Source organism: Taurulus bubalis, assembly GCF_910589615.1.
Source record: "Taurulus bubalis genome assembly, chromosome: 1".
In the NCBI taxonomy this organism is placed as follows: domain Eukaryota; kingdom Metazoa; phylum Chordata; class Actinopteri; order Perciformes; family Cottidae; genus Taurulus; species Taurulus bubalis.
This window is the reverse complement of record NC_136589.1, coordinates 40,711,604-40,855,782: the sequence shown is the minus strand read 5'-3', so window position 1 is coordinate 40,855,782 and position 144,179 is coordinate 40,711,604. Positions and strand designations below refer to the sequence as shown.

General features: G+C 42.1%; 1 protein-coding gene across 1 annotated transcript; it reads right to left on the bottom strand.

The window, feature by feature from the left end:
* Positions 1 to 34,857: 34,857 nt before the first annotated feature.
* LOC306742586 (contactin-associated protein-like 4) lies at positions 34,858 to 123,321 on the bottom strand (the record flags this gene model as incomplete). The annotated part of the gene is made up of 25 exons (XM_079224977.1): positions 34,858 to 35,054; positions 36,833 to 36,904; positions 38,475 to 38,693; positions 41,671 to 41,758; positions 43,817 to 43,961; positions 44,560 to 44,615; positions 46,638 to 46,870; positions 49,986 to 50,225; positions 58,121 to 58,339; positions 61,224 to 61,394; positions 61,869 to 61,996; positions 63,966 to 64,128; positions 67,202 to 67,402; positions 68,665 to 68,784; positions 69,710 to 69,816; positions 73,687 to 73,858; positions 75,210 to 75,353; positions 75,559 to 75,829; positions 77,608 to 77,736; positions 77,829 to 78,001; positions 82,846 to 83,052; positions 88,012 to 88,159; positions 91,414 to 91,607; positions 99,871 to 99,981; positions 123,237 to 123,321. 25 exons carry the CDS (start codon positions 123,319 to 123,321, stop codon positions 34,858 to 34,860), a joined length of 3,993 nt encoding a protein of 1,330 aa, XP_079081103.1.
* Positions 123,322 to 144,179: the final 20,858 nt, after the last annotated feature.

Here is a 144,179-nt window from a genome sequence, read left to right as displayed (position 1 = left end):
ATCAGGGGTGGAAGAGGTGTTCAGGTCTTTTACACGAGTAATATTAGCAATACCACAGTTTAAAAATACTCTGTGACAAAAGAATCCTGCACTCAACATCTTGCTGGAGTAAAAGTACACAAGTTTTATTGAGAAAATGTACTCAAAAGTTGTTATTGTTCCATGATACTTCATATTGTCGCTGGCTGCAGTAGAGCTACTTTTATTAATTTATTATATTGCTGTGTGGTTTAATTATAACATGCTTATTTATATTGAATATGCGTGATTATAAATCTGTAATAAATTCAGTCGAGTGAAAAGAACAATATTTCCCTCTGAAATGTGGAGTTGAAGTATAAAGGAGCATACAATTAAAACTAACTATGTATTGTACTTTAACACAGTGCTAAAGTAAATGTACTCAGTTTCTTTTACTCGCTGGCTTTAACAACACTCTCACAGTGGAAATATAATAGTAATAATAATATATCTGTTTAATACTGACGCTGAGGTTATTGGTCCTCGAGCGGTTGAAGTCGTCGCGGGAAAAGACGTTGCTCTAGCGTATCTTCACATGGAAACAGATGTTTTATGCCATACGAATAATGTCATTTGATTCGTGGGTTGATGTCTTTGTAAAGTGAGGAGTTCCTGACTGTTTGATGGCCAAGACAAAAACATGTTTTCTCCCCTTGACTGAAGGATACAAAGCAAACGAATCTCGCTCGTTCCCGTGAACGCTTCTCAGCTTGCTCATTAGCGAACATCGAGTAACCTTTGACGTTTCCCAACACTTTCAACTAAACGATCACTCAAGGAAAACTGCTTCACTTAAGATTGTTTAGATTATTAAACTTCCTCAAATGCTGCAGTAGCAGAAGACTGCAAATATTTTAAACAAATACTTATACTCCCGATATTCTGTAAATCCCCCTTTTGACCTGCGGAGGTGCTTTGGCGACCCAAACCGAGAGCCTTCATCCTTCATCCGTCCAAAGCTCAAAGCGACGAGGAGGATGCAGCTTATCCCTGCAGACTCCAGCAGGTGCGTGAAGGGAGGCAGAGCAGCTGACTCAATCTACACACCCGCCTGTGTAAACACACTGCGGAGGGATGCTCAGCACAGGCTGGATTGGAATGGGAGGATGGTAAACCCACATCAACACACAGCGCTCCCCTGGGCCTGTGATAGATGGCTCATGCCTGTTTGGGAATGCGTTGTGTGGAAGCACATGTACGCGAGTACGAGCCTTTATCAGCCCTGCAGACATTTCATTTACTGTACATATGGATCATTGTCTGACAGCCCGGTCTATATTAAACCTGTTTATTTCCATCCATCTTGCCAAACAATCCTCAAGCCCAACCCGAGACGTGGTGGGGTCTCCTCTCCCATACATTTTCCATGTAATGGACCTTTTCTTCTATACGGACGAGATGGGATCTTGGGAGGCCCGTCTGCCGTTGTGGGAAGCTAATCAACCCATCTGTCTGCCTGGTGCATTGTTGTTCAGCAGAGACTAAAATCAATGTTTGCAGCAGTTGCAGCAGGACAGTAAAAGCAGCAGCTGATTGCCTCGTGTACCACAAAAAAAGAAGAAAAAAAAACACCCAATATCGCAGTCGTGAAAGTGATGCTCGGCTTCTCTGCAGGCGCATTGGGAGGAAGAGAGAGAGAGTGGGAGAAATAACATGGTGCAATGACACAAAGACCGCAGGCTCTGACTTTACCCTGCATGCACCACTGCAAGCGATGGTTCGTCTTTGTCCTTGCCAAGGACGTAGTAAAAATAATCTTACATTCAAAAATAGCAAAAACCTTTGCTTTTATCTGCTCGGCCTCAGACGTGGGACTGTCCTTGACGAGCTCGCTTAAAATTCCCTTGAACCACGATTATGAATATACAGCAGAAGCTGAAAGCGAGAGGACGTGGAAGGTTTCATGCTATAAGGTGATTTGGAGCGTCTTTAAATGAGAATCCTCAGAGTTTGCGTTGAAGAGAACTGCTTATTTCCTTGTAAATGTTATCAAAGGGGGAAAAATGGAGCTCAAGAGTAAAAAAAAAAGCGAGAAAAAGGGATGTGTCAGTTGTATTTTGCAAATTAAGGAGGGATTTAACAAGAGAAGAGAGACTGACCTGTATTAAAAGCTGGATTTGTCCCAAAAAAAACAACCAGAAAGCTGCTTCTGAAGAAATAATGAATGAATGTTGACTATCAGGCCAACATTCTGCACGCTTTAATACTTAAATCATAAAGTCAGCAGAATCAAAGTGCTCATCACGCAGAGAGAGGGGATGAGACTGCAAACATGAAGGCAGTGGAAGTGGACAACCACAAGGAGTCAAGAAAGGCACAACAACAAAGAAAAATATAATCAGAAATGTAGAGATTTTTTAAGCAAAAACATAAATCTAATTGTTTATGATGGAGAAACAAACAACAATAGATTCAAGGCAGAGGAACACCTGTGAGCACGTCTGCACACAAGATGAGCATCTGCAATAAAAACAACCGAGTTGCAAGAAAGAATTATAAATAGGATTTGACCTTTTCTGACACGGACAGCAATGCAGAACTGCCCCAATTTGATGATGGTTCAAACTGCTGCCAGTTGGCCAGTTGACTTCTGCAAATGGTGCAGACACCATAAAAGGTCACAATTAATGTCACAGTGGTTTATAAATCTCCACCATTGGCCCCAAGGTCAGGAAGCCAAAAAGCTGGAAAGAGAACAGAGTGGGACTCACCTGGAAGTCCCTGCAGCCACAAAGAAAACACTGCATTCAAGACTAATAATAGCACTCCACTTGTTTCTAATTGTCTTGTGGTGTTATTGATGTTTTTTCAAGGCCTTCATGTAAAAGCAGTATTGCTAATAAGTGGATTGAAGTAAGGTAAGGCCAGGCAAGGCAAGTTTATTTGTATAGCACATTTCAACAGCAAGGCGATTCAAAGTGCTTCACATGAAACCATTAAACGCATCAAAACATAATGCAGAAGAAAACAGGATTAAAACAGTTAAGAAAACAATAAAACAGTCAAAAAGCTAAATAAAAAATAAAAACTGAATAAAAGTTGCAGTGCAGTTTAAGAAATACAATGCAGTAGTGAGATGCAGCAATGTAATCTGGTTCAATTAAAGGTAACAGCAAACAGAAAAGTCTTCAATCTGGATTTAAAGGAGTAGTGCTAGAGACACATTGCACGCAATCAACCAATCAGGACCTTTCAATAATATGTGCACCACCAGATTTTATTTCTAAAATAGCTTGTCGTTACCTGCATCATTTAGTAAATTGAGTCCTGAATATGTCTTTTTTGTCATAGTCTATCAAACGCTTGCTGAGCTCGGCAATCTTTTCCTCGTCATCCCCCATTTCCTTCCCTGTTCCCTCATCCCTTGCCGCCTTTCTCCTATTTCCTCCAACAGAATGACGACGTGTTGATGTGTTTAATGTCCTGTTGTTGTCACTAAGGACTAAATCCCTGCTGCTGGTATTCACCGTCCTTGGAAAAATACATAGAATATTCCAGTATTTCTCCGTCTCAGTTGGGTTTTGTGCAACTTTTAGAAAACTTTGCTGCACGATTGGACATATTAATGTTTTCCAGAACTCGGCATCTGCCTCGTACCTTGAAGAGAGATTGGGATTCAATATTTCAGCGTTTCACCGTTTGAACTCATAGTGAACTAGCGGGGTATTGAATAATTGAAGTAATCACTGTGGTATCTTGTCTTGTGACCGGAGGCAAAGTTTGGTGCATTGAGCTGAATGTTACAACGCAGCCTGAGGTGAAGGGAGACAGGAGAGGACAAGAAAGACAGATTCCTGCAGTTGTGGAGTTACAGTTCGGTTCACTGAGCAGCAACCGAAGCCTCCTTCTATCCAACCGAGCAGTGATTTCAGCCCACGGGATTCAAGACGAGCGTAAACACTGCAAAGGCACAGCCTGACATGGAGGTAAATTAGAGGTCACTTTCAAAATAAAAGACTTTGTAAGGAAAGAGAAAGAAAGGACAGGAAGCATTGGCAAGAATTAGGCTGCACCAATTAAATCACAGTGGAGAAAAGCCCAATTCAACCCCCAAAACATGAAGGATAGAGACATTTCTTAATACTCAAACTCAGTGGTTTTCACCACAAGAGGAAAAGAAGAAGCAAGTACCTGAGCAGAAGACACATTTGATGATTTCTGGTTCAGGCCCTGTAAGCCAGGTGTTCTTCTTCTTCTTCTTCTTCTTCTTCTTCTTCTTCTTCTTCTTCTTCTTCTTCTTCTTCTTCTTCTTCTTCTTCTCATGAGTCTTTACTGCAGGATACAACCCTTTGTGAGGTTGCATGTCGCCACCTACAACAGAGTATAACCTTTATATTGTGCATCTAAACATGCAGATAGTTTGGGTTTATTTTCCCCCCATTTTAGGAACGCTGTCTCTGAAATTTTTGCCTTCAAGATAATGAATATTGATTGAATCATAATATTTTTTATAATAATAATAATACTCATTTAAGTGACAATTTACAAATTGTATTCATGTCAAAGATCTGAATTCTTATTCCACCGCTTTCCATCATGTACAGTACGTCCTCAGGAAAGAAAGGTTTTAAGTCTGCTAACATGCTAATCATGTTTCTTTAGAAATCTCATTTGATGAGTTTAGTGAGCGCTCAGCGGTGGATTCATTCATTTAAAATCACAAGAATTCACGCATTTAGCTTCCACGTTGACGTTTTAAGTCTGCTGATGGACTTTAATGGTTCCAGATCAGCCGTCCTCCACTCCTGATCCCAGCCCTTAAGCCTCACCCTTTACCTCCGGCCTCACACTCCTGCACCAAACAAACCTCTCCACCGCCACCCTCCTTCCTCAGACCGAGCTCCGTCTCTTACCCCGAAACTGTCAGTCACCTGCAGCTGTGCAACCGGCGGACCGGTCGCTCCTCCGGCAGCAAAACCAATTAGTGTCTCTGACCGTCGACCGCAGAGCTCCTCCTCAAGTTTCATAAAACATCTGTTCTTATTTTCTTCTCCCTGCGACCACAAAACAATCTGGTCCATTGACCCGAGTCAGCGCAGGTCAAGCGTGGAGGAGACGCCGCCGGACGCCGCGGCGGCGTTGTGATTCGTCCCCAGACCGTCCAAATAAGATCATGTTCTCCCTCGTTTGTGCTCACCAGAAAGAACCGCTTTGAGTCTCTGATGTGGTTCATCTGCACCCACAAAGCATCATCGAAATCCGGTAGAGGATGCGATGACAACACTACCAGCAGACTTTGTGCGAGCTCCGTAAGCCGAGATGAGATCCGGCACACATGACCCTTGTGATGTTGTTAATTTCCTTTAGCAGCATGTGTGCGTTTTTATTTCAGTATGAAGTGTTTCTCTTTTTTTGGTTTCCTGTAGAAACAAAAGTTTCCGTTTTTTGATTTCATTTGGCGAACACAACAGAAGAAGTTTGCGTTGTTTCAACTGGAGAAGAAGAAGTGTTTGTCTCAATTTAACGAAGACGATACGGAGAGAGCCGGTAACCTCAATAATCTGCAACATTGTGGTCAGTTTGGGTCGTGGTTGATTTGCAGAATAGAGATCTTCTGCACAATTATATGTGTTGGTTGTGTTTCCTGTGGGCGCTGCTCGACTCGACTGACCTTTGGTACCAAGTCCTTTTCTCTGGCACCACCTCGGTGGAGGCGGGATACTCAGCTGATTGCTTGATTGCTGTAGCGACGACGTCTTCAAAAGGGACACTTGCTGAATTATTAAGTCTGGGTCGAGTGAATATAAAAACGGGGTCGCTACTGACGGTAGTTTGGCTAATTATTTAGTTTAAACCCGCCCTCTAGTGACGACTCAGTTCACTTGGATCCTAGCAAGAACGGAGAGGCTCTATTTGTACAGTCCATAACTTTTGCTAAGAAATAATCATTCAAAATTAAAACGTTATGGGCGTAAAAACAGAAACAGAAGAGTCCAGTGTGCAGTAGAAGTTTGTTAAATCAAATGTGCAACGATTCTGCAAATGTGCCCCGTAAAGCAAATGTGCATTGGCTGATTTTTTTAAATTTTAAACACAACAGTGACATATTATGAGACAAGGAGAAACAGTAGCATTTATTTTGTTCATGGCCACCTGGCAGTTATACACTTATTAAAGCTCTGTTTTGGTCTCCACCAACATGTACCATAGCTGCTTATTGCTCCACTATGTTCCCCAGATAGTCGCTAACTTTAAAGGTAGCACACAGCAGAACCTTTTAGGCCTGGCTGAAACAACGCTGATGAGAGCGGTGAGGATGAACCAAAGCAGTCGAGTTGAAGGCAGTCAAACCAACAAATGACGCTGAAACACGCTAAAGGTGGACCTGGAAATGGTCTCTGAAGGTCCGACCCATTATCAAGATGAAAATATTGATGCAGCTTCAACAAGGTAAAAACAACCGGAAAGATTAAGACAAATGACAGAACTGCACAACAACGTTTTTTATATTACACCAGATACAAAGTGGTCCACATACTTTTGGCGCAAGTTCTAAATTTCACTTGACTTCTACGTGTCTTCACGTTCCACACACGTGTTTTCTGCAGGTCAGGGCCGGACTTGTAGCGACACCAGGAGGCAGTAGGCAACAACAAGGTCACGTCTCTGGAGTCTGAGAGCTTCACTCATCTCTCCTGATGGACAGGTGAGTGCCGACTCCCTGAGGGAGTTTGTTTCACTGAGCACAGTCTGCTTCTGACTCCATATCCACAGGAGAGAGAGATGCATCTGGCTGTGGGCGTAACACTGCTTAAAAGTTTGCAGATTGGTCTCTCTGATTGTAAGAAGGCGAAGAAGGAGGAGATAAGGAGACAAAGAGAGGACACATCCACACTAAAAGGGAATGTTGGAAGTTTCCCAGCGTCTCCTCAGGCTTAACTATAAATGCCAAATGACTTGGAGAGAACCGGGAGGTGGAGAAGCAACCAGGGAATTTCTATTTGATGGAGAAGAAAGGAGAGAGAGAAAGAGAGAGAGAGAGGACCAGAGATAAATGGAGATCCTCTGGGGAGCTTCACAAAGAGGAAAGAAAAACCACTCCCCTCCTTCACCTTGACAGTCTTTCTTCAGCTTCCTCTTCCTCTGTCAAGTTTCTCCTTCTCTCTTCCTCTCGTCCACATCAGCTCTTCCTCCTATAACCCAGAGAGGCCCGCATGGACCCGGTGGTTGTCTTTTTGAGAGGGAGTGGGTCTATACTGGGAGATCAATGGTCACCCATAGAAGCGGTGTCCATCATCCGAAAGCTGGGAAAGCTGAGGATGTATTTGAGATGCTGCTCAGCACCATGTGTGTGTGTCTCAAGTTGTTCTGTATCAGAAATAAATAACGATTCAATAATTCATCAGAATAGATTGTGAAAGTGTAAAAGAGAACTATGGTGGAAGTATATGAGGGTCATTCCCAAGCTCACTTAGTCATGACTGAGTCATGGAGCTGTTGCAGCAGTTTTTGGGGTTGATACCATTTGTTACACAGATTCATAGCTATATTTAACAATGCCAGATGTAAAACACTGGTACTGATGCTGACTAACACTGATGATATAACCAAGATGTACTTATGTCAGACTGTTGACGTGCGAATGTGTTTATTATTCGTTGTGGTTGTCTATGTATTATTTGTTGTTGTTTTCTATTTCCATCTTTCTTTTGTATTGTATCCTTAATGTTCTAGAGTTCTGTCTTGTAAAGTTGTAAAATCAAAAGAAATATATATATATATATATATATATAAAAGAAATCTCTCCAAACTACCACATGAAGTTACCAAGACCTTGAGGAACACCAGAGTGTATCCAAAATCCATGAGGACCGATTACATCTTAGTTTAGTTTTTGTTAGTTTTACGGCTTACTTATGTATTATATCTTTACAGTTTGATTCTTTATCTGTTATACTCGTTTACTGATGCATCTTGTGCATCTTTGCTGCTGTAATACTGCAACTCCCCCCACTGTGGGACTAATAAAGGATTTTATTATCTAACATTTACCATTTGAACATTTCTGCAAGAATTGCATTCTTCCGCGATCGGACGACGAGCATTTCTTCTGTTCTGTAAACTGCTCGGGGACGCCGGTATTGGCGAGTTATCTAGAAGAGCCGTACGTCTTCTGAATGCTCCGGGTCTCTAGTTTGTGCTTGTTAAGCTTCAGGAAGAAGTGATTATCCCAGAGGTCACAGCAGATCATTTTATACAGGGACGTCAAGTTTAAAAATAAATGGTCTGACATCATCACACATGAATACATGTACATCACATTAGTAGTCTCAGCTTCCCAGTCATGCACAAGTTATGCAATTCCAAGACTGTTTAGGGACCATAGAGTATCCAGAAATATTCAAATACACTATTGTAGAATAAAATGAAAATAACTCATTTATATTGTACAACAAAAACTACAATCTGTACCTAAAACTGCATGGGATTAGGAAAAAGTGATGCCCACTTTTTCTGTAAAGGGAATACTTGTGTCTCCCCATTAAACCCATTTTCATTCAGATATCTTGAGGCGAGAGTTCAAGGGACCCATCCAACACATCTGTCGGGGTCGCCGGTTTCCTCGCCTTCCTCATCTTCCTCACCTTCCTCAAACTGAGATCAGTTATCAGTTTTTTTCCCCAAAAGTTTTGAGTGGCTGTTTAGAAATATCCGACGAGCCGAACAGCAGCGGCTTTTATCTCGGCTTCAGCAGCAGCTTTTCAAAGGAACTCTCACCAAGGAGGAACGGGTCCAAAGCACGAGCGAACACAAAACAACCCGTCCAAAACGCAGATATCCGAACAGGGTCCATCGACTTTATGAAATAACGAATGGGAGCTCCTGCACAATGAGAACGTTAAAGAGGAATAAAAGACGGGTTATATGAGAGCAGAGAGCAGTCAGAGGGAGACAAGAACACAAAATGAGACAAAGGGAAAGGGCTGACAGGAGGAGGCATGTGGAGGTGAGAGGGCAGAGTGGTGCGGAGGAGGAAGAGGAGGAGGAAGAGGAAGGCTGATGTGGCTTTAGAGACACGGTCGGAAGTTCATTCATCTGTCTGTCGGCTGATAGAAGCGTCACAGCTCTGAAGGCCTGCTATCAGCCGACCGCAGATTGGAGAGAGAGGAAAAAAACACCAACGGGAAGCGGAGAGGAAGTCACAGTCGGGGTTTCAGTAACAGGAAGTTCATTATGCAGATTTGCAAAAAGTCTGCGAGACTAATTCCTCCTTCGCGGCCGTCGTGAGCGCGGAGAGGATCCGTCACAGGTTAGCAAAGGTCAGCGGGGTCACAGCAGTCATGAGGCAGCGTGCAGGTTTATTACAGATAAACATGTTGGATATTATTTAAATTTGAGTATTGCGTTAGGAAAATAAACAAAGATATAGTGCAAAAGCTCAAGGTCAAACACACACACACACACATACACACACACACACACACACACACACACACAAATAATAAGCCCTTCATCTTCTTCCCTTGTGTTTCTCTTTTTCTGCTGCAGAAACTGTAAACTAATTGTAATCAGTGTTTACTTAAAGTGAGCAAAGCAGAACTATACCGTGTGTGTATAATATATATATATATATATATATATATATATACATATATATATATATATATATATATATATATATATGTATATATATATATATATATATATTATGCTAATACAACCTGAAGATAGTACATTTCATTTCTACATCTGCTGCTGATGATTAAAAAACAATGTAGATGTGCTGTGTGTGGAAAGCAAATATGTGACTATAAAAAAGGTCACATGGAGATTAATGTATTAGTCAAATTAAAGTAAAAATATATAGTAAATTACTCGTAATGAATATTCAACAAAGTATTTTCAACCATTACGGATAATTTACAGTTCTAGTTCATATTTTCCACCACCATTCATCCGTAAATGATTTGCATGCAGTTTAATTATTGGGACAAAAGATGTAAATGAAAGAGCATGTTCCATTTATACAATTCATTATTAATGCATGTCAATGACGGTAGGAGAGGAAGCAGTGGGAAATACTCTTTTGCATCTGGAGAGGGCAGATTTTGCCAATCTTTAATATGACCTATTTATAGACACCAAAACTTCCAAAAACATGACAGAATACAGTATTTAACCAAATTAAAGTTATTTTAAATGTTTTATTTGATAGTTTGATAGTTCTAACCCCTAAAAAATTGGATTCATGGGGAATTTTTCTAATTTAACCAAATGACTGTATATTTTTGGATACAATCAAGGTATGTATCATATATAACCTTCCTTGTACGTTTTGTTATAATAATTGATCAACTATTCCTCCATTTATCCTCAAAATCTTCAACACTAAAAGTGTATTTATATTTTAGACATGTTAGAAAAATATTTGCTCTCTTGCCAAAAGTTAGCAAATGTGTACACTTTGTTTTGATTATTACTTCGTGATCTTTAAAGGTTGAAAGCATATTTTGTGAGTTAGGCTAGCTCTTTCCCCCTGTTTCCAGTCTTCATGCTAAGCTAAGCTAACCGGCTGCAGCTTCTTATCCATGACCGCGGTCTATTTTAATCTATTTTAATCTCGATCTCTGCATGGCAAATAAGCATATTTCCACAACATGTTGAACTGTTCCTTTAACGTTACCTGAGTCACCACCACTACTGTTGTGAGAATTTAACTTTTTCTCAAATATATAGACGACATATTAGCACTGAAATCCACATTTAAATGATTGTCCCGAGAAAAGAATAACTGTCGTATTCATGGGTGTTTAAGTCAATCCCAATCAGCTCATTTTGCTCTGATGGCGACGCGCTTGTGGAAAACACTCTGAAATGATTAGCATCACTTCAAGCTGCTCGGGTTCATTTGCACTCGCAGCAAAGACCCAATCTCCCTGTTTCCTGCAGCCGGCGTAAACACGGAGCTCGGGAGATTGGGAAGTGGTGATCAGAGTCTCTTCTGAAATTGAATGCTGGTTTTAAAAGTCAAGACGTGAAGTAGACACACACACGCAAGTGTCAAGAGTGGACAATGCCATCTTTCAATATTTCTGTTGAAAACCCTTAAAAAGACATTTTAACACCATGTTTGACTTTGATGAATACTTAAATACATAGATAGATGTATACTGTGGGAAGATAACTGTTTTAGAGACTCATGTTGTCACGGACATATACATATATATATATATATATATATAAGGAAATGTCTTGTCCTCATGACTTACAGCCACACCAGTAACACAGTCGGACATTCTTATCTGCGGAGAAGACAAAGGTTTAACCACATCAATACTTTGTTTATCCCCAAGGGGAAATTAGTTTGTCACAGTGGCAGCAACTTACATAGAAGACACAAAAAAAGACACAAAAGATATCAGGAATGCAAAATACTCAATATGTACAACAAAACAGTAGAGTGTATTAATTTAGGAAATAAAACAATAAAGAAAGTGCAAAAATGCAAAGTATGTGCAGTGACAAAAAGAAGGCTATTGATGTTGATGTTGAGTGATTTATTATAAAGTACTTCCACGAAGCATAACTATTACCATTATTTCCCTATTGAATACGGGGAACTTTGGGACAGGAAAGAGTTTTTTATGAATATTTCTTTGTAGAAATAGAAAAGTAATTAACACCGCGCTCACAGTTAATCGAGACTGAACATCGGGACTGCATTTTGGGACTCGGGTAGCGATGCGACACATCGACTGACGGATTAAGATAAGTTTTGTTGACTCACAGGCAGCGGATGAAAGATTACCCATGAGCCTCTGGGGTTAGGGGCCGAGACGCGCAGACGAAGTCGCGGGTCGCCGGCGAGTTGATCGCGGTAACAAGCCGTGAGCCAGTGGCCTTCTGGGACGAATGACAAACAGCGACCGCTCAGACTCGTGATTAATGGCCGCTGGTGGTTTCACAGCGGCGAACAAATATATAGAAGTAAATTGTATTGCAGAAGTAGAAAAGGCAGGTGTTGGAACAGAAAGATAACAGGCACTATGGAGGAAAAATAAGAAAGGAGCTGCAGAATCATTTGTTGATCCGTATGTTTTTGGTATCGAGCTGCAGAGTAATGAGCGGGTCTGGGAATTGGAGCAGAAATGACCGAAACAGAGGAGATGTGAGGCTCCTGGGAAATCAACATAATGAAACCTTCTCACCTTAAACACTGAGCGGAGCGATTGCCTTTCATCTGGTTGACTGCAGAGTGGACTAACAGGGAGGCTTCTGAGTGAGGGGATTTAAGTGGCCTGTAAAGATCTACTAGTGGCCGTAAACACTGAGTGTTAGACTGTAACTTCTCCGTGGCTTTATCTCCAGCTGAGACCGTCTGCATACAGGAGGCCGTCCTGGAAAGCTTGGGGACGATGTGCATTTTTCCCCAAACTAACGAGTTGGTCCTCGTCCATGAAGCTTTTTCTCTGGTAATGAGCTATAGACAGATAACACGTACACTTAAGGCTGGCTCAGGTTGGCTTCGAACCAACAACCAGTCATGCTTGTTTAGACCAAGACTGCAGTGGGACCATCCGGGGAACAAGAACTGAACCATCAGAACACGGGAACCTACAGAAACAACTGTTGGCAGGTATATAGATATATAAATATCCAAGACTGATGGTTTTTAAATGTGTTTTATTTATTCCAAATACCAACATAAGAACTTGTGCCTCTTCGGTAAAGACCGTAGCTTTAGCCGTTAAACGGCGCACTAGGCGACTTCCGTTTCAACTCTGTTTTTCGCCTTCAAAATAAAAGCACCGTATCTCAAAACAGGAAACCACACACATTTTGCTTACGGCAGACACAAAACATGCAACAAAAACAACAACATTGATAGACAAACCGTTTCTAACTTTAGAACACATATTGAGTTACTTACACATATACCGTAAAAGTCGGGTTTCAAGCTGCTTCTACATTCGGTGGGTGTCCCCGCTGTAGCAAGCGAGCGCTGCTGCTAGCGAGCGCTGCTGCTAGCTCCCCGCTGCTGCTAGCTCCCCGCTGCTGCTGCTACTGCCCGTGTCCCCTCTGCCCAAGTCGGGTGTCGAGCCGGGGCTGGTCCCGCTACCTTTGGTGGTTGTCGGGGAACCAGCGGGATCTAGCGGAGCACTAGCGGGAGCTAGCAGGAGCGCTAGCTCGCTACAGTGGGGAGCTAGCGGGGACATTGACCGGAGGTAGTAGCGGCTTGTAACACGACTTTTACGGTACTGTCTATGATGAAACAATCATCCTCACAGAATATAAACTGACTCCCCGTGATTAAATGAAATGAGACAACAAGAGTTAGTTAGCTTCAGAATTAGAGCCAGGGTTGGTGAACTTGAGAGACCAGCATGTGTACGCTAGATTTGAAGAATTACAGAGCTGCCAACTTTTCAAAAAACCTTGGAGTGAGATTTTGTCGGGGTGACCAAAATTTAGCCGCGCACGCAGCCACACACGTTGGTGGCTCAAATATCAGGAAATTGGAATTAATTTGGCATTGTACCCATGTTGTACCCTGCATTCTGGTGGTTTGTGGGGCCCAAAGTCGTAGATAGGGGCGGCCTACTGGAGATGGACAACATTGGTTACATTCTGTGAAGCAAATGGTCCACCCCCAGGACATTTTAGTTTAAGTCGATGTTATTTCATGCATTCTAGTGGATTTTTGGGTGGTATGCTAAAGATGTAGCCTGGTACCAGCCAAACCTATCCCCGCCCACAACATTTGAGTTCTGGACGTTCGGTCTGTCACTGCTCCATTGGGGAGAAATTATCCAAAAATCAAGGTGCATAACAAAACAATAAGTTAAGTAACAGAACTAACTCTGCTGGCCCAGGTGCAGTCACATGGTAATAAAAACAATATCAGTAAACTCCTTTAAAGGATTTACGCGTTGGTGCCATGCTGTCGAATCACACTCAAAAGCGGCTTCGTCTGCGAGCGAGTGACGCAAGATCCCCTTAGTACCGGGCCGCACAGAAAGAAATATGAAAAATGAAAAAAATAATAATCAAAAAATATGTTTTATATTGAAGAACGACCGGATACATCCGTCTGTGTGTCTGAGCCTCTTAGTCTTGACACATGTCAAGAGGCTACGTGATAACGTTACCCCGAAAATTAAACTAAAATGTACGTTTCAACTCTGCTGGAGTGCCGGTGTTCTGTAAATTAATGGCAGAATATCCTGAAAACCTGCAAGCAACATCCAAACCATGAATGTGAATACAGATCGCGATCAGTAGTGTTGCATGCTGGGTGTGGAAACCATGAGTGTGAGTAGGGACGCGAGGACTACTATAAATGTCAGTCAGTGGTCAGCAACATCATGTATTAGAGTAAATTTAACATTTTCTCTGAGCCATGGAATATAGTCGTGGCCGGTGATCTCAGAGGCAGGGCCGCTTGATGACGGAGGTGGGCCGGCCCAACGCCGTCGGCCTACCGGGGATCTGCCCGGTGTCCCCTATGGCCAGTCTGCCCCTGCCTTGGGGTAAATAGCATGTCTATGCAGCGAATAGGTTTACAGATGTGCACCTTAGCGCCATCTATCGTCGGGGAGTTTGAAAAGGAACGAACGCGCCTCGGCCCGAAATCAGATTTTTTTTTTGCCGTGAGAAATTGGTTGTGTGGCGTGAGTGCGTGTGAAAACACACAAAAGCGTGTGTCACACGGCGAAACCGTGAGAGTTGGTAGCTCTGGAATTATCATGACTGAATTTATATTTTCCAATGAACGTAGACAAGAGCACGAGCTCCAACAACTGCTAAATCTAGTGAGGAAGTCCCGTCCTTTTAAGGCCTTCGTCCAAAGCAACTCCCCCAAAAATGACAACAACAAACATGGCTGCTGTTGTTACCTACAGCTGTTAAGCCCTTCTGACTTACAGGCAGTGGTGTATAGTAACGGAGTAGAAATACTTTGTTACTGTACTTAAGTAGTTTTTTGGGATATCAATATCTGTACTCTACTTTACTATTTATATTTCTGTTGACTTTTACTTTTACTTCACTACATTTTGCAAGAAAAACTGGTACTTTTACTCTGATACATTTCCCCTGTAACCTTCGTTACTCGCTACAAAATCAAATCTCTCTTTAGAAAAAAAAACACACATCCGGGACTGTGGTGGAGCACAGACTCCACCAAGCAGGTTTTGCGAATCACAATATTATGTATTTTCCCTCTACATCCTCTAGTCCAGCGCTCCCAAACCTTTATGCGCCACGGACCGGTTACGTGAAAACAATATTTTCACGGACCGGGTCCGACCTCTTGGAGACAGGAGCGGCGACACCTGACGTGTGTTCATTATGTCCAGTCTACTCCTAAATAAACCTTTAGTCCAGTCTACTCCTAACTAAACCTTTAGTCCAGTCTACTCCTAACTAAACCTTTAGTCCAGTCTACTCCTAACTAAATCTTTAGTCCAGTCTACTCCTAACTAAACCTTTAGTCCAGTCTACTCCTAACTAAATCTTTAGTCCAGTCTACTCCTAACTAAACCTTTAGTCCAGTCTACTCCTAACTAAACCTTTATGTCCAGTCTACTCCTAACTAAACCTTTAGTCCAGTCTACTCCTAACTAAACCTTTAGTCCAGTCTACTCCTAACTAAACCTTTAGTCCAGTCTACTCCTAACTAAATCTTTAGTCCAGTCTACTCCTAACTAAACCTTTAGTCCAGTCTACTCCTAACTAAACCGTTATGTCCAGTCTACTCCTAACTAAACCTTTAGTCCAGTCTACTACTAACTAAACCTTTAGTCCAGTCTACTCCTAACTAACCCTTTAGTCCAGTCTACTACTAACTAAACCTTTATGTCCAGTCTACTACTAACTAAACCTTTATGTCCAGTCTACTCCTAACTAAACCTTTATGTCCAGTCTACTCCTAACTAACCCTTTAGTCCAGTCTACTCCTAACTAAACCTTTATGTCCAGTCTACTCCTAACTAAACCTTTATGTCCAGTCTACTCCTAACTAAACCTTTAGTCCAGTCTACTCCTAACTAAACCGTTATGTCCAGTCTACTCCTAACTAAACCTTTAGTCCAGTCTACTACTAACTAAACCTTTAGTCCAGTCTACTCCTAACTAACCCTTTAGTCCAGTCTACTCCTAACTAAACCTTTAGTCCAGTCTACTCCTAACTAAATCTTTATGTCCAGTCTACTACTAACTAAACCTTTAGTCCAGTCTACTCCTAATTAAACCTTTAGTCCAGTCTACTCCTAACTAACCCTTTAGTCCAGTCTACTACTAACTAAACCTTTAGTCCAGTCTACTGCTTATCTTATAAGCCGCTGCACAAAGACAGGATGTTGGAATGGAAGCAGGTTTTCGTGCTTTCTTGGCGATCTCAGGATACTCTGCCTTGGTTTTAATCCAGAACACCGACAAAGTTGAAACATACTTTTAAGTTTGATTTTTAGGGTAATGTAACATCTTGACATGTGTCAAGAGGTTCCGTCTGAGGTTACCACAGACGGATGTATCAGGTCATTCTTCACAATAAAACATCTTTCCGGCCTTGATTTTTTAAATTTAATTTACATTTTTCATTAATTCTTTCTGTGCGGCCTGGTACCAAGGGACCCACGGACCGGTACCGGCCAGAATGAGCATACATATAACCACACTGTTATTCCTTCATAGTGTCATATTGCTTTTTGGAGAATTATGATGATAAGTTCATAGTAGATGCAAAAGTATACTTGTGTACAATATATTACTGTACATATATGTACTTTTATTTTTAATACTTAAGTACATTTTATATCAGAAAAATACTTTTGATACTTAAGTACAGATCAAATCAGATACTTTAAGACTTTTATTCAAGTAGTGTTTTAATAGGTGAATTTTCCAGAAAGGTATCTTTACTTTTACTCAAGTACGGTTTTTGGGTACTTTACACACCACTGCTTGCAGGTAACGGAATGACTCGTCACACCATCTCCGACTACAGCGATGTGAATCAGTGCTGAAATGATTATGGATCAGATCTCATTTTGACTGCAGGTGTTTTCTTTCATCCACGTGTGAATGTAATCCTTCTAACGAGTTGTGCGTCTGTGTGTAATTCTGACTAAGTGCACAACACTTTTCATTTGGGCAGTGAGTGGTTTAGTGTCACACAGCTGTGATTATGAAATAACGTACGTCCAGATCTGTGCCATCTATCACTGTTTTTTATGGATCAGAGGTGAACCAACGGAGGAAAAACCGAGCTGTCGGGATGATACGACAGCAGCTAGTCTGCACACAAACACATGCGGACAATATGTGTTTGTTGTTTTGGTTTCTGCGAACAAATTTGATTTCCTTCTTGAAGAGAGCATGAACAAAGAAAATGGTGGCATGCTGAGGAGCCAGGAGGAAAGGACCCGAGGTGCCTGTTGAGCAACTTCCTGATATCAGTGAGTGAAGACGTGTGGTTTTGTTTGGTGTGTCAGTTGGTACAGTTGGTCGTTTGCAACCCAGTCACCAGAAAAAGTTTCTTAACCAAAAATACATTTAATATCTGCCTCGTATGACGCTTGCAGAGACACACAAGGTCACATGGTTTACATGAATCAATTTCTTATGCTTCAACGTTACCCGACAGCCGTGAAGTAAATGTTAACCTTTAGTTTCACACGGGACGAGAACAGCCATCTCCTGATACATGCTTCCCTTACCTGAAAGAGGTTAAATACTTCAAAAATAATATTGTTTTTAGATTTTGGAGCCTGAAATTATTATTGATGTTTTTTTTTACACCAAACAATGAAGAGAAACGTTTAAAGCAACCAACTCACTCCTGACTGTGAAACTCAGGTATCAGGACTCAAATACAGACGGAGGTGCAGAAGGTAAAGCTCCATGCAGACTTTCTGTGGCTGAAACATTCACTGCATTTCTAACATGATTTGCTTCAGGGTTTGTTTCATGACTCACAGGTCAGAACATTACCTGGAAGGCAGCCAGGCGAAACCAAAGGGACTCCGGCAGGTAGGAAGAGGTGAGAGTTTGGGGAGTTCACACCGGAGCTGACGGCAAACCAGATGAGGAGACGGCGTGGAAAAAGCAGAACAAATAGAATCAGAGTAACACGATGAACTCGCTCGTCTGATCCCACTCACCCTCCAGCAAGAAGAAGATGCTTCGTGTTCCCTGTGATCACATGACTCTGACAGCTTTCTTGTGTGGCCCGATCAGTTCACCGGCTGCATCGGGATGCCGCCTTTCAAGAGGCCCTTCTAGCTGGCAGGTGTGGCCCCAAACAGCTGCTGGTGTTGCCTAATAGGCCGGCTTTTGGCGCTCATGCAAATATCTCCCCAGATGAATAAAAAAGAAAAGAAAACAGCTCGAGCTTTCCGAGACAAACGTTCTGTTTTGTGGAACCAGAAGGGGGATTTGCTGGATTCCTGCAAATGAAAACCAGATATTCCTCCATTTCTCTGCAGTAATTTTTCTGTTGCTATCAAACTGTTTTCAGAGCGGTGAAACCCCCCGAGGAGCGCTGAGCCGTGCCAACTCTTATCAACACCCCGGAGACTGGAGCTGAAAACAACAGTCAAGGCGCAGCAGGCCTGTTGAACACAGGGAAGTGGGGGAGGGGCGGGCGCTGTAACAAGCTGCTTTATTGCGTCGGTGTGTATTCGGCTGAACCGTGATTGAACATGAAAAGCCCACAAGTAAAACCGGGTTGTTGTTTTCCTTTTCCCAGGTGAGTCCCCAGAGATTCCCCCCCACACAAAACAATCCCAGACAGACGGTCGAATAGTCGAGAGCAAAGAGCGGAATAAACAAGAATCAAATGGATTTTGAGGCAGAACGAGGCGGAATTATGAATCATTTAGATGTGAACAAAAAAGGCGGCATGAAGGAGAACCTCCTGGGATGAGATGCAGCGGAGCGCCTCACACGGCCGGTAAATGTGAATTAAATGGGATTTACTGACAATCTCACGCTTTGATCGAGACCGAATCAGTGACGTTGTTTAAATCACTTCTCAAGACTTTGTTTTAAAGATGGCGTCGGCAACATGAGAGAATGCAGGAGGAGCAAAAGAGTTTTAAAATATCCAACGGAGAAATACGCAGCCAAGTATTTCCAACTCTTTCTCGATGAAAGTATAACACACAACACTGGCTCCAATAGTTGCTAAATCTAGAGAGAAAGTCTCTAAGTATGCAAGTCAACTGACTCCCTTCAGGCCTTCGTCCAAAGCCACTTCCCCAAAATGATCATTATGAATGTAAACAACGGACATGGCTATTCGAGAGGGCCGAAGAAAGGTAACGTCTCAGCAGTGTCAACCAGAAGACATATTCCTGCACATTCGTTATGATTATCAAAGCGATACAGGCCGAGGTTCATCGTCCCACTCAGGAGGACTCGGAGGCCATTTCTCATCCGGACCATTTTGATGTTTCAGTGTGAGGTGGGCGCCCTGAGAAAAAAAAGAAAATGGCCTTTTCGCTGATTTACTGAAATCTGTCTGTGTCTCATGCAGTTCAAAGTCCCGTAAACGAATAATCCATCACTCTGACCTCGGGGGCGTAAACAGCATCGCTGATGCGTTGCAGGGGATCCAGAGTGAGGAATGGCACCGAGACGCGGGCGGACGACCTTTTAACGCGCGGTCCGACCGTCGATATGGACGATTAGAAATATGGATCCAGGTGGGCTGTGAATATGGATGTGATCGGAGCTCTGATTACATTTGAAAGCCGGGGAGATGAAAGCTGTGTCTACGCAGACGTGGTGTAAAGGTTGCGGTGAACGTAATCGCGGTGACAGTTGTGATCGTGCGTTAACGGTGTGGGCGGGCGGGGGATGTGGAGGGTTTTGATCTCCGACGCCGATATGAGGGTTTCAAGTTGCTCTGGAGATGAATTCATTCATATTTTCTGAGCGTGGGGGAATTAATCACTCTGGCTGTAACTCATGATGAATATGGATGTAATTACACACTGCAAATAAGAACACATGTAGCGTAGGTGGTGATTACGACAAAGCAAGATGATTAATTAGTCATGCTATATAAATATTATTTTTCTGACTCACAAAAAAGGAAAAATACTTCCATATCTCTTGACAATAGTAAATACACAATCGGAGAAGGGAACAATTCTGTTTTGTTGATCTGCTCATAAAAATACCACCCTAATCTCACGGGAAGGCGTATAAATAGCACGATGCCGTAAGGACATTTCGTGTCGTGGCTTTAAGCTTCTCACAATTTAAATATGTTTTTATTTTTGGGGCGTTTTGAGGTCCTGCGTTCTCATTGGTCCTCAGACTCGTCTGAAAGAATGTCAGATGACACATGCAGAAGAAGACGGTCATTTACATACCAAGCTTGTTATGGTACGAGCAAGATTCAGGTCAAAGTAGGTCATTTTTAAATTTTTGAACCGAAAAACATGGTTTTTGGACTGAAAATGCTTCAAGACATGTCAATGCTTGTGTTTATTGTGATTATTATTGGAGATTTAGATGCGTTAGGTCTTAATCTTTCTATTGATGTGCAGTATTACACTTTCCAACATGAATACTCATTAGTAACTCACTAGTATGCAATTCATAAACACAGTTAATTCTTTATTAATAAGCTTGACTGTTATGCGTTTCATGAATGTGTTTTCATACTTTATAAATGATGGATTCCCCATTTGTAAATTAAGTAATATTACAAACCAATTAAGTAATAAATACTGCAAACCAATTATTAACAATGCTTTTTAAATGACGAATTAAGTGTTTACTCATGCTTTACTAGTGCTAAATAGTGCGTTGTGGTGACCCACATACGGACTGTGAGAGACGTTCACCTAAGGGCTACTGTGCCTTTAAGAGCTGGGGGGTTTTCGGGGTCTGGGGTTTCCGGGAAGCTTGGGGGTTGCGCTGCCGCTATCGTGATGCACAAGTATTGTACATTTTATGTGGAGTTGTAGTAAACTATCTCGACTGCAACTACGTCTACTGTCTCGCTGTTTCACAACTCTACAGCGTAGTTATTATAAAGTGCGACTGAAAAAACAAGAAATTGTTGTGACATTCATGCAAACAGACAATGCTCGACAAAAGTTGGGACATATTTAAATGATATCGCTGGCAATGCGGATTTAGATGGAAGAGAAATAAGCGAGAGAACGAGACAAAATAAAGTTGCTGTGCCTCATTTAGTGGATTAAAGCTGTTGCCAAATATCGACGGATTTATACACGTTATCGAAGCTAACTAGCAGAATTTTGGCCTCGAGCGTTATATTTAATTCCCATAAACACCCTCCTAGCCCACTCTCTTGTATTCAGGTGCCCTCCCTACCAGCTTGTTCTGATCTCCCTCGTCTCATCGAGTCTCATCACGTCAAATTCGGCGAAGCGGACAAGCAACAAGCAGCTCAACCGTTAAACTCATCTGGTTGATGTTGTTTGATTCTTGCTTGGCGATAAGTGAGAATCAAACCTGCACAGCAACTCCAATCCACTGTTTTACTTCATGTAGTGGGGAATGCTCCCCATGAAGGGAGAGTAGAGTTTTGAACGCTACTCTCCCAATCAGCTCCAATATTACTACTTACCCCATATGTGAGGTGGAAAGTAGTCAGAATCCTATTTTTTATTTTGCAGCATGGTGTTACCCTTTTAATCTCTTTTTATCATTTGTAGGTTCACCTGCTGCTGTTTTGCCACGCCTACTTTGTCTGTTTTGCCACGCCCATTTAGTATGTTTGCCACATCCATTTAGTATGTTTGTCACGCCCATGTTGTCTGTTTTGCCCTGCTCATGTTGTCTGTTTTGCCCTGCTCATGTTGTCTGTTTTGCCCTGCTCATGTTGTCTGTTTTGCCCTGCTCATGTTGTCTGTTTTGCCCTGCTCATGTTGTCTGTTTTGCCCTGCTCATTTTGTCTGTTTTGCCCTGCTCATGTTGTCTGTTTTGCCCTGCTCATTTTGTCTGTTTTGCCCTGCTCATTTTGTCTGTTTTGCCCTGCTCATGTTGTCTGTTTTGCCCTGCTCATTTTGTCTGTTTTGCCCTGCACATTTTGTCTGTTGTACATGGTTTGGCCGTGATAACTTTGTTCTGCATGTTTTGGCTTTTAGTTGTTTGTTGTTGATTATTTTCTTTGATTACTTTAATAAACTTCTGGTTGATTTTATAAAACACGTCTCTGGCCAAATATCGGCAATGAATCTGTGTCCTTAACTTCTAAATCATATCTTAGGGTTGTTAAAAACGTATATGATATACTTCTTGGGGTGCAAGTCCCAAGGTGGCGTCGTCACATTTAGGAGGCATTTAAGTTTTCGATCCAGACTGAATCTGTCCGGTTTGAATGCTTTAAGATATTTGTGACATTTAATATATAAAATTCCGACTACGTGGCAAAGCCGGTTGAGGTAAACTGAAACGTCACAATGTGCTGTTGCTTCACACTGAAGGAAACCAAAGGGACGAGAAAGGGGGGAAAAGATTACGACTGGTGATCCCAGCTTCCTCTGGCCGGAGCGTTCAATCACAGCTGTTTTCTTTTCCACTCCAAAGCTTCAATTTGTCACTGTATGTGGAGAGAATTCCTCACCAATGTCCACATGGCTCCTGAATTTCAATCACGGAGTCGGGGTTACGGTGGAGGTCACAGGGGTCGGGTGCTTCTTATCGCCGCAACCAAACTGTGATATTAGTGTCTACTTGTTGCTAAAAAAATTATTCACCATCTGGCCTGCTGCAGCGTTAAACTCTGCCCTGTGGGGAAATTAAACTTCAGTCGTCAGCTGAGCTTGTGTGTGAACACACAAATTAATACAGAAAAACACATCTTAGGTTAAACAAATCTTTATGGATAATACATTATTCATATTTCTTTTAGCAGACGTTTAACTGGCTTTAAATTAAAGCTGCAAACCATTTCTCTTGCCTCGTCGTTGGGAGAATACGTTGCTCTTTTATAGCCTCTGAAGACACTAATGACTCATGTAACACTTGACCATAATCTACTTTACTCTTAAATCCCATTGTCACAACAAACATGTTTACGTCAGAGATTTGCAGTCATATTTATAGAGTTTATTCCCTTTGTGGGCTTAATAAAACTGCTTTCTGAGCGTTTTATCAGGTACCAACACACACACCAGATGCCCCGGTAATGCCGTCTATCCACATCCTGCCAGGCACACTGTCAAAGCATCTTTGTGCCTCTGCCTGTCACCTGGATTACAGGTAAACCAAAGCTAAATTGAACAATACCCACCCACTGCTGCTGCTGCATGAGTATCATACGTGACGTGGCAAAACCTTTCTAATCTCATGAAATTGGTGTGCAAAAAAATAAAACAAATAAAAGACGAACCTGAAGAGAGGCAAAGTGACAACATCAACAACGGCAAGTGGAAGATGGAGACGAGGGAGAAAGAAACAGACAGTAATTGGAGATGGAGATGAAAAGAAGGCCCACGCTGAGCAGAAAATAGCTTCACCCGCGTGTGAGATAACAACAAATAGGTGGCTTCTTTAAATGTCAGTCTGTAGGTGTGTGTGTGTAATGGAGGTGTGCCACTGGGTAAATGAGAGACTTTAGCTGGAGAAAGCCTCATGATAGCGACTGTAATGGGGCGGGTCAGGTGATACTGGGAAAATGGAGCCTTCCTGCTGGGATAATTATACATGATTGAAAACAAGGGGCCACTTTAAAAGCTTGAGTTGGGGCATGTTGCATATCGCCTCGGGGCACAAGTCATTTATGGCAAACATGAGAAAATTGGCAATCGGGCACCTGGAGGCATCTTTTCTGGATTGCATTACATTATTATAGAGCTGAGGGTGCTGATGGTTTTGAATGAGCCGAGGCTGCAAAAAAGAAAGTGGTGCCTCTCGCAGCACAGCTCTTTTTTATTTTGAAAAGGATAAGAAGGATGCCATTTTTAAATTGATCTGTTTCCATGTCTAATACAGCCTAGGACTAATGATGCAGTTATTTAAGCTTTCAGGCCCGCATCATGAGGAACGGCAAACACACACAGAACAATATATTGTCACACAAAAATATGCTTATTTTTCATGTTAATGTGATGATAAAGTTTTGAAAACCTGGCATAAATTTGTAAGATTGAGATTGACCAGCTAATGCAAAAATAATAATACGTATGTTTGATTTAATCAGATCAGTACGTCCATTTTGATTCATTATTTTTCTTCTTCTTATTTCAAATTGTTTTATTTTATTATTACTTGTATTTCCTCATATTTTTTACTTTACTTTGTTTGTTTGCTTTACTTTCCTGTTATTTTTTCCTCACTATTGTAAATTTATCAACACATACACAAAAAAATGAAAATACTCACCAATAAAGTATATTATAAAAAATTTAAAAAATGATCAGTACATCCAGTGATTCAACAATACGGCTCTTTCATGCAGGGTCTGTTATTCTTGGACAATAATATGGTGATAAGGAAGTCCCCAAACTAATGTTTAAGGTCTCAATGCTTCCATCAGATTGTTGCTGAGACTCAACTCCCAAACGCAAACTTTTTTAACCCAAACGATGATCTTTCCTAAACTCTAATCCAATAGTTCACGATCCATCCCGAGAATTAACCAAGTAGTTTCCTGGGAAGACAACAGTTTATTTAGAAAGTGTGTCACTGGCTTTCATAGGATATTTTTTTAAATTATACCATACAAACGCTTATATGAGTAAACTTTATATATTTATACTACGTTTTTAAGCATTTTAATTCCGTTTAACTACATCAGGCGGCCGCAACGGCACAACTTTATTTGATACAATCAATCGACAGCTGGACCAATGTCTCCACAGCTGGGACTGGAAGTGTGTAGTACTGAACTTTATGTTTGATAAAACCAAGATGATTTCATTTTCATTTTCAGACTCATTAACTCGACAGATAAATGTATCCATAACAGTTTGGAAGGTTTTAACTCCTGCAGTCGCAAACATTTCACTGGCACTCCACCATCTCGGTCTCTTCAGTAATATTCTCATGACGTCTCTCTAGGCTATTCTTTCTTTGTTTTATTCATCAATATTTTGATAAATAATACAATAATTATGACGGCCGTGTCCATGATAAAGCTGTCGGCTGTATTTATGTGAACTGACTCTTTTCAAACGGCTGAAGACAAGATAGTTTGTGATTGTTATTTTCCCGCTACACATATCCAATCTGTTTGGCAGCACCAGATGTGTTTATTGACAAGTTCATCACACATGTTACCCATAATCCAACAGTCGTCGGTGAAACGCTTGTCAGAAGTGTCTGAATTCTCAAAGGTGAAACAGAATCTTCCTGACACGCCAGTCGTAATGATTTTCCACATGTGGCCACATCGATGGCCGCCGCCTCTCTCTGATTGACTGAATCTTCCCAACGGGAAGACAAATCGAAGGAAGGCGGATGGAAGAATCAGGAAAAGAGGACGTACGGAGGAAGGTAGACGCGGCAATTAAAAGTAGGAGACAGATAGATAAACGCAGCATGAAGTTGCCGGCGATATTTATCAGATTGCTCGACGGTCTCGGGGCTTTCGGTTTTAAGAGCACCTTGAACTCTTCCCACCTCTCCTCCTTAAACGGAGATAACGGGGGTTCTAATCTCTAATGGGAAAAATAACCGGGAGAAACAGAGCTAATCTGTGACAGAGCAATAACGGTGAGCGGAGGACAACATTTTAAACATGGCTGCCAGCAGACGAAGTGAACTTTTTAAGGGATTATTCTCACACTCGTTGCCTTCTCTCTCTCCAGAAACATTTCCTCTATCTTCCTCCACACAGAGGAGTCGGCGCTCATCCTGATGCGTATCGGCCATCGCGGCCGAGCCCCGGCTATCCAATAACCAATCGGTTCTCTCAAAACTGTTTTCAGCCTCACCTTTGCACACTCTTATCAGGCCGGTTGGAGAGGTGTGAGGAAGAGGAAGAGGAAGAGGCTGCAGGCCTTCCACACGGCCGAATCCAGACGACATTGATTATTAATTACAATACAGCTTTAAATCCCTCTCCTGAGCAGGTACACACTAACACCTGGGAGTACAGGAGTTTTTGCCCTGTTGTTTGCTGATGTCTATATTGTTTACATTTTCTCATAGACTTCTACACCAGTGGTTCTCAAATGGGGGTACGTGAAGGCACTATATATATTTAAAATGAGCATCCATGCAAAAAAAGTATCTTAATAAATATTCAATAAAATATAAGTGTAAAATATAAGTTCATGAACTACATTTTATTCTATATATATATATATATATATATATATATATATATATATATATATATATATTAAATTCTATATTAAATCAGACTCTTTTTTTAAACCAAAAACTATACAGTCAGACTTCTTTTTGGAAGAGCATTCGCCTCCTGCTGGCTATTAGAATAACATCAATTGAGATTTTCAAGATGCAGTTGAAACTGAGCCACTTGACGATATGATTAATTTAGAAAATTACTAATTGGGCCTTTAAGATCACCGTAAAAGTCGGGTTACAAACCGCTATTACCTTCGGTGGGTGTCCCCGCTAGTTCCCTGCTGTAGCCAGCTAGTGCTGCTGCTAGTTCCCCGCTAACTTCCGCTGGCTCTCCGCTAACTTCCGCTAGCTCCCTGCTAGCTCTCGCTAGTTCCCCGACAACCACCAAAGGCGGGACCACCCCCGGCTTGACACCTGACTCGGGCAAAGGGGACGCGGGCAGTAGCAGCAGCAGCGCTAGCTTGCTACAGTGGGGACACCCACCGAAGGTAGTAGTGGCTTTTGACCCGACTTTTACGGTAGTCGTCTCCTCTAAAATTGTGAGGGAAAAAGAAAAAAAAGTAGTCTCGGGATGATCCTCTGCGCTCGACCTTTGACAAAGTGATGAGAGTTGATGGTCAGCTGGTGCGCCCTGACGCAGCGCAGTCATAGCCACACTTTCCATTAATTAGGGCAGTGGTTCTCAAACTGTGGGGCGCGACCCTCTAGTGGGCTGTGGGTATCTAGTGGGTATTACAGGTGGGTGGGGAGATTTTTTTTTTCTTCTTTTTTTTTTAAATATATATTTTTTTAATGTTTTTTTTATAATCCTTTATTAATTCCAGAGTGGGGACGTTATTCTCTGCATTTGACCCATCCTCACATATCTGCACTCATTTTGTTTTGTTTGACACAAATTGAACGTTATTGTTATGATCTTTATATTTAGTGTAAAAAAGGTTATTTGCAGCCACAATAGGCAATTATTTTGCCAAATATTGGTAATTTTTTGCACAGACAGAACTTTATTTGCATTGTTCTAACAAAGTGATTACACGTGATATTAGTTTTTGCGTGATGGAGCGATCTGGTTTACTTAAAAGGGATTTCAATTGCCTTTATTCTATTATTTGAAAAAGCACGGATAGAGGAGTCACAAAACGTTGTATCAATACAAATTCAGCATGAACCATTTTGTTAGAATATTGTTGCCCCAACAAACGTTACAATGTGTCATAGTGTATTCCAGTGGTGGGCCGTCTCTGCTGGCCTAAGCAGAATCACAAAGTTATATCTATTTTATAATTTAATTGTTTTTCATCAGGTATTATAATTATTTTTTCCCTATTAGCTTATTTTCTCATTGCACAGCTCCTGTCTTGGCTGTTCTTCAGCTTCTGGCCACAGCACGGGGGCGGCTTGGCAGCTGGTTAAGGTGAGACACTCGGAGAATCTACAGACTCGACCGGCATCGATATCCGTCCTCTGAGCTACTTTGAGGACGTGACGGCGGCTGTGTCAGAAGTCAGAGATCAACTACAGGACGTCCTGAGGGACGAGTGGACAAACGTCTCACTGGCAGTGACTGAAGTGGACGTTTTACTGTCACGTTCACAAGCAGAGCCCAAGACCAGAGCTGGATTCTTAAGATACTCACGTGAAATCACTCTGGATCCAAACACAGCAAACACAATGCTGTTATTATCTGAGGGGAACAGAAAAGCAACATGTATGAAGGAACAACAGTCTTATTCTAGACACAGAGACAGGTTCACTGGATGTTTTCAGGTCCTGAGTAGAGAGAGTCTAACTGGATGTTGTTACTGGGAGGTGGAGTGGAGAGAGACAGGATTCATGTAGCAGTCTCATACAAGAATGTCAGCAGAACATATAGCTATCATGAATGTCTGTTCGGATTTAATGACAAATCTTGGGCGTTACATTGTAACAAAAACAGTTTTACATTTAAGTACAACAGAATCACAGCTCCCGTCTCTGGTCCTCCAGAGTAGGCGTGTACCTGGATCACAGTTCAGGTATTCTGTCCTTCTACAGCGTCTCTGAAACCATGACTCTCCTCCACAGAGTCCAGACCACATTCACTCAGCCTCTCTATGCTGGACTTGGGTTACCTTGGGATAGTTATGGAGACACTGCTGAGTTCTGTCAACTCAGACAGAAGTGATTAAGGGACAGCAGGTTAAATTCTGTGTTTTCATTCTAAAACAAATTTGTTTCCATCATTGTTCTTGAGAGCTGATTGTTCTTCACCTGTCAATCAAACATTGTGGGCGGTACTTTGACATCATCTCATTATTGTTGTGTAGATGTTTGAGTTTCTTGAGGTGGCGCTCCTTCCTGTGTCTGTTTAGTCATGGAGGCTCTCACTGCTCATGATGATCTTTGTTTACCTGAACTCATATTTCTCTGCAGGAAAATGTAAACTTCTCTGAGCTCTAAATGTTTGATGAATATTTGTATTGATGAATTGTTGTTGTAGTTGTGTCTCTTCCTCTGCATGGGTCTTAAAGACTTACTCACATGTGTGTACTTGCCGATACCCAGTGCTGATATTAGTAATTTGGTGACATCCCCCAGGTCCTTTTAGTAGCTGTTCTTGCAATTTCGATCATATCACATGACCTTCATCTTAACTTTTTTTGGTCAATAAAAGCATCAGTACAGCAAGTATTGGTGGTATTTGTTTCACAAAGTGATACTTCTTTTGATTCTTTGCTGTAGCTCAACAAACCTGTAATTTCTAAACTCGATCATGTTCATTTTGTGGCCATTATATTTGTGTTTTCTGCTGATGTCATGTAAATACAGAGTCTTGCACATTTTTTATCTGACGATCATACCGGCACAGTTATCGTGACATCTTTTAAAGCATCACAACAGAACAAAACCCTCCCTGCATGCTTCAGCGTCTCTCATCAACATGCAGATGTGTCCTGCTGCAACGCAGTCAGCCACTAATACAGATGCAGGCAGCAGCAGCAGCTTTTAAAGCTCCCGTTTGCCTGGCCGTGAAGAGGCGAGAGGTGAATAATTGAGGGATTTAAGTCGTTAAAAATGGTCGACCTGCCGAGAGAAAGAGACGCAGAATCGATCTGCTGTAACGACAGGAAGAGAGGATGAATGATGGAGGAGTAAAGTGGTCATACTGGCGAGCATCAGCCTTTGTTCTTCTCTGTTAATGTGATTTGTAGATCGAATAAAAGACAAACAAAAGGCGTAAAGACTCAAATAGAGTTCAATTATTCATCTGCATTGTAGTGACGCTGGAGTAAATCTGAATCTCAGCTCTGCATGCGGCTCGATCCATCGGCCATCGTAACGCCGCTGTAAAACAAAATGCTTTCTCTTGCATTTACCTGGCGAGACAGAGATAAACAACAGAAACAGATGTGATGAATGACAATGAGAAGGTTGCTTACTCTTCATGATCCCGTTCCACGTTTCATCTGCTGCGCTGCACATCACTCAGTCCTGCAGCGGCCTCGTCTCCGTTGGGGCTCGTTCAACATCTTTTGATGCATTAAAGTAACATTTATTCGACGTATAGCTTTGCAAATAAATAAAATCAATCAAGATGTGTTGTGAGAATCTACACTATTAGGGGATTCTATTTTGTGGACCTTTTTTTTCTTTATAGCCCAGCAAGCTTGTGCCATGAGATAGCAATGGTGTCGGCCACCACTTTGGTCCAGACTGAAACAACTCTGGTCCATCATTTTTGTTTTGTTTGCCCAACATTTGGAGCCTGCAAAACGAATGGCATTCCGGCGAGCCTCAGCTGTCATGTGTTTATTGCTAATTAGGAAATATTAGCACGCTAAACTAAGTTGCTGAACATAGCTAACGTTAGCATTTACTAGGCGACAACCTCCGGTTTTGAAAGTGAAGCTAACACGGAAGTGTCTTGAACCTGAATTCTCTCTGACAACCAGGGGACGACTCCTCCGGTTGTATAGAAGTCTACGCTTCATGTGTTAAAGCGTCATTCTCTCTACTGGCCACCAGGGGGCGACTTCTCCGGTTGTATAGAAGCCTACGCTTCATGTGTTAAAGCGGCATTCTCTCTACTGGCCACCAGGGGGCAACTCCTCTGGTTGTATAGATGTCTATATAAATGACTCTACTTCTCTTGATTTATTCCCTCAGTAAACATTGTAAACATGAGTTTATGTCTCAAACTCTAGTTTCAAGTCTTCTTCAATACAGCATGATGTTCATTTAGTCAATTATGGTAATTTCGAGTCAAACAGACCATAAAGCAGGGTGATTGACAGGTCTCTATCAGAGTTGTATACAGCATCTCTACCACGGCTTCACTTCTCAAATATGGTCACTTCCATTCACAGGGTTGTAAAAAAAACAAGATGGCAGCACCAAAATCCAAGATGCCGTTGCCCGAAATGCCGAACTCGAGTCTTCAAAACCCCGGTCCACAAACCAACGGGTGACATCATGACGACTACGTCCACTTCTTATTTACAGTCTGTTAGTCCAGCATTATCTCTACTCAGAGGCGGCTTTCTTCCACCACAGTGTGAATAAAAAAATGAGGTAAAATACAAAGCAGTGAGCTGCACATAATCCCATGAGCTCCCATGGGCTCTTCAAATGTTAAGCCAGAAAGATACATTCCAGTTTTCTTGTGTCGTCCGTGCCCCGGTGGTGTTTATCGTCCTAATCAACCACGTTAGCTGCACGCTGCACGGCCAACAGATGCCACAAAATCTGCTATCACATTTTAATTTGAGTGGACGGAAGATTAGTTGCCGCCGTTGGAAGTTTTCTTCACTGGGTCTTTTGATATATCGCCGATGATGCTGAAGATATCAGTCATCCGCTTCACATCTGGTCTCTGATCACAACCACTAAAGAGGAGATTTAAATGAGTCAAACCGGGGATCACTGATCCGAGGCGTGTCGAATCATGTCGGGTGTCTTGAGTGTTTAAACAGGCAAGAGAGGCTAAGTGGCTCCTCGCAGAGAATCCCTTTGATATCCTTCGACTCCTGGATGCTTCACAGCTTTACATATTTAGCTCTTCTGTGGTCTACAGAGTGTTAGCGGCCAAGAAATGTCAGCACGGCTGACGGATGCGTATCCTCCCACACCGACGCGGTTTGAAGCAGCAGATATAAGAGATGTAAATGTATGTAAATTGTCCTTGGTTGTTGAGGGGGAAGTCTTTGCCGTGCGTCGGCTTTATTTAACAAAGAAACAAAAGAGCTCAGCGGTTAAAAACAAGAATCCCACGATAATAAATGTGAATTTCCTTTCATTTTTTTGTCGTGGTGACACACGTCAAGCTTTCTCTCCTGACATGTAAATGTAGGAACAAATTGGTTCACAGGCACATTTTGGATTGTATCCCGTTAACATTTATTCCTCTGGTGAATCATCTGTAAAGCAGAAACAAACAAAAACTCCAGATACAAGGACAAAGCATGATATTTTTGGGGGCAAAAAAGAGTGCCATCGCTTTTAATTTTCATTGAAACAGGAATTTTGTTGATAACAAAATCTGGATATTTCTACGGATATTTCTACAACACCACTGTTATTCACCAACACTACAGTTACACTGAACACACCAGTGCGTTGTCAGAGAGGAAGTACACAAAAAACACTCCTTACAGGATAAGGCTGATGTTATTCTTTTTTTTTTTTGTACCTTGTTGTCAACAAACCTCATGAAAAGACCAAATGTAACAATGTGTTTGTCTGTATCCGACTTCTCAAAAATTCTGTGGCCTCGGTCTCAAACCCACTGGTCTCTACTTATCATGTAAAAGTCAAAGTCAGTTTTATTTGTCACTTACAGAAGATTTGAAATTGTGTTTCTCTTCTGTCTGATATTAGATATAAAAGAAGGTCACAAAATATAGCGACATTTTATAAATTTTTAGCAAAACAGGAGAGAACATGTTGGGGACTATTTTCGGCAGCGGATTACTCTCGGGAGTATTTACGGCAGCAGTGTGGCGTGTGACTCAAAATAAACTCCAACATGTTCATGCTAATGAATGTCACACAGTGGCGGTGTGGAAGTGCTTTTTTATGTGACAATAATGGAGCTACAGGGCAAAGAGGAATATGCTAAATATACATAGCATTGGCCACACAGACTATACTTGTTATTCGGGACAGTTAATAATTAGTTTGAGTCTTTTCTTTGAATTTCTGACAATAAGGACGTTGCAGCATATCACCAGCCTTAATGCGTTATCGCATCAGTATTTAAAACGTAAAAAAAAAATCATTGTGATAATAAATCATCCCAGTCAAAAATCACCATGGGTGATTCATTCACACGGGCAAAGTAGATCTGTGAGAATTTTTCATTTTGACCCGTAAATGTGCGCCGCTGACAGGGAGGCACTTTGAGCCGGAGAGTCCGAAATGGGCTAATGGCTACCACCTAGCCATTAGCTCGCCAGTCACAATAATCTACTAAATAGCCACGTGAGTAGTTCGTACGTCACCAAGCCTCAAGAACCAAATATTTCACGAAGACTTTCATCAAATTAAATTGTGTTGCATTATCTTCTAAATGTGAGATTAACCAAAATAAATTCCGAATACACGAGCGAATGGAAAACCTTTGTGGTATTCTTCATAACAATACACAAAGTTGTTGTTTGCAGTGACACACGACACTGAGGCTGAAGGTCAAACGCTCTTCCTCGCTTGTTTGCACACATCACCGCGTACGTACGTGACTCGCCGCTAATGTTTTACCCCGTTCTCAGCGGACGCCGTCGTAAAAAAAAAGGAAACTCAATGTTCCTCTCTGGATCTTGATAAACAATTTATTTTGGCAGCGTCCTCCAGCTGTGATCAGTCCTCAAAAGTATATCTAGCTGTCAAGGTCGCCTGTTGGGTTCCTCTCTGCTGCACTGCGGTCAGTTGACAACGACGTGTGGCTTCGGCTTGTTTTGTGTCTTGTTTTCTCGGGGAAAACAAAAGAAAAACACAATGGAAAGAGATGAATAATGCACTTTGAAGTTTTTGCAACTTTTGCCATTAAAATCCCATCTGCGCTTTGGGGTCTTGCAGAGATCCGCTGGTGTGCGTTGGAGAAACAGATGCTGCCGACGCTCTTTCTGCCTTCATCCTCCCTCGATCTGTGCAGCTCTTTCCACATGAGTTGAATTAACACACGCGGGAGGGTTCGCTTCATTTCCAAGTGTTGATATCAGCCTCACTCAAAGATCATCTCTTTGCTTTCCGATCGAGTCACAATCCACCTGTCAGACCGAAGCGGATTAGCATTTCACAAAAACATTAACTGTCTCTGCGTGCAGTGCAGCAGATGACAGACAGCCACAGTGTTGTAGAGTCGGCGTTAAAAGCTTTACTCTTCAGAGGCGTTTAGAGAGCCGGGAGAGGAAGCTCCCAGCAGGCTGCATACAGCAGGGAGGAGGACACTTTTAGAAGAGAGAGGAAAAAACTGAACAAAGCGTGCAAACTATAGGAAACTGGAAGCGCTCAGTCCTCACGGATGCATTTTATGTTCTCCGTATTTTTAAATGTTCTTTCATGTTACAAGGTAAAGAACACGAGAGAAAAAAAGAGGTTGTCGGAGAACTAGCGGAGAGCTAGCGGGGGCTAGCGCGGATCTAGCAGCAGCGCTAGCTGGCTACAGCGGGGAACTAGCGGGGACACCCACCGAAGGTAGTAGCGGCTTGTAACCCGACTTTTACGGTAGTCGACTTGTTAACACCAAAAGGCAGTGGGAGCACGCCGGAGAAGAAAAAAAAAGTTGAATTCATGAGCCGACTGTCAACAATTACCTGATGGATGTTTGCGGGCAGCAAGGGCAGAAAGCTGTGCAGCCTCTAACTAGGACACACCGCTCCTCCAGAAGCACGCCACGCTACAGAAACACAGCAAGCGAACCACCCAGCTGCAGCGTCTTACAGAAGCAGACTCCTCCCGCAACCCGGTTGGTTAGTGCCGCTCGGCATCTGTAAACCCAAACCGTGTCATTAGGAGACATTCAGAGGAACTGACGTAGTGTAAAGAGTGAGATAGTCCACATGGGAAACTGGTGGTGAGGGGACTTGTTTGTTGGGGGAGTTTATTTTGAAAAGACGCCATCATGCCATGCAACGTGTGGAAACCGACACGTCGAAATCTGCCGCTAGCGAGTCACGTAGCGCGCAACAGAGTTTTAACTGAACTTCCAGGTATTTGACGAGTCAGGAGTGAGAAGTTGTTGCTTCCTGTGCGCCTAATTACAGCCAAACGACGATTTTTAGGCAACCTGATTAACTGAAATAAAGCTGTGTTTGAATACACAAAACCATAAAGAAAAATCTGTTTCACAAGAGTATTTGCAACCTTTGCTGCAGACTTTACTTCCACATTTACATTGTTTTATATTTAAAAGGATATCAACACCTTAAAAGTCCAGCATTGTTTGTATCAATATATACAATATGTACAGTGTAGAGAAAAAAAACAGTGTATTGTTCCTTTTTTTCTTCTTTTTTCCATCTTCCGTGGAGCCACATAGTCCAGCGAAGTCTCTGAGTGCAGCGTTAAAGTCGTGAGGCGAGGCCGGACCGCCCGGTCTGCTCATGGGGTCTCCGGTCAGATGAAATACTCCTTTGTGTTTTCAGTGGAGGCGTTCTGGGAGTCCGTCTGGTGGTTGAAAGGGAAATCTTGGCTGTCGTCCTGTTGGACTCCCTTCACTTCCTGGTTTCTGTACGTCTCTTTTCGGCGGTAGAGGAATCTGCCGGTTATCGCCAGACCGGTCACGATCACGAAAATCACCACCGCTATGACGCCTGCAAAGGCAGAGGACATTCCCTGTGACATATTCAGACATGTTTGGAAGTATATTTGTTTCATATCTTACCAGGAGCTAGATGACAAGACTGCTACATGGCAGGTCAGGTATCCCTGTGGCGTGTTTAGCTTAATTTAGCAGCTACTCTAGCGGCACTAGGGACAAGCGAGGCAAAAAAAAAAAGCACTTTCCAACGACTTATAAAATCTGTGAGCTTAGACAGTGAACTCTTCTTGATGGGCCGCAAGCAGGTGGACGTCCAGGCCTAAGAAGTTGCAGGTTTTTGCATTCTAACAAGACGCTAAACAGTAGCAATCTCTCTCCTGAATGTACAGCTGTAGCCATAGTCAAATCCATTTAAAGGGATTCTTTAAGTCATAAATATATCTCAGCCATGAGGGGAAGGTAAAAGTTTGCCAGGTGAGACAACAACAAACAAACAAAAAGTTAAAAAAATGTTTTTGTTTTTGTCTTATTTAGAACATGATGGAGGGCTGAGTATTAAAAAAGTAACTTAGAAAAACTATTCTGCCAAACAAAAACACAACGATTCTTATTTTTAGGTGAGGATGAGGTCACAGAACATACGAGCTAACGAGTAGTAACTACCTGAATTAATCATGAATTGCAGTATTAAAACACGTTTATAAAGTGCATATCTAAATCATTATGTGTATAAATAAATGCATGAATAAATGACATTTAAATAAAAAAATGTATCATTTACTAACACTTTAAAAATGATCTTATTAATCATCTATAAATCCAATCCATCATTTATAAAGTATGAAAACCCAATCATGAAACAAATAGTAAAGCTTATTAATCAAGAATGAAACATTTATAACTGTGTTTATGAATTACATACTAATGAGTTACTAATGAGTGTTCATGTTGGAATAATGCTTTATAAATGATGAATTAAGTGTTCATGAATTACATAATAATGAAAACTGACATTTTGAATGCAGGACTTTTACTTGTAATGGAGTATTTCTACAATGTGGTATTTCTACTTTCAGATTTATTAATTCAAATACTTCTTTCACCAGCTGAGTCCATATTGTAACTCATCTGAGGCATTTTGATGCGTTCATCTCTCTGCTTGCTGACTGACACGGTAACTTTCTGGGTGAATAAGTGTATCACGGTGGACTTTGGTCACATGACTCTGTGAAGCTGCCTTGATTATTTCCGTCTCCGTCTCCCTCGGGTGTGCGAGCTCTTTTCTGCCCCGCGGTCGGGTTTTGTCCTACTAATCTAAAAACTTCAGCGCACAGTGAAACAGAATTCCACGTATTCAGACTCAGCTGAACCCTTTCTGTTCGGCACATTTCATTATCCGGAGAGAAAGTTTCATTTAATTGCAATTTTCAAAAAAATGCAGATGAAATCAATTTCGCACTATTATTGCTTTGGTTTGCATTTTGAAGATAACGGTGTGGAAGTTTTCTTCGGAGGTTTAATTACTTCCGCTGTTCTTTGTGCACTGAGACACAGTCACAGAGATTTAATGGACACTTTTCAATGACTTCTGACTCTCTTACTTTTTTATATCTACAAGCTTTTAAATCGTCACTTTTAACTAATCTGGCTGGGCAGAAACATCATCAAAAACGTTTTAACTTTTGATGGATTTCTTTGCCCGTCTATTTATATATATTATATATATATATATTTCTCATCAATGAAATATTGAGTGTAATCTCTGAATCTTGATAGTTAAAAGAAGTCCAAAAACAGTGAAAAGAAAAAAGGTGAAACAGGTTCCAGTACCTCCAATCAGAGCCGAGTCAGTCCTGATGGCGTTGACTAAAGGTTGACCTGAAGCCACTGAACCAGACTGGTCTACAGCAGAGAAAGAGAAAGGGAAGGTGGGAAGGTGGGAAGGTGGAAGAGAGAGAGAGAGAGAGTGAGAGAGAGAAAAGAGGGAAAGAGGGCAGACGAGGAGACGTTGAGAAGAATAACAGCAAAACAGATGTGAAAGAAGAGGAAAGAGAGACAAAGAGAGACAAAGAGAGACAAAGAGAGACGTTCAGAGACGACATCATCAGAGGGAGTTACAGCAGCAGCTCTCCAGAGGACTCTGTTAAAGCAAACATGGAGCTGGAGGAAAACCAGACACTGTCGTCCAAATTAATGATCTCATCAGGCACATTGTCGTGATGCTCCTCAACGAGGTGTACATGCTTAATGAGCCCATTACCCAGTTTGAAACAGCAGCTCCCACCAAGAACAGAACAGAAACAAAAGGAGGAGATAAAAGTAGCACAGTCACAGATTTTTATGCATGCATCATTGTCAGGGGCACATTTTTTTCAATTTTTGTCAGACTTTTAGCTGGCCTACTATTACACGTTTACCACAATACGATGTGACGAAAATGCTACAATTATTGGCGGTGGGGGAAAAAGAGAAGAGCAGTGAGATAAAAAATGAGAAGACAAGAGAAAAGCATCTGGCTTAGTCATAACGTAAGAGAGTGACAAACTCTGCATGGGGAGGAGAAAAAGATTTGACGGATGGGTCAAACAAACACAGGATATTCACCCAGGAGACCACTCTCCGTGACCCATGTGAAGCCACGAGTCATTGTTTACTTACTTAGTTAGTTACGTTAATAATACTCTTTATTTTACCCAAAAGCACAATCTGTTACTAAATCTAACCAATTAGTTGTGTTGCCTAAACCAAAGTGACGCCTACGGGCTCTGACCAGGCGACCTCATGTGAGAACAGTGCATTTAGCTAGCATTTAGCAGCTAAGCAGCTAGCTATTGCCCTCTGGAGTTGCTGAAGTCCAGAACAGAGGCAAAAAGAGAGAGAACATTGCACTTAGTCATCATGTGGACACAAACACGGCTCTGAATAAAATAATCAGGCTGATCGGTAGCTGCTGGATGTTTAAATAAGAGTTCACCACATCCACTTAAAAAGGTGATTACACTGTGACATGGAGTTGTGTTCATAACTTGTTAAATATCTAGTTTTCTAGAAACTAGATCATGACAGGGACAAGCCAAGCTAGTTGATATTGTAGTTAAGTTGTGCAAAGTCCCTCATATATCTAATTTGATGACCGGAAACCAAGCAACACACAGTGAACCTGGGAAGCAGTAATCTGTTTGCCTCGTTTGTGGCCTGAAGGGCAAGAACAGGTTGGACTACCACAGACTGCAGCTGCTCCTATGAGTCTGTAGGAAGAGTCTGCTGTGGGGGAAGAATGGAACAGAAAACTTAACCTAGATAGTAAAAATAATACAACATTATCATAATCCCCTCTCCGACGCAAACGTTGAAGCTGAAGGACACATTTGAACTTCCTTTGCAACCTTTTAAACCCAAAGCTCCTCTCACACTATAAAACCTAAAAGACAATGTTTCCAGTCAAACTAAACCTGACTCCTCCCCTCCCTACCTGACAGGTGGCGTGTGTTCTCCGCTGCGTAGGGATTGGCCGAAGCCGAGGAGCCGCAGTTGGACCGGACCAAAGGTCCCGAGATGACGACGGGGCTGGTGTGCGGGTGGAGCAGAGCAGCTTTCAGAGGGCTGATGGAGTTAAAGCGGACCACCGAGAGACAACCGGTGAAACCGAGAGACGCCAACCGGGACAGGTCCGGATCCATGTCATCGGACTCTGGAGGCAGAAGAGGGAGAAACCTGAAGTAATAACGCAAAGCAGATGGCTCCCGGAACACGATTTAATTATCCTCAAATTGGATATTATGAGCTTTTTTTAAATGTCAACTTTGCCACGTGTTTCAAAAGACTATAGAACACTTTTGAGGAATAGTTTTGTCCTTCTGGGAAACAAGCGTATTCGCTTTATTGCCGAGCGGTAGATGAGAAGATTGATGTTATTTGTTTAGTTTAGCACAAATACATGAAAACAAGATCTGTCCAAATGAAACAAAAGGCACCAGTCAGCACGTCTGAAACTCACTAACATGTTAAATCTCTTTTGATTAATCACCAAAGAAACGTGTAAAAACTACATGTTAGTGGTTTTACGGGTGCCGACTGCCGCTTCATATTTAACCGATACCGCTCTTGTGCGAGAACGTTACATTTTATTGATCTCTACTAGTGATTGAACTTTTAACCTTTCGTTGAGAGGCTCACAATCACAGCACACACACTGACGGGCTCATTGACTCTGCCTCACATTACCCCGTTATCAATGGTTAGTGGCAGCACAGTGACTCGAATGACACACACACACACACACACACACACACACACACACACACACACGACAGACTGTCAATGGTCCAGCTTCCAGTCTGCATCCATCACTCCTCGAGACAGATGTGCACTCTCCCCTCCTCTGTGCTCCTTTTATTGACTTTAATCCCTTCATCCTTCACCTTCACTCCTTCACAGCGGCGTAAACAGCAGCTGTGAGAGCCGACGTTACCGCAGTAACCGGCAGCATCGGTGTCTGTTCAGGTGACTGAGAGGTGACGCATCTGTATGCTGATGATGAGAGCAGCAGGAAACATTACTTTCGCCTGTAAGCTCCTCTCAGCAGGAACTAACGTCCATTAGTTAGGCTGATGGATGACGGTGTTGCCAGGAAACGACAGAAAAGTCCACTTTCCCGCTGCTTTTCTGATGCTGATCTGACTCTCTGCCTCCTCTGGTGTGACAGAGGGGAGGACCGGTCACACGCCGACACGGCGAGGTTAAAACACAGAGAGCCGAGTTACAACATCCAGAGAAAAGATCGTGGAGAGAACGTATTATTACTCCAGAAGATAGGTGCTGTGCGTATTTTAGTTAGATTATTTAAGAATAGATTTGTGAGGTGCAGTGGTTAGCGCTGTCACTTCACGGCAAGACGAGTATTAATCTCTTCATCTCTTCTTCTCAAACACAGACCGTTTTTTAACCGGGTGGTCCTTCTCTGTGGATTCTTTGCAGATATGGGTGTTTTTAGAAAGGCAGAAACCAACACCCGACATTGTGAAATACAGCTGCCAATGACAACTGACGTGTTTTAATCGTTTCCATGTCGCACACTGCAAGTATTTAACATGTCTCTGCACCGGCAGAGAAGAAATACCAGGAAATATTAATAGAAAGAATATCTAAATAATGGGTTTTCATGCATGCATGTGTGCAATTCAATGAAAATCCGAGCCCAGAAGTCATAATCAGAACACTTCTAGATGGATTTTGCATCATTTATTTCTCGTGGTCATTCTTTCATGCTGCTTGACGCCTCTGATGAAAACTATTTCTTAAAAGCCGGCGTGTTTCCCTTTAAAAGGACAGAGTGAGCTGTAACTGCAGCCACTCGTGTCATTAACAGCTTATGTCTCAGTCCGTCACTGATGGAGCCGCTCAGAGAGAACATGAATAACTCACAACAGAGACAATTACTGTCTGACTCTGTTGCAGGTGCCTGTCCAGGACTACACAACACTGGTGTAACTCACCCGGAGGTGATGTTTTCCTTTACAGGAAGGTTTAACTTGACCCTGCACTCTCTCTATTTATCTCTGTTTATGATGAGCAGTGGAAGGTTATCAGTTATTAAGTGAACACGCTAATCAATTATGCATCAAGCTCCTCTAGATTTGTTTTGACAGTTAACTTGAAACCTGCATAATTAGAGTTAAATATGCACAAAGTTTGGGGAGCAAACAAGCTTTTTACAAAGAGATTGTTTTACATCTGGGCTTATTGATTTACCTGCTTTTCACCAATTTAAGAAACATGAATACTGAATATTTTTTTTTATTTTTTTTATTTAAAAACAAATTAACCTTCTTGGTAAAGTAGTTCTCACATTTTGCCTCCAACTTCTTAAGATAACTTGAATAATATTCCCATCTGAAGTATGTTTCTCTAAATATTCGAGTGTCAGAAAAAGTCGGGATAGTGTGGGTGTTTTGAAGCGATGAGGTACTTATACACAGTCAGTTTTTTACTGACAGCAGACGGTTTTCAGCACGTCCCCAGTTTGGAGAAACTAGTACCGGCACATGGGAGTATGGCTTTAGGTTTAGGAAACAGACCTGCTGGTGAGGTTCAGGAAAAGGTCGTGGTTTGGGTTGAAATAAAACCTTTCTAGAGGAAAGCCCGGAAGCAAACTTCCCCTAGTGCCAACATAGTCTGCTGGCTTTGATAAGAAGATATATATATATATATATATATATATATATATATATATATATATATATATATATATATCACTTTTCAGTTCAGTTCAGTTCTTCAGTTCTTCGGAAAGGGCTGTCTGACCAAAAGATGAAGCGGTTAAAATATTTGAAATAATAGCGTACACTTAAACTGATTTGCCTTTTTACTTCAACTTGATTTAATAGTTGGACCATTCCTTTAGGCGTCTCAACTACGTTTTCCTGCTGCCCTACCTGTCTGCCTCTCCAAACTGGAGCCATCATCATCATCATCATCATCATCATCATCATCATTATCATCATGTCCACCGCCATCGAAAGTAGCAACTGTCTGTGGATAAGTACATCAAGCGACCCCGCACTTCAAAACAACGAAACTACCACTTTAAAGCTGTTGAAATAAGAGTAAGTCCTAATGGTCTCCAATTAAAAAGACATTGTCTCTGCTTTTACTGCCTCCTCACTCACCGAGCACTCTGCCCAACACCAGGGACTTGAGGCCGTTGAATTCTCCGTCCGACGTCAGGTTGAAGTCTTCTCTGGGGCTTTGGTCGATCTGAAAGGGAACAATTGTTTTTCCTAAATTATGCAATTGAAAATGTCTCACTTGGATGACTCGTGGCAGTCGATACCTCGGAAATTTCCGCCTGACGACGGCAGGAAAACGTTGCCTAGACGTGCTCCACAGACATTAAGAAGTATGTTTTTCTTGTACCAAAACACACCCAATGTTGTGTTAAGATATCTTTCTCCAGAATAAACTCTCCCCATATGCCTTTGGAGCATGTTTCCAAACTATATCATGACTTAGTATGATAGAAACTGGATTTCATATTTCACGGGAGCATCTCCAGAGGCCGCTGCACCCATGCAAGACGAGGTCACCTTGTTTCTCTACCTCTGGGTGCTGATAATTATACACTGCTGGTTAGAGGAAGTTCACCTCGTACATCACGAGAGGCCGTTGTTAACAAGATAAGACATTCAGAAGATCCAGATACGATTACAAAGCCTCATATTTCACGCGGAGCTCTTTTAATGTGTTGTTTGTCCCCGCCGCCCTGCCGTAGTTGCATTCAGGACAGTAAAGTGCAGACAAGGGGACTTTCTCATATAGATGAATATCACAACACCGTATCATAGTACACACACACACACACAGGAGATGTGTGTGTGTGTGCATCTGTATGCGCGTCCTTGTATTCGCCCTTGGGTTCGATGCCTCATTTGGCAAACATTGAAAAAGGTCAAGCGGCTCGTCAGCAGCAGCTGCGTTTTTACAACACCTGCAGCGCAACACAGAAAACAGACAGCTTCTCTTTTAGTGCCTCTGTTTGCCTTTTATACGCTGTATACAAACATTTAATACGCAACATAATGTAGCTGGAAGCAGACATTGACCAATCCAATGGACTTCTATCTACTCAGGTCCATGTTTACCGTAAAAGTCGGGTTACAAGCCCTACTACCTTCGGTGGGTGTCCCCGCTATAGCAAGCTAGCGCTGCTGCTAGCTCCCTGCTGCTGCTAGCTCCCTGCTGCTGCTGCTACTGCCTGCGTCCCCTCTGCGTGAGTCGGGCGTCGAGCCGGGACTGGTCCAGCTACCTTTGGTGGTTGTCGGGGAACTAGCGAGAGCTAGCGGAAGTTAGTGGAGAGCTAGCGGAAGTTAGCAGGGAACTAGCAGCAGGGAACTACCGGGGACACCCACCGAAGGTAGTAGCGGCATTTAACCCGACTTTTACGGTCAGCTGATGGCATTTCTTCTTTCATAGATCGGTTCACATTAAGAATGTTTACTTCTACATCTTTGAATTGTACTATAAGTGTTAAATAATGTATTTGCCAACTAACTCAATTCATAACATCTCCTGTGTAGCAACCAGATGTGAAGGCTGGAGCGTCAACACATTCACGACAATAGAGCTAAGATACAATTAAATTAAATAATCCTTTATTAGTCCCGCAGTGGGGAAACTGCCGGATTACAGCAGCAAGAGATAGTAGTGAAATAGGAAACAAGTAATGAATATAAGTAAACAATAATAAAACAATACAAATAATCCTCAAAAGCACTATTATATATACAGACAGAATAAACAAGTATTTAACAATGTATTTATACTGCACCAGTGGTTAATGTGACCAAAGTGTTTCTACTGGGAGCTCAGTTTGTTGTGTAGTCTGTGAAGTTCTAGTGATAAAAAAAGACTTAAGAATTGAGGAATTGAGAGTGTGTAATGTGAAACAGAGAACACTATAAATTAACCTCCAACCCTGCATCTTTAAAGAGAGTTTACGCGTCTTTTAGCTCATTGTTTCACACGTACAACACATTCAATGTGAGGTTGGGTCTCATGTAACACTATTTTTCTGCAAATTAGCTGAGAGAACCCAAGTTAATGCTCACTGCCCGGCACCGAGCAGCAGACACACACAGTGATGTGCAGCTGGTGAAGTTAGTGGGACAAACCGAAGCAAAAATGGAGAGTAAACATTTAACTTACATTCGTCAGGTGGCCAGAAACGAGCCGTTAAAGGGATTCCCATGCGGCTCTGTGTCTGCTGGGTGGGTGTGTGTGTGTGTGTGTGTGTTCATACTTGGTGTTGATCGTTACCTGCACAGACACGGAGCCGCTCAGCCTGCTGACGGTGACGGTGTGCAGCTGTCCGTCGGCCAGACTCTTCACTCCGCTGCTCAACACCTCAGCGTCTGTGCTGCTGTCCAGCCTGTATCTCACCTCTAGTTTATCTTCACACACACACACACACACACACACACACACACACACACACACACACACACACACACACACACACACACACACACACACACAACGAAAAAGGAAACACTTTCAGAGGAAGAAAGAGATTCACCTGAAAATGGCCTGCTATCCTGGTTAACACCCATTTAATCCGACAAAGATATATATATATATGAATATTTCTCCATTAATTAATATTTATATATTAAGATAGGGTCTAATTCCATATCAATATCACGCCTAATTTAATGACATTTAATTGATTCTGTTAATAATCAGAACATAAAGTGAAGGTGGATCAAAAGTTAAAGTTTGTCCTTTTTACAGCGTGCACTATATTAGTGTAGATAAAGATAATAAATCAAAGTCTCACTTATAAGGGAATGCAAAGGAATAATTGATTAATGTAGGAGGACCTCCACAGCGACCTGCCGCTGCTCTGATAACACGTTTATTCTTGGAAAAGATGCTTTAGGTAGCGTTCGGGCTGAGGAGTTGTAATTGCAGTCGAGGGTGAAAAGAAATGAGCCCTCTCAAGGAAAATAAGAGAAAGCTCTCAGGGATTTAATTGGACACTTCAGTTTAAATGCATTTACCTGACGACGCCGCGGCCAGCACGAAACCTTAATGCCCTGCTGTCCGTCAGCTTTCTCTGAGTCATTAACACCAGGAAAAAAAATCCATTTGCAGCTAATCTGCCAGCAAAGTGCCAATTTTATTGGACTACTGGATGCTGAAGATGTAATTTTAAATTCAAAGTGCCTCCAACTTCTCTTAAAAGCCAAACTCAAAACATCATTATTTCACACCAAAGTTTATAAAACACATCGGCAAGTTTTCCGCCATTTTATTTTAGCAGCACATTGACCTGCGAACCCACTACCAGCACACCGGACTTTTATTTATTTCCCTTGGCATCACTTATTAAGCCTCATATGGAGCTTTTTTTCCTATCTTTATTCGTGGTTTTTCAATTTCAGAGCTTGACTTATTGAATTTACATTGAGATTTTGGAAGGTTTTGCCTTCAAAACCCTTGTATGTGTACCCAAATAGCCTCAGATTTGCTCTGCTTCTGCTCAAATGTTGTGGAATAACCCTGTCAAACCTAAATTCCCCAAACCAACAGAATGCCAGCTGTCATCCAATGAAATGATCTCGGCCTCGTTACGGGTGCTCAACCTTTAGTTGTGTCTCTCATGGGCGGGTTCCACTTACATCACATCTTCTTTCTCTCCTTCTGGATAAATGATTGTCACTTCAATGCACATTACTAACTCTACTTTCTTTTTCCATGGATTCGTGGCTGCCTGGAACCGGGTCCTGCCTGCAGCCATGGCCCTGCTGATGCAACCGGCCTGGAACCGGTCCTGCCAGCTGCCATGGCCCTGCTGATGCCCCTCCTCTCTACCTCCTTCTGCTTAATGGATTGTGGCTATCTGGATCATGGACCATGCCTACTACTCATTATATGAATAATTTCATATTCATTGAATGTGCTGTAACTCTGTTACGTTATTCATTCTGGTCACATGACATCTATTGCTTCTGTCCATCCGGGGAGAGGGATCCTCCTCTGTTGCTCTCCCTCAGGTTTCTTCCCCTTTTTTTTCCCTGTGAAAGGGTTTTTACTATCTTTATTGGGGGAGTTTGTCCTGATCCGATGTGAGGTCCCGGGACAGGGATGTCATGTGTACAGATTGTAAAGCCCTCCGAGGCAAACTTGTATTTGTGATGTTGGGCTATATAAAATAAACTGAATTGAATTGAATAATTATGACTTTTTATCTCATCATTTATATCTTTTACTGTCAGAAATGGGCTTCCATACATGCTGCATTATATTTGTTGGGTAAATTTGTCCAAGAGCAGAGGACAAATCGGACAGCAGATGTTTCATAAGCAACAGAAGCAGTCTGAGTGTGAGAGGACTGAAGCTGGAACGCAGGATATCTGTGCAAAGCAACAATGTATCCAAGAGCAAGCATACAGAACTCCAAGAGCAACCAGGGGGGATTTAAGTGTGAGGACATGGTTTTGAGGGAGACCATTGCAAATTTGAAAAAAGTAAAATAAGCAAGTCATGCACTCAAATTGAAGACCACACTTGAATAAAGTTAGCAAAAACTTTTTTTTCTCAGTGATAAGATCAGTGAACTCCTTCTTCAGCCGAAGACAAAATATAATAGCCGGACCTGCAGGATGAATTAAAAGGCAGTAGAGGCTGACAGGGTGAATCCAGGGAGAGGAAAGATCTGACAGATCCGGATCTGGTGAAGCTGCAGAGCAGAAGATGAGGAGGAGGAGAGAGAGGGAGGAAGAAGTAAAGGAGGAGAGGTCGATATCAGGAGAAAATGACGTGAGTGAAAGGAAGAGAGGAGGTAAAGTACGAACACAGGAAAGTAATTGAAAAGGGCGAGGAGACTTGTCATCTCTGAGGTTCGAAAAATGAAGAGGAGAGAACAAATAAGGAGGAAGAAGCTTGTCGATAAAGAGGAGAAGAGGAAGCTCTCATCCTCAAATTTGAATAATCTTGTTCAAAAATAATTAAAATAGATGAAATCCAACAAGGGGAACAAAAAAAAGAGGGGAGGAGGAAGAAGAACTAAATCAAAGCGAGACACTCCACCTCAAGCTTAAACGTCTGCCACGACCTCCTTCAAAATAAAAGCCTCCTCCTCACCGAGCTTGTTGACCAGCAGGGCCAGGGACTCGCGGTAGTAGGAGCTGACGTAGAGCAGCAGAGCCGGACTCCGGTCGGTCCTGAAGCTCAGGGAGACGTTCTCGCCCCTCAGCGTCGTGTCGGAGTAGATGGAGGACGGCCGGGCGCTGCTGTTCCGGCTCAACTCGTACGGCTCCTTGAAGGTGTAGCTGACGGTCGTATCCGGTTTGAAGCTGGCAGAGAACTCTGGGGATGGAATATGTTTGAAATGATATTGATAATACAACTTGGTGTCTGGACAATCAAACTTATAGCAGTATAACTTTCACCCCAGATGGGACTCGAACCCTCACTCCCAGGATTAGGAGGCCAGTGCCTTATCCTTTTAGGTCACTAGGGCAATGTTTCTGAGTCCTGGAGCCTCCCTGGTCCGCCCACATTTCTAAAAGTGTCATACAGCAAGTGCAGAAGCTGATGAACATTTCGGTTCCCAGCATGCCCAAATCGGCCAATGGTTTGCCATAAAATAAGTAATTTTTCCATTTTGGAACCGAACGACACAGTTTTTTGACTGAAACTCCTTCCTAACATGCCAATGCTTTGTTTTATTTTGATTTTTGTTGCAGATTTCGATTATTTAGGTCCTAATCTTTCCAAAAAGGTGTCAAATTATGGTAAAAAAGGGATTTCTTTTTTTATTATAACTCATTTGGGGTTCCTACGACTACTGGAACATGGGGGAAAAGAGGTGCAGACTGTATTTTAATACAGATTTTAGTAGCAGTTTCAAAGCGCTATATTCAGTCGATGCTGCTGACATGCAGCACAGAGTGGATCTGGATGGTCCAGCCTTCAACGTGAATTATTGGTTTATTTGACATGAGACATTGCATATTCATCAAAATGGTAACCAATAAATCACGTTAGCTGTATTGCTGCTTGAGTCCCCGGACAGAGTCACCTTCCCGCCATCTTGCCAATTACTAATTACTTTTCAATTACTCACTTAATCGCTAAAACAAATGTAAAATAAATAATGACAAATACCAAACAGTAGTACCGTCAGTAGTGAGCAGAATCTTTAAGAAAAAGATCACTTTGTCTGATAATCATTTCAAGAAACTGAAAAGCAGAACATTCTCACATTTGAGAAGCTTAACCAGCACATTTACTATTTATCACAGTTCATTAAAACCCATCATCAATTATTCGCTTATCAAAAAGCTTCGATATTCACTTCATTCTACTTTGGAACCTTCAAGATATTTTTCTACCGAATCAATTTCAAGGGCACAGCACAAAACCAACGTATATTTAGACTCTCCGTGCAGAGGTTCTTGACTTTAATTAACTTCCAAGGGAGCAACGCTGCATGTCTGATTAGTTAGCAAGAGAAATAAAAGACGTTCTCAAAATATCTACAGAGCGTTGAAAAGAAAAAATAATCTTTCTGAGACGTTGCTTTAATATTCTGCCAGAAAAACAGAGGTGAACTTTTAAAGTTTGGCCAACTTCCCTACCCGCCTACATCCGGCACCCTCGCTCGGACCACACCCATCTTCTAAATCTGTCGTCATTATGATCTTAAATAAACACCCGTAAAGTTTGGTGACAGCATCTCGCACGATTGTAACACTAAAGCCGGGGATAAAATCTGTCCGCAGACGGAAATACGTAGAAACACCTGGCAAGTCTCTCAAAACTGCTTCTGTGGTTGTTCATGCTACTGTAAATGTCTCCAAGAGCACATTGAGCCATGAAGATGAGGTTATTTTAAAAAGATGTACTTATCAATGTATTTTATATTAATAATAAATAAATAAAGTAAACTACTCCACACCCAGGGACTTATCACACACCCCACATATCTACAAAGCTTTAAAGGCTTTCTTAACTCATTATTTTAGTCCTATACGGCACATTTACTGCACCAACTGAAACTTCCCAGCATCAAACGGCAGACACCAAAAAGATGGACTGCTGGATGGCCCATTATTTTGAGTCAGAAAAATGTCCCGTTAGACCGAAAGCCAATTTGTCCGACAGCCTATTATCTCACCGAACAAAAAACACCCATCGCTTCAGAAATACACCCTCTTCCATTCAGTTAGAGAGATTCATGGCCTGCAATCAGTCGGACCTGCCTCCTAATGTTTCTTACCATTTGTACTAGACTGACATGTGGCAAACAGTCACTTGTGTGTGTTCACGAAGAAATGGGTAGCTTGAGATAAAATCCTCACTACTATCGTATGATCACTGCTGCATGGACCGCTACATATTTACTCTCACAATAAAACATCATTTACTCATCTCAGTGAGACTTGTCCAGCACTTTCAAGGGGAGAACTGTTTTCAATGCGCTGTCCATGGTGCTGAATCTGCAAGCTCCCTTCCTTCCTGTGTCTACAGCGATTTTACTGTCGTGGACACATTTCTAATGTCAGAATAAATATATTGAGTCTATTTGTCGTCTTGGCCGTTCATGCAAATTCAAACATGTCTTAAAGTCTTGGGCTGATTTACAACCCCCGCAGTATAAACAGCCACTGAAATGGATGAAACTGTCTGGCTGATGAATCAAGAAGTGATGGGTGGAGTGCATCCTGTACGCAGCGCTATTGTGAAACGAGCGTTTATGCCGAGGAGCGAGACCGATAAAGCCGCATGGAGCCGGAGTTCTTGTTTGATGGAAACGTTAAATCATCAGTTTCTTCTTAAGAGTGCCTATAGATCACAGGCGGTGTGCACACTGCCCCCTACCTGTGGTCCTGTATCACAACACAGACATTTCAGATCGTAGCACACAATGGCCTTTTTGCTAAATCTCTTTTTTCTTCTGATAGCTTCTTCCTTTACTTAGTGTTTTCTAGTGTTAGAGCGGGAGAGAGAAGCTCATGAGAGTACAACAGAGCCCTTTATTCATTATAATAATAATACTACTACTACTACTACTAATAATAATAATAACCATAAGCAATTGGCCTTCAGAGTAATGGTCATTTGCTTTTTGCCTTTGGGAGGTTTTTGGAACTACTGAGGTTTTGGAATAATTAGCCGTCGGTCCAATGGCACAACACCAGGCAAAGCTAGTGACGGTAGCTGGTGAAGAAAAGTCGAACATCTAGCAGCCCAAGAGACGGATGGTTGAGACAAAAAAAAAGCCTGAAAAGATGGATGAATATTGAACTCACATTAATCAGGGCTGTTAGCTTGTTATGGATTTTATTCTGCATTCAAGTGGCAAAAAACAAAACAATAGCTGCAGCATTAATGACCGAAAAAATGACTATACGCCAACTGGTAGAGGCACTGACTTCGCCAGCCACTCATGTGTGTGTGTCTGTGCATGTGCGTGTACCTGTGTGGCAGAAGACTCCGGTGTACGCGGACAGGCTGCAGTCGCAGTGGAAGCCGCTGGCTCCCTCCACGCAGCGGCCCTGGTTCTGGCAGAGCGAGCCGTAGCTGCTGCAGTGACCCGGGCATCCGGGTCCGACGCCCGGCGTGATCTTCGCCCGCTCCTCCAGGTCCAGGGTGATGCCGTTCAGCTGCAGGGAGCGAATGCAACCCCGGAAGCCCTTCTGCCTGGACGCTGTGCCTCCTGAAGACACGGCAACACGGTGCATGACGTTAGCGTTGCGTGTACTTTTTTCAGACATTTTAACTAATGAGTCGAAGCCAGAGCTCCCAGGGAACACATCTTCCTGTCGTTCACCAAGGATCTACTTTAACACACCATTACATAATGTTACATTTAGCTGACGCTTTCATCCAAAGCGACTTACAATAAGTGCATTCAACCATGACTACAAACTCAGAACAACAAGAATCAAGAAAGTACAATTTCTTCAAGAAAGCAAAACGACAAAGCGCTATCAGTAAGTGGGTCTTAGGCCTTTTTCTCGATTTTACATAATTTCTTAAATTCACCTTTTAAGGCACTTGCATATGAGATATATACCCATGTGTTACATCTAAAATTGCAGAACAATCTCAGCTCTATATAATGAGGCACAATTGTCATAAGGCACAAGTGTGAAGTGATAATATGGCCCTAAAGTTCGAAAAATTCTTCATATCTCTTGTGAAAACATACCTTTACTCATATCGACGGAGGGTTAAGTGCTACTTTCTTTATTCAAGGTATAGTCGGGAAAAATGTGTAGAGACTTTCTGCTGTCCTGATGTCGATGGGGAGCTCGTTCTACCATTGAGGAGCCAGGACAGCAAACAGTCGTGACTTTGTTGAGTGTTTAGCTCGCAGTGACGGAGCAACAAGCCGATTGGTAGAAGCCGAGTGAACACCAGTCCCTTCCCTTCCTCCATGCGTTGACAAGTGTGTATTTTGTTTGTTTGTTTATGTTTCCTCATTTCTCCTCATCCTCCTCCTGTCATCTGCAGCGATTCCACCCGTCGCCTCTGCTCCCCACAGAAGCTCCAAACCGCCAAGACTCTTCTCATAAAACGACACAAAAGACTAAACAGCAGCGAGGCAACAAGCTGGAGGTGGAAAAACAAACTGAACCGGGCCGTCCGCTAACGGGACGTGCAACATGCTGCACTTTATTGTCCAACACTCCAGCTACAAAAGACGTTGCGCATTCTCCCCGAGGTGCAGCGCGGTCACCTATTGTTCGCACACTTCAGACGTGACAACCTCCCATTTTCTGTGAAGATCACCGATTGAAACTCTTTTTGTGTTCCAGAGCACAAACTTGGCAGCGCTCTGCTCTCTGAGTTTGAGGCTGACAAGGTTCTATTGTTCGGGGGCGGCGGCTCCTTTTCGCACCGATAAATCACCGACTCTCCTCCGGGCCTCCTCTCTCTGCCCCGATTTGACTCGTATGAATTATTGAACCGGCGAAGAAACGCAGGATATGAAACTCGCCTGAACATTTCCTCCGACAACACACACTGGAGAGTCATTTTTCATCCTCATCAAGGCTTTTGAAGATCATTGTTCGTCATTTAGGTATTAAGATTCAGGATGCTGTTAATGACTAGAATAGACAAATGATAAACTGTCCTTCTTGGAATTGGAAATATTAAAATATGCATTCGAAAGGGTGACTGCTCTCACATGCACTCTGATAACATGACCTTACTCGATAGTGCTTCCACTTATGTAAATGCATTTTGCATGTTAATCAGAGTCATAATCGCAAGTGTCACTAAAGCTATTACACCGAGTTCTCAGCATACCAAATCAGAAACACCTTTATAAAAACTTTAAAATGGCAGCCATCAGACACAGGGAAAAGCCAGACTTGAGACATCAGATTACTGATGTTGATGTAAACATTCACTGCACAATTTGCGTTGTCAACTCTAGCTTCGAAAGGGTGTCCTTAAATAACACAGCACTTAAAAGTCGGAGAACACAAGAGCTCTTTATCTTGTAATTGTCAAAAACATCTTCATACAGGTATCTTCTTGTTTGAAGACACTGATTCAGAGTAAATACCTCTGGCTATAGTGTCTTTATTTCACTACATTACACCACCTTCTGTATTCCCACTTTAAAGTGTCTTTTAAATGACATCCTTGAAGTTCCTCAACATCGAAAAAACGGAAGTCTCATGGATACTTCAACGGTACTGTAGGTTCATGTTGTGGCCGTCAGCTTCGGTGACTTTTACGTTGTTTTACTCATCAGGTTGTGAAGACAGATGGCTCTAAATACTACGATACAATACCTATAAGAAGAGGACTGAAGCGCATTTTAGTTGTAGCAAAATCAGAATCCAAAATAGAACCAAATTCATCCAAAATCAAAACTGCTTCATATGTTTTGGGGTTTTGTGGAAATTTGTGCTTCAGCTAGAAATGATCACCCAACAGTAGATCATTTTCTATGGGACTCATAGTTGACTTCTCTCCTTAGATTTCTAGAAGCTTGTACCTTTGACTTTCCAATAAAGACACCATGTTTTTGCAACTCTGCAGCAATAACAGGATAAAACCTGTTTTCCTTTCTAGAAAGGTTAACATGATGAAGCAGGTGTAAAAGTTGTGCTCCAGCAGCAGGAAGCAGAGGCAGATCCCCGAGGACCCCCTGAGGACCACCACCTCTGATCACAGCAACAAGGAAAGGTTATTAGAGAGCAAACTCTCCGGGAGACAGGGAGGCTGCTCTTCAGCTACAACGAGGATTACACTCTTGACTCTGCACGTCAAGTGGAGACAACTGCTTACAGGAGATGCTTAAAAGAGTGCAACAACGTGCAGATCAAAGATAACATCAAAGAATCCACGCAGATAAAGTTATCAGGACGACCCCCAAGACCTCGTATATCAAACAGCACAACCTCTAGTGTCTCCGCATGAATTCTGCAGAGTGCATATATGAAAGACCACGACAACACACAGGAGTGGAAAACAATCAGCGTCAAAGTATTCTTCAAAGGCGGTGCGTGTGTGAGCCTCAGCATCACGCGTGAAAAGCAAAACACGGACCGACTGAATCCGAAAGAAGAGTCCGAGTGAAGAGCCGCGGCTCGGGAAGATAGTTGATGAAAGTCTCAGCAGGAAATCATGAAACATCGCAGATGAAAAAATTTGGATCCGAAACCGTCCGAGAGATCAGACAAATAATGAAAGGCAGTGTGCGGACAGTAGAGTGCACAAAGGGAAAGAACAGAGCAAAAAGAACAGAGCAAAGGACTGTGAAATTAAGGATTTTTTAAGTTGAAATCTTAATAAGCATGAGTGTTTCTCTGTTGGGACAATGCTTTATAAATGATGAACTAAGTGTTTACTGATGCTTTACTAATGCTAAATAGTGTGTAGTCATTATAAAGTGCTATCTATATTAATACAGCTTTTGTATTTGGTTAATCTTCATTCCTCCGTTGTAGAGAACAAAGTGCCAACAGTTTTACCTCATTGGAATCAAAAGACATCAGGTTAGCAAATAAACTGCAAAGAGGACGAGAGGAAAAACAAAAGGACGCCGGTCACCGCAGTTTAGCTGCTATCACTGTCAGGATGCAGCGCACATCACCTGCTACAGCAGCGGTCCCCAACCACCGGGCCGCGACCCGGTACCGGTCCGTGGTTCCCTTAGTACCGGGCCGCACAGAAAGAATGAATGAAAAGAAATTAGAAAAAAAAAGTTTTATTTTGAAAATTGACCGGATACATCGGCCTGTGCGTAACCTCAGATGTAACGTAATACGTTACCCAAAAAATGAAACTTAAAAGTCTGTTTCAACTCTGCCGGTGTTCTGGATTCAAATCTAGGTAGAATATCCTGAGATTGCCAAAAAGCTCTGAAAACCTGCTTCCATTTCCAACATCCGGTCTTTGTGAAGCGGGTTTAAGTTAGGGAGTAGACTGGACTAAAGGTTTAAGGTAAGGAGTAGACTGGACTAAAGATTTAAGTTAGGTAGTAGACTGGACTAAATATTTAAGTTAGGGAGTAGACTGGACTAAAGGTTTAAGTCAAGGAGTAGACTGGACTAGATATTTAAGGTAAGGAGTAGACTGGACTAGATATTTAAGGTAAGGAGTAGACTAGACTAAAGATTTAAGGTACGGAGTAGACTGGACTAAAGGTTTAAGTTAGGGAGTAGACTGGACTAAATATTTAAGTTAGGGAGTAGACTGGACTAGGTATTTAAGGTAAGGAGTAGACTGGACTAAAGGTTTAAGGTAAGGAGTAGACTGGACTAAAGGTTTAAGTTACAGAGTAGACTGGACTAAATATTTAAGGTAAGGAGTAGACTGGACTAAAGGTTAAAGGTAAGGAGTAGACTGGACTAAAGGTTTAGTTACGGAGTAGACTGGACTAAAGGTTTAGTTACGGAGTAGACTGGACTAAAGGTTTAGGTTACAGAGTAGACTGGACTAAAGGTTTAGTTACGGAGTAGACTGGACTAAAGGTTTAGTTACGGAGTAGACTGGACTAAAGGTTTAGTTACGGAGTAGACTGGACTAAAGGTTTAAGTTAAGGAGTAGACTGGACTAAAGGTTTAGGTTACAGAGTAGACTGGACTAAAGGTTTAGGTTACGGAGTAGACTGGACTAAAGGTTTAGTTACGGAGTAGACTGGACTAAAGGTTTAAGTTAAGGAGTAGACTGGACTAAAGGTTTAGTTACGGAGTAGACTGGACTAAAGGTTTAGTTACGGAGTAGACTGGACTAAAGGTTTAAGTTACGGAGTAGACTGGACTAAAGGTTTAAGTTACGGAGTAGACTGGACTAAAGGTTTAGGTTACGGAGTAGACTGGACTAAAGGTTTAAGTTACGGAGTAGACTGGACTAAAGGTTTAGTTACGGAGTAGACTGGACTAAAGGTTTAAGTTATGGAGTAGACTGGACTAAAGGTTTAGGTTACGGAGTAGACTGGACTAAAGGTTTAGGTTACGGAGTAGACTGGACTAAAGGTTTAGGTTACGGAGTAGACTGGACTAAAGGTTTAGGTTATGGAGTAGACTGGACTAAAGGTTTAAGTTACGGAGTAGACTGGACTAAAGGTTTAGTTACGGAGTAGACTGGACTAAAGGTTTAGTTACGGAGTAGACTGGACATAAACACACATCGGGTGTCGTTGTCTCCCGTCACCCCGAGATGGGAACGCGTCTCGTAGAAGAGAAACAAGCTCAGCTCTCCCACTAATTCGGCGTAATGGTGAGTTTATAATGGTCTTCATGCCGGTCGTATCATTTCATTACGTCATATTACGTCTAAGAAGTCCTCACACTCCTCCTTCGGGAGAGGAGCAAAATTGCTGGACAGCAATGCGGCACAAACACGCAAAGGCTTCACTCCCCAAACAAGGCAAACAAAATAATTGTTTCTAAACCTTCACAAAGGGAAATATTTCTGCATTCATCGCTCAGCTCGCTCAAAATCGCTGCGCACAGGTTTTTTTTTAGCACCTACAATGCGAGAAGCAATAAAGGAATTGGAAAAATGAACAATGGCGTGGATTATAAACACAAGCCAGGCAATAACACGGCTTATTAATCAAAACAATGGGACTCGGTGCCGTATTAAAGCGAGGCGGGATTATGGCTCATAAATACATGTGTGGACATTGAGATATGGCTCATGAATGTGTACAAAACCAACACGGCGGTTTATAATTCAAACAATGGAACAGTTTGCTTCACAAATCAAGACTCATGAATAAAAATGCGCGCGGCAAGGCAGTTCGTGAATTTAAGCAAAGCCAACGGCGAGGCACGTGAAGCCGAATAAGTCGACACAAAAGCGCACGTAGCGCGCGGAGGGATTGTGTGCTCATGAATGTGTATGTGCACGGCGATGGCACGGAGCCAACGGTCAACACAAACCCAAACACTGAGAGAGAGAGAGAGAGAGAGAGAGAGAGAGAGAGAAGACAAATGAAGACAAAAGTCTACAGCCATGCTTGTGTGGCGCTTTGAGAGAAACGCTGACCTCAGCACACCAACATGCTCCCAATGCATCATGTTGATATTATGAAGCTGAGTTTAGTGGGTCAACATTTGCAAATCAGGCCAAAACATAAAGTGCAGCATCGGCTGATCGGGGCGTTACATATTTAGTATAATAAGAACTTTTGCATGACCTCACTTCACTTATCATGTGCAATATGTGATATAATTTGTCTGTGAAATCATGTGTCACATACCTTCTGATAAAGGTGCAATATTCTAACTGTGCAATACCCCCACATAACTTTCTTCCACCTCTCGAAATGTGCAATATTCCCATATAACTCCCCTCTTTTCCCTCTTTTCACAATCCAGGAACAGCACTCAGTCACTTTTTTTTTTTTACTATATCTAATACCTTTCTTGTACATACTACCACCTTTTGTACACATACCACCATATGTATAGTGTTTTCATATTTTATATTTTTTCTCTTTCTTATTATAATGTGTTTTTATTTCCTAAACTGTTGACTCAGAGAGCTGTGCACAAAAAATTCCAATGTGTCTGGACTGTTGGTCTATGCACAAATGGCAAAACAAAAACCTTGAACCGTGAACCTTGATGCTTGCAATGAAGTGCTGTCAAAAAGTATGGGATTGCCACTGTTTTATGTAAATATGATATACAATGAGAGGCCTCATCTGTCATTGAATTACAAGCGATTTAAAGCAGGAACAGGGTTGTTGGTGGTTCTTAACTATTGTTGCGTTCATGGCCACTGTCACAGAACCTTGTTCTCGAGGGTTTAGTGTTTTACTCGAGGATGTTGTAGCAGAACGTAGAGATGCAGCTTCATGTTGATGCTGCTCCCTCCATCCATTACAAAACCAAACTAGGGATGAATATCAGCATTTTCATCACTCCAGTCGTATAATAAAATCAGGTTCCGGCTGACGGCGGTGACCTCAGAGCGGATTATTCGGCCAATCAATATTCCCCTAGATTTCCCCGCTGCCTTCGTCCCATCTCATCCCTGCTTGTTGGTTTGTTTTCCCCACACGGCGTGTTCACTGATACGAAGCCACATACATAATATTTGCAGAATGAAAAGACCTGGTAACCCCACCCGCCCCCCGTAGCTTTAGTGAGAGGAGGTCACATGGAGAATTCATAACCGATGAAGTTGAGAAAAACAAAGCTGCAGTATTGATGACGTTTGTGTATCTCAGCTCGCTGATGGTTGATTACACGACTGCCTGAAGAGTCACGTGCAGCTCCAGCGTCATTTACAGATTATTTAAAGACCCTCAATGCATTACGGCTCCCTGATAAATGCTTTATTTATGAATATTGCTCGTGGTCAACACTTTAATATCCAATAGAACTGAGCAGCTGACGACATTTAGCCGATAGCGGTTTCACACTTTGAAACAGAACATTTCTTTCCCTTTAAAGGAGTTATAGGACTCCAGGTCAGACTTGGTAACCGTCTTGGTGGTGGAAGCGCAGACTCAGCACCTTTTACATCCAAACGACAGGATTTAGCTGATAACAGATTAGCCAAAAGAAGAGAGAATATTTTTGCTAGCAGAACACTGATGTGTGCTACCTGATAGCGATTCCTTAACGTTAGCTCCCTGATAGGTTTGTCTGAAGAGCGGGAGGATGCGTGTCAGATTGCCATCTTCCATATTTAACGCCGCTCGGTGGCATTTGGTCAATAACGGCTTAGCATGTTTGAAACAAGTTGGAGCTTTTCTCCTCAGGGAAGCAAAAGCAGCAGCAACATTATTCTCTACATCTTTGCCTGAAATTACACGCAGCACACAAACGCGTTGTTGCAAAAAGCTGACACATCCTTCTAATTGGTGTTCAACTTAACTTCATTGCTATGCACAGAACGCTGCTGCCTGCCGGCGCATCAATCACACATACAGAAAACAACGGCAGTTTTAACAGAAGGAAAAGAGGACGATGTGTCACAACTGAACACAGAAAAAAACACACAATAAACCGTAGAAGAAAGAAGATATTGCATGAGAGGATGCACTGTAGTTGCGGGATAGACATATGCTTGAAAATACAAATAAAGGATTGATGAGGGAGCTGCTCACAGGCGCCTCATCCTCACCGATGAACAGCTGGCTGTTGAGCTGCAGGTGGAGGTGTCCGTCAGCGGGAGCCTCCCGCGTGGCGACAGGAAGTTCGTCCAATCGAAGCGACGCCTCCTTCACGTTCCGCTCGGCTCGGACTCGGTGCCACCGGTTGTCGTTCAGCGGGACGGTCGACTCCACGCGGACCTCCAGCGGCCCGTTGCCCACGTCCAAGGAGAAAACCACCCGAGTGGAGGCTGACGGAGGAAGAGTAAAATAAAAGAGAGACGGATGAGACAGGAAGGTAAAAGGTAAAAGTGTGATTTATGGAAATGGCGCCGGTGAAGGTGGAGAACAAAGGAAGAAAGAGGCGAATGAACAGAAAAGAGTCAAGTTTAAATGAGTCAGTAGACTATTTAACACCATTTTAGCATGATTATCAAATCAAACAACACATTGAGATAAATGTCTTTTCAGAGGAAATGTTTAAAGCCATCCAACAGCTGGAGAGTCAGACTTTAAAATGGAGACCGACACACGATCAGCCTCTTTATTATTCTGGTCTTGTGGAGGTTCTTCAACTTTATTATCATGCTGAAGGAAAATTTGATTTGCAGACCAGCATTACACTTCAACACGTAACCGGGACTTTACTGACGACAATATCCAATTGCATCTGTGCAACATTAGCAGGGCTTGAATTGAGAAGAAGTCCTGCCTCACTCTGCCTTTAACAACCTTTTACTTCTCGGTATTACCTAGTAAAAAGTCCCACCTTCTCTCTTGCAATATAGTTTATTTATATATTTAGCTGATTTAGAATTTGCAGTTGATAACGTTAACAAAGTTTAACACCAATTACTTTGCTAACAGAAAAAAACTACAGCTCTCATGGAATGGTGCAGCAGTGCGGGTACTTTTCGTGAAAATTGCGAGGGTTTTCACACCCACACTAAAAGTGGGTTATCTCCTCAACCATAAGGGCTATTTAAATAATGTAAAGTGAAACCCTTGTGAGATTACTTTTATATGTGTATGTAGAAGTATATGTGTTGCTGGTTAAAGTTTAATGAAGACTGAACACAGAAAAATTAAGAAAAACAAACAAAAAACTTTCAGGATCCAAATCTCTTATCCACGTTCAACAATATTTTCTAGTTGTAATCTCTGCTGTCTGAACACTTCTACGGCTTTGTTTCTCTCTCCGGCTGCTATTACAGACATTCCTCGACTTTTTCTTTTGACGAGCGCTGACGTTTTGCCCAAAAACATTTAAGGTTTGTGCGAAATGGTGCTCGTAAAAAAGGCAGTATATATCAAATAAATGACAATTTTAGATCAAAACTTCCCGTCCTTATTTAGACCTTCTGAAACAAACAGTTTCCCTTCAGCTCTCTCTTTCAAGCGGTCTACCCGGATAAAAAAAAAAAAATTCCTGTCATGTTCATTCCAACAAAAGAGGAGTTGATTTGGGAGACTAGAGGCGTCTCATCCTCTGCGCATTACCCCGGGAGCACAGAACAAGATGAAACAATATCCCGGCATCTTACAGTAACGTCATTTAGAAAAGCTTCTCTGAGGAAGCAGACAACAGAGCCGAAGCGACCGCACCAACGATGATTTCCCTCGAGGACGGAGGGGCTGTTGGAGCAGCAGCGTCCCGGTTTTAGATTCTGTGCGTGTCCCTTTCAAATCCCATTTATAAGAAAAGGCAAAATGCAGCACAAAATGAAAAAAAACAGCAAACTAAACTAAATGGGTGAACTGGGATGATTAAAAAAGGCATCTAAGACTCTCATGGCTGCTTCGAGGCGTCCATGAGACGATTCTCTGAACAGCAGACGCCGTGTGTGCCCATAAACACACGGCTCATATCCCGCTGCATAACCATGAGCATAAAGGAAAACCCTTGTGGGTGTTTCTGCCACATTTTAAATGACAACACACCGAGGAGGGCCGTAAAGGTGCAACACCTAAACACACACTCTTGGTTATTGCTGTCATATTCTAAATGATATTCACTTTGGGTAAAACAACTAGAAAGATATGCAGAAAACCAGAGAGCTGAAACCGACTGCGGTTACCGTACGTCTCCAAAATGTCGGAGCTTTGTCGTAAAGTCGTGATAATTGATAAAAACGTGGATTCTGTGAGTTATGGTCACCTTTGAGCACCAAATTCAAAATCAGTCCTGGTGGACGTCGTCTGTGACGAGTTTCTTTTTGAAGAAATCCGCTCCAGGCGTTCCTGAAATGTCGGCATGAAAACAAGACAGAAAAGCTAAAGTGAAGAAAAGAAGTGTTGATCTTTGTGCTTTCATTCTCAGAAGACTAAACCATCGCCGAGGCAGAGAAGCTAAGCATAAACTTCTCTCTTTCAGATTCGGTCAGATTTTTGCAGAACTCCCTCAAGAACAAAAACGTGTCAGTTTTACATTTTATTTCTTTGTTCAGGTGAAAGACGCAAGAAATGTCTCCTTTATTATTCCCACCTCCTGTCAGCTCCTTCCACTCATCGGTCCTGATGAAGCAGATACATTTTGTAGTGTGAGCGCTCCATAATTAAAAGTTACCTACGATTCTTTCCTTAAATCAACTTGAATTATTGCGTGTTTTATCATGCATATTTTAATCTGAAGTGTATTGAAGAGACATGCTTCAGATTTAGTGTAAAACTGAGTTTTTAGAGGCTTTATGCAACAGGTTATGACATTTTAGTAAAATAGTGTGTTTCCAGCACAAAGCCAGCTCCATAAAACGTGTTTTTCTCAGTTTCGTGTGGAAGGACTTAACTGGTCTCAACCCGATCTAACACCTTTGGTTTGAACTGGAACACCGACTGTGAGCCAGACCTGATCATCCAGCGTCAGCGGCCGACTTCAATAACGCTCTCGTGGCTGACATGGGGTCAAATCCCTTCAGCCAGATATTAAATATGTGTTAAAAGGCTTCCCAGCTTCCCAGAGCTGAAGTTAAACTCAGGTCAGGGAGGTCAAGGCAGCCGAGTTCAACCTTAAATCAACACTAGGATAGTTCACTATACACAGATTAAGTCTGTGACCTCAGGGTTTTACACAGATCCAGATTAGTTTTTGATTTTGACTCCAGATTAAATCTGCGCCTCTCCAGCTCCAATACTCACAGCTCAGCTCGATGCGGATGAAGTCTTTGATGCCCAGGTTCTCCAGGAAGACACCGGAGGCGGCCGTGGTTTTAAACAGGAAGGAGACGTCTGCGCTCAGCTCTCCGTGGAAGGTGGGGAAGTGGAGGTACGACGTCTCCTTGTCGAAGGACGCCGCGTTCCAGAAGTTCTCTGAGAAACACGGGGAAAAAAAAAACACCGTCAAGATCTTTTGAATGGAAACCCAAACAAAGCCAAACAAATGAGGAGATGAGTTCAGTTAATGAGCTTTACACACGGGTACGGTTTCTGTTTTGAGATTTTGTTTGATGCATCGTGTGAAATATTTATCCTTGTATCTGCCCAGGTAGCAATAGAGCGGCTGTGATTACTGATAATTAAGAAAAGCAGCGTGCTTTGTTCTACCTTGTAATGCATTTAATGAGGAGCGAGTATCAGACTGTGAAAACAGAAAGCAAAATATGCATTAGCAACAGTTCTGCTAATGATAATTAGCTTCTGGATGTTGCGCAACTCTCACCCAGGAGAATTCACATTAAACACCTAACGCCTTGCTTGAAAACAGGAAACAGTATTTTTTTCTTTTTTAAAGACTTTTGTCATCTCTTCGTCGTGTGCAACCTTGGCAACCAGAGCTGGACTCACTGTCTCCATGACAACGGAGTGGTCCCACTCTGTAGGCGGCCTCTGACTCCGGCCTCCGGACGTCACCCATCACCAGAGACCTGACGGGAAGGCTCTCCCCATGGGTGAGCAGGCCCGAGTCTTCAGCCCTGGAGGAGGAAGAGGAGAGGGAGAGCAGAGAGGAAAGACAGAAAAGGAGGTGATGGAGGGAGTGACAGAAAAAAGAAGAAGAAGAAGAAGAAGAAGAAGAAGAAGAAGAAGAAGAAGAAGAAGAAGAAAATACAAAATATAATTAGAAGAGAATGAGAAAGAAGGAGGAAAATATTGAGGAGATGATGTGGAAGAAAGATAAGGAGGAAAGGAGGAGGTGAAGGAGAAGAAGAGATGAAAAGGGGAGGAGGAAAAGGAGAAGGGAGGAAATTAAGTGACAAGAGGAGGAGGAGGAGGAGGAGAAAATGAAGGTGAAGGACATGGAATAGGAGGTGATGGTGGGATGGAAGAGGGAGGAAAAGAGAAAGAACAAGAAGGACGGAAATAATTAGGAATTGGGGAAGAAACGAGAATGAGAAAGAAGGGAGGAGATGGGGGAAGAGAGGAAAATGAGTGGAAGAGATGACGACGCAAAGAGAAGAGAAGTGCAAGAGTAAGAGATGAAAAAGGGAAAGGAAGAAGAGAGGGCAAGAGTGGAGGAGATGAAGGAAGGAGACGGAGGGAAAGCAATGAAGAGTGAGGAGGAGGGAGGAGGAAATGAAGATGAAGGACAAGGAATAGGAGGCGATGAAAGGATGGAAGAGGAATGATTAACAGAGAAAGAAGAAGCAGGAATTGGGCAAGAAAAGAGAATGAGAAAGAAGGGAGTGCAAAGAGGAAGGGGAAGAGAGGAAGAAGTAATAAAAGAAGAAGAGGACGAGGAGGAAAAGGAGGGGAAGAGATGAAGAAGAAGAAGAAGAAGAAGTTAGTTTAAGGAACAGAGGAAAGGCAACGACATGGAGATAATCCAAGAAAAAAGTAAATTCACTTTTGATTCTCTCAAAACCTTTTGACTTGAATGCTCATAAATGTGCGTATGGTGGTGGAAAGCAGTTCTACTAAATAACAACAGCTTTAATAAGCAGACACAACCTGGGCCGTCTCAGACCATTTTCCAGGAAGACATTTTAATGGCGAGCCGCATCGCATCACACTCATCCCTCCATCCATCCATCCCAATTTCTTCCGTCCATTTGCAGCCGTGTTCCGCTTTACGCGCCTCTGATAATCTACACGTCAATCTCCTTGTCAGGCCAGACATTTTTTTTCTCTTCTTCTCCCAGGACTGGAAGCGAGCGCTGCATCTTCACTCTGAGGATCTCTGATGAATGGGTTCGTAAAAAAACGACAACGTGTCAGCATCGAACGGCGTGACAGTTATGGAGCCGAGAGGTAGATTTAAAGGATGGAGCCGATCATGTTAACACTCACATCACGCTCGAGAGCCAAATCTCTGCATGTTTTTGGGGATGTTTAGTGAAGGGAAAGATTTCCTGTTTGTTGAATGGACTGCACATGAACAAATGAACAAAGAGAATGCATCTGTCCAGCGAGGACGCACAATATTTAAAACAACGCAGTCCAATCTAACAACACCTAGGGTCACAACAAATACCAGAGATAGACCTCTGTACAAAAGTTAAATTATGGAACAACGCTAACATGAATGTAAGAATGGTCAACTCATTTTGGGTTTTCAAAAGGATTTTTGAGGTTACAAGTGTGAATGAAATGTATGTTTACATAGACATTTTTTTTTTTAAATTTCTTTTCTAATTCATTATCTGATTTAATTGATAAGTATTTAGGATAGGAATATACAAGCATTATGCTTCTACCTATACCTTTTCAGTCTTTCTGTTTTGTACGTTAGATTGTGGCTTTACTTATTGTAATGTATGTAATGATTGACTGAATAAAACTCACACTACATCATCACCTTTAGGACAAAGTTATCAACAAGAGGGTGAAAAGGAGGTTAAATAATCAAACAAGAATGATTGGATCCTACCTGTCAACCCAAAATACAGACAGACAAAAGCATTACAGTAAAAATAACCGTGTTTATGTATGCATTAAGTTCAGTACCACTCCAGGCGGTCGGCGTCACAGTTGCAGTAGTGCTGCGGGTCCACGCAGTCGCCCTGCAGGCCGCACACACACTGCTGGCTGCCCGGATGAGCGCCGCCCCAATACGTCTGGACGCGACCGGGACCGGGACCACCGAGCCACCAGCTGAACGGAGAGCCCTCTGAAGCACAAGAGACGTTTTACCAGGAGATATTCCTCTTTGCAGAAGGAAAGGAAAGTAGATTACAGCCGATAAAAGCTTCACAACTTTTTCCATCAACACATTTCAGCCTAAAGAAATTAAGCTTGGAGAAAAAGCCTCATACATTGTTGTGTCTTTGAAGTCATCTTATTGAGTTTTTCTCTTTTTGTAATGAATGCAAATCTGCGCACATTGGCAAGCATATAAAAAAAGGGAAACTACAGCAACAGAGATGCATTTTAAAACTTTTTTGAAACAAACCTATTTTTAGGCCTCTGGTCGAAAATTGCATACCCAAACTAAAAAGGGTGTATCTCTGCAACCACTAGAGGCTATTTGAATAATTTTGGTGTTATAATAAAAGTACACATGTGAGATTTTGTTCAGATGTGTAAATATCAGTCTATACGTTACTGGTTAAGAGTAAAAGAAGATGACACACAGCAGAAATGAAAAGGTTTCAGGTTTCAACTCTAATCATAGCACAATATGTGAACATTCTCTCTGCAAAGGTTGACTTTGATAAAGTGAAGCAGATCAAAGTTAGAGAGGGTTTTAGTTCCGAAGATTCAGGCGAGGTCTCATTAGGGCCCACTTGGGCCCATTTGGGCTATTTTAATTTTTTCATGTACCAAACCATATATTTCACTTGTTAATTACTGATGGTGTTCAATACATCCAAATACAGCAGTTTTGGCCTTTTACTTTAAAAAAAAAAATCATAAAACAACCTATGATTTACAATTTTATAGAACAATCGCTCAGTCCCCCCCACCTCCCCTTACATTTTTAATAGGGTAATTTCAGTGTTCAAATCTTTGGGAGACCATGACTCACTAAACTGTGAAGAAGTGCAGCCTCTCGTCCCCGCGTCCACGATCGAACAAAAGATGCTTGCGGGACACAAAAGTTACACCGATGCACAAAAAAGCACAAAGAATTGAGGAAGTAGCTGTATGGAAAGAGACCCTCCATCTCTCCGCCTCCCAAGATGAATCTAGTGTGTGAAGCCGGGGGGATGTTTGCCAGCTCCTGCCCCTAACGCTGAATATATTGTTTTTGGATGCAGGGCGATGATAGTATGGAGAAGAAAATGTATTTCGCATCTCTGGGGTGCGTCGGTGGAGAGGAGTGAGAGAAGCTGATTGGAAAGGTCTCTGCTGAGTCTGCAATTCTTTATTTTCCCAGAGAGCGGCGGGGGGCATTTATAATGGAACTTTTATCTCTCTACCCATTCGGCTCTTTCCACCACTTTCACTACTTTCATCCATCATTTTATTATACATCCGCCACCCCCCCAAAAAAAGTTGCTTAACCACTTGTCTCTCTTGCGTAGTCTTGCTAGTTCTACAGTAGAGACACTTTGAGCATGTGTCCTGGTCATGAATAGTTGCGTGGATGTCCACTGGATAACTGCAGTAGCCAGTGCAAAGCATTTTTGGTTGAAAAAAGATGTATTACTTGAATAGCTAATTTAAAATAAAAATTGCTATTTTCAAGGATTTTTAAATGGATAAAAGCCACGTCATACAGAGAAAGAGAGCCAACACACCTGGAGCCCTACTGCTAACATGTACACGTCCCTGATGTATCTAGCTGTGCTTCTTTACACTTAATGATGTTTGTCTTGTGTTATTTGTACATGTCTTTTTATAGCGCTTACCACCTCTGAGTCAATACGAGCACGAGAAGAAAAATAAAACACACACACGGCTAAACAAAGGAAACACTGATCTGACTCAATACTAATTTCTCAGAAGGAGACGGTATTAAACAAACCCTGAATAATCCATTTGTCTGAATCGTTAGTGAAAGAGAAGAAAAATCCCTGAAACCACATCCAGTTTGCAGCGTAATGATTTTGTTGTCGTCGATCGAGAGAGAGAGAGAGAGAGTCCCTGCTGAAGGGAGCCTGCTTAACAAAGCTTTCATTAACTTTTATTTAACCCAACTAGACAATTAGGAACACGCTCTTGTTTACAGTCTTTTCTGATTTCAATATGCACTTGAGGGTATTGAGGGAACCGGGAGGAAACAAAACCCGAGAGGGCTCTCCACGAAATAAGATTAAAAGAGCAAAAGATTAAAATTAGACACGATTTTTTTTTACAAGTAAGATCTACTTTCTACGTATAATCACAAACACATAATTGTATCACATTTCATTAAAGTGGTTGAACGATAAAGTAAGTTATATGAATGCTCTATAAACTAAATGAGTCAAAATATAAATAAAAACAGCACACTTTGTCTATCAGTCTAATTAATAATATATGTTCTCATACTATTAGTATTTATAGCACTTTTTTGTATTCTTAATTCTTCATTTTAGTTCTAATTGTTAAATTTGATATTGTAATTTTGTGTGGAAGGAGGACCTAGCAAAGTAAGTTTTTCTTAGTACGTCTGTTAACTGTGCATTTGGCAATACAAATATATTGAATCTTGAATACATACAGATAGCAGCTGGTTAGCTTAGCTTAGCACACAGACTGGAAGCAGGGGGAACAGTTAGCCTCACTCTGTACAATAGTAACAACTAGCACCTTTAAAGTTCACTAATAAACGAATAATCCATTAGCACGTATTTAATCAAAGTGTAGAAACAACAACAAGCCATTTCAATGGGGAATTATGTGCCGGATTATTGTCTTAGTCTGGCACTAAGAAACTCCAGGAATTTACTGGTTCCAGCCAAGAAATAGTCACATATAGGCACGTAAAGCATTTTTACACTCTGGTGTTTGTGCGGATCAAACAAACAGAACAGATAATGTGTTAATAAGTGAGCTCTGGAGGTTCTGGGAAGCAGATTCTGTCACCTTTCTTCAGAGCCAGTCTAGCTGCTTCCCTCTGTTTTCAGGAGAGTGGCATCAATCTTCTCATCTAGCTCTACGCCGGAAAGCAAGCAAGCCTATTTCCTAAAATGTCAAACCATTCCTTCAAAGTTAATCACCTGGCTGGCCAGCTGTCTGACAGTACAAGACCAGTGTTACCTTATAAAGAAACACACTTGAGGATACATCCAGCAACTTTCCTGATGAGGCTTTACCTGGCGTGTTGAGGAGGCGGGACTTCCTGCAGTGGTAGGACAGCTCCTGTTCGCAGTGCTCTGATTGGCTGATGGCGGCCAATAGCTGCTCCTCCTCCGTGGAGTAGTCAAAGTGAACCGTGTGCTGGTCGACACCTGGAGACGGTCGGACTCTGGTCCGCTCCGTGTTGTTGTGCTGGATCACCATCCATGTGTTCTCCTCTGGTGGTGGACGGATAGACTCTTATTACTCATAAATTACTGCTATTGATTGATTTGAATTGGTTAATTATTCTTTCTTGTTTGTCATACATGTTGTATCATACACTTGCCTTCACAACTACATCATCACCCATTCATGCAAAGAGAAATAATCAATATCATCCGTCCTATCAAGAGTTAGATGAGAAGATTTGTACCACTCTTATATGAAGCCACAGTCTGTTAGACTGGAAGCAGAGGGAAACAGCTAGCCCCAAAATACGTCTCCCAGAACGGATTAACACATATATGAATACATATATTTATATTATTTTATCTATTTTATAATAATAATATATACATACATACATATATGGAGTATTGATTACACTAATGACATTTGAAATGCTTAGAGTTGCTTGGTAGCTGTATTTTCAAACTGTATTTATATCTATTTTGAGAGCCTTATTTAAAAAACAGGCATATATATATATATATATATATAAATATATATATATATATATATATATATATATATATATATATATATATATATATATATATATATATATATATATATATACTAACGGGCTTGTAATGAGGATGGACTGTATACTCTACCAACCTACGCTGTCTAAATGAGGATTAACTAAATCAAACATCTTTGAAGTTGAATTTATGAGAAAAAAAACAATAATGACTACAGAGAGAAAACAAGAGAGAGTGGGAGAAAACAAATATGATTGCTATTAAGATTTATATACGTCCACAAATTGCATAAAGCAGTGATACTTTATTATTCATGTTCATATGATTAAACAAATGACATGACAGAAGACAAAGCGGCGATGGGAGAAGAAGTCGATCAGAATGTGACGAGAAAAGCATCATCATTTACTATTATGTAAATGTTAATCATAAAAAAAACGTTGAGTAATGATAGAAGGAAGAGGGGCAGTGAATGTGTGTGTGTGTGTGTGTGTGTGTGTGTGTAGCTACTGTTCTGACAATTTACATTTGTGCCATGGGAGGGGTTTATGCTCCTAATTATCTAGTGTCCACTTAATGATGGATAGTTTCAGGTTGTTGTATTTTGAGCTGTGTTTTGTGTATTCAAAATTTGAAGTGAGATTTGTGTTGTATGGCCCAAAATACATTTGTTGATATTCAACACATCTTTGTGAAACAAGTGGAAAGGGGTGTCCCTCTAACGACGCACTTGTTTGGGGAGCACGGTCCTCTTAGTACACAAAGACCAGTGTGTGTGTGTGTGTGTGTCTCACCTGTCATGTTGCAGTAGACCAGCTGCGGTCTGATTGGTCCGCTGCCGTCCACGTCGATGTGAAAACGTCCCGACGTGTTGCCGTTGTGTTTGTACGCCTCGCAGGACCGCTCGTACACAGCTGGGAGGGAACACAAGGAGACGAGCTCGACATGAATCACGTCAACGCATCGGCTGGCGGACGCACACGGGAGCCGTGAGGAGAGGACGACTACACACTGCGGAGGATCGTGGCTGCTGCCGCCATTGAATCACTGTCTCGTAACCAGAGTGAAGACAATCATCTTCAGTTTTATTTCTGCGGCCGTGCGTCCCGTAAAGTAAAGATGAATCCAACAGGAGAGGACAGTAATGACGGATGGGAGCACAGAGACCCAATAAATAAAACTAAGACCTTTATCAGCCCTGGCTCTTCCTCTCTGTCTCCACAAGTCTTCCTCCCTCCTCTCTCGGCCTCTCTCACACACACCAGAGCATCTTCTGCAATCGAAGAATCAAGCCTTTCCAGTCACATCCATATCTCAAGGTTCCCACACTCTGCTCACCTGTTTATCTCTCTTCTGCTCCGGCACAGCCGAAGGCCTTTTATTCATCACATTCCCTCAGTTGTGGTTGAAAAAAAAAAAAGGTTTCCAGAGAAAACACCAGCAATAAAAACGAGACAGAGAGAAACTCTCCTCTTTTGGTTTTAAAGGATTTGACTCGAGGGAATCAGCACCTCACCTCACCGCTGGGGTTCAATTCATTTATTCAGTATTTGGCAGTTTGGTCACAGCTACAGTCTCATTGACCTTCATCATATCTCTCACATGCAAACTTTATGATAATATGACCACTGCAAAGAAGAGATGACGCCGCCGCTCTGAAACATTCATAATGATTTCTGTGTTTTAATGGGTTTGTACCACCGTGTGTTTCATCTAAATGTATTTAGGTCTCTGGTTGTTTTGTTTCGTTTTTTTATTGCATCAGTCCTGTTTCATCCTACTTCCTGTCTATCTGTGTGTTGCTTCGTTCAGATTGGGGTCATGTGATGTGTGACTCACAGCTGTGGCAGGTCGCGCCGCTGTAGCCGCTCTCAGAGCAGTTACAGTGGAAGACGGTCCAGGACTGACTGCAGCGACCACCATGCTCACAACGACTGGGAGAACACCTGAGAGAGAGATGGGGGGGGGGGGGGAGAGAGAGATAGTAAGAAAGAGTGAGATAGTGCGAGTGAGGGAGAGTGAGATACAACGATAGAGAGAGATTGAAAGAGATAGTGAGATAGAGAGAGACGGATAGAGAAAGAGAGAGAATGAGAAAGTGTGAGGAGTGTGAGATAAAGAGAGAGAGTGAGATAGAGTGATATGGTGGGAGGGAGAGGGAGAGAGTGAGATAAAGCGATAGAAAGAGATTGAAAGAGAGATGGATAGATAAAGGGAGAGAGTGAGAAAGTGTGAGAGATTGGGAGATACAGAGAGAGGGAGAGGGAGAAAGGGGGAGTGAGAGAGAGAAAGAGAGAGAGATAAAGAGATAGAGAGAGATTGAGAGAGAAATGGATCGATGAAGAGAGAAAGAGTGAGAGAGTGGGAGTGGGAAAAAGAGAGAGAGAAAGAAATTAAGCAACATTTGAGTACATTTTATGAGTGTTGATTTATTTATATACGTAACATTTTAGAAACAGCTCTCCAGGATCTGCAGACAATCAACAAAAACACAGTTTTTATCTTTTGGTGTCGCGAGGAGTTAATATTTAATATGAAATCACCATTTATATCCTAACTGATTCACCTTCATTTTACAGCAGGCAGTAAAAATAGCTCTTCAATTGCATCACGGTTCTTGTGGACCCAAATGAAATTAAGATACACTCCCTGATTTTGTCATAAAGCCAATCAACAAACTTCATCCAGGCTACTGTGATTTGTGTTGAAAAAAAAAAAAGACATCCACAGTGAATTGAGAGTTATGTTTTTAATTTTTTTTTAATTTGAAGGGGGTATAAAAATATCAGGGAGGTATTACAGAGCATTTAAAAGTCCTTTGACTGACAGATAATCTCTTGTTCAGCCCTTCCTGCTTCGTGTTTATGAATATATAAATATATATATATGTATGTATAGAGAGAGATTGGGGGCACTGTGCTTTCTACATACCTTTCAAAGAGAAAACTACTTCATTAAACTAAACGAGCCTTTCGTGAAACGCAGCGTTTCCATTTCTCGGGGTAAAAAACCTTTCAGCCGAAGCTCTTCAAGGTTATTTAGGAACCGAACGTTAAATAGAACATCTTACATTTTTTATATCGGTTTATATATTGATACAGTTTTTTGGGAGGTTGTTGGAAAAAAAAGGAAAAAAGAAAATTATTTTTTGTTTAATGTTGAATGAAAAGATGTCTCCTGCAGAACATCCTTTTGAAACACCTTTCACCCTCCCCCGGGGAGATCAAAAGATTCATTTAATGACTTTCTCGCTTTAGATGTTTCTTTCATATTATCTAAAAAAAGGAAGTTTTTTCGCTGAATGGAAAGTATTCTTTCACTTCTTCTCAGCAGCAGATTGAGCCGAGCTCCTCTTCCAAGGTGTTGTTTGTAGAAGCTATACGAACACACAGCTCCCGGGAGGAGCTCCGCGTGCTATTTATAGATACATATATGACATACCGATGTAACCGTCATGACCATGACAATCAGTCCTGTGTGGGAGGGAGGGAACCGAACGGGGGGCCGCGAAAATGTCATCTATTTGACACTGAAAGTGAAATAGAAATAGGATACTGTATTTTGTGTTTTTCTCTTTTACCGTTTACTGGACGTGGGAGGTTGAGAAGCTACCGTGGGAGAAAATTAAGAAAATAAAGAAATGAAAAAATAGGAGTAAAGGTATCCAGTCTTCTAAAGTTCAACACGTTGAACGACAAGATGAGGCGTAAATGCGACTCCTATTGTAACCCATGACAGTATGGAAGACCATTTCCGTCAGTAAAAGAAAAAACGATGAGATAAAAAGTCTAAATTATGAGATAGGGAGTCAGAAACCTTTTTTGTACATGAAAAACAAAACTATCGACGTTAAAAACGACACTTTTTGAACAACAAAACTCATCTCGCGTCTCTGGTGGGATCCTGTGACCTCATTCTGCTGAGAAAACGACGGGCGACGATGAGTAACAGTGTTTTTTTATTTTTTTTATCCACACTGGTTGCTTCCAATCTGTTGCATGACCGGCTAGCACCTCTGGGAGGTTTGAGACAAACACACACACACACACACACACACACTTTCACGTCACCGGCGTTTAAGAAGCGTGACGGTTGGTCTGTGTCGTGTTTTCATCCGCCTTTATGTTCATAAGTACATGTTTTAATACAATACAACAGTATTTGAGTGTGTGAGGGTGGAATATTGAAGAGAAAACAGATTGTGCAGAATCTGCAGCCTCTCCTTTTTATTTAGATAAAAGCGCTGACTCAGCGGCCCGTCTGCCTGCTACACTGTGACTTTTACCTCCATTTATCTCCACGCTACTTTAATCTAAGAGTGCGCTGGAGCCTTGCAGATAACGCATTTCACTTTAAATTCACATTACCGCACGCCGCGGCTCTTTTATTTCATCTGTCTGGTGTTTGTGTGTGAGAGCGGCAGCTTCCAGGGCTGCAATGAGCGCTGACGGGACCGTCAATCAAACTCAGCACGGTGACGACGTCTGATCTGTTGATGAGTTTCACAGTTGGTTCAGCTTTTGCCAAAATTAATCGACCGACAAGAGCAATGAAAGTGCAATGGGTTTGAACTCTGAACTTCAGGTTCATGGAAGTCCTTCAGTGGGAGCGCTTGAGTATCTTCAAGTCACAACTAATATGCAATAACAGGAATAATTCACGGCCTTAAATATTCATCCTCGTGTCACAGCTGAGTGACACGATCGAGCAAAATGCAATGGACACAAGTCCACATGGGTTCAAATCCCACTTTTGGTTTATTGACTGTTTTTTGGTGAGATTCATACACACCAGGATGGCCGAGTGGTTAAGGCGTTGGGCTTAAGATCCAATGGGTGAATGCCCTCGTGGGTTTGAACCCCACTCCTGGTATTATATTACTACAATCATACTGTCTTGGTTTATCCAGTTCACAAGTGAATGTTGATTATAAGGATCACCTACACAACTGATTGAAACATGCAACAACATAAACTCATTACAACCTCAATTGGCTACAACAAAGTTATTTTTGATGGCTGACTTCAGAGCGGTTGAAAGGATTTTTGGGACAAATGAAAAAAACTGTTAATATTTAACGTCTAAATCTGCACACACGTAAACGTCAACATCGATCAATACAGCAAATGTCCAGGCTGGGCTGACACGATGGTTAAAGAACTGGGAAATGAGACAGCTTCACGTTGCTGTTGCCTCTTTGTGTTCAATGCAAACTAATGTTGTCATTGTGCGTTAAAAGTGCGACGCACTTTGCACCTCCATGTCTTCCTCTCCCTCTAAAGCTTTGGAGGTCAGTGTTATACAAGGTTGCCAGGTGGTTCACCTCTAACAGGGATCGGGCGGACTTCTCTTTGCTTTCTTTCTGAACGCGGGTCGGATGCAGAAGTAAATTAGATCCGACTGTTGATTCGGTCCTGCAACAGGCCTGATGGGTCAAGTCTATTAAACGCATGGCCGGTTCTGTGCTGTACTCTTCACATTGGGGCTGGACTGCTATTAAGGCGGCACACAGGCGGAACACTTCTTCTTTTCACTTTATATTTTTTAGCAGAGTTATGATGAGGGCTGTCATGGATTATTTCACACTTTATAAGTCTCCCATGAACAATAATCGCCTTAGATGCAATGACACCTGGTTGGGAAGTGTTTATTACTGGATGTAAAAACTGTCTACTATCATATATTACTGAAGACAACCAAGGCCTTTTTTGCTCTGCTCATCTCAGGAATACTACGATGGACGCATAGCTGCTCAGTGATGGCAGAGTGGGCAAAAAGACGGTTCAATGGGAGACCAGTGAGAAGGTGGTTCCGACCTGTCGATGATGCCGCACATGTCGATCTGCAGCTGGCTGTAATTTCCCAGCAGTCTTTGCTGCACCATGATCAGGTCCACCGGCTGGTTCTCCACGCTGAGGAGACGCATGCAGCCCTGAAAGAGGCTGAAGGGATTCCTGCAGTCCGGACCGTCCTCTTCAGCAGGACAACCTGGACAAAGTGGATTACAGCTCACTGTGATTGTTTTGACTTTAGACTAAACACACATGTATTTACTGTGAGGGTTAATGTGCACTGTGTACACTGTTCTAGAGGAGTTAACCTTCATGAAACAAACCTATTTTTAGGCCTCTGCTTGAAAATTGCATCCCCAAACTAAAAAGGGTGTATCTCTGCAACCACTAGGGCTATTTGAATAATTTGGGTGTTATAATAAAAGCTACACATGTGAGATATTGTTCAGATGTGTAAATATCAGTCTATATGTTACTGGTTAAGAGTAAATGAAGATGACACACAATACAAAATGAAAAGGTTTCAGGTTCGCCTCGACAAGAATCCCTTTCAGGATAATTATTTCTTTGAAATGATGCAGCTGTAAGGTCTAACTCATAGCACAATATGTGAACATTCTCTAACCCAAATCATAGCACAATATGTGAACATTCTCTCTGCAAAGGTTGACTTTGATAAAGTGAAGCAGAACAAAGTTAGAGAGGGTTTAGTACAGAGAACATTCAGGCGAGGTCTCCAAAATGGGCATTTGGGCACATTTGGGCACATTTGGGTACATTTTCTCATGTACCAAACCATATATTTCACTTGTTTATGGTGTTCAATACATCCAAATACAGCAGTTTTGGTTCTGTTGTTTAATATATTTGCTTATGATATACAGTTTTAAATAACAATCTTTCGGTCTTCGATCCTTGATTTTTAAAAGGTTAAGATACACAAGCCTCTGATGAATATAGTTATTTTATTTCTTAGTCGTCCATTTAACGTGGAAACAGAGTTAGTGTAAAGGTTGTGTGTGTGTGTGTGTGTGTGTGTGTGTGTGTGTGTGTGTGTGTGTGTGTGTGTGTGTGTGTGTGTGTGATGCTAAAAGGCCTAAGGCAGTTGGAGAACATGCCTGGACTGTAATACGGCCGAGCAAAGAGCGGACAAAAGAGATGAGATTTGAGAAAAGGAGGCCAGTGGAGAAAGAAAGAGAAGGAGAAGGACATAAAAAAAGACTGGAGGCAAGGAAGAGAGGAAAGCAAACAGGAAGAGAAAGAGGATGGAGAAAGGAAGCGATAAAAAGGAGAGGAAAGATGAGGGAGGCGAAGATGAAGCAAACTGTAACTTTCATTATAAAACAGCCTCGAGCTAAATTTGTCTCAGAGCAAACACAACTGTAGCGGTGAGACACCAGCTGTTCTGTACAGTAGAAAGAAACGTCATCGTAAACATTTTAGATGATTCCTTATTTACTGCAACTATAGTTTTAATTATGAAGGTGTTGTAAGAAAAGGTAGCAGCGTCTAAGGATATGAAAAGACAAAAGAAGTTTCACTCTTACCACCAAAGAAGAGTTGACTTCCTGCGATGACGGAGTGGCTGCCGTGAGCGACGCCCCCTTCACTTTTATCCACTGCGATGGTCACATGACCTCGTCTGGAGGTCAGCTCCACTGAATGCCACTGACCGTCATTCAGAGCAGAACCTTTAATGATAATCATCATAATTATTAGCATTAACAATAAAATGCTGCTGTAGCAAAACAATACCAAAACAAACTACCTATATATCTGCCTATCTATATACCTACCTACCTACCAACCAATCTACCTACCTACCTACCTACCTATCTGCCTACCTACCTATAGGCATTGTGTTTATCTATACATTTGACACGCTGTTAGTCCGACCTGCACTGAGCTCCAGCAGTGTCCTGCCGGCTTTATGGATCTGCAGCCGGAGTCTGGCCTCGCTGAGGTACAGCCAGACCACGCCCCCTTCCTGAGGCAGGTCAAAGGTGAGCAGAAGCCCCGCCTTGTTCCACGTCCTGAACTGGAACCCAACGGACACGCCCCCTGACGACGAGGACGCCCTCGCCCCCGGCAACTGGAGGAAGCTCTGGGGGCCCGGGAACGTCACGGCCACGGAAACCGACTCAGCACAAGAAAAGGTCACATTGCCCTGAGAGAAGAAATGATTACAAGAGAGATTAAACAACATTAAACATGAATATTAATCAGCTGCAGAGGGCGTGCCGATGTGACCTCGTGTCACGATGATCTCATCAGCAAGTCCCCTTGAGAATAAAAGATGATTAGAAACTGAAAAATACCAATGTCACCCGAGAGGTGCGGAGGAAGGAAGGTGGGTATGAATGTGAGCAGTGCTGTGTAGACGTTCCTGTTGCGGCCCATTGTTTTGAGTAGTGGTAATGACACCAGGTCCATTGCAAAGGCTGCAGCGGTTATATATTACAGTCCCAGCTCTCTGCTGGGAATATCAGCCCGCTATCTTTATAATGCTCCGGAAACACAGATGACATCTAAAAGCCCTTTGTGGAGCTGTTAAAGTGATGCATGGACGTCGGTGGTGGAGGATGCAGCGCCACTGCAACATACAAAGTAAAAAGTGAGCAATAAAATCCCCTAAGGCCATTCACTAACACACCGTACAGCCCCAACACACACACACATCATTTAAAGCTCTACTTCATGTTGTTATCATACCTTTAATAATGGCCAAAAGTGGTCACTTTAATAAAAAAGACTCCAACTAATAGCCCCTATTAGATCTTCAGCCATGCGTGGGAATCTCTGAACCTGCATTTCTTAATCTCTCCGGTCCCTGAAGGTAACGACAGACCGTTTATTAGAAACGGTTCAGCTCCGCTCTCCACTTCTCTCCATCCATTTATTGTCGTTGTAGAAACATCTAAAAAGGTCCTCGTGATGAAGACGAGGGGCCTTTACTGAACGTCCACCCGCCGCCTACACTTCTCTGTCCTCTCTTCATGTCTCATCTATGATGCAGGCGAGCGATCGGTTCGGTGGAACCTCGGCTTGCGTCTTCGTGGCAGCACCTCTTGTAACGAGTAAGTCACAAAATAACACCAAGCAGAATCTTTTATTAGCTCGCGAAAAAGGGACTCATTTAGCCCGCGGATTTTCTTTTTTTTGCTGGCTATTGATGCCGTATTCTCTCTTAAGAAATGAAAGCTGAGAGTTTAAAGAGCTGAACATCAAAGCTGAGAGTTTTCCCCCCGGATGATGAACGCGATCTGTCATCATCACCTTGGAGGAATAGAAAAAGAAAGAATCGGAGGCTCGCATTTCCCCACAGATCTCCCTGTTTAACCTGGTCTTTTTTAGCTGATCAATACATCTGATCAATACATCTGATCGATACATCTGATCAATGATGAGCAGACCATTTAGGCTCTGACCTATATGCTCCAAGCAAGTGTATAAACTATCAAGGTAGTTTTGTGTCTTTATAACCCAAACAAAAAGAAAAAGATTCGAGCAAATTTCTCATTTGTAAGTAAATTATTTGTTAGTTTTGCTATGAAACTAGACTTTCTGGCTGCAATTAAAAAATCTTTGCTCTCAAATAAAAAATCTTTGTGATTTGTGATGAGGACATGGAGGTAAGTTGACATTATATTGCTCTGTTTTGTCAACAATTTTGTAGCAGCACTTTTGAGAGCAAAGATTTTTGATTTGAGAGCAACGATTTTTGAATTGCAGCAAGAAATTCTACTTTCATAAGCAAAACTAACAAATAATTTACTTACAAATGAGAAATTTGCTCTCGAAACATTTTTGTTTTTTTGCGTAATAAAGACACACATCTACCTTCGTAATAAACAAACTGAAAACTCTCAAAAATGAAGCATTGCCGAGTGATGATAAGCTTAAATAAGAGACGTTTCATGGGTTTTCATGATAAAATGTTCTCACCGTCACAGACACTCTATGGTCTTTGTGTTTGGCTAACTCTATCAGGTTGAGGCCGTTGTACAGCAGGTTCTCCAGGCAGCCGTGGAAGTCCCTCTCGGAGACGAGGCCCCGGACCGCCCCGACACTCAGCTGCGTACGGAGGACGAAAAAAAGGACCGTTTTAATGTGAAAATGCACATGCGTGTATTGTGTGTATGTCGCCGTGTTTCCGTGCCCTCCACCTGCTCGATGTCCCAGCGGCTGAACTCTGCGGGGATTTGAATCCTCTCCGTGTGTTTGTCCACCGTGAGGTTGAGGTGAGTGCTGTGCCGCTCCACCGCCAAATGGTGCCAATGCTGATCATCCAACAGGCTGCCGAGGGAGGCGAGACGCCGGGGCTCCGAGGAAGCGGTACCTGGAAGAGAGGAGGAGGAGGAAGAGGAGGAAGACGGATGTTACAAAGATGACATAGGACGTTGAGGTGGCAAAGGCGTGACAGGAGAGAAAAGGGAGGGGAAATAGAGGGCGACGAGAAGAAGGAGGAGGAAACAAGGAAGATCAGGAGAAAGTCAGGTGACAAGGAGGTAAGAGAGAGTAAAGGAGGAGTAAAGAAGGAGGGGCGGGGACAGGGAGGATGAAGGTGAGGAGGAGGGAAGGTGTCGGGCAAAAGGAGGAAGATGAAGGTGAGGAGGAGGGAAGGTGTCGAGGAAAAGGAGGAGGATGAAGGTGAGGAGGAGGGAAGGTGTCGAGCAAAAGGAGGAGGATGAAGGTGAGGAGGAGGGACAAAAAGGAAGGGGAGGCGGGAGATTATGAAGCAGACGGACACAAAGAGGAATAATCACATAGTGACAACGTCTTTTCATCAACATAGCGCCGCTGTTTAACTTTCAAAGTCTGAACCCAATGTTAAAAAAATGAAAAAAAGAACCATATGCATCGAATGAGATGAGATAAAAGTGAAACTCTTTGTTTTGTTTTTATTCCAAGTTGTTTGACTTTTTCACTGTTATCAAGTCTGTTATTCTGAATATTTAATAAGAAAAGAAGGTTTGCTTTCCATTGGGTATAACAGCAGCTCAGATTTTCTTTTTTTAGTCATGTTGTTTTCTCCCTTTTCTATCTTTTGTCATCTGACCTGTTTGTTTGTTTGTTGTTTGTTGTCTTCTCATTATCTGACCTGCTTCTTCCCGACAGTCGTTGGTGTCAGGGGAGAAACGCAAGCCCCACAGCACACCAGCCTCCATCTTTTAATTCTCTTTTTCTCGGTATCCCACGGAGAGGATCACGGCGGGGTCGCCCTCTCTCGTCTCGTTAAGGACGACGGTATATCTGCATACGCGCACTGAGAACTGACGCCTAATACGTGATGATGCCTCAAAAAAAAAGTGCAAACGGAAAAACACAGCGAGACATCATTAATGATTGATGAGCACCAGCGGGTCCAAAACAACTGGATCTGTCCCCAGAAAGTACCGGAGGAGAAACTTTGTGCTGAGAGAAAGAGCGAGCTATTAAAAATGTATTAGATATTCTTTAGGGAGAGAGATGACTCCGACTTCAAAGGGAGAAGGAGAGACAGTTTGAAGATGATGGACAAATGTATTTCTGATAATGCAGCTCGTTATGTGAGAGGGTTTATTTCGTGTGCAGCTCGGAGGAGAAAAAACTACTTCACCCAGAGAGAAAACGTTCGGATTCAGACCTCACGATACAGAGAGAGTGAGAGCTAGAGATCAATATGTATTACATCGGGATTGCTTATTGGAACAGTTATGATGTTGTCCGAGGTGGAGAAGAGAGGAGGAGAGAATTGATCACCGTGTGAATGAGTGGAAAGAGAGATCAGGAATCAATGAGGCCAAACAGATAGGACATTGCTTGGCCGGTATCAATATTTATTAAGAGTCATTTCTCTCTTTCTGGCAGTGGAGGGAAAGGAGTTTGAGAAGGTCAAACCTTCGCGTTAATGAGTTAGTTAGTTCAATTAGTTCAAATGCACCGCATAGCAGGAGAAAGAAGAAGAAAAGCTACAAGTTTACCGGGCTGATAAAAAGCTGGGTTTATATCCTGCTATCTTGCATGTTTTTTTCAGTTTACTTTGTACTTTTTTTCTGCTTCTGCGCACGGAATAACAATCACTTTTAACATTTTTTTTTGCGTTTCAAATCTCGCTTGTCTCCTTGCTTTAATTAACATTCTTGAGATCAATTCTGTCAGAGAATCAATCATCGTGACAGACACTTTAGTATTAGCAGTATTATTATTGTCCCCATTTTTAATTGTAAGATATAAGCACTTTGCTCGACACGTCTGTTGAATCTCGGCTCTAACGAGCCGTCGCTGCAGCCTGTGTTGATGAAATGTCAATTACTTGTGATGACACAGTGGCACCAGACATTTGATGATGCTGTTGGATCATTATATTGAAATTGAAATCTTTCATGAAATGGTCCAATTAAAGTAATAAATGAGTCCCAATGCCAGGCTATACCTCACAATGAGCTCATTTATTTTGCTGCATACTCGTCTAATCGGGGAACCATGGGAAGTATTGTCATAACGGTGTGACATGTGTTTACAGGTATGTAGATGAAGCACGATTCTGCAGCTTTGTGGCTTTTTTCTCACCTCAAATACAGAAAAAAAATTGAACATGCGGCATGTTTTTTTTACCGAATCGCTCCCATTAATGTTTTTATTATCATTATTATCTTATTGTATCCACTGCTATTGCTAGAAGTAACATGTTTTCCATCATAATGCTGCTTACTGCTCTCATTGCATGAATCATTGATATCATATGTATTGACTGTGTTATAATTCTATTACATTGTTCATTCTGTACACATGACTTCTGTTCTTCTGTCCGTCCTGAGAGAGGGATCCTCTGTTGCTCTCCCTGAGGGCTCTTTCCTTTTCTCTCCCGGTTAAAGGTTTTCCTCGAGGGAGTTTCTCCTGAACCGATGTGAAGGCTCGTGGGACAGAGGACGTTGTCTGTGTACAGATTGAAAAAGCCCTCTGAGGCAGATATGTGATTTGCAATTAAATTGAATTGAAGCAAAGACAGAGCAGCAGCCGTGCATTTTCGGCCAACAGCTAAATGACATCGCTCCAATGCAAATATATCCCATGCCTTGCTACAGGGAGAAGAGAAATAAAACTAAATAAAAAATGTGCGCTTTCAGTTACCCTCTTCAGATATAAGCTTTGTTTGACCATGAACACACTTAGTTTAAACTATGTACCCACAAGCAAGAGAGCAAACTCAGTGGCGGCTGGTGGCATTTTTTTATGGTGGGGCCATCTAATCCCAGTATGATTCAATGCAAAAAAAGGTATCACACATTACTACTTTGCAGTTAAATATTTAACATTTATTCCAACACGTTGACATAATAAGGACATCTTATTAATACAATTCAGTATATTATAAGTAGGGATGAGCATCGTTTTTTTTTACGATACCGGTGCTAAAACGATACTTTTAAAACGATATATAATATATACAGTATATAAATACTCAATGCAGTTTATTAAACGGTAACAGACGACAGAGAAAACATCTCCACTCTGACACTCACGATAACTTTGTCTTTATTAATGTAAGTAGTAGTTTAACACCATTAAATCAACTGAAAACATTTTTATCAATATTTTAAGTGCATTTTTATTGGAATGTTCGCTAAAAACTCTCCGGACAAAACTCCAGCAGCTGTTAAAGCGACTGACAGCTGATCAGCTGTCAGTCGGCCGCAGTCATCATAAACCGACGTCGCTTCACATGACGCTTCAGAGGAAAGGACGTCTCATGTCTATTAAAACATATTTCCTCGCGTCTTCTCTCCCTGCTTGGTTTCCAAGAAAAGACGCAAGTGAGGGAAACGGGGATGCAATTTAGAGACTTGGGATGTACCCTATGAGAGAGAGGGGGCAAGGAGTCGCTCTGATCCGCGCTATTTGAATAAAGTATCGATACTAAAAATATGCAAAATCATATCGCTTTTAACGTACGGGTACCGCGCTACCTTTTTAGTATTGTGCAACATTACACAGTAGTGTAAAAGAAGTATTTAAATCGGCTCAGGCACAGAAATAAATCTGCATTGCTATTCGGACCGGTCTGGTTGATCTGGGACCAGGTGTTTCACCTGTAGCTTCTCAGTCAAAGTTCTTCTCTCAAACGGGTGTTGGAGGAGAGATTATACAGAGTTAGCGTTTGTTTTTTTAGAAGGAGAGGGAGGGACGGATAAAGAAAGAATTTCAGCAGCCAGATGGGGTTTCTGATGAGAGGTGAACCATATGGTGATGATTCAGCATGGCAACCTCTGGTTTAACACACACACACCGGATCCTAGCACATGCTACGGTGCGCGGGTACCATCCGTCATGTCAGCAACTAGACTTGAGAGGCAGCAGCAGATTTAAACCAATCAGGCGCCAGCGTGCGTGTCGTCCATGCCGCCCAACCACAACCGCTCTAAAGTTATCTCAGGGGGCTTTATGTCGTCAACAACCTCACACAGGCGTTCTCCAAAGAACAACATGTCTCTTCGCTGATCAAACTGTTCAGCTTAAGGGTTTCTTTTACTGGAAACTAGAAAGGTAGAGTCTCTGTAGAACATGATCGGTTTCATTTCAGCATCAGCTGCTGCATTTCGGCTTGACGGCACAAGACGTCACTCCAGTTAGAGACACTTAACATTAAGACATTTATCTCTCATTTATCTCTTATAAATACCCAAATAGCAAGTCCATAGATCCATTATTTATATTTTTAATTATGTTTTATTCACAATTCCCTAATTTTTCACCCGATTTTGAATCTTTTTTTCGGGTCCCCTCCATGATTATCGTTTCATGAGAAGTTCTATAGGGTAACATAAAAGAAGAGTACTTCAGTGTGCCTTGTATTGTTGCATTTTAATATATTTTGATGAGAAGTATTTTTTTATCAGGTACATTATACACAACGTTAGTGAAGATGTTACTATTTTTAACGTTAGTGTTCTTGGGTTATGCATTTTGATGAAGAAGTGGATACAGAGCACCAATTCTAACATGATTTTTTAAATGCTGTTACATTTTGTCACTTAATGCATTACAAATGTTTTTCTTCTTCTTGTATATTTGAGTTGTTTGGGGAGCCATTTGCTGCATCCCATTGTTTTCCTTCACAGGGTTTTCATCAGGTAAAGATGTTGGTGAGGAGGGTTTTAGTTCTTCACAGATGTCAGTGTATAAGCATGCGGTGTGTTGTACCTCGTCTGAGCAGCAGCAGCAGCTTCCCTCGCTCCAGCTCCAGACTGAGGCCGAGTCCTCCCTCTCCCTCTGCGTGCAGCAGCGTCCCAGAGTTCCTCAGGGTTTTAAACTTCAGGGAGACGACCTCTCTGGACGTACGCCGCGGCCCGGGACTCAACCTGGACACCAGACCGCTGCTACCGCCAGCGAAGCTCACGACATCAGAGGCTGAAAGACAGAAAACAGACACAATGAAGACACAGTGAAACATCCAAAGCCTGAACCCAAAACATCAGCTTTACAATGACCATGTTCCCCGTCACCAGGCATTTTGATTTAATTTGGACAATGTGTCAGTCTGTGCTGTACACTACACTAAATAATGGACTGCAAATACTAAATTCTTGAAAGAAAAGTAAAGGAACTAGTAACACAGTTCAGCATCAATTTCCTTTTGCAGCCTCTGACTGAACTTCTTTATTTTTAATGAACTTGGCGAGTGTTTTACGCACACAGTCACAAGGGCACTTTTGCTCGCAGCGATGCTTTTATTGGATTGTCTGGTGCATTTTCTGCTGATTGCAGAGCAGCGAGATGAAGCTGCAGAGCCCCGAGTCATCCTCAGTGTGTGAGACGTTACGCTAAGTCCACTTCACTCCTCTGTATACACTAACAAGCCGTCCGGTCCCAGATTATGTTTCATCCGAGAACAAGGCGTTTATATCTGATTATAATATCCCGATAATAGATCACAATATTCCCGATGGTCTGACAAGTTGTGGAGCAAGAACATTATTCAGGTGTGTCTTTACTTGGTGTTCAGTCCAGCAACTGACAAGCTATTAACCTCTCCGTTAAACATTCTGTGCAAAATGTCTTTCGATGAACAGACTGTTAGTTTTAAAAACTGCATTAAACCACTTCGGGGCGGTGGAAACAAGCTGCTGACACAACAGTGATGCACTATCACCGCCTGATGAAGTTGATGCAGTAAATAGCTGTTTATAGTCGCAAAAGCATGCGGCTGGTAGCGTTTTCCCCTGCTGGATTACATTAAGATTTAAAGAAAAAAGAGAGAGATTCTAATGAAGGTCCAGTTTGAAGAAGGGTGTGATGCTGAAAACATCTGCCTGCTGCAGCTGGAAATTATGCTGAAAACGGTGGATTTCAACCGAAACATTTGAGTCGCGGTAACAATGAGCTGAAGGACGACAAGCAGTTAACGTGTCATCATTAATACAGAGATATTGATCATAGCTTCTTCAACTGTCAAACCCGGAAGTGACTGAATCTCAATTTCCACAGAAGGAATGTGGGCGGAAAAAAATAGACTTACTTTTGTGTTCTCTTGAAAAGCTTCTGCATTATCCTGAGAAATATTTTACTTTCACTTCACTTAAACAACAATAACACTTCTGGCTCAAATCCTTAAGAATAAAAGCTTTGACTCTTTACATGTTTACAGGTCTTGGAAAGAATAATCGGGCACAAAGAAGTGCAAAAGACAATGCATTAAAATCTACCTGACCTTTACTTTGTCCTCATGCTATCATTTAATCTGTTGCTTTACTGACAAACATATCAACTGTACAATGCGTTAAACACATGCATCCTCCACGCTTTGATAGATTAATCGTCAACACATGATACCAAGACACATTGTGAAATGTTTTGTTGCGTTGCCTCAATAACGCATTAATACCCACAATACATTTTTCACACTGCGGTAAACAGTTCGCTGCCAACAGCTATATTTCAGCTCCCTTCAGTGTACTGCGTTTGTTTTTCCAAGGAGGATTCTGCTGCGCACGCTACATTAGTTCACCACCGGGAAAACCACGCGACTCCTCCACCAAACGTCACGCCGACTGATAAACATATCACAGTAATATATCTGCTGTGCCCTCAGATAACTGGAGAATATTTCCAAACCACTGCAGGCTATTTATCAAAATCCATCTTTTTAATGTGTCCCTGTAATCCATCTTCATCCAGAGGAGACACAGTTTTAAGGGGCGCAAAATGTTTTTTTTTAATCAGAAATCATCTTTCCACTCTGTGAGCTAATATAATGAATTAATGCCGGGAGTGTTGTGTTGCTTCGGTAAACCTCTAAATGTGTGAAATATATCGAGGCCACATGAGTGCAGGGCCAATAAACCAACTCGATATTCGGTTATCAACTGGACGTTAAGCAATATGTTACATTATCCTTCCAAAATATGAAGCTGTAGGCACAGCTTTCTCTGATTATTCTGTTAATTCTACATATCTTTACTGCAAATAAAGGAAATATACAGACATTTATGGTCCACAGAGGATGAAATCAATTAACTTTGGTGACCCCTTGATTTTTCCTCTCGCGCCGCCATGACGTTGACATTAGTGGTTTAGAATGACATCTCAATTTGTTTGATACTTTAGTTTATGAACAAATACCTGCAAAACAAAAGCCCTTAACATTTAACTTCAGCTGTACTTTGTGTTCAGTGCTAATAAGCAAATGTAGCATTTTCATTGTGAGCATGTTAGCATGCTAACCATAGAAGTAGAAGTAGAACGGACATTGAACTGTTTACCGTGGTCATTTGGCAAAAAAAACTAAAATAGGTGATACTGCTGGGAAACATGACTGAATAAAGGAAAGGTTACTTAGGTTGAAATTAAGTGAAATGACTGACTCTCCAATCAACAGTTTCAAAACAAAAGTACTATTGTCAAAGCTTCCAGTCTGACTTCAGCCTTTCATATAAAAAGAGGAACCAGAAATAACACACTGTGGATAGAAATACGAGACGCAGCCCATATGGAAATCCTGTTTGCACATTAATATGTACTGTTTGATAAATGTATTTGAGCATGTATGTAAATGTGTGGATTTGTTTTTGATGTACATGCGTGTGGTGTGTTTTTTTTATCAGGGACAATACAGTGAAAAACCAGCTGTGTGGACAGAAATGAGGGCAAAGACACAGCAGGGAACTAATGCTGAGAGGACACAATATTACAAAGACCTGCTTCTTCAAGCGGATGAAGAAGATGAGGATGAGTCATATTCAGTGCAGAAATAATGTATGTAGAGTGATGCTCATCCTCAGCTTGTATTTGTTGTATTTGCTATTTTTTTGAAAGATTAATCAATTCATACACGTTACTAATATGTTTACTGACTCAATTAAGAAAACATTATTTTTCTCTTTCCCATGGAGCAATCACTAAAATAAATCAAACTGTACTGTAATTTCAAAGTCAGAACATATGTTTTTTCTTTGTGGGATGTGTGTTTAGTTCATTGTGTTGAGCAGGAATATGTTAGCGCGTTATGTTTTGTCCGATACGTGTTGTTTTTTTTTGTTTGAGATGAGAGTGCTAAGTAGTTGTGAAAAATGGAAATGCTTCCAAGAAAAGGCAATGTGTAACGAGTGTTTCTTTCCTTTTCCACCAGATTAAATGTGTTATATATTGATCGGTGAGATGTTGAGTCCTTCTCTGATTAAGTTGCAGTGATTTGTCGTTGCTATGTCCTCCATGCAAACTATATTTCTCTGGAGGACAGTAAACAAACTCACCGGGCAATTAAAAGTGAAACCAGTGCAGAGAGTCCACAAGTTCCACCATTTCAGTCGCCATGTTGTTGTTTCTCGCAACCAATACACTTACACACGCAATTTCTTTTGGTGGGGCCATCTAATCCCAGTTTGATTCAATGCAAAAAAAGGTATAACGCATTACTACTTTGCAGTTAAATATTTAACATTTATTCCAACACTTTGACATAATAAGGACATCTTATTAATAAAATTCAGTATATTATAAGTAGGGATGGGCATGTTTTTTTTTTTTTCGATACCAGTGCTAAAACGATACTTTTAAAACGATACCGGTGCCTAAACGGTGCCTGAACCGTACTTTGTTATTGCCAAGGCAGATTTTTTTCTTGAAATTGAACAATATATTAACTATTTAAAGTTGACTTTAAATATAAATAAATAAATACAAAACACTTGACTTCAAACTACAGCTTCAAACTTTTTAACTTCAAACTATAAACAATATATATATATATATATATATATATATATATATATATATATATATATATATATATATATACAAAGAACAGACACAAGCATCAGGTGGCCTGATTGGGACCGTGTGCAACAGAACTCCACTCAGAAACTGTTGGATTCTACAAACTGCTGCTTTACTGGACTACACGTCATCATATCATCATATCATCATAATATCAACTGGGAGAGCTTTGTTCCAACAACCCGAGACGGTCGGCACGAGCAAAGTTCGTGCATGTCTCCCCAGTGATCACTCTGTGAGGCGCGCTGTGTCTGTGTGCTCTGCAGCCCCGCCCCCTCAAGCTCCGCCCCCTTAAGCCCCGCCCCCTTGAGCCCGTCTCTGTATGAGAGAGAGAGAGGACAGAGACACGTCAACGCGCAGCCTTGTGCTTGATGAGAATAGCCCTTCAGGAAATCTTTTTTAGGGCGCTGATTGGATGAATTGGATGTCATTCATGTATTTCTTTAATCAGTGATTGGCTAAACTGCGTATTAGACCCGTCTTCCTTGGGCTAGCCCCACGACGTGGACGAGCATTAGAGGAGCAGAGAGGACGTGCATGAGCAGAGCAGGACAAGCAGGAAAAGCATATATTTGGCGCAGATTTTTTATTTTTTTGGTAGCTCAAGGTTGGTAGGGCCAAGCCCCGTTGCCCTCTATGGGCCGGCCGCTACTGACGGAAGTTACCATATTTGATATGGTCTGTTTAACTCTAAATGACCATAATGTATGAAATGAACATCATGCTGTATTGAAGAAGACTTGAAACTAGAGATTGAGACATAAACTCATGTTTACAATGTTTACTGAGGGAATAAATCAAGAGAGAAGTAGAGTAATTTATATAGACTTCTATACAACCAGAGGAGTCACCCCCTGGTGGTCAGGAGAGAGAATGCAGCTTTAACACATGAATCATATACTTCTATACAACCAGAGGAGTCGCTCCCTGGTGGTCAGCAGAGAGAATGAAGGTTTTAAGATACTTCTGCATCGGCTTCACATTCAGCAGACCCAGAGTTTACTGCCTGGTTGTTACCCGAGTCCAGAGGTTGTTTTTAGCTGTGCAACATCTCTAGAGAGTCCGTTCAGTCCAGTAAAGAATAGAAAGTCTTACTGTAAGGACACCCGTAGGCCTCCAGCCGGAGTCCGATCCTCCCGCTGGGGTTCGAGTCCAGAGGGATGAGCCGGAGGAAGCGAGCGATCGCCGGCTGCTGCAGTTTGTACTGAACCACGCTGTCTGCATTGCTGTTGCCTGGAAAAGACTGAAACACGCACACATCGTGAGGACTTGTTCATTATATACCTGCAGCATTGCTATGTGGAAAACACCGTGTTTTAAACTGTGTTTAAAATTAATACAACTATGTTCTGTATATCTCAAAATAACTGCATTTGTGTTCAATGTTAATCAAACTGTACTTTATTAAATATAGGATTACGAACTTAAAAACAAACAATGGCTTTGATTGCAATTAATGCAAAACTATATTGAAACAATGAAAAATCCAAATGTTGATGTTTCATTTTTTTCATTTTTACTTTCATACTCTCATAATGTAAATGTTTTGTCACATCATCTTGAGTTCTCATAATTTTAACATTAAAACGGATCATTTTGTTTCTACTTCACCAATAATTTTGACTTTTTAAAACTAAACTATGACTTTATATCACCTAATTTACTACGTATATCTCATTGTTCTGACTTTTCAACGCATCATTTAGATTTTCGAACACATAATTTAGCCCTTTTTTTTTTTTTTTAACTCAAAACGTTCATAAATCCGTAGTTTAAACCCTCAGCTGATACATTAGCGGTGTTACAGTTACTGCGAAAGTCTCCTCTCCGGGCCAATCAGCAGGGCCTTCCACTAAAACGAGATAACGTCAACAGCTGCCTTTGACGAGCAGAGAAAGTGAAAGAGACATGATGAGAGAGATTACCCGTGAATGAAGACATGGAGAAGACACAGTAGGAGATAGCATCAAAGGGAAATGGCAGCGGGGACGAAATGAAAAGGGAAGAACGACGTGCTGAGAGTCAGAGGGAGGTAAGCAGCAGTGGCAGAAAACGAGGAGGAGGAAATATAAAAGGGAGGAAGGACAATTTGAGAAGAACTAAGAAAAGTGAAAGAGATCACTTCATCCCTATAGCCCTCCAGGCAGGAGGAAACAAACCCATAAAGATGAGGGAGACTATGAAGAAAAGATGGATTGCTATATTTTCAAGCACCCTCAGGCCTCTGGGGGGTGAAATAAAACAGGATATTTCCTCCGCTGGTCTTCAGGCCTCTCAGCAGAAGCACAGTGTGATCCAGCAGCTCTGACACCTGACTTTCTCCTCTGAAAGACGCTGTAAGCTCCACTGACTCATGCACAGAAGTTTTGGGGAAACACTTTGAAATGCGACCGGGATTGAGCCCAGTTTCTGTAGAGTGTCAGATCAACATGTCTTTAAGCCGTGAGCAGTCGTCCTCTGCTCCCTCAGAGACGATACTCAGCGCTGAGATTAGCCGGATTCCTTTTCCGTGTGAGGAAATTGCCTCGGCTCTACTTCCAATCAAAAAGCTCCTCTCTGCACCACTGTAACTAACGTGGGTTTACCCGGGATTAATGTCCGATGCAAATAGAAGGGAAATATGCCACTTTTTTATTTGGTTTGAGGCTCACAAGGAGAGTAAGTAGCTCATCTCAGTTAAAAAGTACTTAGTATTCCTGAGGCTTGTGCACTGATCCGTGCACCGTCACCACAGCGGGACGAATGCGAAGCCAACGCGACAGAAGAAAACGCAGAAGAAGAGTTCTGTGTCTACCAGGAAGCGTTAAGGGGGGGATTCCTCTCCAGCTGTCCGTCTGATGGATTTCTCCATTAATCAGCTCTGCAGAGACCAGCTGAGCTTGTTCCACTTTCATGGCTCATGTTTCTGCCATGTTTTACTGGATGTGAATATTCCTGTGCAGCCAAACTTCTTCCTTGATTCACTTTCGTTTCAACACGTGTCAGCTTGTATTGTACTCAAAATGGCAACGTGCGCTCTCAAGAGTGTCAGGGCGACAGCGGAGCAAGCTCAACCGCTGTCCTCCTGTACGGAGCTCGACTGTGGAAAGCACTTCTTTTCATTATTCAGAACATTGACTTAAAATCAAACAGCTACAGTAAAGTAACGTCCACCTGTCGATCTCCCTCTGTGTGTTGTAACCATAGACATGGTATATTATATTATAGTATAGTATTATAGAATATTATATAAGTGGACGTAGTACAACCAGAGGAGTTGCCCCCTGGTGGTCAGGAGAGAGAATGCAGCTTGAACACATGAAGCATATACTTCTATACAAACAGATGACTTCTATACAACCAGAGGAGTCACCCCCTGGTTGTCAGGAGAGAGAATGCACCTTTAACACATGAAGCATATACTTCTATACAACCAAAGGAGTCACCCCGTGGTGGTCAGGAGAGAGAATGCAGCTTTAACACATGAAGCATATACTTCTATACAACCAAAGGAGTCACCCCGTGGTGGTCAGGAGAGAGAATGCAGCTTTAACACATGAAGCATATACTTCTATACAACCAATTGAGTCACCCCCTGGTGGTCAGAAGAGAGAATGCACTTTTAACACATGAAGCATATACTTCTATACAACCAAATGAGTCACCACCTGGTTGTCAGGAGAGAGAATGCACCTTTAACACATGAAGCATATACTTCTATACAACCAAAGGAGTCACCCCCTGGTGGTCAGGAGAGAGAATGCAGCTTTAACACATGAAGCATAGACTTGTGCAAAGCGAGTATTTGTGTGTAGTAGTTGGAAGAGGTAAAGCTGCTCTAACATTTATAGGGATTTTAATATATATATATATATATATATATATATATATATATATATATATATGTTCATAAAGTGTAAATGTATTCATGAGTACCTTTATTATCTTTATAATACTATAATAACTATGAGTTGAGTTTCCCATCAAAAGTATTGGTACCACTCAGGAAGAGAAGAATAAGCAGCAGTCATTTAGTATTTTCATCCTGTTCCTTAACGTCTTTCCAACACGTGTACCTGCAGCAGTGATGGATGATATCAACATGTTCACTCCCTCTCTCAAAAGTCAAAGTGAGAGAGAAGACAAAAGGCGAACACCGAGCGCCAGACGGAAAATATACAAATAAAAGTAAATCGTGCCACTTGACTGCCTCTCGGTTCGTGATCAGCATCTTAAGTGTTTTTGTCAACAGGTGTGCCGAGTCAGCAGCGCTTCATGCATTATAAATGAAGAGATAAACTCATGATGGCTCAGTTGCATCTGTAGCGGGTAGCTGGAGCCACGGAGCTCAGCAGTACATCACTTCATCTGAGTTAAACAAAACAAAATATGACGTTGTTATTGATCCCTAGGGGGAAGTATAAATATAGAGAGAACAAACAAAAGTGGAGCCGTAACAATGAAGGTGTTTGTCTGAAGGCGTGGAGATGAGTCATGACCCCTCTGGCGGGGACTCACCCCGATACTGTCCTCCTGTCTGCACTGCTTCCAGTTGTGTCCTGTGTCGCTGAACATCAGCAGGTACGACGTCAGCCAATCAGAGCTGCCGTAGCGGCCCTGAGTCGCGACAGCGGTGATCCTGGTCCGCTCGCCGAGGTCGACCTCCAGCCACTGATACCTGTCGGAGGTGAGAGGAGACCAACCTCCAGCTCCTGATAGAGAGAGAGAGAGAGAGAGAGAGAGAGAGAGAGAGAGAGAGAGGAAAAAGCATGCATCAGTAATGTATTAGATTTCCATTCTTCTGGAAGGAGAAGAAATACACTTTGGTACATCACCTTTCGTTCTGAACGAACGTCACACTTTTCTGTTCTGAAAGCCGAATGAAGGGGATTGATTGAGCCGTAGCAAATATATTTTTGAAGCTTTATAACGGGATATGAATGCCACTTTAGGAACTTTCCAGACTAATTTAAATAAACAAATGTTGCTTTGTTTCTCTCAGTGTCATCGAGAATTTGTTTCTTTTCATATCCATCCGAGAAACAAATTTCACTCGTCAAAGCAACATTAAAATAATCTGTGACCAAAGATCTGAAAAATAAAACAAACAAAAATCCAAACTACATATTTGCATAAATATTGTTAATGCTAACCACACCTCATGTTTCCTCTCAATTCAACTGAAACAGGGTTTAAAATATATTACTGAATATTTGGGGAGGATGAAAATTACATGAATCACCTAGGTGACCGTTACCTCATGACAAACAAAGCAGAAAGAGGATAGAAGCACATGGAAGCTGAGCATGGCTTTTATAATTTGTATCCTCCCTCGTGTTAAATGTCACCAACACAGGAGCTGTGTCGTGATTGGTTGGGCTCCGGGTCATCAGGCGGAGATGTTTCCCCACAGAGAACAAACAAGGTGATCGATGAGAGTGGAATTATTGAAGAAATGTGCACTTTTCCTTTAACCCTTCTTTGATGCAATGCACTTGGTTACATTGCATCACGGCCACTTACTGATGCATGATGCATGGAACGAGAGGTGTATGCTGGCAGGAGTTTGTGCATGTCTGTGTGTGTCACTGTGCACACTGCACACAATGCAAATGTGTGTGTGTGTGTGTGTGTGTGTGTGTGTGTGTGTGTGTGCATAGGAAAATAATTTGCTTGGCCAAAATGACGACTCAGAGCTTAAACACCATATGGGCAGATTCTGAAGGAGGAGGCTGTTGACTAGCGTCACACTTTGCGCGCACACACACACACACACACACACACACGCATGACATAGAGCCTAACAAAGCCAGAGTAATCACACTGAAAGCTGCTTAAATGCCACTTGACTTTTAAGGAAGACAATCGAGTTCTCTTTAATTCCAGCAGTCAACGACCAAGACGTCGGAAGCATTGCGGAGAACATCATGGACGCAGAAACTCATCTCTTCCACTGACCGACTCCACAGGATCAATGTCATGCCTTCTGCTCATTCCTTGCACCATGTTTGTCAGATTGGCGTATTATCAGCCTTCTGACATGCACTCAGTGCCGAATACATATTTTTTTCATGTTATTAGCCAACATAAATGTTGATTTTAGTCGACTCCATCTTCTTGTTTGCTCCTTTCTACGGTCGGTTCTCCTTCTGGATTAATGCTTGAAAACGAAAAACGAGAGGTAACTGTTGAGCAGAGTAAAGCTTTGCTGCTCCAGAAGGGAAACCATCAGTCAACGGTGGTAAATATCAAATACAACCATTCATAAATAATGGCAGTCGATATATTACATCAATACACAAATCCAGAGGTTAAAGCCGACCTCTCTGCTGCTGTAGCGCTGAACACGTCGGTCCATCCGAACGTTGTATTTAGAGAATAACGTCTACAAAACAACTCGCCAGTGTCGTAACAAAGGTTATATTCATGGTCCCCTGAGGACCATTAAAAATGACTTTGACTCCCTGACCTTTCAGCCGCTGACGACATGAAGAAGAAGGTTCCACACCATCACTTTGCTCTGTTTAAAGCTATCTTGAAAACTGCAGTGCAGATATGCTGTTTGTATTCATATTCCCCAGAGGAGGAACCCTCGTGTTTTTGATCATCTTTATACCATTATCTTCTAGCCATAATTTCACGTTAACCAACGCATTAAATGAAAATATCTAACAGTCAATCCGACAGTAAAATGTAACAAGCTCCATGGACTCGAGATACTGAAAGGTTTTATCGTGTACTAGGTATATAAAAAAAGAAAAGATTAAACTATTAAGCAACTTTATGCACCCAAAATTGAACCCTTTTGATGATCGACCCAATTACTTTTTATGAGTCCGTCTGGCGCAGTTTTGAGCCTGATAACCGAGTCGGAGCATTCATGTGTGCTCTGTCTGAAGCTCGTGCACCGACACACACCTCACACACAAACTGAGGACAAACAAACATCATCATCGCTGCCGACACACAGCTTTTCCTCAAAATTGTTTCTCGCAATTGCCTCTTTGTAACGACAATAACCTGCGTGTGAACTCCCCTTCTCGCGGATGCACAATTTACAATTGTTTACGGTTACATTACAGGATATATCCTCACGCTGAGTGTCATGTAAGTTCAAAAGGTCAACAGCCGGACATTGTGTTAGTCGGAAATGTCTGAGGAGAAGGAGCGTGGTGGCTGGTGGAGCCTGGAAAGAGCTAAAGGCCAACGCTAATCAGCTGTTGACTAACAGGCGTGTCCAGTGACAGGAGAGGAGGAAAGAGCAGACACTCTGACCTTTACTCATGAAGATTAGACTGGGGATGAAAGAAAAGAGGGAATCGGGAGGAAACGGCTCAGAGACACAGATTCACTGTGTCCACCCTGAGAGTAGACCTGAAACTAATGTAATCGAAGGTGAACTGGTGGCTGATTGTCTGGACACTTTCTGCCACGGCTGCCACTTTAAATCACTGAGATCCGGCCGAGGCGCCACATTGGCATCGAACCAGCCAGTGGGAGAAAGAAGTAAAGAACGATGCAGGTCAGGGAATACTGACGTAGCTCCAGTGGAGTTGTGGGAATGTAAGAACCACATGCAGTGTTTACATCTTGTTCTGCGTCGCTTTGTTTCCTTTGTGGAATAAACATCAATATAAGTGGCTCTTCGTTTGCTGCACCAACTGTGTCTAATGCTACGTTCACACCAAGCGTGAGTTTACTCGCTCGACTTTATGTGGTTAATTTGCTTTTTTGCTTTTTTGCTTTTTTGTGAATTGATTGGCTTTCGCAACTCCGTGTCACCCGTCTTTTTTCGGCAGAGTTGGACATTTTCCACTCGCAATGCGCCATTCACGTTAGTCGCGGTTTTCGCGTTATTCACGCCGCCCGGCGGAAATTTGCGTTGTTCGCATTAGGAGTTCCTGTAATACGCTTAATTTTCACTGCCATGTAAACGTGGTTTATCTCAGCATGGGTTTCACAACTACATTACTAGAAATAGTCATTGCATGTCTTTCGCTAGATTGACTTGTCAGGGCCAAAGTCACAAGGCTTCAAGACATACCTTTCTTAAACTAGAGACATACTGATACTTCAGTCTCCTGTCTCTATCAGATGACCAGCCAAGGATGTGTTTGTAAGCATGTACCAGATGTGAGTGTTCAAGACAAAGTCACTGCATTATTAATAATATAACTAACTAATGAAACCTTACTAATGATTCTAAAGGTAACACGAAATACTGTATTAATCAATAGTAAAACTATTTTTCTTCTAACATAAACTATATCAAAAAGACAAAAAACTGAATCTAAATAAATATTTTTTGCAAAACATTGTTAAATGAAAAGAAAGTTTAGCATCAGAAGCTAAAAATAACTCAAACTTAACTGAAACCGACATGAGAAAGAAGCAAGACATGTGCAGTACCGATCAGGCAGGACGTACGGTGTTGTTTCCGTTCCCGTGAGCTTGTAAATGATTTGATGACGCAATATGGAATCGGTGCACTTTCAGCATTTCTACGCAATATCGGAAAGGCATTTCCAGGTCTGGCATCGGCATCGAGAACAACTCTCATCGTACGTTGCAGAAATAAAAACACGTGCCTTCGCTTCACCGGCATCCTTCAGATACAGTCCATTAATCTGTGACAGCCGTGACAGCAATGATACCAGAGGAAGAAATATGAGACGATGCTACACTAGAAGAAATACATCTTAAGGGCTATAAGCTGGGTATGCTGGGGACATTTTGACTGAGCAATGCAGATAAAGAATAGACTCTATGCAGGGAAAATGCTTTCAGAATTAGCTGGCTGAGAGTGAACGTAACCTTTGTCAGAGGTTAATTGTGACATAACACGAGGTGCAGAGATCCGAGCACAGCCACAGAACTAAGCAAATGCCTGTTTGATCATCAATAAAGCTCCAGAGAGACAGACAGGGGACAGGAAAGGAAGAGGCAGACAGGAAGTAGGACGGAGAGACAGGCAGGCTTGGAGCGGGCACGATACAGACGGAGCGTTTTAAGTGGCAGGTCCGGAATGAGCGGCGGGCATTTGCATGACAATACAAAGCCAAAGGGTAATCTCAGCAGCCTGATAACGTGTCAGTGTGACAGAGAGTCCAACAGGAAGCTAACGGCCTCCAATGCAGCAGCAGCCGGCTGGAGAACACTGCAGCTTCTCTGCAGGGGAAGCAGGAGAAATTTGCATAATTTTAAATGCCACACTGCAAAAAGGGGCACTATGAGAAAGTAAAAGTGTCACGTTTTAGTATGATTAAATCCTATTTGTTAAGTACAATTTGCACTATAATTGTTAAACTTGTTTCGAGGTTAGTGTCGTTGATATAGACATATATACGTATATGAAACTACTCTGCAACAATTAAAAACATTATTTAAAGGCATACTTACTTGCAAAGTAGGATAATTTGGACTATAAAACAGATTGCTGCATAACAAATACTCTTTAAACCGGCATGCACTGGATTTGAGGGGCAGCAGAAACAAGCTGCAAACACACGATTTACACATTATCGCCCCGATATGACAAACTCTGCTTTTATCTGTTTTAGTCTCAACCAACACCTGACAAGAGTGTTTGTCTCTTCAGCTGCTAAACGCTCCACTTTATCCACCAGCTGGTCGCCAACTTTGTCTCGTCTGTTGGATGCGACGTTCCTGGGCTGGAAAACCAAAACAAAAGGCTGAAAGACGGCGAGTTGCGGCAAAGTCAAGGGATGAAATGTTGCAGTGAGACCGTCTCCAAGCTCAAAAATGAACATTCAATCTCAACTTTTAAACAAATGTGAACGAGAGGTTTTTGAACATAATTTTGGACAAAAACCTGTTGATGAGGACGGGGAGATACGATAGAATATCCCAAAACATCGACTGAATGGACCTTTGGGGCGATCGTGTTTTGTGCTTTGATTCATAGAAACCACGTAGGTTTTGTGTGTGAATTTGTGCGATTTATTGTGTTTATTTTGACTGCCGTTTTGCAACTCAGGAATTATTGCTGTAGTTCGTAGATATTTAAGTGTGTTCAGCTTTCAACCTTAAACACAGTGTTTGGTTGGTTAAACAGTCCGTCCCAATTAAAGTTGAATTTCACCTTCAAATCTCACTCTTTGAGACAGAGACTACCGTGGTACAATAATCACACTCAAAGTCCATTCCAGCATAATTGCAGTGGTGTCGTGAAAAAAAAAGGAAAACGGATTCAAACATGAAGACCCCCATTAACATTTTGGCAGGAAGACGGAGCCGGCCAAATTAGTTCGCAGCGATGAAAATGAAAATGTGACGGCAGACTGAATGAAGCTAATGATTACAGCAGAGCACAGACTGTACGGGGGGAAGAAAAGAAGATGGACGGGGACCATTCAGGTGAGAGAGGAAAAGACGCAATAAAAGGGAGAAAGAAGGGGACGAAAGTGAGAGGGGGAATAGTGCATTCCTCCTTGTAAGAGGCCATTTATCTCCAATCAATAGACTATCAGGGCTTTTTATACACTTCTGGTGTCAGACTCAGAGCCATCAGGCCTCCTCTGAGATCAGCACCATCAGGTCAATGTCGGGTCCCCCGGGTCTCCCTGCAGAGACAAACGGCTGCTGGCTTTTATGAAGTGTCTGAGTAAAAATAGGTTACATGAGGTTGTTGTTTCCCTCTGGCAGAGCTGCAATGCTAAAAGCTGCAATGCTAAAAGCTGCAATGCTAAAAGAAAAAGTATATGTTTGTATACAGACACATGTTCCTCGTGTCCACGGACATGTTGGGGATAAAGAGTCGATGATATTGTGTATCTGTCCAGAACGGCATCCTCACGTAAGCATTACCTGGATGTGTGTAACGGTAGAGATTCCAGCGGTGAGGCCGACTGGTGTAAAGATGCCGCGTCGGTAGTATTCCAAAACTGATGTTCACTTAATGGGGAAATTGAATCGAGAGCGAAGCTGCTCCTCGGAGAGCAACTGGAGGAGGCAAAGCGTTAGTAGCGGCGGCACGAGATAGAAGCGGGACGGAGACGTTCATTTATTCATCGATTTCCTCGGCGAGCAGCTGGAAGAGGACACGGCTTTCCTTATCTGTCTCCAACATGCCGAGGCTTGATTAGGAATATGCACGAATGTTATCACTGTTGGGAAGCTGTTTGTTGAGCCATTGTATTTGCTATCGAAGCAGAAAATAATCCTACAGTTAAACTGTATATTGCCGTTACTGTGGGTAGGAGTTCTTTTGCAGGGCTTTGACTTTTAATTTGAGATTCTGACTTTTGTTTCGATGTGGAATGTCCGATCTACTCCCATTTTGAAAGGAGCAGAGCAAGACATGAAGTGCATTTGTACGATACCACGTTGAACAAAAAATACGATGCTGAAGGGAAGGACTGGCTGATGGCCAGACATGCTTTAGGTTTTTGGTCAAAAGGTATTGTAAGTATCTAGCGGCCATTATGATTTCTTAAAAAGACAATTTTATATGAAGAAAATGGTCACACTTTTCACGTCACAGTTCAAACTGCAGGTGTTCACCTATGTTTAATATATTTTCATAATGGCCGTGGCTGTATATTGTAACATTTAAAAGGGGGAAGGTTGGTTATCTCCTTTGAGAGCATTTCATTTTCTATTTTCTATATTGTGTATATGTGGCTGTCGCAGGACTGTAATAAATCCGTCCAATCATGACATAACCTTCATATTCTGCCCTCGCACTGCCAGCTGCTGGCATATTAGCTGTGAGTACTAACATGAGCCCTGTCATTAAGTGACACCTAAAGCTAGCGCCGGGCTCGGCTTTTTGGTTGAATTATCGTGTAAGCAGCATTATGGTAAACTGGCTTTAGACCAGTAAGTGTCATCAAAGGGCAACAATACACATTATCTCTGACCGTCTTCACTACATGACTTAAAGTATCAGAGCAACTTTCACTTCTTCCTACTTGTAACTCGGTGTGTGTGAAGGAGAGGTACCGCAAGTCCTTCCTTCCTGCTGCTGCCAAGCTGCACAACCAGCTGAGCTCCACAAAAGCTCTTCAAACATGTCAACCTGTGCAGTATAAATACACTAATATATACTAATTATAATAGTAATTCGGTCTGTATATATAATATTCAGTTATTGTGGATTATTTACTGTTTTCTTTACTGTCTATAGCTTCTCTTATATTAATGTTGGAGTTCTTAGAGATGAATCTGATTATTCAGCTGCACTTATCTTCATATATATTTCAGTATACTGGATACTAGTACAGGTGATGGTACTAGTACCACAGTGGAGAGCAATCAGTCAATCAGCTGTTACCAAAAATCAAAGTCCGATCAGCAAACAAAGAGCGCAGGCATTTTGCGACAAAAAAGACAGTTTTGTTTGACGGTCGATCCTTGAAACGAACCGAGGACTGATCCGTGTTCTGCAGGCTGTGCTTCCTTTTAGTTTCCCTGGATTTCCAGATTAAACCCATCTCACCCTCCCAGCTGACTCTGAGCTTTGATGTGGGGATAAAGCAGCCGAGCCTCTTCCGTGCAGAACGCTCCGCAACAAACCAGGATCTCCACTTCGTCAGAGCGTCACATCGGCATCCAGCACGGGGCCCCCTGCTGGGGATCCATGATGGACGAGCAAACATTCACTCATCCATCTGTAAACCTTCAATTCAAACAGCATCTATAGAGAATGAAGGCGGGGCGAAGCAGCTATAGCTTGTTCTTTCTTTATGTCTCTCCGACATTATTGGGATCCTCTGTCTTTGTGAATCCAGTAAAGAAGAAACGTAGCGGTTTGTTATGTTTGTGTTTCGTGTTCGGAGCTTAATCGACTCTTTTCCCTGTAGCAGAGCAGCTTGTCAGAGACAGAGGAGGGATTTGTCAGCGCTGCTTGTTAGACTCATGTAAACTTCACATTTCACAAGAATAAAAAGGGAAGCTCACATCCCCCTCTTAGAAAAACCATCACAGGCAGCATAAACATGTACTCGTCCTCACCGTCTCTCCTGTTGAGTTTGGCGAAGCCGGGCGCGTGACTGCTGGACAGCTGGGAGGAGCTTCTGAAGGACGACGGCGGCAGATTGGACACCAGCACGCTGTCACACACCTCTGTCGACCAATCACAAAGCAGAAGAGAAAGCACACTTAGTTGTGTCTTTAAAAATGATTAAATATTCTGAAACGAAAAAACATGTTTGGACAATTTGGCACATTTGTTGTCGTTGAATTGGGACTTTAACATCTGACCTCTGTATGACTGCGACCTGTAATGTTGCTGTGAGAGGGACTGAAGCTTCTTATTACCCAGAATGCACGTTGATCAATAACAGCTCCGTCAGATATTTAGGTGTGATTTAGATGAGAGCAAGTTTACAACGCTCTGGTAAACAATCTTTCCAACTCCACAACCTCATTTTTCCTTAATTTTCTAACTTATCTTCAAGGTCAAGTTCTGTGTTTGTCATAAACACGACAATCACAGTGGAGCAATACATACTCACACCAACCATGCTACTACGACATAACACCAAAAATGAAAGAAGAGAATCCAAGACATCAGACATGTACATAAAATACTGCAGTTAAAATATAGAAATAAAATCTGCAAAACAGTATAAAAAGAAAATAGAATAGCGCGGCAGCAAGTTTGCAGCAGTGATTCAAGTTAAAGAGCAGCACGTAGAATCTTAAAAGCTTGTCTGTTGGTCGGGCAAACTCTACAAAAGCCGGTCGCACCAACGGGAACAGGAACAGCTCCTTCCTGCAGACCGTCACTCTGTGAGAAACGCTGTAACATTGTCACATCTGCTGCTGCAATTATAGATCATAATCATACCAATAATCTTATGAAATACATATATATATATACATATATATATATATATCTGTCACTGTCAGTTTAATCCTACACACTAAATACAGTGTAGACGTGTATGCACATACTAGACATAGTCCATTCAGTATTTCATCATTTGCACTATTTGTATGGTTTAGAACCGGCTTGTCTTTAGGATTGTTGGTGCTTGTTATATGTGTTTAAATACTACTTATATATAGATCTTTTTTTTTATCACAAACAAAATACACCTGTCTATTCTTTACCTTCATTTGTTCAGCTCTGTAGTTCTTGTTCCTGGACACTATTTATATTTCTGTGTACATTGAGCGCAATGCAAAAAAAACACCAACAACAAATAGAAATGTTGGCTCTGCAAATTTAGAGTAAATTTCTTATTTAGCTTCAGTTAAGTATTTTTTACTAGAGCCAAGGATGTATAACTAAAGACTGGCCTTCAAACAAGCAACCTTAAGCTTCACAGCGGCATCTTTTTATCCTTCCAGAGCGAAAGAGTCAAAACTAAGATGCTCAGAGTCGTTGGAGCAGGAGGTTGAACAGAAGTACCACAGCTTCCTGATTCCTGAGTGATTCTGCACTTAGAGGTTGAGAAAAGCAGAACACCAGAAGAACCGGGGCAGGAGCATCACTTTATTTGTTTCTGCCTCAATAGCTGAGGAGAAGTTTTATCATTGAGCTGCAGGTTTAATGTCAGCTAAGTGGAAGCAGGCCTTTGACATCACGCTGCAGTGTCTCTGGTTCATGACGGCAGCTTGATACAGGAGCGCCTCCTCTCTCAGCACCAGGACAAACACCATTATGGGTCAGAATCATAAAAGGAGATGGGAATAAACGCTTCTCTGGAGAGAAACACACAGCAGAGAGCAGAGGGCAACAGAGAAACCACTCTGAGGATGCAGCTGGAGGTTATTATTATCCTCCATCTCTAGACTGAGAGATGGAAATCATCGGCACTTGCTTTCTACTTGACCATCGTGCATTTCAGAACTCAACCATTGTCATTTTAAAAAGGCCTGCGAGGATAATCTGAAGCACAAAGAAGCAAATGCCTTCAAGTCCAACAGGTTTTCACAGCTTCATCTCCGTTCCTGTTGAGTCTGTGGACGTTAGAGTCTAATCATGGAGGAGCAGGTGTAATGGTGCCCAGGTGGAAACAGGTCTTTCAGCTGTAATGGAGCCATATTAGATGAACCACCAGTGTAATATGTAATAATGTAGATGAATGAATGTGGCCACCACGTCGTGTAGTGGAGATGAATGGCGTCCTGACTGGCTGGATCCTGATGGAGACAAATCAGCGTTGTCCAAAGGAACCTTCAGGTTTCACACTTTAATTGTTTTTGGGATGCAACGAAAACGTCACACGCTACACATGATGCAATCATTTATGTTAATTGGGCTTGTTTTAATTGACTGTAAATCAATGCAAATTAATGCATTTCCCGTTGAAGCTCTGGGGATGTGTTGCTGCAGCTCCTTCTAATGGTTTGATAAAACTACTGGGGAGAAATAATATACTGAACAGGAAGTGTTTGTTTAATGAAAAATACACAATAAAATGGAATATTCACAGCTTTTTCTCCCCTCGAGCTCCGAACTGTACGCTAAAGCCAAACTCCCGCTGCCTCCATCTAAAGCCTCTCTGTTAATGGATGTTGTTCTCCACTGCGGAGATAAGAGACCATTATGATGATTCACGCCACGGTCCGATCCGAGCCCACAACTCTGACAACGAGGCTTTTAGCCTCCATGACTCCGTCAACATTAGCGTGCTGCACTTCATCTCAACACGAGGTCTTCATCTGCCTCCATATCCACCTGATGCTTTACGTTTTAAAAAGAGCAATAACTCTTTCAATTTAAAGAGACACCGATTCCACAACAGTGCTGCATTATTAATCTTGAGTTCATATTTAGTTAAAAGGCATATATATATATATATATATATATATATATATATATATATATATATATATATATATATATATATATATATTTCTGAAAGAAAATGAGACCAAATCTCCTAAAATACCTTGTGGTTTAAATATTTGGTTGACCTAAGTATAGGCAAGACATATGTCAACGTGATGTTAAAAAGCTGCATGAAGACATGTTTAAATCAGTTTCTCATCAGCCTGGTGTCACTCTGGCAGAACTTATTAACTTTGTGAAACGATTGGTCACAAATCTACTAAAAAGGTCATAGCTCGTGTTAAAATAATAACATAACGCAATGTAAAAATCATTAATGAATAAAAATGGACTTTCTCATGTAACAGTTGGTGAAAAGCTTAAAGTCAACGTTAACTTTTGGTTTCACGAGGAACCCTAACAGCGGTCTCCTGGGTAAAAGTCCTGTGTTTGTTTGCTTTGGTAGACTCCATCGTTTGTTATGCTCGTTATTATATTGCGTATCTTTCAATAGCGATCGCTTGATATTCATGTCTTTTGCTCTGATTGAATGCAAACGTCCACATTCCACGTATCCGTGTTTTGCAGAAACGTACAGTGCCATTATTTCTTCGTAATGACGTCGCTGGCTGTTTGTCTTGTCTTGTGTTTTTTTTACAAATATAAAGACTTTAATGTATAAATTTCACCAGGATTGCTGAGAGGTTAAGGCGTTGGACTTAAGACCCAATGGGTGTATGACCTCATGGGTTCAAACCCCACTCTTGGTATTAATAATCATTTACATATTAGTTGAGGAGAGAACGATGCCGCCTTCCTTCTGCTGGTTGGTGTTCAATATTCTACTTCCTTTTTTCACAAAGCTGTGCCGGCAATTCGTTTTTTGGCTTTTTCTGGAGTAAAAGGAAGTGAACCACTGTTGCATACGTTTTAAGGGGAATAGTTTCACATTTTAAGAAATATGAAATCGTTTTAGAGAAAGAAAACAAAAGCCACCTCACTTTCCACTGCTTAACGTGGTAATTTAAACCATGCAAAGATTTAATTTAAATAATCATGAAGATGTCATCAGGATGGCTGAGAGGTTAAGGTGTTGGACTTAAGATCCAATGGGTGTATGCCCTCGTGGGTTCAAACCCCACTCCTGGTATTAATGATATGTGATGTATTAGTTGAAGAGAGAACGATGCCTCATTCCCTCTGCTGCCTGGTGTTCAATCTTCTCTTTCCTTTGTTCACAAAGCTGCGCCGGTAATTCGTTTCTTTTGGCTTTCAAGGAAGACTTACTGTATTTAACCACTGCTGTATATGTTATAAGGGTGTAGTTAGACATTTTGAGAAAGTAGGGAAACAACCACAACAGGTCAGTTTTACAAAAATGAGAATAGCAGCATTGATTGCTAATTGATTGATGCAACGATTTCAATGAAATATTAACTTGTAGTTTCAAGTTCTTTGTTCATGGAGGAATGTAAATTAAATCAACACATTGTTCTCTTTTTGTATGTTTTTTTAACAAATATAATGACTTTGATGCTAAAAAATCACCAGGATGGCCGAGTGGTTAAGGCGTTGGACTTAAGATCCAATGGGTGTATTCCCTCGTGGGTTCAAACCCCACTCCTGGTAACATGTGGTTGTGCTGTCTGTACTTTATCAAACAACTGAAAGCTTAGTGGATTAACATCAGAGAATCCTTGTATAGTGGAGCTTGTAGTGTATAAAACAACAGTTTCAGACTCATCCACAGAGTGTATAATAGTTATGTCAATTAATTGCAGTCAGTGCAAGAAAGGCATACTTATTGCATGCAAAAATGACTAATTGTTTGTCATTCATAAACCATTTGGTGAGAGCGGGCTGTAATTATATGCCAGGGAAGTTGTTAATGCTCTACTGATGTTAAAACGCTACACTTAAAGCCTTTAGAGGTTTCATAAATGCATATGGAGAGTTTTAGGTCTATAAATATTCAGTCCAGCTGATTAAAACACATCAGAAAGCCTCCAGTTTTGCCTCGGTGACACTGTGGCTGTGAGTTTCTCTTTGATGGTGAAATGATCTGGTATGGACTGAGTCTGAAGTCCATTTAGGACGGTTTGTTCCAGCAGTTATCGTTAAGAGTCACATTACAGACTGAGCCTCACAGTGGCTCTTTATAGTCGCTCTTTAAGATTCCTATCGTTTGCAACAGAGTGCTTTAGAGCTTACTACGTATTTTATTCAGTTGCTTTAAATGCGATCCAGCTACTCGACAGTCATCAGGAGGCCTCTGGCTCGTTGGTCATGTGACGCTCCTCCTGATGGTCTTTATCCCTGCAGGCTTTCACACCGGCTGCTGTGGAGCCAAAGCAGGTGAATTACAGTAGTCTGGAGAGGTGGAACCAGAGGGACGGCTCTCCAATGCCGAGTGCTGTAATCTCTCGAGGAGATAATGTGTGTTGAGAGCCTCGTGAGGTATCACTCGACAGAGAGAGAGAGAGTTTTATAAAAACAGCCGGTTGTTTCTCTCAGCTGAGCTTTTGGCATTTAAGAGCCGGCGTCCCTGACATTGTAACCAGTGAAGCACAAACACGGACGACTCAGAGGGAAATGGAGCTAAATGTTGAATACCTGCTGGACTCGACACTGACCAGAGATCTCACCTGAATATTAAACCTCTGCAGCTTCATCCTCGCCACAAAGCGGAAAAACAAAACGCAACTCAACGTCTAGACGAGGGTGAACTTAAGAGATTCACCTGGCATTTACATTGTAGCCATACAGATGAACAGCAGAATACACCACCATAAATCCTGATATATATAAAAGTACTTCTCAATAACTCAACATGCAACATTTATGAAAAGAATATGTCTAAGAAGAGATCATTTTTCAATTTATATAAAAGAATAAAGTGGTGTCTTTTCTCTCCTGAGTTGCAGTGTAACCGCATTAACTGCCCACAGAAGCCGTTTCACCCTCGGGTAAAACAATGAAAGAAGGGAAAGTTGCCAAAATCTCAGCCACAATTGGGCGGGAGACCAATACGTTGACACTTGAGTGATGGGGAATATCTTTTCATTTCAATCAGATATCCTCCCGGACACCCATCACTCACCCTCCGGCCAATTCATCCGTCCACACTTTGTGAAGTTTTGTCATATTGCCGAAAATGACAAATGGGGGTCTCAAAAACGATCCTTCAAAAAAAGTCTGCGGAGGTTTGAGGCCTTCAATTAGAGAGAGGCCGGCCGGCTCACCTGCTCCGTCCACTTCTTTACCGATCCGCTGGATAACAAAGTGCCCGCGGAGTCCGTGACGGAGCCGGAGACCCTGAATACCGATGAGCTCCATCCATCACCTCCACAAACAGAGTGAACAGGAGGTCCTGCGCTTCAGTCCGTGAGCCCCGCAGACCCGGAGTCCAGAGCTCCTCGGTGCGGGGCGAGCCGACTCGCTCAGCCATTCGGAGCTCGTAGCAGAAAGCAGGATAATGAGGCTCCGGCCGGCGCTTGTTGTGGCTGCAGAGCGCCAACAATCATCCTCAAGCGGGAAAACGCCAACGTTCATTTCACTATGCCGCGCAGCTTCTACCTCCTGTTTCACTCGAGGGGGTTTCCAAACGACTCGTGCAAATAAAGGAAGCATTAAAAACAGAACGTAGTGAGAATTATTATTTATTTTTTCCTTTAAATCGATAGCACAGTGGGTTTTCTCACTGTCGTGAAACGCAGATAAACAGGGAGAAGTTGCATTTGGAGTCGCCAAGACGTGCTTGGTAAAAGGTTTTTAACCCAAAGAAGAACTATAAGACCCACAACACCTCATCTCCGTAAATAGATTAGCATTTTTTTATTCGGTCTCATCCACACAGATAATGTCCGGATAAAGGAAACAAAACGAGATGAAACTGAAGCGTCGTAATAGCCGAATGGTTGCAACGCATGCTGCAAATCCTCAACGTCGTGGGTCCGAGTCCCACCAGGGATCTTTATTGTCTGTCGCCAATACTTCAAACAAAGAATACATTTCTTTCAAACAGTTAAATAGTTAACATAACACCTGCAGTTGTCAGGATGTTCTCTTGTTAACTGAAAAATAGCTTTTCTGTAAAAGAAATTGAATTCACAGTCATTAATGGCACATAAATTAATATTCACCGACCAAAGCCTTCACGTTATACAGTGTAATAGTTATATTTAGCTCAATCATTGACATAAAAAGCTGTTTACTGCTATATTTTAAGATGCTAGCAATTTTAAACATACATTATGGACACGAATATAAATAACAGTAGAGTTGGACGTTTAGCACATATTGATATTTAATGAAACACATCTACTAGTTGTGATGGAAGTTCCCCACAGAAAAGGAATATTTAAATATAAATACCACATTTTGTCATGTGTTCATGAATAATGACTGTACTCTCAAAGTGGTAAAGGCAGAAATATTGTGATTTTTTAAATGATAATGCAAAACATTCCACATTAGATGTTGAAGAGCACTGCTGTGTTCTGTCACGATGTTGGTTTGTCTGGTGTCCTGTCTTATTGTGAAGTCCTTGTCTTGTGTGTCCTCTGTGTTCCTGCACTTCCTCCCTTGTGATTGTCCGTGATTGTCTGTCTGCCCTGTTCCCTGATTGTGCCCTCAGTGTTTCCACCTGTTCCTCGTTACCCTCCTCTTGTATTTAAACCTGTTTGTCTTCTGTCCCCTTGTTGGATTGTAATGGTCCCCCCCGGTTCAGAATAAAGAGAAAAGTAACTTGTTCAGTTGTGAAAGGGTTTTTACTATCTTTATTGGGGAGTTGTTCCTGATCCGATGTGAGGTCCCGGGACGGATGTCATGTGTACAGATTGTAAAGCCCTCCGAGGCAAACTTGTCTTTGTGATGTTGAGCTATATAAAATGAATTGAAGTTGTTTATGACATGAGAACTTGTTGGCGAACACGATTGCCTACACTTTAAACTCGCCCTTGCACTGAAAGTTAAATGTAAAAAACACATCCCTGAAAACTGTAAATTTTCACTGACTAGGAAGCAGAAAGGATCACAACAAGTGCCAGGATGTATTATTACAGGATGCATTATTGTAAACCTTGAACTGTAACCTAAGCGGTTATTTTCTGTTTACTATATTTTAGTCCAAGGTCCCACAATGCTTTGAAACAAACTAGTTTGCTGTCAGTCTTTCTGTGTGACAGCTTCCAGATGGAGAAGCTCAGCTCCTTTCGCTGCTAACAACAACGGGAATATTTACACACACACATTAAAACGCACAGCATCCATTCTGCAGCAATACAGGAGTCTCTGTGACATCAACCAAAATGAAGTGATAAAAAAATGCCGACGAGCAGCGTTTAAAACTCTTTTCATTATGTTCAAGCTGACAGGTTCCACTCACATTAACGCAGACTAGAGGGTTGAAAGAAGCTGTTGAGAAATTATTTGTATTTATTTTTTCAGTGCAAACACCGCTGAAGCCCCCCAAACATTCACTGCCAACTATAAATCCAGAATTATGCAGATTTAGAGCGGATGCTGCAGGCTACATCTCTCCAGGAGGAGATAATGTAGAATAAAAATATCTCCTAATTCACTGGCTGCACTAAGTAAATAGTTAGAATACATTTGCATGGAAAGGTCTCTTCATAGCGAGTCTCCGTGGGGGATATAAATATAAATAAATAAACAGTTCGGCACAAAATGTAATTGTGTTCTGTCGTTCAAATAAAATACTCGACGTGAGGATATTCACATCTTTCAAGCACCTCGGCAAATCTAATTTATAAAAAAAAAAGATGAAACACTGGGGATTCATAAAATTGAAAACGATGAATTGCACCAGTAGAGGATCTTTTATCTCAAACTATTTTCATGCAAATGAGTGTCGGAGCAGCGTACTGTACACTTGGTCTTTTAAAATTAAAGACGATGGAGATCAACTGCTCAAGTATTTAGAGTGTAAAGCTGCAGCTGAGCGCTACGTCCAAATATAACCGTCACACTGTGGCGCCGGCACTGTGGCACTGTGACTATTCCGCCATCCACCATGAAAATAACCACTAGTTCTGCTTCATACTTGTTGTGTAAATTCCATAAACGTCGGAACATCAAACACACTCGTGTCTGGGTTCATAATACCAGAGCATATTTTTGGAAAAAATAGTTGGAAAATTTCAACTAGCGCGAATGAGGCACATTTTTCGCATTATTCACGTGTCATTCGGTTCATTCAGTCTGTGCATTGACTTTGTATGCAATCTACTCGCGCAAAAAATTGGCTACGCTTTTGGTGTGATCGCAGCATAATTGTCCAGACCTGACCTAACTTTTAAATCCTCGTATCTACTCACGGCAAACTGCAGTTCATCAAAACGAGGCTACGCCGCACGTCTTTACCTCGTTTATTTTAAAGCTCTGCAGCCACATCACTGGTCTATAAACCAGAGTTGTGGGAGAGAAAGAAAAAGATCCATCTGATTAATCTCGTTAAGGTGAGGGGTAAACCCGGCTCCAGTAAACCCGAGGCCAGCTGAGAAGAGAAGATCACCCCAGACCCTTTTACTCCTCTCTGTAACAGCCGGTCCACAGAGACACACACACACTGCAATAACACATTTATACCAGCTCCAAAGGAGAGAATATTGGATGTCGTGTCCGGGTGTGTGTGTGTGTATAGTCTCTTCTCACTAAACCACAACAGCAGCCGCAGTCGGGGCATCTACAGTTTTACTTTTATGTTTTCCCGCGGGACGCATTAGCAGATAAGTGCTCTTTAAAAAGAAAGAAGATAATTTGATGTCCTCCATCTTCTCCCGCCCATCAAACACTCGGCTTCTCCCGATGCCGGAAGCACGACAGATAAATCCGTTAACGAACTCAGAGAAGATGGTTCTGTCCTTTCCGCAAGTTGTGGAGACGAACGTCGATGCAGCACTTTCACACAGAACCACCAAACCGTCACAGGACAAGAGTAATTGGGGCTAGCTGGGCGGGAAAAGCCGGGACAGACTCCAATTAGGGCGCGGTCAGACATATGGAAGAGGTGGTGGTGAACGTCTCCGGTCGAAGCGTGCGAGTCACAGCCGTCTCGGAGCAGATTGTTCTGGAACTTCAGCACCAAGAGATCAAGGCTGCCTGATGCAGGGATAGCAACGCTTTTGCAATTTGAAAATCCACAAATTGTCTCTTCAGCTCACAGGAATAAAAAAAGTGAGAGAACAGAACTTTTACACCTGATGACAGAATACACATTGGGGATTCAGCCATGCACTGAGGATAAAAATCATCATGGAATTATGGGAAATATGTATTCGATCCGATATTGCTTTGGACTGTCCAAAAACTTCAATGTCTCTCTGACCTCATTTCAGCTAATTAGCCGCAGTTGAAATATATTTGGTGTTTGTTTTGACAGACAAATGAACAGTTACAGGTCAATACAAAAAAAGATATAAGATATAGGTAAGATATTTCTGTCCGTTACGTTTCTTTTTGACGTAGAACCCGTAATCGCGTGTTTTCCTTTGTTTTCCCGCTGCATCGGGAAGTTTTTGTCTCTGCGTGTTTTTCAAACGCTTACGTCAGAGACAAAGTACACGTGTCACCAATGAAGAACCGAACTTTAAGAGACGCTGCCCTGGACAAACCTGATGAACCGCTTCACACACAAGATGCTCTCAACTTCCTGTCGGAAGACGCTGTTGGTGATGACGATGATGATGATGATGATGATAGTTTGGGAGCAGAGGATGGCCGTTGCCTCCAGAACAGTATTACACACATTTGTTCCCTGCCTGTCTTCAATTGAATCTTCTTTTTCCTGAAGGTTGAAGTATTTTATCACCCAGTTGATAATTCGCAGAAAATGTCATTTCTTTCGCGGTTTCTTTTCATCGCTCCTGATGCGATACGATGCGATCGCTCGACACCTGAAAGCGACTTCCTGCAGCGTTCCTGCTCCCCAAGGACCACCGCACCGCTCCGAGGGTCCGGTTCACAGCGTCTGGCCAACTGTTTGCAAGCAGCTCCGATAAAACAAAAGCCAAAATAAGTTAAAACGTCAAATGTATGTCCCAAGCTTAACTTCCCTTGGGAAATTGTCTGTAAAAGTGCAGAGCCTCTGCGACCCCAGTGGTGACCTCTAAAGTAAAGGTGTGAACTAGTCTGAAGGCTTGCATCCTGTTCATGACCTCATCCAGCACGTGATCATGTGAATTCAATCCCAGCTTCTTTGAACTCAAGTTTACTCCATCATAATTATTTTAAGAGGTGGTGTCGGCTGTACTGACACTGACAGATCCCAATTGAAGCTGTTCCTTTAAACTTTCACTTTTCTGACAAGCCATTAATATTTATACTGGAGCAGTCGTGCAGAGCGTCAGTCCTCTTGGGGCTGAACACACACACACACACACACACACACACACACACACACACACACACACACACACACTCTTTCCCTTAAAAGCCAGCGGGTGGTGAAATTGCAAAAGCAGTTGAGAATGTCACAGCAGGGAAACAGACAAGGGAAACTATTAGCTCTTCATCCTCACCCTAATCCTCCTCTTCTTCTCCTTCTCTCCACTATCTTCTGCATTCCTTCCACGCTCCTCTCCTCGTTTCCTTCCTCTCTCATTCACTTAAGTCGCCATCTACTCTCCTCACTTTACTGTCATACCTGCTGTCCTCCCTGTCATCATCCTCCTCCTCCTCCTGCTTCATCTTATGAAGTCAAATCATCTCAAAGATGTGAGGCGGTGCGGCCAGAAAGCAGATGGTGGCCGGTACACACACACACACATACACACACACACACACACACACACACACACACACACTGCAAAGTCATTGAGGGATAAAATGGGAAAGGCAGCAGAAAATGTCAGTGCAGTTGTGAGAAACAGAAGGAATACTGCCACCAGACAGCCTGCAGACTCTGACCCCCTACACTTTATCCTCTCATACTTTATATTGCTTTTTCCTCCTCTTCCTCCCCCCGCCGACCCTCCTCTTCCTCGTATCCACCCTCAGTGCTGATCTCAGATTAAACTCCATCTTTTCGTGTTGACATTCTGAGCCCGACTTCCATCTTTAATGGCCACTGACTCGGCTCCGTCCTCCCCGCTAATACGAGCCGACCGGGTCCCGCATCCTCTCATCAGCAGTCGCTGCAGTCTCGTGGCCGGCCCGGGTTCATAAAAAGTACATTGGCGGGCTCAGAGCTGTCCGACTGAACCTGAGCTCATCGGGAGCGTCCGAAGATTGCTTTCCCGGGCGGCGCGACACCCACCGGGTGCAGCGATTGGTCAGGTGTGTTGAGCTGAGAAATGAGAGCTTTGAAGTTCTCTCTCAAGCTCCCTTGCTCTTCATTCTTGACACAACTATTTAAGTGTTTTTTTTCTGCACAGCTTATTTATTTTTCATCTTACTGATACACTTTATTTCATCATTATGATTTTAATTAGTTGCCTTGTAAACAGTAAGACCTGTACTCACTTTTTTGACATCATTCACCCATTCATACACTGATGGGAGGAGCTACTATGCAAAGTGCCACCTGCCACTCAAGAGTAACTAACATTCACACACATAGACCTGGGCTAGCGGAGCCTGGCATTGAACCACCGACCCTTTGATTGAAGGATGGCCCTTCTCACCACTGAGCCAGTCACCCTTATGTGGGCTGTGTGGATAACTTTGTGACTTTGGGTTTTGGACCACAAGTGATGGACCACACAGAAGAAATATTATTATTATGAATTCATAAATTATGAGACTTCCCCTGTGTATTTTTTGACATTCCATGAGGTGCAATGTTGCATTAATGGTCTGATTTACATGAAATATACTATCCACACATAAGTAAATCTTATGGATAATGGGTAGCCCTTTAAGCCCTAGCCCTAACCCTAACCTTAATAACCCTAACCCCTAATCCTATTTATTGTTTGAGTTGTGTTTAGAGGTTGTACATCGGTATTATATATTATTGTAGCCCTGATTTTTATGTTTAATTTGATACCTAACATGTTTTTTTTTTGGGGTGGGGAGGGATTTATGCCATGATTTTTTCTTGATTTTCCTGATATAAAAGGCTAGGGCTCAACAGGTTAAACGGGCACAATTAATCTCTACCGCCATCCTCAGACCAAAGTTTAAACTTTGCATACAAGCTATTATAACTGGCAGTTTGATATGAACTTCACATTCTAGCTCCCCACAGCTCATTCTGTGGAATAATGTGAAAAGACTGCAGAAAAGACTTCAATCTGCTTCTCATGAAATGCTAATCCACCGTAATAGAGACTGAAAGAGCGCGGTGACCTTGGTAATGCAGTTACAGTCGCCAAGTCTAATGTCGCCTCCGTGAAATATCCAATTATGACCGCCGTAACTAATGTATCCGCATCCAAATAGAGTGGCAAGTGTAAAGTATATGTGTTGTCCGGGTCTACTGTCTCGGAGTGACGGAGTATCATGACCTCGGCAGATGAAAGCGGATATTTGCAGTGCGCCATCTTCGATGACGCCCGCTCCGTGTGATGAATGGCTCAATTTTTTTTGGGGTGGAGAGACAGACTCCTTCTGGGGACGGCCTTGAACAAATAAGCCCAGCAGGTCCCGGTATCAAACAGTCCTCCCGTCAGCCCTTCACTTAACTACCTGTTCCTGGGTTAATAAATCCAGATTCATGACATGGTGGCTCCACATCCCGTAACCGTGACTTCATCAGGTCCCGTTCATGGCTCCATTTTGCCCGCACACATTTCCATAAATGACACTAAAGAAGAAATATGAAGCGGATTTATCCTCGGCTACGTTCCCTTTTCCCCTCATCCTGGCTCTGGCTGATGCTGTCCTCTCATGAATCCAAGAGGACCGGGGAGGTTTGCTGGGAAGTTGAAGCTGAACGCCGAACTGCACAGGCTTTGTTCTTCTCAGTGCAAACAAGCGGTCCACTGAAAAGCAATAAATTCCCTCAAGACAAACCCCGGTTCACTCCATCCATCCTCAGCATTTTCTCCACCAGATTAATCCTGGAACGGATGAGGGATAATTCATGAGCTCGGAGATTTAATCAAGCTCCGTCTAATATTCCCCCGGAGCCTCCGCAGTTTAAATAACCAACTCTTTCTCAAGGCAACGAATTGCCTTCAATGGGTGAGTAATAACACCCACGAAGTTGCAAATCAGCCTCCAGCACCTCAATAATTTACTGTAAGCAGCTGAATAATCAGACCCATCCTTCAACGGCCAGCGTGTAAATAACCAGACCGCGCAGAGTTTATAGCCTAATTAGCGGAGACACTGGTCAGCGAGTTCACGGCACAGAAAATGTGATTACCTGTCCGTCATGTCGGCCCTCATGAAGTTTAATCACGGTACACGGAAGCTGCCAGAATATGAATTCACTCACAAAACTCCTTTTTGAATTTGACTTTCAGGCAGGAAAGTAAACCGACCCTCAATGGTTTAAATTTCTCTAGGTGTATGTTTTAAAACTGGAGGACGGATTCGTGAAAAAAATGGTGAGTCGACATCATTTAAACGCCCAGGGACGAGGGCGAAAATGCAAATCAGCGTATAGCGTGGGAGGGGTAGCGGTATTATCTGTCATTAGGCTAAGATTAAAAGTAATTTTGTGTTCTTCAGATTATCTGCCATTAGGCTATGATTATGACTCGCGCTCCAGCGGCTCTAAATCAGCTCAGACGGGAGATAAACAACTCAAGGAAGACCGAGGAGGCCGAGAGAGAACGTGTTGTGATTGCGCTCCAAAGTGAAACTAGTTTCAAGGAACACTTATATATTGTTCTGACATGAATATACTTTGATTTAAGACCCGGCCTAAAATAAAAGTCTATCTTTGGCCAAATAGACCTGGTGAACCTTCTGTTCTTGTGTAAAATCACAGATTTTAATCGACTAACCTTTCAGGTGACAGTCGTCAGTGTAGGCGGTGAAATGATGAGTTTAGCTTTGGAGGTTCGTTAGCTAAACTTCTCACAGTAAAAACCTCGAGGGCTGTACGTCCTTTTTCTGTTTTTACATTCAAAGCTTTTATTGAGGTTTTTGGATGAAGCTTTGAATGACTGTTTAAAGAGACATAATAAAAGAGATATAATATAGTATTTATGGTGACCGCCCAATTAAAACAGGTATGTGCAGCTTATACGGGAGAAGAAAACAGTTGTTTGACTCAAAATGTTGCTTTTGAAAGGCTAAACGCAAGCAGAATATTTCATCAGATAAAAACATGTTGTGCATTTTAGAACTGATTACATTTATCTTCTTTCAAAATGTGGGGAGTTTTGACGCTTTGAAGTTATTGGAAATGTTTGGATCACACAAGTCTCGGCCACTGGAATCTAATTATACAACAAAATACTAACAATATTAGCGTAGCCTGATCTGTATCGCAAACTGGGCAGAAATAACGGGGTCAAACAAAAACTGCACAGCATTAAAATGTTGATTTAGAGTTCAGAGCAGTCAGAAACCCAAAATGTATTTTATTCTATATTCTATTTTAGACACTTGGGAGAGACACTCAAATTAATAACTACATAATACAAAACATGCACCTTCTAGAGAGAGTATTTAGAGAGATATGTTTGTATGCGGCCAACAACGAAGCATGAAATGTAGACGCTTAAGTGCAGCAACTTTCTCTGAATTTGTAGTTTTTATTCACTTGCTGCTCAGGAGAAAAGTTCACACCTCACGTGGACATTTTATCGGATAAACCGAATATATACAGCGTCTCCTTAAAGGGATGAAAAAGCGGCTCTACTTACAGCAGTGATTTAGGCGCCGCTGCTCAGAAGCTGAATTACTGTGAGAGCAGAAACACAAATATCAAACCTCTCAGGACGTCTTTTAGTTGGCTCACTTCACGGTGATGAACAGCTTCGGCCAGACCTCGCCCCCAGCTCTGGAAACAAATGAAATGCGGAGAGCGAAAGTCGGCATGGACGACTATTAAGTGAATGATGTGCTGTAGGTGGGCTCTTGTGGGAATAAATGGCTGATGGACAACTTATTGGTTCCAGGGAGCTGTGCTTGTTTTTGGTTATGGCTTATAAATGTCAGATTCCCCTTGGGGTATGAAAGCTTTCCCATCAAGGCGATAAGGTCTTATTAAGTCGTCTCTCTGCAGCTTCAGTTCAGTCGTCTGTCCTCTCAATGCAAACCCTCAACTTGAATTTACTTTCTTAAGTGTTGTAAACATGTCTTGCCTATTTATCTGCTCATTCGTCACCTTTTAATCTGATTCCTGGTTACTCCACCAGAGTATTGTATAGAATAACTCTGTTATCTGTGCATATGACAGTAAAAACATCTTGAATCTTGACTCATCCTCAATTCAGCAAAAAAGAATGATCATTGTTGCCCTTGTACGTATCAAATTTAGGTAAGCAGGCTGCAAACAGTCACAATGCCCCATCTTCAACAACCAATATAAGTATCTTTGGATTTGTTACATTTTCAGATTTTGTGTGTGTTGTGTATAAATCTTTTCCAAGCTGCAATGACCCATTTCCCCCACAAGGGACATTGAAGTTTAATTTCCTTCTCATTTGCTCTTTCTTTCTCACGAGAAGCTGACGAGTCTTCTCCCTTATTGATCCATCCTGAATCCTCCTCAGTCAATAACGACTTAGTTTTACCCTCAATGTTTAATTCTAATACAAATTTGACAGCGTGATAACGGCTGTAGGAACGGTTGGCATCACTGTGAGGATCGATGAACTGAATCAATGGTTTCCTGGGTGTTTTATTCAGTTTTTACTGAAAAGAACAGAAAAGCTGCATTAAATAATATTTTGTCATTAACAAAAGGGCAATTAACTGTGGAAAGAGCATAAACTTGACGATTCACAGCCATTGTCACTTAACTCTGCAGTTCCTCTCAGCTATATAGAGCGTTTTTACCTCTTTTAACTTATTTTGGTTTACCGGACTACAACTTTATTGATTAAGTTAACGACCAATCGGCAATTAGACAAAGTTAGCGACTAGCTAGGGAACGTAGTGGAACATTTAGCAGCTAAAGAGCCAGATGTTTCTCTCAGGAGACGGTGGAGACCAAAACCAGAGATTAAAAAAAGAGTAATTATAAGACTTAAGATTCATCAGGTTGACAGAAACGAATGTTGCTCCATCTCCTGGGTGCAATTAAAAACGTCGACACACACACACTCACATGGTTAACATTGTTAGCGCTGTCAGCTCCTAGAAATGGTGAGAACCACGTGGAGTCAATAGATGCACTCTGAATTTCGTATTGAGCACCTTTGATTTTAAGTTTATCTCCACACAATTAAACAGCGAGAGCTTCTTTGAAGAGTCTCATCATTGTACCAGTGCTCAACTCTCACACACAGAGAGATGCGTCATGGAAGACGTGGGAGACCAATTCTGCACCCAAAGGAGCCACTTCTAAAGCGTTATTATGACCTGAACAGCTAACAGCAAGCTGCAACATTGTTCTTTCCTTCTCTATCTTGCTTTTTTTCTATTGGAAGCTCATTACTTGATCACCATCACTCCATCCACCTACACATATACTGCACTCCAGAGAACAATTTGCTGAGCGAGAGAAGAGGCATTCTGGGAAATTAAGTGGAAGTGACTTTAAACTTAACACTTCAGAGATGTATTCATTGAACTTCACTGATGGATTAGAGGAAACGGCAATAATTAATTCGAGATTTCTTTTCGGATGCGGCTCTGCTGCCGCCTTCGACCTGCGGCAGCATCGTCTCCTCCTCTGGACAATAAGCAGAAATAGGCAATCTTCCAGATGGCTTATGTAGGTCATATACAGGCATCAGTTGTGAAGTTTCTCACAGTAACTTTAAGCCTTTATTTTTATTTTTTAAGCACATGTAGTTCTGGGCTTCAGGACACATCTTGTCTGAGGTTCACAAGTATCGTGTAACATTTTGGCACTGTTTCAGTTTATATCCGGATCAACAGAAAAAGTAAAATTGAAAGAAAAAGCAGAAGTTTTCTGCAGGAAATTGAGTTACAAACAAGGACACTGCTGTCTTCTTGATCACAACAAAGGCTCAGGGCTGCTGACATGTTTGAAACACGATCACGTGGGCTCAGAAGCAGCTGAACAGCAAAGCAATCAAAGGATCGGGAAGATTTCTTAAGGCATCTGAGGGGAAAGCACCAGCCAACAATACGGCAAAGCTAATTAAATCCGGTAATTAATACAGACATGAATTCAGAGTGCTGCAGTGCTTGGAGGAACCGTGAAATAAATCAGAACAAAACAAGTTATAAGACAAACAAAACTTGCTAAGGGCACAATTAGAGACACGAGAGAGAAGCAATAAACAGTAAAGAAAGTAGAAGCACGACCGTCTCTAATGAAATAAACTTCTAATGAAAGAAAGCTTGAATCGCATCACTATTGCTATCCAGGGAAGGTCTGCTGAACACTCCTGCTGTTTCGTGGACTCATTTTGATTTAACTACACAATTTCAATCCTACAATACGAATTCTATGATAGTCGGCATCTCCATTAAAACATTAAAAAATGTACTCATGGGCCATAAACACAGAGCGCTCTGAAACACACTGTTTCCGCTGGTTTGGTGGCGGCCACTTTGTCTTTTCGCTGCGCTGAAGAAGCTCAAAGTTAAATCTGGTGGAACTTTTGGCCCCAGCAATGTGCGTTAAAGGGCCCGAAGAGGAGGAGAGTGAAGAGGCCCCGTGAACCACTCCAACCAACAATATTATTGCTCACTGTTGTTGACGACATGTGCAAGTTGGGTGATTTGGAAACGTCTTAACATTGATTGTAATAAAAGGCCTTTCAAAACTTATTTAATAAAAAAAAAGTTATGTTTGTTGAACTAAAAGTGTGATTGTCGGGACACTTGGAGAAAAACACTGTCATTACAGTTAACCAGCAGTTAGCTAGCAGCTAGCTGTCACTGCAGTTAGTTAGCGGCTAGCTGTTACTACAGTTAGCTAGCAGCTAGCTGTCACTGCAGTTAGTTAGCGGCTAGCTGTTACTACAGTTAGCTAGCAGCTAGCTGTCACTGCAGTTAGTTAGCAGCCAGCTGTCACTGCAGTTAGCTAGCAGTTAGCTGTCACTGCAACTAGGACAGTGTCCAGTGTTTCTCAAACTTTTTTCAGTGATATTTGTTTTTCAGCCAAGTACCCCCTGAAGCATTTTTGGTGGAAAGAAATATGTAATACACAGCGCTGTGCCATTAGTGTCTGACTTAATACAATATATAAAATGTTGTTTATTAACTTAGAATTATCCATCCATCCATCCATTATCCATTAGCCGCTTATCCGGGGTCGGGTCGCGGTGGCAGCAGGTTCAGCAGGCCGACCCAGGCTTCCCTCTCATTTGCAACACTTTCCAGCTCATTCTGGGGGATCCCGAGGCGTTCCAAGGCCAGCCGGGAGATATAATCCCTCCAGCATGTCCTTGGTCTTCCCCGGGGTCTCCTACCCCACAAAGAGAGAGCGTTCGAGCTCATGGATCCCGCCGATAATTAGCTGGTGGCACGTTTAATAACTCTCAACCTGACAAAGAGATTTACACAGAAAGCATACTCACCACAACAACAGAACAGGCATGCACTTGTTTTTACATTCAGCAGATGCTCGTCCTTATTAGGAGCACCTTAAGGTGCAGTCCTGCTGAAGGACACTTTAACATTTGGACAGGAGGAGCTGGGGATCAAGACACCAACACCATGATGATTAATGGACAAACCGAGCTGGAGCTGCCCGGCCGCCCTCTTCCTAAATGCCACCGTGTTTATTTTAAATCAACCAAAGCACCAAACTGAACCACTAAGACCACCAGTCACTTGTGCAAATAGCTTTTTCATTCTGGATTTCTTTCACAGAGAAAATAAGTGGAAAGAACAGCTCGCCTTTTCCCCTTGAACATCTAAACTAACCTGCTGCACACGCGAGTAAAAAAATAGTTTTAGAATAGTTTCTGGCAGCTCAAAGGCACATTTTTGTTTACATGCAAGTCATTTGTCTGCTGGTCTCAGAGCTGCTTAACACACAGTGACTCTTTCATGTTGTAACGTCGGAGGGCGATTATACGCAGAGTGACTTTACCGCCTTGCAGGGTGGCTTGTTTCACACCCTGACCGTGAATCTCATCACTAGTGACTCGCTCCTTCGCTGCTCTGGCTGAGGAGTCATCAGTGCCATCTGTGTCTGTGGCTGGTGAAATGTGTATTTGTTGTCATTTAGTACCACCTACGTAATGAACAGTGCGCTGTCTGCAGGGTGTGTGTGTGTGTGTGTGAGAGTGTGTAGGGTCTGAAACCCGCGGCTGGGATCCCTCCACCTCTGCAGTCCTCACTTAATATGCCGCTGTGGTTTATGGAGAGAGAGAGAAAGAGAGAGAGAGAGAGAGACGGAAGAACAGCAGAAAACACTATTGCAACAAGAACTGCCCCAAACTGATACTTTGAGCCAAGATCAGCCTTAAATTAAATATGAAATACTGATACTTTCCACCTCTGACATGATGACACAATTACGTGACTTTACAGACTTGGAAAAACAGAAGGGAATTTATAAATACATTTATAAGTATAGCAGTGTAAAAGAAACAGCCACACACATGTTTCAAAGGAAGACATGCAGCCCTCGACCAAAAACGGTCAAAAACTGTCAAGCACTGACAGCTGGCTTCCCATTGAAGATTCATGGACCCCTTCACTCCATCTTTGATCAAATAGTCCATCAAATAGTTTGTTAATATTTGATCAAATGGTGAATAAAGTTAAAGTGTTTTCATCTACACACTGTTTTTGTCATCCTGAGTCGCCTGTGAACTTTTTTGAAGGTGCTGGTTGTGGAATAAATGACATCATGATTATACTCGTTGGTACATGAAGTCAGGTGACCTCATCCACCTTCTACCAGAGCTCAGGTATACAGTCTGAACACCTGCATGGGAGCATAGGGCCTTTAAAAGGTGCTACATTTGTAATTATTGATAGATTGCCTCCACGCGGCTCTCAACATGGCAGCGGCTGAGAACTGAGGCTAACAACAGCAGAAGTGCTGACATGAGCTAACAGAGCTAACAGTGCTAACAGGCGTTACACGTCACAGAGCAAATAGTTTGCTTCTATTTTGATGCTCTGGATTCAAGATTCAGCACCTTTTAAATAAACTGTATCAAAGTAATGAGAGGGGTTTTGTCTGATATAAATACTGCATATGTTAAATACTGCATGTGTTAAATACTGCATATGGTAAATACTGTATATGTTAAATACTGCATGTGTTAAATACTGCATATGTTAAATACTGCATGTGGTAAATACTGTATATGTTAAATACTGCATATGTTAAATACTGCATATGGTAAATACTGCATGTTTAATACTGTATATGGTAAATACTGTATATGTTAAATAAATATGTTAAATACTGCATATGGTAAATACTGTATATGTTAAATATTGCATTTGTTAAATACTGCATGTGTTAAATACCGTATGTGGTAAATACTGTATATGTTAAATAAATATGTTAAATACTGCATATGTTAAAGACTGCATGTGTTAAATACTGCATATGTTAAATACTGCATATGTTAAATACTGTATATGTTAAATACTGCATATATTAAGTACTGCAGATGTTAAATACTTTTTATGTTAGATACGGCAGCAATAACTTGGAACAGTATCACAATATATTCCCAAACCCCAACAGTTGAAAACAACTATAAACACCTTGAGCAGCATGAAGCAGGGAGAAAAAAGAAAGAAAGAAATAAATATATATATATGTATAGAGACTAAAGGATGAAGGAGGAGGGGAAAGAGGAGGAATCGAGAGATCCAGGTAGAAGAGAGTAAAGACAGAGATAGTGGGGAAATAAAATGAAGACAAATGTATCGGAGGATGAAGGAAGAAAGAAGCTGACAGAACGAAAAAACAACAGGGAGAGAAAAATGAGCCGGAAAGGAGAGGACTTAAAAGTTTTCAGCAGATCAGAGTCAGAAACAGCAGAGGAGAGACAGCAGGAAGGAAGAGAGAAGCAGATGCTTCAGAGTGACTGTAGATGTTTCTTTCATGGAGGAAGAGGAACAGAGGAAGGAGGTGAGGAGCTCTCCTCTTAAGGTGTCTTCATTAGACTGGTGTCTCCTTCCCACTCGTCTCCTCGCTCACTCCCTTGTCTAACTGTAAGGACCCTGAAGCTGTCTCTCTCTCATCGTCCAACATGTTGTATGTAACATTACACTGCAGCAGGAAGAGCAGACTCAAGAACACTTTCTGTATAATTACGCTGCTTTGAGTGAACTATACCCTCACTGAAGGGAACAATTGTGAAATATGTTTGGTGTGTGTGTGTGTGTGCATCATTTCAAAGATAATTCACTGAAACTCCCCTCCACTTTAAAATGAAGTCGTGGAGGGTTTTAGTTTGACTGCACAGCATGAGTTTGTATTAACTGTGTGGGGTTTAACAGGTTGAGAGAAAACGCAGGTGGGCGTGAGGAGAGGTGGGGAAAAGATAAAAGACGCAGAAGCAGACACAGAGAGAGGAAGAGGAGGAAGAGGAAAAACTGCATTCTGCACACCAGCAAAGGCAGAAAGGAAGAGAAAAAGGAAAGCATTGTAAAAAAATAAAATAGAACAGAAAACAAGGACAAGAAACATGAACTCACGACTCATTGTGTCGTGGAAGAGGAGAGCTAAACTGTGGAGGGATGGAGCACTTTCTCACCATATGTTTGGACTACAGAGAGGCATACATCACTGCTCTCTCTCCCTCTCTCTCTCTCTCTCTCTCTCCCTCTCTCTCCCTCTCCCAAGCCAGGAAGCTTAACAGCAACACCCCATATTCTCTCAGTCCCCAACCTGCATGCAACCTTTTTGTTTTCCCTCCTCACACACACCTTCACACTCTGACTGCAGTGTGTGTGTGTGTGTGTGTGTGTGTGTGTGTGTGTGTGTGTGTGTGTGTGTGTGTGTGTGTGTGTGTGTGTGTGTGTGTCGGTCCCATGATGCTCATCATGCTGCACTGAGCACCAAATGAACCAGAAAGAAAACACATAACCTTGTTTTATGGACGCAGTGGATGAACTGGCTTCTTTTAACCCGCAGAGGACACAAACACACCACTGAGACCTTTCTCTTCTCTTTTCTTTTTTTTGTTGTACTGCCAAACACTCCGCTGTGGGAATCAAGCGCATTCTTTGTGCAGCAGCGTCCGAAAATGCAAAAAGCTTTTCAGGGGGAATCAGTAGTAAAATGTAGTAGACATGCACCAAACAGGTGAGGACGATGCACACAAGTTAAAGACACGCAGGACGTGTCCTCTACACGTTAGTGCAATAACTACTATGTTACTCACTGTTAAACTGACAAATAAGTCACATTAAACCAAGTTAATGCTCCGATACGCGCAAACCCTTCCAAAAAAAGAAAGAAAACAATATCATTGCATTCAGGAGCTTTACATATTTCCCCCCGAGGCGGCGTGCATGGAGCCCCGGTTTAGAGCGGGACCCTCCGGTCCGCGCTGCCCGGGCTCCCTCCGTCTCCTCCGGGGGAAAAGTCGAGGAGCGCGTCGCTGCTCACCTTCCCCGGTTGTCCCGCACGAGCTGCAGAGGAGCAGCGCGACCTGAGCGATAATCCCAGAGACTCTTTTACTCCTAAAATCCATGATGATGATGAAGCGGAGAGAGGCTGCAGAGAAGAGAAGGCAGCTGCTGAGAGAGAGAGAGAGAGAGAGAGAGAGAGAGAGAGAGAGAGAGAGAGAGAGAGAGAGAGAGAGATCCTCTCCAGCTCCGAGAGAGATCTCCTTAAACCTCGACAGGAGGAAAAGAAGGAGAGAGAGGGAGAGAGGGAGAGAGGGGAGAGAGGGATAGAGAGAGAGAGGAAGATGGAGATGGTACCAACATGAACATACTGGGCCAGCCACACAATTAGATATCTAACTTGTAGTCCATAATTACTATAATTAATAATTAACTCATATTTAATATGTGTGTATTGTTTTTTTTTAATATTTATCTACATAGAGCCGAAGCTGAGAAATATTAGTGTTTGCCTAATTTAATCTTGACTATACCTTCAACTTACCCAAAAATGACGAGAACTAGGATAAATACATTTCTAAGTATGAAGGTAAAGTCCTCCCTAAAGCTCTTAATAACTAACTTACATGATATTTAACGTTAGCTCGCTTAAAACTTGAATGCTACTTAATCGGAAGCTAGCTAGTTACTTTGTGAAAAGGAAAGGAAGGAAGTCGATGTACTGCGTCAATGTGAGTTGTTTGGGAAAACTTCTAAAATGTAGTTTTAGAGACAAAATATTGTCTTTTGAAAATGTTTCTGTGTGTACATGTAGAGATGCGTGTCTCAGTAATGCTCATACTGTTTAGAATGTGTGGGAAATATCAGATTTATATTCATATTAATTACAGTGTTATTGCCAAGTTCCACAAAAAGGGAATTTGTCCTTGTGCATGACAATATATACAATGTAAAAGTCAATAGAAAGTGTGAAAGTAAATAAAAATAGATTTGGAAGAGCTGTAAATATGTTTTCATCCGATTCTTAGCAAGAAAGCAAACAAGCAAATTATCCCAAAATGTACAATACCATGTTATTAATTCTTGTTACTAAAATTAATTATGTGAGATTTTTTTGTATGTTGGAAACCTTCATATGAAACCAATTGTACGCAAATTGCATACTAGTTTTGGTCATATTACAGTAAGAAAACAATGGACACTATGCTGACATAAAAATCCCACAATGCAATGTGATAGTGACGACAACAGTCGTAACAGACAATGGCCGCCAGCTCTCAAAATCTTCAATTTAAGTGCAAATTTGCAGGTCGTATTGTGTATGAATTTATTTAATTACTTCAGATGTATCACTCTCACTATTCGTGGTTTGGTTCCTTGAGGTTTGGCACGGGTAACCACATCATGGAGACAACATTCCCGTGGTTGAACTTGCAACCTTTCCTGGTTCTAGAACTCTTCACGAACTCTAGAACTCTTCATGACAACCTTTCACTTTGAATCCTAACAAAAACCATGCACTCGATGGGCAAAATGGCGGCTTTCAGTTATTTCCCCTCGATCCACGACAATACAGCAGAAAACAAGAGCATCTGGGCTCCTTGTCGCCCTTGTCTCCCGAACTGCCTGACCGGCGGTTCCACTAACGACGCCACCGCCGTGGATTGGCAACACGCCGCTGGTCGAGACGGATCGCTGGCGCGGCAGCTTGAAGCCGAAGCGGCCTCAGCGATGTCGGGCTGTCTGAAGGGGCCTCTGGAAGTCCTCAGTGGGACAGCGGAGGGTCCCGGCTCGGCCTCCCCGAGCGAGGCAGAGGAAATATGCGAGCTCTGCATCAGTCTGAAGGAAATTGAGTTGCGCAACATGATGGAAGAAACTCCTGAACCCCCGCGGTGTAAGTAGAGAATGAGAATAATCACCTGCGGCGCTAACAGACAACTTAATGGCCCACTTTAGAGACACGGGAGTGCATTGAATTTATATGTTTATGTCATCAGAGTAACAATCATTGAGTCACAAATCAATAGAATTATTGATTCATTGTGAGTTTGCTTTTCAGGACAAGTTACATGAACACAAGAAAAGAGATTTTGGAGAACATAAGCAATTTATGCAATATGTTTTTTTTTATATTTCTTTCATTCTGTCTCTCTTTCAGATAAAGCTCAGAGGAGAATCAGTTGTCAGTGGACGGTGGACCGAAAGACGAAGAGAATACTAGTGAAGAACAGTTATTTTAAGAAATAAATACTTGACAGACAACTTGATTTTTTTAGATCTCTGCTTTGCAGCACAATAATGTGAAAACGTGACACAAAAATGCTTTTTCAATGTTTTCCCGCCCATGAGATTAGTCTTTGGACCTGAACATACTGGTTTTACACATATTTCGGTGACAACGCTTTTAAAAAGCAACACAAAGAGGGCTTGTTGGCGTATTTTGGCATATGTTTCTGGTTCCAGACCTCCAAACTGCTGCCATCATCTTTTGTTTCTTTTTCAGCCATTAACACCATACATATCTGATGACTCATCACTTAACTTATATTAAGGTTTAGAGGACAATTTTGAGTCAAAATGTCTGCAATATGTATCTGGCAATCAATTGCAATAAAATGTAATCCTATAAATAATGTAATGCCGTATTTAATTGTTTTTGCCAATTTAAATTAAAGCAGAGACTAAATAGTGTTATCAGGAAAAAAAAGTACAAATTATTTTTCAAAAATAACTCCTGCCATTTATGCTTCCATACAATTTATGTATAAGTCATCAAACAGGAATTGCACGGTGTATAATTTAAGCGGATGATTGTCCATTAGTCTTACAGTGTGAGGGATGCATGGTTAGAGATGACCGACAAATGATTATAATAATAATAATACACTTTATTTGTAGTTCACCTTTCTTAACAATGTTAGAAAGTGCTTCACAGCAAGAAAACAAATTAAAAAATAATACAATAACTCAGCAATGAAATAAAAGTCAGAGAAATTCAAAACATTTTTTTAAAGCAGAATGTTTGAAGATAGATTCAGTAACCTGATGTCAGCTGGTAAGTCATACTAGAGTTCAGAAGCCTGGACTGCAAATAGTAATCAATGGGATCAATAGCTAAGTATTCAATATGCAGTCTGGGTAATTTAATGCAAGTTTTTCCTCCCCTAAATACTTGATAACTTGCCTCATGTTTTCGATTAGTGCAGATGATACAATATTATATTTGTATTAATGTATTAATAGATATGTGTATACTGCTCCTTCATATGCATTAAAGGAGCAGTGTGTGTGATTTAGAGGCATATCTAGCGTAGAGGTTGCAGATTGCATCCAAATGAACACCCCTCACTCACAAAAAGTGGCCTTCAGGTAACGTAAGACACCCCACAAAAGACCCTCTCGAGACTGTTTGGTTTGTCCGCTCTGGGTTTCTGTAGAAACACGGCGGTCTTCGTGAAGATATCAACGTCTCATTCTGCGCTATCGAAAACACAACAATTCTTAGTTTCAGGTAATTATGAAAATGAATGAAAATATAGTTAAGAATATTATATTTAATTTATGCCAACAACGCCCCCTAAATGCTGCACACTGTTCCTTTAAGGAAAACTCTTCAATTCAAATGTCATCTATTACTTGGTTGGATATATGGGAACAGACTTGTTTTGAATGTAGCAAAAATTATTATGTTCAGGGTTAGCTGCTAATCATAGATATATATATATATATATATATATATATATATATATATATATATATATATATATATATATATATATATATATATATATATCTATTCGCCTGTCACTTAAAGGTTTAGATTTTGAACATTTGCTTGGCGTCACGCTCGATGGGAAGCAATCATGGGAGAAACATACTGAAAATATTCAGGAAATGAGAAGAGGAATATCATGCATTAGAAGAAGTTCCTTTTCCAATTAATTGTTTTACTCTGGCAGAAAAAAATATAAAAATTCGGAAAAAGAAAAGCAACGCAACGTGCACAATCAGCCTTAACTCGGCCTCTAAAGTGCTCATGACACAGGAACTAGTTTTATTCCACCGTGATTACTGCTCAGCAGTCTGGTCGTTTGTGGCCAAAAAGCTTGTGTGTAAGCTCCAACTAGTTCAGAATAGAGCTTTCTGTTAGCGAGTCTGTTAGGTTTGAGGCAGAGTACAGAATTCAGTCCCTGGTGGTTCAGAGGATAGCTGGGCATGCAGTCTAGTGAGTCTTTTAAAATATCTGTTATCAAACCACCAGATTCTGTAATGCTTTCATGGCAACCGACTCTCACAATTTATTTTGCCTTTTTTTTCTTCTTCTGGAAATTCAAGTCTGAATGTTAAGTTGGCTCCTGGCCTCAGAAGTCCAGCGTGAATGTAGTTATAATCACAACAGGGGGGGTCAAAGCAACCAGGAATCAAAGCACAGCAGGAGTTGCAGCCCCCAATTTGTGTAACCCAGAACCGCCTGGGGACGAGGCTACGGCATCATGTTCAGCAGATCAAGCTCCAGCACCGAATATGAACTCGATGCATGTACGAGGGAGAAGCTTTTGGTCGTATTCATTGGATGGTCAAGAAAAAAGAAGCTCTAAAAACAGACAGGAGAGGGGAAGACGTGCAGAGAGAGCCAGCAGGGGGATCTGATAATGAAAAGCTGCTGCGCATAGACAGCAGGGGAATCGGATGATACAAAACCTGTTGAGAGCAAACGCAGCGGGGGAATCAGATAACACTGAAGCCAGGGTCTGTGACAAACAAGGGATCACACCGTGCACACACACACACACACCCAACGTGAGCGTCACACACCTCGGTGGCCTGCAGACACGCCGCACACAGAGAAACCAGCTGGCTGTTTCATAATGTTCAAATCAGACGGGTGAGAGACTTTAAAGCTCTGAGAACCTGAAATACGCAAAAGCTCACCGAGAGGAAATAGCAGGCTTTGCGGACGGACACACACACACACACACACACACACACACACACACTGGTGTGACCCTGGTATTGTGTTGTTGTTTTCTTCGGCTATGAGAAAATGATTTGTTGCTGCTGCATCTCAAAAAGGTTTGGTGAAATCTTTGGGTTGTTTGTGAGGGAGACTTTGCCACAGTGGGGAGAGCTTCATTTAAAAGAGAAATGTGTCCTCCCTCGTCTCAGGGCTCTAATGACCACAGTCACCAAACAGCTGGACCCTGGTCTGAAAACAACAAGAGGTGCCCTCGGTCAGACTGAGACAGAGTTTGGTGATTTTTCTAGCGTGGAAGCCTTTTTGTTTGTTTGACCTTTCGGACCAATTACAGGGAGTTCTGCCCGGCTATCGTCACGCGCCGAGAGTAGCAGAGTAGCGGAGCTCTTAGAGCGTATCAAGGGTTTCGTAGAGCGACAGAGGGAGAGACGAGAACTCCACAGTTAAAGTTTATCTCTGAATAACATGACTCAAGTAACATTCTGGCGTCTACAAGAGGAAGGAGCAGCCCGTCTAAAAAACAATCACACAAGTGATGACGACATCCTGTTGTGTATCGGTCTTTAGACAAAAACATGTAACCTCAGGTAATTGAACGGTTTACAGAGATGTGTGTCAAATCTGACCAGATTTTGTGAATATTGGGCCAGTGTTAGTGAACACTGTAGAGGAGAGAGAGAGAGAGAGAGAGAGAGAGAGAGAGAGACACTCATTGGTAGACTCGACAGTGACACTCTGCCTCCTTCCTTCACGAGCTCGGACGGAAGGCGGGTTTTATTTTTCTCCCCCTTCCACCGTCCACCTGTCGATCCTGGATGGAGCTCATTTGCTGGAAAGTGAAACATCGCGGCGTCAGCTTGGAGATTCTGTCAGCAGAAGGAAGTCAAACACAGAAGTGATGACAGTGAGAGCATCCCGGCTGTCAGAATGTCATCATCTGCCTCATCAGAGTAGAAGACCCTTAAATAAGGTCGGGAGCCAGAATGCGGCTAGCTGAGGGAGGGTATAGTAAGACTAGCTGTCACAGTGTCTATCTGTTGTTCCTCTGCACCAACATTCCCCATTCACCGTCCACCATCCACCATTTACCCTTCACCGTCCATCATCCACCTTTCACCGTCCAACATCCACCGTCCACCGTCCACCATCCACCATTTACCCTTCACCGTCCATCATCCACCTTTCACCATCCACCATTCACCATTCATCGTCCACCATGTACCGTTCACTGTCCACCATCCATCTTTCACCATTCTCCTTCCACCGTCCACCTTTCACCATCCACCATTCACCGTCCATCATCCAACTTTCACCATCCACCATTCACCATTCATCATCCACCATTTACCGTTCACTGTCCACCATCCATCTTTCACCATTCTCCTTCCACCGTCCACCTTTCACCATCCACCATTCACCGTCCATCATCCACCTTTCACCATCCACCATTCACCATTCATCATCCACCATTTACCGTTCACTGTCCACCATCCATCTTTCACCATTCTCCTTCCACCATCCACCGTCCATCATCCATCGTCCACCGTCCATCGTCCACCGTCCATCGTCCACCATTCACCGTCCACCATTCACCGTCCACCGTCCATCATCCACCGTCCATCATCCACCGTCCATCGTCCACCGTCCACCGTCCATCGTCCACCGTCCATCGTCCACCGTCCATCGTCCACCGTCCATCATCCACCGTCCATTGTCCACCGTCCATCGTCCACCGTCCATCGTCCACCGTTCATCGTCCACCGTCCATCGTCCACCGTCCATCATCCACTGTCCATCATCCACCGTCCATCATCCACCGTCCATCATCCACCGTCCATCGTCCACCGTCCATCGTCCACCATTTACCGTCCATCATCCACCGTCCATCATCCACCTTTCACCGTCCACCATCCACCGTCCATCATCCACCTTTCATCATCCACCATTCATCGTTCACTGTCCACCATCCATCTTTTACCATTCTCCTTCCACCGTTCACCATTATAGAATAGAATAGAATAATACATTATTTCCTCGTTGATTATGATCATGATACTTTATTTTATAATACAACATAGTACATCATTTGTATGTTTCCGGAAAAAAAAAGAAGTAATATATCATGTAAAATACATGTAATTTAACTTACAACTATCTTCACAAAAAGTAGTGAGAACAAAATATATTTGATAAAAGAAGGTGATTTCTTTAAGACCCATGCAGAGGAAGAGACACAACAACAACAATTCATCAATACAAATATTCATCAAACATTTAGAGTTCAGAGTAGTTTTCATTTTCCTGCAGAGAAATATGAGATCAGGTAAATAAAGATCATCATGAGCAGTGAGAGCCTCCATGACTAAACAGACACAGGAAGGAGCGCCACCTCAAGAAACTCAAACATCTACACAACAATAATGAGATGATGTCAAAGTACCGCCCACAATGTTTGATTGACAGGTGAAGAACAATCAGCTCTCAAGAACATTGATGGACAACAAAATCAGTTTAAGAATTAAAACACAGAATTTAACCGCTGTCCCTTAATCACTTCTGTCTGAGTTGACAGGACTCAGCAGTGTCTCCATAACTATCCCAAGGTAACCTAAGTCCAGCATAGAGAGGCTGAGTGAATGTGGTCTGGACTCTGTGGAGGAGAGTCATGGTTTCAGAGACGCTGTAGAAGGACAGAATACCTGAACTGTGATCCAGGTACACTCCTACTCTGGAGGACCAGAGACGGGAGTTTGGATATTGTTGTACCAAAATGTAAAATTGTTTTTGTTACAACGTAACGCCCAAGATTTGTCATTCCATCCAAACAGACTGCTCCCTGTTCTGCTGATATTCTTGTATGAGACTGCTACATCAACTCGTGTCCCTCTCCACTCCACCTCCCAGAAACAATGTCCAGATAATAACAGATTTGTGTTTGCTGTGTTTGGATCCAGAGTGATTTCCCGTGAGTATCTTAAGAATCCAGCTCTGGTCTTGGGCTCTGCTTGTGAACGTGACAGTAAAACGTCCACTTCAGTCACTGCCAGTGAGACGTTTGTCCACTCGTCCCTCAGGACGTCCTGTAGTTGATCTCTGACTTCTGACACAGCCGCCGTCACGTCCTCAAAGTAGCTCAGAGGACAGATATCGATGCCGGTCGAGTCTGTAGATTCTCCGAGTGGTGACAGTGAGGGGTAGTTGTGTAGAAACTGGTTGAGATCCTCTGTGTGTGAGAGCTTCTGCAGCTCAGCGTCGTTCCTCTTCAGCTCAGTGATCTCCTGCTCCAGCTTCTCCTGAAGCTCTTTGACTCGACTCACTTCAGTTCTCTGCTGGGATCTGACCTGCTGCTTCACATCGGAGCTTCTGTTCTCCAGGAGACGGATCAACTCAGTGTTAGAATATGTTGTGGAAATATTACTATATTTCAATCTGGATAAATGCGTGCTGCACAGGGTTGACTATCGTTATGATGATAGAGATGAAAGTCCTAGCAGGGACAGTACGCTGTGTTCACAGTGGTGCGAAACGTCAGATATTATAGTGTCGTTTTTGAACGGCACAACCTGGCATAGTTTATTGCTCTTATACTGTCATTCATGCCAAGTATGGTCTAAAACCGCAGTTAAACATAACTGTGTCACTGGCGTCAATTTAGTTTACTGCCAATCCCCTCAATATGCTGTGTGAAGGTATAGTGAGTTATAATGCTCACGGTGCCCACGGTACCTGAAGGCAACGTGGTTGAGGCTGGTTCTCAGCCTTCATTGTTAAGCTGTCACTCATGAGACCACGCCCCTTCAGTTGAAACCACGCCCCCACGCCAGATCCGGGCCAAAAAGAAGAAAAAAACGATCTGAAAAAAAGTTTTGAACCTGAAAAAAAAGAGATTCGAATGCGGAAAAAAAAAGATTTGAAACTGTAAAATTAAAGAGTGAAAGTTGAAAATATAATATCTGTTACTGAAAACTGAAAAAATATTATTTTTCAAAGTTCAATATCAAAACTTGATTTTTCAGGTTCAAATCTTATTTTCAAATGAACAATACATATGAACTGGATTTAGCTCCATACTCTCCCCGTTTCCTGTATTCACTGCACTGTGATTCAGCAGCACCTTTGAAACCCAGCAACACATTCGATCAGCTTTTTTTCATCAACAAACAGAGATGTAGAAATTACTACCTGAGGGTTTTTTACGGTTATTTTCAATGAAAAACTGTGTGCGAGTAGAAGAAATGGACTAAAAGTATGACTCTGCACTTCCAGGTGACACTCAGGGGATGGTTTTCGTTATTTCACGCTCTCTCGGATCTTTTTGACGTCCAAATACTTCCATAAAAAACAACTTTTGTTTTGGCTGAGCACTCGCTCGGCCGCTGACTCCCAAAGGGTCCCTCAGCATTAAACCGCCTGGTTAGTCGGTCAAAGCTCGTCATTATATTTTGAACAACGGTGATCCCCGCCGAGAGGCCACGCGTTACTTCTGCACCACGTCGGGTTTCTCCTTCTGTCACGGCGACTTTCAACACAGCCAAAATAATTTTTGGATCGTGAATCGATCCTGTTTCCCTCTTTAATCTCTGATTAGAGTGTCTCCATTTAGTTTTGTAGTGTCGAATTATTATATTCACACAGCAATTTCTGGAACATTTTCTCACACGTAATTGGGGAATTGCTTGAATATTTATGTGCAAACTGAATATTTGAGGAAAAACATCGAGTAATCCCGACATTGGATGAGCATAAACAGCACAGAGGGAGGTTGTGGTGTTTTCACTGCGCCAACATCTTACAATAAATTATTTACACATTCACCCGCTGTGAACTTCGACAGCGCATATAAAGGTCAGCTCGCACCAGGATTTAAAAATGGAATTTTATGGCTAAATCAGTTTTTTCCCCCAATGGAATCACCGCAATCACTTCATTTTTGGTGAACGTTGACCCCTGATACAAGGAAGCAATCTTGATAGACTGCTATCTTAATAGCCGTGTTGCACCTTTCACCTCCTCTGTCTGAGTATACACGCTCCACAAAAGTGGAATGTTTTGCAGACCGGCCCGTTAGCGAGCATGTTGAGCCTTTTAAAAGTCCTCCTCTAAAAGTCCTCCTCTCTACTTCCCCTGGTCTTGAGTACAAGACTCCATCAGTACTGCAGCTGGTCAACGGCCCAGTGAGCCGTCAGTAGAACAGTTATTAGCCAGTAATGGAGTAAACTGAGGCATTACAGGCTCAAAGTGTCTCTGACATGATGCAAGATGTTCCTGATCCGCTGCCTTTTGTTGAGACCCAGATGGAGCGGGCTGGAGATCGATGCTCTCCGACTCTGCTTTATATTCACAGCAGCAGCCGCCGGCTGTTGGAGGCCTGATGCCCGACTGACTGACCAACGACTGACCAAAAAAACAGAAAAGACACTCAGAAGTTTCTTTGAGAGCGGAGCAGAGATCAAGCTGCTGGAGGCTCGAAAAGAAGAGAGAAGTCAACTCTGTTGTGTACTGGACCCTGATGCCTCCTATCGGCTGTTCATTAAAGACCCATTGATCGATGGATCGATGGGCTCATTAGAATATAAAATAAAATGGCTTTTCCCATCAGGCAGCATAAACACAGACAGACGCTAAAAAGGAGCGTTTCAGACTGAATACAGGTTTATTCAGACAGCATGAGAAGAACTATGTTTTTAAAACATTTAAGGACGTTAACATATTCTATTCGACTCTAAATAAAAGTATGGCCCTGACAATGAGCATGACATGTCCCCTTTAAGGCGGTCGTATGATGATGAACTATTCAACCTGTGCCAGTTTCAGTGCATTGGATTTAAAAAAAAAAGAAAAATGATAAACTGGGGTTTGACCCCGGAGAGTTCACATATGTTCAGTCCTCAAACTGGGTCACAGGTGTGTTGACTTGTGGAAAAAAATAAATCCCTGACTCTGCTGGTCAGAATCCTCTGCTATAATGAAATAGACGTAGAACTCATCCGGGACAAAAAAGCTTCCAACTGTATGTTGAAAACAAATGAATGAAACTTTATCTTCACATCCTTCTGACATCAATCCTATTGACGATCGATGATGAATCCGTCCGTCTGAAGAGATTAAATCTAAGAATATGTAATATTAATCAGGGATCGACGAAAAAAAACACCTCACACCCATGAGCCTTAACGACGTGTGTAATTACCTCTGATGTCTGGGTTTAATGAACTCTAAGAATTAATGACGGAAGGAAAAAAATCTCTGAAAAAGAGAAGAAAAGGTATTCTGCAAACTAGATTTTGTGTCTGAAAAGGTAGAATATTAGAGTTGTTAGAACCTCAAGTGTGGACGGTTCTGCGTTGTTAAACCCTCACATGACAGATGGTGTGAAATGCCTGCAGGCTGCCAGTCAGATGATTAAGACCGCAGCAGGATTCCTCAGAGAGGCACTTCCTGGCTCTGCTGGGCGGACTACAGGTGAGCTGCTCCTCATCTGATCCTACAGAGCGGAGAAAATTAGGGTTTTTGTTTATCCGTCTCTGATGGCCCCTTAGAAAACCAAACCAGTATATATTTGGAGGTCAGTATTGTAAGAATAATTTCCCTGGTGTGTCTGTGGTTTAAGATCAATTTGTACTCGTCTCATCTCGTCTGACAGGGAATGTAGATGTGTTTTCTATAAAATATATAAATCCATCCATCACCGATATACTTTTATAGAAAATGTTCAGCTGTTGGGTTGCATGTCACCCTTTTTGTTTTATCGACATTACGCCGAGTAATGAGTTTTTGAGTACACCGAAATGTCTTCAACAAACACTGTTATTCAACTCTTTAAACCTGCTGGTCACAACGTTTTTTTGCGAAAAGGCTGATTTGCTTTCTTTCGGTGGAGCGTTTGATTAGAAAAATGCTCCTCTCACGTCTGTACTTGGAGTATGGAGCTTGATCCAGGGGGCTTAGCTTTGCATAAAAACAAACCAACACTTCTAAAGCTCAGTAATTATGTTACATAATGGACCATATTTTAAATCTGGTCTCTGCGGGCGGACAAGACACCAGAAAACATCTCCAAATATCAAAAGGGTGCCAATTCTAGAGATTACTTTTGTAACATCTTCTGATAGTAAGTCAAAAATCGTTGATCATCCCATACATTGTTGATATATGATCTGATTGCCATTATTTGGCTATTCAATTTTTATTTATTTAGTTTGCATATTTCCCAAAGGAGTTTTTGTCCATTGATGAACTTAAACCTCATTACAATGGTGATATACATGCAGGTACATACATGACACCTGTGTATTTAACCCTTTCTAAGCAGGTGCCGTGGCTGCTGGGAAGCGGCCGCGGAGCAACTTGAGGTTCAGAGTGTAGGAGCTGGGGATCGAACCTTGTGGTTAAAGGACATACTGAACCACTCCCGGACCACTACTAAGCATATGCCAGCTAACATGAACCCACAATCCGATTTAAATTGACAATAATAACTATAATCCACCTCTGGCCAGTTACATCACTCGTCTCACTGCTCTGAAAAGAGCGAAGATAATCACAGGGAAGCACGGCTGAAATAACAACACATGGAACGTTAACCCTTCAGGATATCGTGCTGTCTGGAAGATGAACACGACAACAATGATGAATGCCATTTATGATTGCATCAATACAAAACGCTATTTCAGTTTTTGCTCTGCATTTGTCACAAAGTCATATCAAAGAAGAAAATGCTGATACAAAGACATGAAAAGGGCTTGATATCTTATGTGTTTAATCCGTACACAAATATATATAAAAATAAAAAGACAAATTGATGATTGAGCTTTTGAGCAAAGGCACTGAGCCGCTTCTGCTTGGGCACAGATCGCTGGATGGAAGTGAACTTGGCCAAATCTGACCTTCCCTCACCTTTAGCGGCTCCTCCTGTTGGATGCTACAAATATGATTTTCTTTTTACACAACACGTCCTGTTCAATAACGGTTGAAAACAGCCCGAAGCTGTTTTATAATCCTGGGGTTTATGCAACAAGAAAAGACAAGAAGGCCGATCCAAATGGCATTTACAAGGGAGCTCAGTATAACGTTTCCTCTGTTTTATCCTTGAAACACTGATGTCAGACGACTACAGACAGCAGCTTCACTAATCCTATTGGTTTCTCTTTCACGGCAACTCAGGATTTTGTTGTCATGTTGGAACAAAGCTGATCAGACTGGCTGCAGCCTCCTGGAAGCTTCGGAGAGTTGAGTTGTTGTCGCTTCACCGCAGCTCAACTCTGCCAGGAATCAACACACTTACACACTGTGTACAGCATCTCTGCTCCACTGACTCTATTCTCTCAAAAGTCCACAACGGACATCAAAATATCATCTGAAGAGCACAAATAGGTTTCATAGCATTAAAAGTAATAACTGGCATATTCTGTTTTCCTCTGAATCAAGGTAATTTTGTCTATTATCTGAATGCAATAATACAAATTGGATTGTTAGTTTTCTAAATATATTGTGTTTGATGTTGCCAAGTGAAAACAGGCTTGTATTTACAGTCACTAATGCATTCACTGTCATGAACTCAGTCAGTGACGCACACAACACCCATTTACTACAGTAAGACAATACCCCCATGCTCATCCATTCATCCCCTGCGTGGAGCAGTCTCTGAGCAGCAACACATATGGATTTTACCTTGGCTGAAAATATACTACTACTTTATATGCTTAGGCTCTCTGTCGGTGTTAACAATCTAAATATGGAAGTCCAGGAAGCGTGATACTCTGAAATGAGTATCACATTTTAATTTCTGAAGAGCGCCGAGAGGAAATTAATCAGCTTGTCAATCAGAGCGCGGTAGATAACCAGAGTGTAAATGGATCCACCAGAGCTTTTTGTGCATTAATGGCCTCATTAAAAGTAAAAGAGGAAAAGGGGTTTCACTAAACCTGAAAACAGAATTTCAATTCCATTCATTAAAATGGTGCTACATTTATTTGCCATGTGAATCTAGAGTGGAAGTAACGTCGACCTGAGGAGAGAATTAAGTCACTCTCCCTCTGCTTTGTTTACACAGCCGGGCCGACCGTGCATGCTTTTAGTGCATGTGAGCGTGCAGCGCTGGCTAGCTCATGGCCCCCGCTCTGCACAGCGCTCCTACAGTGGTCACAGCCGAGAACGCCATCCTGATTTACGGTGTCGTCGTTAGTTACTTAGTTAGTTTCCCCATTGTTTGGACTGCTAGCTTGATTAGCTCTGTCATTAGCTTTGCCATTATTTACACTGCTAGCTCTGTTAGCTCTTTCATTGGTTTCCCCATTGTTTGCACTGCTAGATTTATTAGCTCTGGCATTAGCGTTGACATTATTTACACTGCTAGCTCTGTTAGCTCTATCATTAGTTTCCCCATTGTTTCCACTGTTAGCGTTGCCTTTATTTTTGCCATTGTTTGCACTTTTAGCTCTGTCATTAGTTTCCCCATTGTTTGCACTTTTAGCTCTATCATTAGCTTTGCCATTGTTTGCTGTGTTATCACTGGTTGCACTGTTAGCTACGTGCCGCCGGCTCAGCCGTCGCCATGTTGAGAGCCAATGGAAATACTCCCAATCTCATATTTCAAACATTGTTTTTGAGAGGAAATTTGTGTGCGTCCAAATCCTAGCATCAATTTTGGTGAGCAAATTAATATCGTAGTTAATTAATTACTCAAGTTACTTTAATATGGGTTTACCTATGACTGTTTTTTTGTCGTAATAGATGTTGGTTTGCTCAATTACGTCACCGCTGCCAATGTGCAGTTCGTCCTCCCCAGTAAAGGGACAAATGGAGAAGACGAAGAGGAGAACAATGTGTCCAAATGGCCGCTCGAAGATTGGCTGGCTAACATAGCGTACAGACAGGCGGGAGGACAGGAGCCAGAAAGACTGGGGGACGGACGGCTGGTCAGCCAGCAGAGTCAGGGGAAGATCAAATTATCCAGGAGGAATTCATTTAAATGCGGTTTCATTTCTTTCCAAAATGTCATCAGTTGACACCAACTATTCCAAAATACTTGAATTAAAGAGGAGAAAGAGACATAGTGAAGGGAGAGCAGAGCAGCTGGATAATAAGGGAGCAGAGGGACAAAAAAACAGTTTCATCGAACCACCTGGAGGCCTGCAGCAGAGACTCTGGAGAATGAGCCTGGAAACCACCAGCAACACGCTGCGATCCAGGGCTTTAGGTTTACCTGAACCTCGTCACATGAAAACCCAGGAGGACACAAAGGAAACTTGCCTGTTCTCAGAGAGGCTATTTACCTGAAGACCTGGCAGGAGTAGTTTTGATATAGCCACAGGGGCAATTTGGCTAAACAAGAATGGTAAAAGCATAATAAAACAAAGAAAAGTGCAGCAATGAATAAAAAAAAGTACACAGTACAACAGCAACGTCTCTGTTGTCACCAAAACCATCTTGAAAAAGCAGAGTGAAAAAGAAGACAGAAACCTATGGAGCACCCTGTTGAATCCATAGCAGGCAAAATTATATTTTGTTTAAAAATAAATCAACAATTAATGAACTAAATATATATATATATATATATATATATATATATATATATATATATATATATATATATATATATATATATATATATATATATATATATATATATGGGAAAAGAGCGCGTGACGCTTGAGCAGCACTTTGTTGGGCCAATGCCGAGAAGCTTTGTGTTGTTATCAGTGGCGGCCGGCCCATAGAGGGCAACGGGGCTTGGCCCCACCAACCTTGAGCCAGCAAAAAAAAAGAAGAACATTATAATTATAAAAATTATACAAATGTTAAGAAATTATACAAATTGTCTATATTTGTGTTTTTGAGCTATGGAATATACCCAGTAATATTTTTTAAATAGGATATCTGCGCCAAATATATGCTTTTCCTGCTTGTCCTGCTCTGCTCATGCACATCCTCTCTGCTCCAGTACGTCTCTAATGCTTGTGCACGTCGTGGGGCTCAAGCGATTCTGCCCAAGGAAGACGGGTCTATTACGCAGTTTAGCCAATCACTGATTAAAGAAATACATGTATGACATACAATTCATCCAATCAGCGCTCTAAAAAAGACTTCCTGGAGGGCAATTCTCATCAAGCACAAGGCTGCGCGTTCACGTGTCTCTGTCTCCTCGGGTAGACGAGGCGCGCGCCACCCATGATACCAACCTGACAGCAGCGAGCTGGAGCCACTGGTCTTCACAGAAAACCAAACGCTAACTCTGTATAATCTCTCCTCCAACACCCGTTTGAGAGAAGAACTTTGACTGAGAAGCTACAGGTGAAACACCTGGTCCCAGATCAACCGGACCGGTGGAACGGTTGGTCCCACCGGTACTGGTCGCTCCACCGATCCGAATAGCAATGCAGATTTATTTTTGTGCCAGAGCCAATTTAAATACTTCTTTTACACTATTGTGTAATGTTGCACAATACTAAAAAGGTAGCGCAGTACCCGTACGTTAAAAACTATATGATTTTGCATATTTTTTGTAGCGATACTTTATTCAATAGCGCGGATCAGAGCTCCCTGCTCCCTCACTCTAATACAGAGATGGACTCAAGGGCGGGGCTGAGGAGAAATGCACGAGCTTTGCCCGTTGGAACAAAAGCTCTCCCTGTTGATATTATGATGATATGATGACGTGTAGTCCAGTAAAGCAGCAGTTTGTAGAATCCAACAGTTTCTGAGTGGAGTTCTGTTGCACACGGTCCCAATCAGGCCACCTGATGCTTGTGTCCGTTCTTTATATATATTGTTTATAGTTTGAAGTTAAAAGGTTTGAAGATGTAGTTTGAAGTCAAGTGTTTTATATTTGTTTATATTTAAAGTAAACTTTAAAAAAAACGATGCTCATCCCTACTTATAATATACTGAATTGTATTAATAAGATGTCCTTACTAAGTCAAAGTGTTGGAATAAAAGTTAAATATTTAACTGCAAAGTAGTAATGTGTTATACCTTTTTTTGCATTGAATCATACTGGGATTAGATGGCCCCACCAAAAAGAATTGCCACCAGCCGCCACTGGTTGTTATTACAAATTCTCAGTAGGGGAATAGGCCCACACTGACATGATAGCACAACACTTTAAAAGGATTAGGCCGGCAGTATTCTGTGTTATTTTATTTATTGTCAACAAATCCCACGAAAAGATTCAAGTCTCCCTGGTTTTAAAACTTTTAATACTTTTGTATTTTCAGCATTATGGTGCTCGATTGAGTATTTTGGGCAGCAGTTGAGTCAAAATAAACTGAAGGAACATGTCACTTAGTGCAGCAGTGGTTTTGGGCAACGATGGAGTTCTACAGCACGGAGGAATAAGATAACAAGCCTTTGGATATGTTTTCATGGGATTTGATAGCAATAACAACAGTTTTAAAAATAAAAGTGATTTGGAGGTTGAGGCCTATACTTTCCCCTGCGCTTACACACAGAACTCATCAACACATCTCACCTTTTCACCTTTGTGCAGCTTGGACTCAAGACCAAAATCAGCAGGATGAACTAGGACCCTCATTGCTCACGTGGTCCTGACAAAAAAAACTAGAACGTCCGTGAAGTGTATTTTTACTTTATCTTTTCCTGCAACAAAAGAAACGTCTTGTGCTGGTAAATGGAAATGAAAATGTGCCACTATTGTGATAATCCCTTTTTGATTTGAGGGGTTACGGTTTGATTTAGGAATCTGAAGTCACACTCAAACCACTTTGTTCTAACTGAGAAACTTTAAAAATAGAAAAGGTACAACAAGTGGAAGAATTTAACTGATATCATGACAGGTGATAAGTAACCTCGTACGGTCATCTAGGAAATAACTGTGGTGGAAAATCTAACTTTACAGAGGATTTATTTCCTCTCTTTGCTTTATCTTTAGTGGAAACATGTCTGAATAAAGAATGTAACGGCTGCACTTTTTTTTTTGTAAGTGTATCTGATTTAAATTGAACAGCATCAGAAATGGAAATGTTCTTTCTTTCTTTGTAAAAGTTGTGCTTCAGATCTTTACCCAGATGAGATTTATTCACACAATGTCAGACAGGAGCTAAAATATACACGAAAACAGGGATAATTATTTAAGCCTATGAAGCTGTGTTTTGGTTGATCTCCTGTGGAAACGTCTCTTTTAAGATAAGAGACATTGTGGCTCCGTGAGCTTTCTAAAATGTATAAAGGATAAACAACTACGGTTTATCTCAGATCAGGAGACGTGACAGACTGTCAGGTAAAATACCTTTTAGGTGAAATGTGGTGTTTTCTCTCAACACACCGAGGAAATAGGATCCCAAATTGAGATTTAACTGCCGCAAACTCACTTATTGAGTTTTACTATGACGGCTATAATTGACCTCTATGGGTCTGAGAACAAGCTGTAAAACTATCACGTTGTTTCTGCGGATTACCTCCATCTTGTCAAGTGAATAAAGGATCGAACAAGCGCCTCGTTTATTGTGGAACGTTCAGAGAGACATTAAATAGGGAGACGGAGTCAGCGAAGCGGCTTTCTGCCTGCAGGTATTTTCAGCAGAGAACAAGACGCTGCAGTAATTTCACTGAGGTCAGCGAGACAGATAACAGGAGAGTTTACCTGCTGTTAAATCTGACGGATGGAGGAGAGAAACGGACTGAGATTAATAGAAGCAGGGTGTAAGATACTGCTGCAATTATATCTGTGGTCGGTTACCCTCGGCGTGATTGGTGAAGAGGTGCGATGTAATTCAAGAGTGCGTACAGGAAGATTGAACTCCAGGATAAAACTTGGAGCTTGTGGAGGACTGATATATCTTTCAGTGGGGTTATTTCAGTGGAGTGCCAATACCCAGCGCTACCGACAGGCCTGCGCTGGCGAGTTCTCCATGGCTCGGTAGGACCAGAATGCCGAGCCTGGCCTTGAAAATGCAAAATGTAACAGGTGGTACGTTGTGTTTCAGCAGTTAATTTAGTTTCTTCTTTTATTTAAAGATTAATAAACCATTTTTGTTTGTGTTTGTTTGGTTCCTTCCAGACTTTCTGGCTCGAAAAAAAAAACTGACGTCACAGCTTGCTCTAAGCACCTGTAAGTGCAACCAACTGCCTGTCTGTTCTGAGGTTCGTACCCAGCTGGGGGATCCCTGAGGCGTGTTGTGAAAAGTGATACTAGACCCTGAGCTTCACAACGGGAGGCTTCAGAGTCCTAACAACCTCTGAGCATCTCCGACCCGTCAGCTGTGACTGACAGCTGCTCTCATCTGGAACAAAACGCTGCCAAAGAGAGAGAAACCGCCTCAATAGTGTGAAATGATGGAGGAGAGGGTCGGCGGAATAAACTTGCTATTAGCACAGAGTGGCTGTCTGGTAGATTAAATCTGAGCTCTGAGACCAAGAAGTGAACCTGGTAATAGGAGACGGAACTGACCACAGATCAGTGGACAACATGATGACACGTCTGAACCACGAACCAGGAAAATGGTGGGAACATGTCAGGATGTGTTTTGTCATTTCAACATGGTGGCATTACATCGGTCACCGAGCATCAGAAGACCTCCATCTCTGGATCTGTTCAGTCTCTGCACACACAGCGCTCACAGCCCAGTGCGGTTTCAACTATTACTTTCATAATTGATTTGACTACTGATGCATTTCTCATTTGGCTAATATAATATCAACAGTCACAAACCCAAAACTAAACAGTTTATAACAAAACTATAAAACAATAAACAAAGGGAAGCAGCATAATACAACTGAGAATGTGGAATTGAAATGTCACTACACGACCAATGTAACAGTGTGTGTAAGAATACAGTACAAACATGCTACATGCCCTAAAAATATCCCTTTTTTTTTTCTCTAATGCTGCTCTAAATTTTTTTGCGCGAGCAGATTGCATGCAATGTCAAAGTACATACGTGAATGGCGCGTTATGAAAAATGTGCCTCATTCGCGCGAGTTGCGAAAGCCAATCAGTGCTGAGAAGCTCCGCCCGTCACCACTGCCGTCTTGCTGTTGCTGAATCAAGCTGCTGCTGCTCCGCCTGAAGCAGCGCTGGAAGCGGCTTCATTCAGATGCTGTTCCTGGAGCTGTGTGCGCCTACGGAAAATATAATGTACCCAGACCATAAAGCAGAACTAGTGCTTATTTAAATGGTGGACGGCCGAAATAGTAACTGTTTTTATGGAGATAAGTCACGGAGATAAGCGGCGCCCCCATTCCGCCGCGAAAAAGCGAATGAACCACATAAAGTTGAGCGAGTAAACTCACGCGAAAAAGCAATGCGAAAGGTCCTCCGCACTGTTTCTCCACAGAAGAGGCTGTACCACATGCAGGTTTAGTAGTTATCTCATGATCGTACACTGCAGAACCCCAAGGGTCACATTTTGTATTTTTATGTTGATCTTCATCACTAAACATGTTGCCGAACGCCATCGAAAACTAAAAAGAGTGCCGAGGAGAGAGAGAGACCCTGTGAGGAGACTCAGAAGAGTTTGAGCGAGAACGACGAGTCTGACGTCTGCAGAGATGAGCGAGCAGATGAGATGCTGAAGCTGAGCTGTCTGACGTGACAACTGCGCTGCTACTGAGATCTATCTGCAACAAATGCTGCAGGAGCTATTCCCCGTTTTGTGTGTTTGCCGTGTTCCCGTTTAGGATTCAAACTCAAAGAGTCAGTTTTCATGATCGATTACTAGTTTGGTTGTACAATTTTGTGGGCTTCATTAAGTTATCGTACACTTTTTAATAATACGTTCTTATGCTCACTGACAGTCATTTTGTACTTTCTAGACTGGAAGTACTGATTGCGTTCTCATTGGTGAGAAACTGCAGAAAAGAATAGGTTGTATAGAGCAAAGAACCGCGGGGAGAAGAAGAAAAGAAAAAAATGTCAGAAACGCTTGGAGCAGAAAGAAAGGAGGACAGGCCAAAGGAAAGAAGCCAGAGGGAGGCAGTGATTGAGTTATCGCATCAAGGCAGGAAAAGCACCGACTCCTCCTGCTGAGGCTCTTTTCACAGTCTGGAATC